Here is a 141,212-nt window from a genome sequence, read left to right on the forward strand (position 1 = left end):
GCATAGTGATAAAGCCACAAGCCACCGCATGTTAGGGACAGAACATACACAGAGGGCTATATCAGACAGTGTATCAATTAAGGCTAGGAGTTGAAAGCCTACGAGAAAAACACTGAGCTTGAAGCCATCATAGCACAGAGCTAGAGGGCCATGAAACCATGGTCGACGGTCACATTCACATAAATGAGCATTTAGGCTGTTAATTTCGACAAGGTGTTCCAAAGGTCCTGTTGCTAGTCTGGAGAGTTCTAGTATCACATCCTTACAACTCTCTCCATGAATTTTCCTACGTCGCCTTCTGTCAGGAGCTGATTCGTAACAATCCATGCATGCTGCCATGGCGGTTAGCTATAATGATATTCATGTAGACTATAATTTTATTCATGTTCCACACCCACTTGTGGTCAATTAAATGTCCAAGAAATTCCTGGACACACTTGAACCAAACCTCAATGTGAGTTTGACCAGACTCAAGCTTTTAGGTTGAAGCGGGTATTCGAGACTAGGTAGATAGTCCAAAACTGAACAAAAACATTGAGTGTGTGTATTATCTGTATCTGTTATAGGCTGAGAGCTGAGGCTAAGAATTCACTACTAGACCAAGGTGAGCTACAATAGATCTAGAGATTTTAAGGTAGAGGGAAGTCACCAGAAAATGTTGCTAAAAAAAGATACCTTTACTAGTATGGTGGTCTTATCAACTGGCACCTATTACATGTGTGTGACCCTCACAATGATTAATGTGATTATTGATCATAATTTTGGTACATGTACAGTGTACGTACGTAATTAAGGTTAGGGTAGTTTCACCCCTGCAAAATGTATAGAGTACCTATGAATATCATTATCGCTACCCTCTGGAAGGTACTTAGCTATAATACATAATTATAGATACCAATAAAGCTTGCTTGAAGTATTTACTGCTCTTATAAATTGACGCAAAAAATAATCTATTATTTTACTGCAGTTTTGATGCCCTAAAAAGCATGAATCTCTATGTTGAGAGTTTTATCTAGAAATAGTTGCCAGTGGCCTCTGCTGTGTCATCTTTCAGCCTGTAAAATCGCTCTAAGCGTTCGTATCAGCACACAACCGAAATTCACTTAAATAGAGGGCGTTTTACATAGAATCATTGTAAAATCCATCGGAAATGGTTGTCACTGTCTGTTTATTGCCGTGCATAAGTGATGTTTGATGCTTATTTTCTCCAACAAAAATATCTCTATGTCATGCATTATTTTGTGAAGTGAAGTACAAAAGTTAGCTAACTGCTAATACCCTCCAGTGCTCTATTAATTATATGTACGTTCTGAATTGAATTTCCTGCAAGTTTGTATCAACGAAATCAGTTTTTGTTAATACCGTAAACGATGTCATTACATGCAGCGCCATGATAATTATTATAAGCTCCAATTAATTCAGCATCAGCATAATTTTTGAGGCCCTAAAAGAAGCGCTTACCGTTGCTGAAATTTTTTTTCTGGCGCTTATAAAAAGGCTTGTTTGAGAAATCAAGATAATTATAGGCATCTTTGACTTCCTTCACACTTTGAACAGTTGTCTGACCATAGCTACAGTCCATGAATGTTGTTCACAAGTCAGCTCTCAACGTTGCAGCTTGCTAGCTACTATAGCTAGCAAGTAAAACGGACTAGACCACACCTATTTTCTCTAAAATGTCTATACTAGCTGTACAACATAAACGCCACCGTAATTTAGGCGCCAGCTAGGCTGAACGCACTTTTTTGTGTTCTAAAAGATGCGCCCCTCAGAAGTGGAATCATTTTTTTCTGCCACGTAATTACATCAATTACAGTAGCCATATTCCGAGCGCACGTCAAGCCTTTAAAAACCGATTCAGCATTATAATTATCAAGCGATGTATACTGATAATTTTACTTCACTGACAAAGGATCGATTCAATTTAAGTGGATGCTTATCTCAAAACCAGGATATAATAATTATTATGAGCTATTTTGTACACTGCGTAAGTCCTGTCCTGTGGTACTTTACTTCTGTAGGTTTGTGTGCCTGGCATCACAATGGAGGCCCTACAAGTGTTGACTGTCATTATCATAGTGCTCACATATCTGATTGTTTCTGGAGAAGGTTTGCAAATACATTTACATAAGGCCATCATTTCCCGCTTGGTAAAAGTGTAAAAGTATGCCTCTTTGTCTGTCATTATTCAGAGGAGGTACGACACGAGTACCTCGATTAGGCTTGGTCACATGAACAATTACCATATCTACATGTACAAATCATGTATGATAACGCTTTCAATCTAAACAGAAGTTATGGCACACAAAGTTAGCCTAGCTTTCAATCCATTCAACAGTGAAGTCTTGTTGCATACATGTGACATTAACTCAATTTTAGCCTAATTGAGGTACTCGTGTCGGGCCTCCTCTGGTCATTATTGCTGTAAAGCATTGACACACCCCTTAATTTCTTAATCATAGTTTCTTAGTCATAATTATGTACGTGCTCTTTTTTGGTTAAGAATTTCAATAACTTAATATTCATTGTTCCCCCCCCCCCCTCATGTCCTTTCCATTTTAATGAGCTAATGAATAATGACCAAAGGAATGTACTTTGTCTGGCTTATTAAACATGGGGTTGTTACGGTAAACAGTTTGCTCATGAATATGTTTGAAGTACATACATGATAAATATATCATTCTGTATGAGAAGTACAGTGTATCAATCTTCAAAACATCTTTCAGTGGAAGCTCTGAGCGATCATCAAGTTACTAGAAACAACACAAACTAGTAGTCATTTTTAACTTCCAAAAACACTTCTAGCTCTGTGTTCTTACTCTTATACGATGCTTTTTACCATTTTGGAGGGCAGCTCGAAGTGTTTTTTTCTTTCCAAGCCAAGAAACTCTCACAAAAATTAATATGTAGACTAAAATGGTGGTCACAGCCAAGGAAAACATGAGCTTTCAGCAAAATATCTCTTCGAGCCGCCCTGCATATAGTGAAGCTACAGTAGAACATCTAGTAAAAGTGTCTATTGGAGCAACTACTGCGTTTCAGCTGGACTTTCAGCTCATTCTAGCTGCTCACGATCACTAGATCTAGCTCAGACATGAATAATTAATGAGCAAACAGTTTACCGTAGCAGGTACTTGAAGTTATAAAGTATTTGTTGCGTGCAGTAATAATTATGTGCACACTGGTCACTATTTATGTAGTATTGCAATGATCAACTGTTTGTGTGTTTGTTCTTATTTCTCACAGCTCAGTTCATAGTACAGCCAGTGTCAGTGGAGAGAGCCGAGGGACTGGAGGCAGTGTTCAGTTGTCAGTATCAAGCTGAGGGATTGACTGTTACTTATGATTGGGCAATAAACAATACCATACTCGGAGCAGATACAGCCACTGTTAGAGTACGTCGACCTTCATCTCTTGGTGGACCATCAAGACTGACAATCTTGACCACTCCACAGCACAACAACTCTATTGTGTATTGTGAGGCTATAATCAGAAATGGCTCTGATCGTACATTTGTGATTTCATCCACAGCATCTCTAGTTGTTCGTGGTGAGTCAGTAATTATATCTTGATTGTCTTGGCATAATTTGTCCTTCTTTTATTACAATAGAGACGGTCCTCACTCCGTTTATTGTTGTACCGAATGCCATCACCATGATGTGGAATGCTCTACCTCTCACTGAGTACTGTGTGGACATCAACACGACAACTCTGGACTTCACTGAAATAGTGGCCCTTGATTCTCTGTGTGGATTCACTAATGAGTACATCTTCATGTACTCTGATAACAGTGTGTGTGCCAGATTCACTGTGACTCCTACTGATGGAGAGATGAGGGGAACAACCAGTGAATTATGTACCGGGTTATTTACGAGAACAGAAGGTGTGTTTATGATATTAATAGTATTACACTTCTATAATATTATTATGCAGGTAGTGGAGAACAACATCGTATTCTTGAAACTAAAAGGAATAAATTAGTCAAATTTAGGGCAACTGTGAGTGATTCAATTTTAGGGTTAGTGTTAGGGTTAGGGTTAGCTGTTTGTTACGTTGGTAAGAATGCATTTTTAGTTTGTTGAGTTCTCTCTAACATTTTAGGTTCCAAGTTGTAGAAACTTCACTCGGTATCGTGTGGACTCTGACCTATTGACTCCCTCCATCGATCGTTCAATCACGACCTCTCTTCTGTTTGATGGCTCACTCAGTTTCTCCCTCCCCACTGACAAGTTGACAGAATACAGTGTCACACTGACTGATGAGAATGAAATAGATCTCGTGTTTGAGAACATTTCAATCAGTAAGTCCATCACGTTTATTTTGAGCTGATAAAAATAGTGTCCGTGATAAATATCTCTATCAGGTACTTTTGACGTTCAAGACGTCCTAGTGTCTGAATGTCCTGGTGGTGGTGGTATTTGTGTGAGCATTGAGTATGTTGAAGGTACTGTCTCTCCCGGAGCTCTCGTCTGTGTGATACGTGTCGTTAATGAAGTGCTTGGAGAGCTTGACTTTGCTAACATGAAACTGGTTACCATCCCTCGGAATTCAAGTGAAAATTTCACCATTCCTGTTCCTAGTGGAGAATACCGAGTGATTGCTTTTGATCTGGAGAACAACCATTTACCAAACATGCCCGTCTCTATGGTAGCACTCAGTCAAGACAATATGACAGTGAACTCGACTGGTGAAGGTAAGTGCTCCATGTGTTTTTGCTCTGCATTATAGAGACTATAATAAGAATTGTCATTTACTTCACCGTAGACATTACCAGTCCACCACCCAGTGAGGGAATTAGTGTATCCAATTTAACGAATGGAGATGTTAGTGTGACCTGTTCTGACTCTGCCCTGAATTGTCTAGTCTTGTTCCAATCCACCATCTTGGACAGAGTGATTGTCGGTTTCATTAACTCTTCTGAAGTCTCAACTATCCTCTCTTTAAATGACACCTTTGGCTATGTGGTGGTGTATTCTTGGAATAGTTCACTGTCCATCTTTGAAGGGAAGGTATCGCTCATTATGCAACTGGATCTACCCACCAGTAAGTGCCTCTGTAGATTATCAGACACTTGGTGATCACTTATTCCGCTTCCTCCTCATTCCTATTGCAGCTGCTCCCACTACACCTCCAACGTCTGATCCACAAACAGGCCCACCTCCTCCTCCTGATATGGAGTCCCTGCCAACATCAGTTATCGTTGGTAGGTTAAAATGTGTTAGTGCTTTAATATTATCTTTATCCCTTATACCGCCTATATCTTTACCATGATATACAGTAGATAATTCAGCTCTTAGGTCTCTCTCTCTCTCTCTCTCTCTCTCTCCCTATTCAGGCATTATTGTTCCCTTGGTTTTGATAATGATACTAATGATGGTGATCATTATTATTGTTCTGGGGAAGAAAGTCAAACGAGGCGGCAAGGTGTTTCATTCCAGGTACAATCATTACCAGCAGTATGTGAGAATTAATGTGGTTGTCATGTGCTGCATCATCTAATTTAAAAGTGTTCAAACCATTTGCTAGCATTCATGCTAATTATGATCTACAAGCAATCTAATTAGAGACATTACTGAGTGGGTGCATGGTCACATTAGCGTGATTGAAACTGAAGTAATTAGGGCTGTTTTACAACAATATCTGTTTAACAAGAATCGTGTGTTTACATTCGTAACTTATAATAATTCTCTTGATTTACAGTAACTCTGAAGGCGGCAGTGTGGTGAGTATTACACTTTATGTTGCAATGATAAACTCTCTGCACGTGTTTGTGCTGATAATGCACTAATGTGTTTTGATAGCCCCCACACGTAAGAATACTTTCCCAGTTCATAGTGTAGCTTCCTTGTTTAGGAAACGTTTTTATGTTCACTCATGAGCTAATGCTATATGGTTTCGTATTAGCAACGTCCTGTGTTCATGTTTCAATATCCCCCTCAGTGACAACTATATTTGCCAACATGTAGATACTGATTTGTATTAATTTACCGCGTGTGATTTATAGGTACATGTATAGAATCAAGGAGTGTCTACTCTTGATAGATTATGATGTGTGTTTCAAGCCAAAGCCCTTTCACATGTTGTTGTTTCCACTATCAGGTCCCTGAGGGCCTTGCTTGAATGAGTATGTTTAATGTGTATTGTCTACAGGATGTGGGTGCCTCAATAACATCTAAAGTAGCATTTTACGATGTCGCCCGCCCTGAGCACATGTCTCTGGAACGCAACACGGCTGACACTGACGATACACCTCCACCAGGTTATGATGTCGTGCGTAAAGAGAATTTGCCAAGTCCTGAATATGAAACTGTACCATCGGCTAAGGCAGGCAAGCCTACACCCACCACCAGTGAGAACCCTCCACCCCTTCCCCCTACCATGCTACGAGGAGACAGTGATGCACCTGATCTACCACCTGCCTACAATCCTGCCGTGGATAACAAGAGTGTTGTTGTTATGTCAGTGGAGAACTCTATCAGCCACGGTGTGGAAAATCAGTCAGTAGATGAGGAGGTTGATGAGTCATTGAAGATAGATCTATCAGTCAGCGACACAGAATATGATGGTACTACAGAAGAGGCCATTGGTAGTACTGAAGTTCAACCAGATGTTGACCGTGTAGACACAGTTCAATGTGCAGAGAGTGGAGCTGGTAACAATGTTGACCATGGTGGACAAGAGGCAATGATCGCTGCGCAGGTGAGGGTACAAGTAAATGTTTTCTGTGACGCTTTCTCCTTTGTCTCTTTTACATGATTGTGGTTTTTTGTAGCGCGTTTGTATACGTGTATACACACTACAATAATTCAGTACAATCAGTGTTTCATGCAAACATTTGCTAAATGAAATCGTGCGTGACAATATGTGCATGCATGGTTACAGCCCATTGAGCAGGATACAGCTGCATGTGTATTATAATACCCTTGTTGAGTTGTTGGCCATGTGTGTTTATGTGTGTTGTGTGTCTTCACACAGCATCTGGTGATCCCTAAGTGTGTAAGGAAAAGCACCTGTGGTACATTATTGTACATTATTATAGTGTGTCCAAATAAGCTCATTGGCAGACAAATGGACACAAAGCGCTCATTGTTACTTAATGCCAAATATAGTTCTGTCCCGGCCTACCGTACACTGTAGCTCCGTTGCTTCATGCACGTACAATGCTACTTACATTGTACTGATTATTACCATTTTTGTGAAGTGCCAGTGGTCTCCTCTGTAAGCACCACAGCATTTTCTAAACCTTCATCTCCTTGTATCATGGGAGGGGGAAGGAGTAGAGGGTTCTCACTAACGGTGAATGTAGGTTCGCCTGCCTTAGCTAATGGTATAGTTCCAGGGAAGGAAGCTCTACATGTCGGAAGCCTCCGTGCTTGAATACAATGACATCTTTTATAGTAATAGTAATAATATTAGTGGGAAAGTACATATTACTTGTCTCAGTCTGTGTCCCAATGTCCTCAGGACTGCGTAATTATAGTAGACAGGAAGTATTTTTACAGTAATTATTAGCACCCCACCCACTCCCACGCAGCACCAGTACACGCTGGTGGTTCCCAAGCCAGCCAGCAGTGATGCCAAGGTGAAGGACTTATGTACCGTCATTTATTCTGTGGTAGACAAGGAAAAACTCAAACCAGTCATCCCAACACCAGGTACTAGTGCATGTGTATACAATGAATGCCTTAATTGTGGGACGGTATATATATATACATGCAGTGGAGTCATAACCTGTTCAATTAATAGTGTTTCAGGCAGACATTATTTTTGGCAAAGGTATCAAGTAGTATACATGTATACTGTAGATACACACTATTATTATTATGGGAGAATAAATTTTGGGGATAGTGCTTACTAGTACTTGACATATACGTGTCAGCTAATTCCCTAAGTGGAGACGGTTGACAGTTTCATGTGTGTACATGTAGTGTAAACTCCAAAACTTTGCTGGTAGTTTTCAAAACTAGTTGGACTACTTTCATCATGAGAGGCCAGATATGTCAATAACTTGTACATGTGTTATGCCTTGTCTTGTAGTTGCCAAAGCACAAGGGCAGTACATTCCGGTAGAGACCAGGCCAGCCAGCAGTGATACCGAGGTGATGGACTCGACCAAGGTCGTCTATGTCGTGGTGGACAAGGACAAACTGAAACCACTAGATCCGAACGACCCACCAGGTAGGTCACTCTTATCCACTCTGAATATACCCTCTGACCTAATTTCTACCTACCTACTTATTCTTTGAAAGTGTTTGTTGTTTTTTAGAGCGTCTTTATCACAATGCTCATTCCCTTAATCCCACTTGCCGACTAAACGGAAAATGAATCTCAAAGCCAATCAAGTTTATTGCCTCTCATGCAACAATTACTTGAAATTGTTGTTTTGGGTGTTTATAATGTTATTATATCAATATTCCCTACCGCATTCAAGTGTCATCCTTTCAGGGGTGAGAATTTACCTCCACATATACATGTATATAAATTAGGTTTTCTATGCAATATTAGAGGAAATGTTTCTCTTATTCCGTACTTGATTGGCTGTTTACTGTTATAATTGTATTTGTGCATGTTTTCTTAGAGGACATTTTTCCCTTATTTGGTGCTTTATAGATTCACTGTTGTTCAATTGTAGTATGACCGGTAGTTGTAGTCAATGAAACAACTTTCATTGTCTCCCCTCTCCAGCTCTTCCACCACGACGCCCTGTCACTAATACTGAGCTGCACACAGAGAAGACACTAGGTGGGTGGTTAGTATACTTATAGCGGGTAATTTTCGTGTGGAAAAATATTCGTGGTTGAAGGTCTGCATGACCACGAATATTTTACCCACAAATGAAGCATTTTACCCCTTGAAAATTACCCGCTACATGTATATGGTACTTACACGAAGTAGTTTTTAGAGTGGACACCCCATAAATTATTGTCTTGTTTTCTAATTATGTATTGTACAATGTAAGTCACTTTAAACTGTGGGAAATTAAATGTTGGCACTGTCGTTCGTCAAGTGGTAGTTAATACAATGTCATGATTGGTTCCACATTACACTAATTCCCAAGAGTTCATGCAATGCAGGTGTATCATGATTGTGTGTACAAGTGTAATATTGACTTGTGACTCTAAGAAACACATGTATACAGATAGCAGATTTCTGAATAACTGGCTATACATAATAAATCTGTATAGTGCCAAAATACATGGGCTTGTTTCCATCAATATGCCAATAATTATGTCCATTGGAATTCATTCTCCCTCCAGCCCTTCCACCACGACAACGCCCCCCACCACCACCGCCCACCCACGAGACGCTCATGGATCTGTTACACCCCGTTGTTAAAAAGTGGGAGGATATCGCCAAAGCACTGAACATTGACGAGGACAGAGTGGATGAAATCTTCACTAATAATGAGAATGAATATCTCCGGCTATACGAACTAATGGAGTATTATTTTACAAACGTCCATTGCAGTCACTCTTGGGAGGAGATGGTGCGAGTGCTGACAGAGATAGGGGAGCATGGTTTGGCTGAGAGAATAAAAGCAGATAAAATACAAGGTGTGTGTGTTTGGTACTCGTTAGAATGAGTGGCATTGCATTCTTGTCAATGATTGCTCATAACTTGCCCCATTTACACCCAGCACCAATGTATTTAAGGGGTGAATCCCTTTAACCTTCAGTGTAAATTCTCCCAAGTGATACGAATTGTAGCTTGCGTGCAGTTGTAAGAGTTCTGTTTTCGTTGTGTGGTAAACACGTGTCTATACTACCCCACAATGCAAGCATTCCAGTTTACACAAAAACAACGTACAGCTTACACAAGAACCAAGAACACCGTACAGCTAAAATAATAATCAAGTGTATATCATACAGCTTACACAAGAACAACGCACAGCTAAAATAATGTGCATTGATATACATGTAGCCTGAGAACGAGTGTTGTACATGTATGAAGTATACATGCAGGCACAGGCCCCGAGGGCAAGCTGCCTGTATTAATAGCACAAGGATTCGCATGCTATATATACATGGGACTGTGTGACTTTTTTTACACACTTGTTGATGTATGGTTATTTGATGATACGATGCACTGCAATATCGCATGTGGTCTCGTGTAATAATTATTGGTGATGTAATGTCCGAGGGCTAATTATTGTACTCGTGCCAATAACTAATACTAGCAGTGTGTCAAGAAGAGCTCCACCATTGAATTGAGCCATTGCATTCGTATTTGTATTCTGTATTCTACCTATACTACCATATTGTGCGAGGTACTTAACTTTCATGGAATTATCTACAAAACATACATTTCGCTCTATACGTTATGTCAATGCACGTTGCATGCGTCAGTGTTTGTGGAGGACCCTTGAAAACAACACGCTATATGGTATACGTGTATAAATTATACTACTTGAAGTCAATTACTATCAAGAGTTCATTAGGAATCCTAATGACCTAATGAACTCTTAATACTATGTCTCTACAATATGTGTGCTAAATTTGCCATTGCGTGACTGTATGGAGTGTACAGATTTATAATACATTGTTTGCTGTATTCATGCATGCAGGTGGTGAGGTGCTCCACCCGGTGTCTTCAGTAGTATAAGTGTTTGACTATAAATAATGTTAACAACTTCATTTATGCCATTTTCCTGCCATTATAATTATTATCATAATAATATAATTAATAATCATAATGTAAGCACCTTATCCTAGATTAGTATTCTTTTTGTGATTTACTGAACATAGCGTGCACTCCTCTTGATAACGTATTGATTGCTACATTGAAATTTTTATCAATAGTTTTCTGACTCTTTGTGTTGTATTGAAAACTGTATAGTGTATGCTCATAAATCGATTCGGTATAATCGTTAATTATTTAAAGAATTTTCACGCCCAGTAAACAATGTTAATATAATTATTCACTATGTAAGAATTATAGTACCACACCCAGTATGCGAATGCATTAATTATTACATTACGCAGCAGTCATATTTATTGGGCTGTGGCTGATGTACATCTTAAAACCATTAATTGAACAGAAATTCTCTGCACAAGATCGATGTTTGCTGTATCACAAGGATTGTGATACCCTCCCTCCCATGAAAATGCGAAAACCTATTTTGGCTTTATTGCACACAAATGCAGGACACCCGCCTGGCAATTAATTATATACACGACTTCATGAACGGGACTAACCAACCACGCCCATTCACCTGGTTGTTGAACGGTTAAATATGTTGACACAATAATATTATGGCAACAAATATACTTAAGTTAATGGAGCGTTGTTTTCCCACAGAATGATGTCTATAGCCTCCTACGTAGTATGTCTTAAATCAGAAGCTAAAGTGGGCATGGAGATAATTAACAAGTAGCTAGCATGACAATAATTATTGTGTATATAGCATATATATAGTCATACACATGCAGTCCCTTCGGTGTTATTGATTAAGCTATAGGGTAACGTTGTTGTGACATAAAACAATTAATATTATCATATACAGTGCATGGAACCCCTCTACGTATAATGGACACCTTTGGGGAACAATGTTTTGGCCTTTATACAGAGGTGGCCTTTGTTAAGAGGTTGTTTTGTACATAAACTATTCATTTGGGACCTGGGTGCCTGGCCGTTATACAGTATAGCAACTGGCCTTTATTCAGAGGTGGTTGTTAACAGAGGTTCCACTGTACATATACATGCAGTGCATATCCAGATTAATTTGTGAGTTGTACTGAATGTATCTCTCATAGTAGGTGAATGAATTATAAGCTAACAACAATAATTATACAAAAGTTGTTATATTGGGAAACCATTTAATTAGGTGAATGGGCCGGGGACGGTGATGAGTCACTTCAGGCAACAGATTGCGAACAGTTTGCCGTAGAGATCAAAGAATTTTTTAAAGATTTATCATTTCTTTGTTATTCTAAACCACACTACACTGGCAGCTGAGTTTAGTGAACTGATCAGACATGCAGTCACCCTGCTTTTACAATAAAGTCCAAGAACGTATCCATTTTAATTTCCAAATGACTCTATTTCGATGATTTCCCCTCCTTTTCCTAGTGTCGTAACCAGTAAACAGTAAAACAGAGCTAATAGCAAACAGTATTAATTGTATGCAACGAAGGTGATGTTCAGAGGGGTCGAACCACACTGAACATCTGTGTAGAACACCTCATGATCGATCAGTTGCTTGCAGGCAATTTGTTTTGTATAATTATAAGGCGACAAATTGCCTGAAAGTTCCCTGGTCTATGGTGTATTAGTCATTATGCAACTAGCTATATAGGCTCTGATAAATTATGCTCGAAAAATTTTTTAGCATAATAGGTGTCTAAAGAATAATTGGGCATTAATGTTCATTTTTGGTAAAGATCATTACATTAAGTTTTGCATAACATGGCAAAAAATGCATATCATATGCATGGATCAGTTCAGGTCAAGTCAGCAAGATAACACTGAGAATCATAAATTATTATTAATGTCTTGTGTCAGTTGTGTGCTGTGTTTATAATTATAATTATGTCTATATAATTATACGTCTTAATTTCGTCTATAATGTTGTTGCATGCTAATATTAAGCCTCCCACTCACTTATGTCTCAGGGGTGAACCCAAAGAACCCTCTCTGGATCTGCCGTGTAAGGCTATAGTTATATTGTGCGAGGAATAATAGGCGATTTGATGGACTTGAGCATAAAACATAAATAAATTGGTATAAACATCAGGAGCACATGAAATAAATTGCTATAACACCCTTAGCATAGAGTATAGCTGCATGGCCATGCATATTGTATTTGGAACACTTGTGACTAATTGGCCAGGTTCTCCAGACATTAATTCACACAAGCAGTGTCCATGCACACTCGCAGAGAACTGAAGAGGGTGCTGGGTGGGGGGAAAACCAAATGAACGACTTGGCATAATAATTATATTGCTGAAAAATTCTACTACCGTATTACTAGAATGTGTTGCGAGTATCAAACATTTGCGAACTTTGCGATGGTTGATCAATTCGCAACAATAAAATCCGCAAAACCATAGTAGTACAAGTGCAAAAAACATTTTTGAAAAAATAGGGAAGAGTAGGGCTGGAAGAGCATGTGCATGCATTGAAGTAACAAAAAGTTCGAAAACAAGATCGTGGGTTTGTAGTCTTTGCATGCTCCAACTAGTTGGGAGTGGGGCTCAATCTTTACGATCTTTACCAGTTGGGTCCAGCACTACTTCTCGTTCACCTTTTTCTTTATGCGAGGCGTTCGATCCCCATTTGACCATCAACTTGCATGTGTTTCGATACAGGAGACTTTTCTTTCCACCAGGGAGGACCAGCACCGAAACACATAGTGTATAATTACAAGAGTGCCGCATGAATAGCACTCCTGAATTTGAGACTCTACAGATGAGCCCTGCCCACCAAAACTCAAAGTAGTGCTGGACCCAACTGTTAAAGATCGTAAAGATTGAGCCCCACTCCCAACTAGTTGGAGCATGCAAAGACTATATACCAACCCACAATCTTGTTTTCGAACTTTTTGTTACTTCAATGCACATGCTCTTCCAACCCTATACTCTTCCCCATTTTTTCAAAAATGTTTTTTGCACTTGTTTGCAAACTTTTTTCACTGCATGCATGCATAGAGTGGTCCTGGGAGGCCACGTAACTTGTTAATGGGTGGTTTTTTTAGGGTTACCAATCTTGTGCACTCCCTTTTTGGTTTGAACAGCTTATCCAACATGCAACCATAGATACCGTATAGCGCGAAATTTTCGAGGCACTTATATTTCGTGGATTGGCCTCTAAAGCATTTCGTTGCACAATGTTCGCGGAATGACTGCTTACCGGAAGCCACGCCTTTGCACGTTATAGCAGGTATTTCTAATTAAAGAACAATTTTTATGGACTTAATTTTCGTGTATGATTGCTAACCCACGAAATCTGTGAGCCCCTCGAAAATTTCGCGCTATACGGTAGTCTACTTCTCACCATTATTTTTTTCACAAATACACTTGTTTGTACACTTTTTTCTTATAGGTACCAGCACATAGATTCTATGGTGCTACCTAGATCAAATATCTTCAGTATATAGGTGGCATTACCATAGTACTATGATAAAAAAGAAAGCTGCTCAGATAAGAGCTTGTGTCAACTTAACTTGCATGCATGCGAGGAGCTAGCCTAGCCTCCTTCACCGGTGCGGCCGTCTAAGAGTGATTAAGTGCGGCCTAGGATCGAGGCTAGCAAGGAGCATTAACTGGAGCGGTAAGAATCGACAGTGCAAAACACTACTGTTGCTATAGATCTCAAGTGGTTGCTAAGATGCGACAGAGAACAGTACGGTGCCATTAGTTTGTCCAGTGGACACTAATGATTTACACACGATCCTTGCCAGAACGCAATAGTTAGAGTGCAAAGGGTCAAATTGTCTGCTGATTTGGTTCATTCGCAAAGGTTTTTTTACCTGCCGGTATAGACATTAATTTTATTGACTTGGCCAACCCATGTACATATGCAGTCTAAAGTAGGCCCTGATAAATTGTAGCTTTGAGACCGTTCGTTATCGAAAGATAAAAATAATGTGCTAGACTATATCTATTCTATAATTCGAAAAATGTGCCTATTATTCTCAGATTATGAACATAATAATTATAGTGACGTAAACACAAACGCAGCAGACAACTGACACACGACATAATTATGCCTCGAGGGATACGGTAAAGCTGACTGTGTGTGTTTGTGTGTGTGTGTGTGTGTGTCTGTTCCAGCTGTAACTGCTCAACGGTTGCAATGCGACGAAAACTAACAGCTTCTATAGGCTTCTAGCCACGTTCTCTTGGATTTTGATTCGTGGATTAGCAAACTAAAGCTTCTTTCTCGAGTTATGGCTAGTTTGACTCACATTGAAGGCTGTTGCAGTTCTCTTTAGAATCTTTCATAGCATCATCTGTCCGCACAAACTTTCTATTCAACATATGAGTTAGCCTTGCACTAAAGTGCTAGCTTTTTGTTAGCTACAAAACTCAGAAAATACCTAAATTATGCACTTCCGCTTATAATTAATTGAAAACAAAATCTTCTTCTTTGTTGCTTCCTAGATCCTTGAGGTCCTGGTATAAGCAGCTACTAAACACAACAATGATACCATAATTATACAATTGAAGTCAGTTTTAGACAGATTATTTTATACACTTTTTCCTCTTCTATACTTCCTCTTCTATACTTTTGAGCGAAAGCAAATCATGGCGAGAGGCATTAGCACAGCGCCAGCTTGAACACTATGTTTCTCTTGCTGACTTGAGTTGATCCATAATCTTCACCTTATAATGTAATTTTAATCGAGCTAAAATTATTCCGAACATAATTTATCAGGGCCCACAATGGTTCCAGCGCGCATGCTCCTATGTGGAGTTTTATTTTCTCATAAATATATTAATGAGCTATTTGCAATTACTCTCTTCCCTTTGCAGTTTGTTTCCTGCTCCCTGCACCAATTTATTACACGTGGCAGGAACTAAAAATTATTGGTCAGGTTTCACACAAGCAGTGTCACACACTTGCAAAGGGTAGTCCGTGAGAGCAGAGTAGTACTGTTGAATGAACGACTTGGCATAATAATTATATTGCTGAAAAAAGCCATAATTACTAGAATGTGTTGTGAGTATCAAACATTTGCCAACTTTGCGATGGTTGATCAATTCATAACAATAAAATCCGCAAAACCTAAATTATTACTGGTATTTACACACGATCCTGCAATAGTTAGATCACAAAGTGTCAAATTTTCTGCTGATTCGGCTCGTTCGCAAAGGTTTTTCATGAGCAAATTTTATTATGCCTCGAGGCGTAGCCGCACGAGGGATACGGTAAAGCTGACTGTGTGTGTGTGTGTGTGTGTCTGTTCCAGCTGTAACTGCTCAACGATTGCAATGCGACGAAAGCTAACAGCTTCTATAGGCTTCTAGCCACGTTCTCTTGGATTTTGATTCGTGGATTAGCAAACTAAAGCTTCTTTCTCGAGTTATGGCTAGTTTGACTCACATTGAAGGCTGTTGAAGTCTCTTCAGAATCTTTCATAGCATAGCTTTTTGTTAGCTACAATACTCAGAAAATATCTGTTAAAACAGCTAGGACACACCCTTTAATTATTCCTATGGATGTAATGCGCATGCGCGCTCATTCCCCATGAAAATAATACCCAAGATCCAGATCCAGATCCTCCTGGCAGAATCATCTTTGTCTTGAGGGCCTGGTAAGCCACAAAACACTACCATATAACAATATAGATAACAATATGCAAGTACACAGGTCTTTTCTTCTTAGATATTGAACTACAGATCGTCTTTCTTGAGGTCCTGGTAAGCCACATAATACAATAACAACAATAAATGCATGTAAATAAGTCTTTTCTTCTCAGTGACTTTATATAGATAAGCTAACTTTAATATAAAATTCATTATAGAAACTAACACTCTAATACTTTTGAGCGAAAGCAAAAACATGGCGAGAGGTACATGTATTAGCACAGCGCCAGCTTGAACACTAGTTTTGGGCTCAGTATTTTACGGAATCACATATAAGTCCGAATAATACCATACCCACGTATTTACCTCCAACTGCACGCGAACTTTAAACATTGAAGAGGTATATCAGCTGGCCAACATGAGCAAGAGGAAACCATTGTGTCTTTCCAGGAAGAAACCTGACCCTCTCAGGAGGAATTCGAAACCCAAGCCTCTAAGCCAGTTAACCAGGAGAGGTGTACAATGGCAATATAGCTTATCCACCAGGCTTTACCAACCTAGCGTCAAATGGCTATATGAATGCTGTCCTTCAATGCATGTTCAACACTCCCAGCTTCTCGTACATTTTCAATGGGTTTCCAGGATACATTCAGGAGATTGCGACAAGAACTGTTGCTGGATTAGTAAGTACAGAGGAGACTCTTTAATATAGGGAGATAGAATCTATCCACATAAAAAGGCTCTTTTAGCTAGCTTCGAGGGGAAAGTAGATATCTCTCTTTTATCTATGGTGTCAGGTATTAATTTAGAAGTCATCACGTGACGTGTGATATTTGCGTACATTATATCGCATGCGTTCAATTGCCATAGAACAGTACAGTATAGTAGTTAAAGAGTCACTATAATTACTACCGATGCCTTGACAAGAAGGTAGAATTGGAGATAAGTAATGAACTGGGGGCGTTACCAAAATGCCTCTGTATTCACGTAAATCAACCAAGATACACACGTAAGTTTCAAACGGGGTGAACAAAGAGTTCTCATACAGAAATTGTACAAACTTCAAAGTCCAAATTCAGGTACTTAATAATTATGCCGACACAGTCAGAATGATAATAACTTGCTGTTTTCTTACTTATAGACGAGTATACTCTCCGCGTTCCAAGCAAACAAAGTGTGTAGACATTGATGGCAGTTGTACAGTACACAATCAGTTGACTGTCACACTGGGACATTACACAGCCTTCTTTCGGTCAATCAAGGATCAATCTAAATGGTTTCGTGCAAGTGACAGTGATGTAAGTATGACATAATTATACAACACGGATAGACACTAATTTTGTACAATTTGAAACTATAGGTGAGCTTAGCAACTGTATTGCAACAAATGTTGAATTGGTTCAAGGTAAGTATGCATGTACTGCAGTTAGAAACCGCAGCTGTATTTGTTCCATACAATACAGGTGACCGACCACCCAACAGTTTTGTTATTGAATACCAGTCGGAGACTTTGATGGCTAAATGCTGAGGTACATGTATAACGCATCGCATATGATGACACACAATTATAATGATTGTACATTGAAACACTGATATCAACAGAAGCCACTGATGTACATGTAAAAGTAGTACTACGTTATAGCATAGAAGAGGGATTGGTAACGGAAGTACCCTCGTGTAATATCCGCTTTACCTGCGAGGCTGTACATTCTAAACGGGAAGCTATTGTAAGTATACAGTATATGTACCTATTATGTAATCAACAGATTTACCCAACCCCTTGTGTTCACACAATAATGTAGACCTGCCGGTGAGAGAACAGACCTCTTCAAACAGAGAACAGGCAATTACTGTCTGTATTATGCTCCTAATATAATTATTTTTAGAGCTAAAGAGAGCAAAGAGATTCCACCGCATAGCGTTGTCTTCACTTACATGTGAGTCATTGACAAAAAAAGATTGAAACATCATCAAAGCAACGTACACTCTCTGATATCCTTCCGAAATCCCGTCACTACAATTGCAAAAGACCAAAAAATTTCCACAATTTGAACCTAAGAGTTAGAACCTAAAAGTTAACAATAGAAATTTAGGCCTGTTAACTGTTCGTCATATCCATGTGATTATCTTAAAATGTAACGATCTTTAATTATTTCAAGCATAATTTATGAGGGCCTAGTCCATGCAGCCTCGATTCCAGGCCGCAAAGAGAAAGGCGGCCTGGGTATTGTATCAGGTTGTTGTTGTTTTTATTTGACCCTCGCAGCATTGCACCTAGGGTCCATGCCCGCTTCCCATGCTCTAGGAGCGCTATAGGAGTCAGCACGCTGGTCGGTCTGGCAGACACACCTCCTGTTCTGCTGCCCGGCAAAACCCCGGACACCATTGTGGTGCTGCCGGGGATCCCACCGCTCAAGTGATCGGTGGTAGAGCACATTCTCTCGGGGGCCTTTTTGGACTTTAGCGAGCTGCCCCCTGCCAAGGGATTCTCGAGGCCAGTGTTGTCCCTGCTGCAAAGGCACAGGGGCAACATTTGTGGTGGCAAACGCTTCCGAGCTGGCGGACTCAACTCGGGTAGTCCCAGACTTCAATACTTGGGTGCAATGTTTTGCGATATACACAGCTGTGCTGATTGCTAAATCACCAGAGCGAGCCCCGTTCCTCCTCAGCTACACATCACTATTGGCCCAATTCAGCAAAAGGTATCGGTTCCCGTCGTGGCTACTGTGTGACCGGAAGTTCCGTGGCGAGGCAGCAGAATCCGGCAGACCGATTGGTCGAAGGTGGATGGTTTTATCGGGTGTTCGGGCTCAGGACCCCCCCCTCAATGGGTTCGAAACGTCTCTTCCCGGCCTCCAGCAAGCGATCACTCAAGAGGAGGGGCTGGGTGTTTGGGCTCAGGACCCCCCCCTCAATGGGTTCGAAGCGTCTCTTCCCGGCCTCCAGCAAGCGATCACTCAAGAGGAGGCCCCCTCTGGGCGTCGATCCTGGAGCCTTGTCGGCGGTAGAATCGGCCGGGGGAGCCTGACCGCCCGTTTGGGGTCGATTGCATCTACTTGCATGTTTGTACAGCTTGCAAACGGGATCACCCAGAGTTGAGGTGCCCTAAGCAGCGTCCTGCTTGAGGAATCGGAACAATTCAGAACATTGTGGCTAGCTAGTGTAGTAGCGTAGGTTGTGGCATGCGTTGTGTTGTGGAAAGATAGAAGGATCTCCACTAGAATACAAACATACGGAACAGTTTGGTCCAAGATGAGTAGGTGGGAATGAATATTCCATGTCATATCCCCTCCTATGTAGCTGAAGCTCAATGGAGAATAATAGGCTAGAATCGTGGAATAGAACTGGTGTAATTAAACAAGGGGTGGATCTCTGCACACTGTAAAAAATGGTGTGCGTGGTTTTCATGTCAGTAAAGCATGTAGAAGGAGAAGAGCATGGAAATACCACTGACCTTGTGTGCATTGTGGGTGGTCATAACTCATGCAGGAAACATTTTTTTATCCAGGATGATTCATGTTGCTTCGTGCGCTATTATGCAAACACGTGCCTTGCTGGAAAAGTGCGGCTCTCCTCTGATATGTCTCAAGATGAAATTCTAAGGGAAATCAGCTGGTATTTGGAAGAGTCTGTACCCTTTTCGATAGACACACGAATGTCGATTTATCAAGTGAGATCTATCATTACCAAAATGTTTAACAATTCTATTATCTACATGGAGAGCCGGATATTGCTAGCGGTACCTCTGCGGCCTAATGCTTGGTCTAGTCTGGCCATGTGCAATAATTAGTTACTCGTTTCCCTCATATATAGTTTCTCATCTGTTATTCGCATAGACAAAACCAACAAGAAACCGTCTTTCTTCATTCCACTGACCCTACCTCACGGCAATGGCATGACAAAGACAAGGGCTAACACGCTACGAGGTAATAAACCTCTAACGACAAGTGTGTACTGATGGAGAAAAAGGATTCGTTTCAGTATTTACCCTTGTTGAGTAAATCCTTCAAAACCCTCAGATATGTTATGAGGTATTTTTAATGGCTGAAGTACCTCTCAAGTTGCAAGGACAATTGTAAAAACGTATATAGCAACCATAGAGTTAGGTATAATAATTATTTGTATTAAGAATAGCTACTAGTTTAGCGTTTAGATTCAGCAAAACACAAACTGACTACACTAGTTAAAATTAATGCCAACAAGATTCTCAACTCCTTCCCACAGAACCAGACACTCTAAAAAACATTTATTACTGTTGTATTAGGCGGCAATCTAGTATTATTTTGTGCTTTAATATTCTCAGGTGCATTAAGGACTGGGACCAACATAAAAAAGACATTTATAAGAGGCACTTCAACCTGCTGCTGTTTACTGTGTATATTTATCTGTGTAAAACTTTTATGATGAAATGAAACACTGGCTTCCATTCTCTAGGAAAATATTAAAATGAAGCCCCGCCCACTAATTGATCAGTGGGGGTGGTCCGTTTTGTCGAAGCACTATTTCACTTTTCTATTGAAAAATCGGCGTTTAAACACTAAGTCTACTAGCTATTGCTGCTGCTCATTATACTTAGTTCTATCTAAGCTAACAACTCACTCTAGCGCTTAGCCCTCCTGGTCTTTGCAAGGGAGAAATAACAGAAAGTTGTTTGATGTAGCAGTCTCATCTTGGATAGTAGGCTTCCCAGGGACACGGTCAACAATTTTTTGACAAAGTACAAGGATAAATCAGCTAAGGAAGGCTTATGGAAGTCATCTATTGCCTCGCAAGCTTTACTAGAGGGTGTTTTAAACGCCGACTAAGTCACTTCTCTAAACTAGCTGAATTACTGCAAAATGAAAAGGGAGTGGTACGTTGAAGTAATGAACGCGTGGGCAGAACCATGGCGACCGTGTGGGCGGGGCTTATAATTTGCAAATTCAGCAATAATTGAAGGTCCCAGCCCTTAATGCACCTGAGTTTCAATTAACGTTTTCACATTACCCTTTAAAAAATAAGAGAAGGTGGATTATAATTTACAAGAAACGTAGCTAACAATAATTATAGCGGTCAATTATTCACATCCAGTGACTTGTGTCGGTATTGATCCATTTGTGGGGGAAAGGAAGATACTGTAAAGGAGCCAGTCTCTACCAATAAAGCAAGCTGTTTGTGAAACTTTAGAAAAGCAATTGCTTCCCTGAATTCTATGTGAATTGCTTGACAGCGAGTCCAAGCAGCCAGTTTGTTATGGATAAGAAATCGTCTACACGACAATAATGTTTCTAAAGATAAAGTGGCGATCCAGTAGAGAATGATGGTGTGCGAAATTATCCCTAAATTATACTGTCAATGGCATGTATGGGGGTTGCTCTGGAGAGTGTCTTGGAGGAGGTGCGGTCCCTCTTGGGGGACAAGGTCTCTTGGTGTATCCAAAGTGACCTTATAAAGTCAGGTCGGGTAAGGGACATACAAGTCAGGTCGGGTAAGGGACATACAAAAGGTTTACACCCAAATCTTTGTAGAGCAAGAAGAGCATGTGAATAATGAGAATGTCGGAGAGGATCAAGCAAGAGATGAGAAATCTCTCTCACATGATGATAGCATGTTAATTATAGAGCATAGTTTTTATATAACCAGGCATAAAGTATCTATAAAGAATTAAGAGCGGTCATCACATTTTGTATCCGATCCACCCCACTTAGTAAAGACTGTCCATGATGATAGCATGTTAATTATAGAGCATAGTTTTTATATAACTAGGCATAAAGTATCTATAAAGATATTAACACTCTCCAAGAGGAAAGGTGAGTGCATGCCCTGCCTGCATGGTCAAAACTTCACTAAAAAAACTAACACAAAAATATGACTGACAAGAGCTGTACACCAGAGCGCCGTCAAGGGCCACCACCGATCGCAAGGCCTGCCGAAGGTTACAAGCAAGGTCTAGGTAGGTAAAAGTTACGACTCAATGCAGCTTTTGTTGTTGTATATAATAGTTATGGTCTCTAGAGACATCACACTTTGTATCCGATCCACCCCACTTAGTAAAGACTGTCAGAAATTGTTTAACGTGAATAGAACCCGGGTACTTTCGTTTCCAATCCCTCTCTTTCCTTTATCTATGGTAGAGGTAATTATTAAGTACCCAGACATAATTTATTATGAATGAAGGAAAGAGAGAAGGATACAATTTAAGATCAAGAGGAAGGTGGATGGGTAAAAGAGATTAGAGTGGTCAAAGAAACGCATACAAAAGGGAAGGGACATACATGAGTGTCTTGGAGGTGCGGATTCTCTTGGCGGACAAGTGTATCCAAAGTGACCATAAAGTCCTGCATCTTATCAGGTCGGGTAAGGGACATACAAAAGGTTTACACCCAAAGTAGATGTCTCGTGCCTGAACTGAGGGGGCGAGGTTTCCCCAACCACAAGGGCCCATACAGCTTGAACATCATGGCAATGAAATCTGGATCTCTCGTAAGGGCAAGTACAGCCCTATTCTTCTCTGATATCAATTTTATATCGGTTTGGTTTTTGTGTGTCCGCTGATAAAATAGCATACAGCATAAGATGAGTAAATGCGTAAATGCATGTATAATTCCTTAATTGACTTCTGGTCACACGTGTAAGACTAGGGAAAATCCCAAGAAAGTTCCATATTATAGACTGCTACAAACATGCAGTAAACTGCATGGATACAGATTTCATTTGCTGGTGAACTTTGTGAAATATCTAGTGAAGCAAGGCAAGTGTGACGTTGAGGTTATATGCAGCTTTTCAACGTATAAATTATATTCAAGTTGGCGTATACATACTCCGATTAGAGTTTAGCGTGTAGAGGGAGGGAGGAGAGTACAATCAGTAGTTTAGCGTGTAGAGGGAAGGGTGTACAATCAGTAGTTTAGCGTGCATGTAGAGGGAGAAGAAGAAAAGTATAAGGAAGGATCAGCTCAGCAAACAACACGTAACAAAAAGTAGCCGTATACTTTTTCTGTTTATTTAGCTAACTATAATTATCTAGTGGTGATCACTCACCGAATTTGAAGTACAATTATTTAGCAGAAAAACACAAGTATTGTGATCAACTGATTGTTTTAACATAATTATTATCCACATACAAAAGGAACCCAAAAACTAGGGACATAAAGACACGTACTGTAAGGGAGCTAATCCCCACCAATAAAGAGAGGTGGGTGTTATGGGTAATTCCATTAGTGATATAACAAAATTAATGCGTACATAACCATTTTCCTTTATTTATTTATGTAAACCTCCAATGACAAAATTTATTTGATGACTTCGAGTTACAGCTCATGTTAAAGATGAATTGTAATGAAGTTTTGAAAATCTAAGAACATGTGGAGCCGACTATCACATGCACCTATGCAGATGGTCATTTGTCACTTAAGGCGAGAAAATTTTCGTGGATTGCATTGTGTAGTTTGCGAAATTATCTTATAATACAGTGGCGTAGGAACAAAGGGCTGCAGCCCCCCCCCCCTTTATGGTTCACAAAATAATTCTTGATTGTTCAAGCCACTATACTCGATCTCTGAGCATGCAACATTTTTCTTGGGGATAACCTTTACCATTATGTTTTATATTACTCCAGAAAATTGAGGATCTGGAGGCAAAAAAGGGGAAAAAGAAACTTAAAAACTTTTTTCTGATGTTTCTTCTAGCATTTGCAAACCAGAAATCGAGATGTTTTCTAGACTTTCCTGCATATTGTGGCAACATGGTCTTCTCAGGGCTGGTAGGATAGGGACACTGAATAAATGGTTCAGCTGCAGCGTGTTCATCGGGACCCAGAGGCACTCACCAAATCACGAGAGAAAATTTACCATTGTTATACCACAATTATTTTAATCAATCGTGTTCAATTATTTAATCGCACGTTTTTTCTGACAAACCGTTAATAAATTCTGATCATGTGACCTACAGCCAATGACATCATCAAACCCAGTCATGTGACCATACAGTGAAGTGTGCTTTTTTTATTTTATACTCGTGATTCACCACTATTCAAGTCATCCCAGTCATCCCAGCTTGAAGCTAGGTAGCGTGATCAGCAATAACACAATTAGCAAGCCAGTGTGTTTTAATGCTGGTGCACTCAGATGATGCAATAATGCTCACGGTTGAGTCACTCCAGTATTTTTGTTACATTCTTGTTATAATAATTATATACATTCATTTTATATTCATTTTCCCATGTACACATGTTCCTTAAGTGCTTAATCATCAATAGCTCCAATCTGAAAGAGAATGGGCTTGTGCCAAGGGTACACAAGAACATCATTCAATTCTTGTTGAATTATTCTGAGGTGAACGGAGTTCTTCTTCCCGGGAGAGTACCTGGGTACAGTAGCTCCGACATCAAGCTGCTCCCATCCAGCAGCGGTGTATTTGGAAGCTGTACATGGAATCAATGGGTCAGGAAGAAAGTCGAGCAGCTGCTAACAGGACTTTTTGTCGCCTATGGCAGCAATTCCTACCATACCTTGTCCTCATGAAGCCGATGACCAACCTGTGCTGGGTGTACCAAAAAAACAGCACAGCCGTATTGAGAGCAGTAAACGATCCTGAGAGTGTTAAATCATCCACGCTCAAGGCCTTTGAGGGTCACTTGACACTGGTACAGCTTGAGTGATCCTACTATCAGACAACATTGGACCAGTGCAAGGAGTCGAACATATTATGTCTGTTTTTCCCAAAATTCACTGTGCCATTGAGCAATGTTGATGTCTTGCAAAAAAGTACAGTAGACAGCATGTTAATGAATCTATAATACGGCTAAGTGCCTCAGTCGTTGGCCACTTGTCAAAAAGAAATAATACGGAAATTCTTTGATAAAATAATGTAGGTCATAATTATGTGACACGCTTCGATTAGAGTTTAGTGTGTAGAGAGAAGAGAGAAGAGAGAAAATATAATGAAAGATCGACCAGCTCTGCAACAAAAAGTAGCAGTACTGTTTTCTATTTATTTAGCTAACTATACATACCTGGTGGTGTGTAGAGAGAAGAGAGAAAAATATAATGAAAGATCGACCAGCTCTACAACAAAAAGTAGCAGTACTGTTTTCTATTTATTTAGCTAACTACATACCTGGTAGTGATCACTCACCGAATCTGAAGTACAATTATTTGAAAGTCAGCAGAAAAACAAAAGTATTGTGCTCAGTTATAATAAATAAAAGGTATCCACACCAACAGGAATCCAAAAACTAGGGACATGAAGACACTGTAAGGGAGCAGTGAACGATCCTGAGAGTGCACGCTCAAGGCCTTTGAGGGTCACTTAACACTGGTACAGCTCGAGTGATCCTACTATCAGACAACATTGGACCAGTGCAAGGAGTCGAACATATTATGTCTGAATTCACTGTGCCATTAAGCAATTGATGTCATGCAAAAAAGTACAGTAGACAGTATGTTAATGGATCTATAATACGGCTAAGAAAAGTTGTGCCTCAGTCGTTGGCCACTTGTCAAAAAGAAATGATACGGAAATTCTTTGATAAATGTAGGTCATATGTTGTCATTACGATTAGAGTTTAGCGTGTAGAGAGAAGAGAGAAAAATATAATGAAAGCTCTGCAACAAAAAGTAGCAGTACTGTTTTCTAGCTAACTATATACCTGGTGGTGATCTCACCGAATCTGAAGTACAATTATTTGAAAGTCAGCAGAAAAACAAAAGTATTGTGCTAACATAAACCAGTTATAATAAATAAAAGGTATCCACACCAACAGGAATCCAAAAACTAGGGACATGAAGACACTGTAAGGGAGCTAGTCCACACCAATAAAGAGGTGTTGATTGGTCAGTGTATCTGTTTCTTGTACATGGAAAACCCTGGACCTGAGGTCACCATCCACCTTTTATTGCGATGGTGACATAATCACTTGCCGGGTCAGTGGTTCTGTGATTTTCCACCTCACATCAACACACCCATAGGGAATCTTTTGCAAGACACACCGCCTTCTACTAACACGTTTGCTGGTGCCTCACTAGCAAAAACCCTCGACATCAGAGTTAGTGTTAAAGAGTATATCCACGATCAACGTGTATTGCGTGGTAAGTGAAATTTAGACTGAATCATCGTCACTTGCTAGTGAAAAAGATAGTTGTGAAGTATCTAGTGGAGGTGCTCAAGTGCGATGTAGAGGTTTATGTATTATAATTATGAATGTTTAGAAACTATGGTTCAAAAATAGCCCCTTCAAAGTGGACCAATTTGTTCGACCTCCCACTGTCGTAATCCGATGTCTGACTATCACACAGTACCTCACTAAACTTGGCAATCATCACTTGCTAGTGAAAAGATAGTTGTAAAGTATCTAGTGGAGGTGCTCAAGTGCGATGTAGAGGTTTATGTATTATAATTATGAATGTTTAGAAACTATGGTTCAAATATAAGCCCCTTCAAAGTGGACCAATCTTCCACTGTCGTAATCCGGACTATCACACAGTACCTCACTAAACTTGGCAATCATCACTTGCTAGTGAAAAATAAGTTGTGAAGTATCTAGTGGAGGTGCTCAAGTGCGATGTTGAGGTTTATGTATTATAATTATGAATGTTTAGGAACTATGGTTCAAATATAGCCCCTTCAAAGTAGACCAATTTGTTCGACCTTCCACTGTCGTAATCCGATGTCTGACTATCACACAGTACCTCACTAAACTTGGCAATCATCACTTGCTAGTGAAAAAGATAGTTGTGAAGTATCTAGTGGAGGTGCTCAAGTGCGATGTTGAGGTTTATGTAAGTTATGGATAATTGGTTCCGGAAAAGAACCACAACGGTATATGTGATAGAGTTTAGGAAAATGATTGTTACAGTAGTGTATTTCAACATGGAAATGCCCTAAAGAAAACGAGCACTTGTGGTCTGTCTCTTTGATCTATCGCTTTCGAGTATATATAAGGGAGCATGTGAGGACCCGATGGACTAGGACATTGGAAATCTCCCTGCTAAAATTACATCATGTTGTCCGTGGGGTAACAGGCAATTGGGATAAGCATTGGAACAGGAAGTACCCATGTCTGGTAACCACCCCGTGTGCACTCCAGGTGAAGTACTCGCGGTTAGTGAACCAAGGTGAAAAACGTTTTTGTAAAGTATCTAGTGGAGGTGCTCAAGTGCGATGTTGAGGTTTATGTACTAATTTATAAGTTATGGATAATAGGTTCCGGAAAAAAACCACAACGGTATGTGGTAGAGTTTAGGAAAACGATTTATACATTAGTTAATTTCAACATGGAAATGCCCTAAAGAAAGCGAGCACTTGTGGTCTGTCTCTTTGCTCTATCGCTTGAGGGGAGCATGTGAGGATCCGATGGACTAGGGCATTGGAAACCTCCCTGCTGAATTTACATCATGTTGTCCGTGGGGTAACAAGCAATTGGGGTAAGCATTGGAACAGGAAGTACCCATGTCTGGTAACCACCCCGTGTGAATAATACAATGTAATAAGGCCACGTGACTCCACAAGCTAATATTGGGTTCCAGGTCCAAACTTTGTTCACTAAAAAAAAACTTTCACTCTGATAAACTCAGTGCCCTCCTGGCGGGAACTTTGACCCCAACGATGCACCAGCATATTATTTACCTCCTCCTCATCCCAACAATCCATATCCTATAGTTCCACCTAACGTCACAATGACGTTTAGAATTCCGCAATTTCATCACCCCTATGATGGCTGGGGACACTAATCCAACAATTCTTCTGCTACTTCGCCATCACTAATTGTTGGTAATGAACCCGTACAATTTGCAGAACTAGTGTATTATAGAATATATAACGGAACTATTGTTCAAATAATATAGCTCCTTCAAAGTGGAATAATTTGTTCGACCTTCCACCGTCGTAATTGGTTTTTTAATTTAACAAATAACCCCCTCAATCCTATTCTGGCCGTAATTCCTAAAAATGTATTTTAGTGGCCAACACATAGAAAGTGCTCAAACAAATGATCATGGAGAAAACACTACACATTGTGGGGTGTAAGGATCGATGCAAAAATAGTCCCTGGATTCAAATTTGGTCAAGCTCTTCTTCTGTTTGTTAGTAGAGAAATATGAGATTACAAACCACTGGATGATGGGGCAGAGACAGAGATTCTGTCAACAGCTCTGTAACTGATGTAGGGGATACTGATGTAGGCCTGGTGGTGAGTGGGACCACTCCTCTTCAAGAGAGCTCATTACACACGGAGGGGGCTACTAGAGTCACCCCTGTTACTGAAGAGAAGGGACCATTCAATGACACCATCTGAAATGGTACTGGCAAAAAAAGATTAAGCGACATGCGTATTGATGAAAGACGCAATGTACATTCTGTTAGCAAAAATTAATGTATTTGTGGTATGATGCTGCATTAATTGAATTTATTGCGTTGTTGTGTTCCGCAATAACATAATACATAACATAATTAACGCTCACGCTAAATAGACAAAGAAACTTAATACTTGCGAAAGTCGTTTACACACAAAACATGCATGATTGTGTAGACGTTTCTTACAGTGTAAAATCTGTCAATTTTGTGTTTTGAATTGAGATTGAGATTGACAATTAAAATAAACACCAATTTTCGTACTTGCACTATAATTATTCTTCCCATAATTATTCTGATTCTATTCTAGTCAGACGGACGCCAAAAAAATGGATCAAGGAAGCAGTACTGTTGTATGTCTGTTATTATAATTATAATATGTGCTTACCCTTGTAGAAACTCAGTAAAGAAAATACTAACAATAAGAATCAGAGTCTGTACCTTTTTCCACCGACACATGAAGTACTTGCCCCCTGGCTGCATGTTTGGTGCTAAAACACAAAACCTACATGGAGAGGGAGAAAATCCACAGAAAACGCTGCAAAATGTAAGAGTCAAAAAGAAACTTTTGCTGGCTAATTTTTTAATTAAGTGCACAACCCAAACAATGTGTAGGGCTTATACCCAGGTAGTATAATAATTATATACTTTGACACACAGAGCTTATGGCGGCATATAAATTGCTTAATCGAATGAAGGAAGACAAAACTATTGAATCAGATTGCAGTATTTCAATGTGTGGGGGAGGGGGGAGGTTGTTTACAGCTCGTTTGCATGCAGTACAGCCGAGGGGTTGCATTTCAGTACTCTATTGACGGCGTATCTGAAATCAGCAAGTGAGGGGACTTGCATAGACGATAGTTGTGAAAGTACTGATGAAGACCCTGATACTGTGCTCAGGGAGCCACTGAAACCCATCATTGATGATGAGGTCGCTATTGAAAGAATCCCAATAGTGGTGATCGAGTATGTTTGTTACATTTTGTACTTTATATAGATCCATTAATGTTTTTCGTTTGCAATGACTGAGCTGTGTTTATAGTATAGGTGTGCCAAACACTACAATAATTTTATTGTTAGTTTAATTGTTTGTTACATTTCTGATTCAAATAAAATGTATCTATTCTAGTCAGACGGACGCCAAAAAAATTGATCAAGGAAGCAGTACTGTTGTATGTCTGTTATTATAAATATAATTCATGTGCTTCCCTTGTAGAAACTAAAGAAAATAATAACAATAAGAATCAGGGTCTGTACCCTTTTCCACCGACACATGAAGTACGACAATATTTACACTTACCAAGTGACAAATGTAGACTAGGTGTAGACTAGGTGTATATAATTACAGGTTACAGATATAGTCAACTATTTTAATAGATACGCGTCATGGAAAATGAGAGCACGCATCTCTATGGGATCTATTTGTTCAGTGACAGGATCGGAATCCAAAATCATCAATATATGCATTGTCATGTGTACATAAATCTGTAAAAAAATCTTTTTTCAAAGCTATATATATAGCTCATCATGGAAAAAACGGCGGCTACCGCAAAGACTCCAGATCACCCCGGGCCGCCCAAGGCACCACCAAGGGCCAAACCAAAGTCAAGGTAAAGTTAATACTTGCTAAGATTCCTGCTATTGTTATAGTCTCTCAGTCTGCATGATATGCATGGTTTTGATTAATAGCTTCTAGTCTCTATAGTCTGCATGAGTGTTTGATTAAAAATCAGTGGCGTAGGAATCATGTAGGGGCTGCTTGATGCTGCTACTCAGCTGTTGTGTTCAGTTTTTTCACTTGATGGCCTGTGTTCACCAGTAACTTCTAGGCATTTGTCAACTTCAAATTCGTCCTCCTGAATTTCTGTTTCTATATGCAGCCATGCATGTTTCCATTAGTATAGCAAGTTGTTCATTGCTAGCTACAATTATAGCCGTACAGAACTGAGAAGCTAATTGCCGAACTCAGAAATTGACGGTCATATAACGAACACGGCTGCGATGCTTTTCGGTATACACTGCAGTACTGATCTCCAAATACCCGGAGAGGGCCACTTCCCTTCTCCTGTACCAAAAAAACATTGCCTACAGCCTTAAGATAAAAGCCACTTTCACTTGCGGTGAGTGTACATGCGGTGCAGTGCACATAGGATCTGGTCAACAAAATGTTGTAAAGAAAACGCACGTAGAAAAGGCATGCCTAATTTAACTGTTGAAATGTTCCGTTCGTGGATAGATAATAAACATGAGTTAAGTAAAGAAACAGCTCATAAATGGTTGCATATATTGGGAGTTGAACCATCAAAAAGGTGTCTATTTTGATGGGCATGAAAGGGACCGACGTAGTAGCATTATAGAAAACAATTTCTTGATAAATTAGATAGTAGATGTGTGCTACGGCAATCATACTCCAATTTTACTTCCAGGAGAGTTGCCCCTTGTTTCCATCCACCATGATGAGTCCACATTTTTTGCTAATGCAGACCAGGATTATTACTACGGTGATGACTCTATTACCATACTAAAGCAAAAAAGTTTGGGACAATCTATAATGGTGTCCGATTTCATAGAGGAGGCAAGTGTAGATTTTTTACAGCATGATGGTGTTGAAGCATGTTTGTTACTAGAGACTCAAAGTGAGCGATGCAATAGATTTTTGATACAGGTAAATAAAGCTATTGATATAATTATTTAACAGTAAATACCCTGATAAACAAGCTCTGTTTATATTTGATAATGCTCCGTCTCATCGTAAACGTAGTGATGATTCTCTTAATGTAAAAAATAAAAAATAAATGTGGGTCCTGGTGGAAGGCAACCTGTCATGAAAGATACGGTGTTTGATAGGAAGGTTCAAAAATTGGTTAATGATAGTGGTATTCCTATGGGTATGAAATTAGACACTTTGGGGATGAATGGGGATGAATGCCGAAAAAATGAGAGAGAGGTGTTGGGAAGTCATGAAGAATTTCAAAGTGTCAAAACACTTGTTGAAGAACTGGTGGAAAGCAGGTCCAACATATGCTTGGTTTTCCTTAAAATTCAAATTAATGGTTATAGTGTGTGTTGACAGTGCAACCAAAATACACGGTGTTGTAGCACATGCATCCTCACATACATCATATAATTGTTATTAATTTTGCTGAAGCACGTGGTGGAGGACTGTACACGTACATGATGACGCATGCATGCAAGGAAAGAGAAGGTAACCACTAACAATTGAGTAAAATAACTTCATAAATTATTAGGAGTATGAAACAGAGCCGGAAGAAGCGCTTCGACCAAGCCACGTGCTTGCATATAAATTTGAACACGACAGTTGTTTATTTAGTATACTACTTACAGATAAAATTGTCAGGTTTTTTCATGACCAGTACATTCATCATTATAGCTCCTTATTTAAAACCAGAATGATTACGTTTACCAAAGTATGTTCTTATATTCACTCAAACGGCGTTAATTCATTGCATCATCATAATAAAGTGAAGTGAAATGTCATGTCAAATCTGACCCGTGTCTGTCAGGTACCTTGCCATTTTTTTTTTGATTACCAGTCTTGTGCTACTATGAAGTGTATTAAAGACGACGAAGGAACTTGCACAGCACGTATTGAAGTGATTAGTGCGATACACACACACACGAAGAAGAATATCCCATATACAGGAGGAGTACAACGAAGCTTGTAACAGGTACGTGACTCTGGCTTTGTATAAGTGTTGTATATAGTATATCATGACATGCACTGGTAGATTTATACCCTTCACACACCATAGCGCAACAATTATTTGACCACCCACCCAATGATTATTACACTAAACTCTACGTTGTGTAAGTCCCATCGTCTTCAGTTTACAGACAAAGTGGGGCTTATCTTGAGTGTACCTCTGGTAGAGGTCCAGTGCTGTGCTGATCTTGAACTTCCTGAAAGTAGGTATGCAGGGAACTTGGAAAGAGAAGCTGAAACAAATATTTGGAACGGGCGTAGGAAAGAATTAACGCTCAGACCATGAAGAAGATACGCTTCCTAGAAATTCTGAAAACACGTAGTACTGCTGCTAAAACAGAAAACAAAGATATGCTGAAAAAGTATGCTATAAGAAGGTCCAAGGCGATTACGAAAGGATTTTAAACATGATTGTAGATGATGCCAAAAGGTGTACATCAACCATGCAATCTATTTTCAAGGTTTTTAACAATTATTATGTAATAATTATATACGCTGCCATAAGTTTTGTCTTCACACCCCTGGAGGCCATGCCGAGCTGAAGTCCGTGCTGGTCTAGTCTGCTTTGTTGCAAGTGAGTGTAAACTGTTGTTTCCTTTTACTTTCCTGTGGAGTTGGCTGCCATAAGTTTCGTCACACTGGATTACAATATAAACATGCTTCTCGTATGCTGCCCTGAAACTGATGTTCATGCGCATCTGTCACAACAAGAGTCTGATGACAGCTTATCATAGCCACGGCTCAAGACTAATCCGATTATCAGTAGAAGGACCTCCACTAGATTATGTGTAACTGTTTGGTCTTCAAAAACTAAACTAACAGAAAAATAAAAGTGTGAAACTGTGTTTGTTGTATTCAAAAGCTCTTCAATTTCTTCCAAATTGTGGCTCCCCATTCTGATCGACATGTAGAACAAAACATTTCTGAGGGAGCGCCTCCATTCAGTCCGGCCATAGCCAGGTCCCACTGTTTGAACTTCACTCTATAGTGGAAACACTGTAGATCTGTTTAGTTTAATATATAAAAATAAAAATAAAGCAGCTATCCTCTCGCTCAAGAAGTCTTGCTTTTTTACAGAAAAAGATTCCGGTGCATGTTCTAGAAGGTAGACTTAATTATTGTGGTTATTTTTAGTTACCATAAATTATAAGGAATGTTTATTAGTTAATTATCTTCTTGGAGCAGATACCTCAATAGTCTTTTGTTACAAAGTTATTGTAAAGAGGCCTGCATGTCTCTGTGTACTATACCCTAATTGCACGTATGTTAAGTTCTGTCAGTTGTTCTCATTGATATACCTATTGTTGTGTGAAGTTCTATCACTCAAAACTAAAGTCGAAGATACGCGCTGTACCGCTGGTGCTTGTTCAAACACTCTTGCCAACAAACAACAGATTATTTGAAGGGTGCTGTATGGAAACCCTTTCGCCATAGGCTGTTACGTATCACCAAAGAGGATGAGGACTGGTATCCAGAGCCAGTAGAAAAACACAAGTATTGTGAGTCTGATCAACTGATTGTCTTAACCTAAACCAGTTATAAGGTTATACACATCTAACAGGACTATGGACGTGAAGATGCAGTAAGGGAGCTAGTCCCCACCAATAAAGCGAGGTGTGTGAAACTCAATGGGTGTGTGATAATTACTTAATGATAAAAAATAGAACCAACAACGGCAATGGCAGGACTAACACTATAACTGCTGCATCACAACCCTATACATGTAGCTCATACATGAACATGTACATGTACATGTAATCACTATAATAGCAAACAGGTTTAAACGCCTCAATTTATCACTTAGGTCCATAGAGACATATGGTAAATGGAACAATCGGGACACGAAATGTTGAGCCTCATCCCTCAACATGATCTTCAATAAAGATATCTTATATCATCGATCATTTTGGGATTATTCCACACATTTATACTTGCGGTCACTCACCTCATTACCTGTCAATCACAGTCAGTCAACTGAGCATCAAGTATGGAACCTCAACAGAAGAGAGCCAGAAAAGAGTGTACAATCTGCCACACAACGTATGACTGATAGACCACCTGGCAAGGGTACACAAGCAGGACACTAAGGAAAAGGGGCAACCTTTCATGGATGAGGCCAAGGCCAAGACCCCTGACTTCAGTAACCTACTACATCTACCTACCATAAAGCATGCTAATTATACATCTTTTCTTTCAGAGAGACTAGGAGCTGAAAAAGCCAGGGAGTTCACTCCACCTGTTAAGAGGAGTTCTTGGGCCTGTCCCTTCTCTGATTGTGATACTGTGTCTAAGAGATTGGCAGACCATTTGGTGTCAAAGCACAACTTAAAGGGTGCTGCATGGAAACCCTTCCGCCATAGGCTGCTAAGAATCAGCAAAGATGACGACAATTTGTACCAAGAAGAAGTAGACATGTTGGAACAGTTAGTTGGGAAGGTGGAGGATTTTGAGGTAGAGAGTATAATTATCTTTGGACTATTTGCGGCCGGACTGTGATCAATTGATTGAAGAGCTTATGTTTCCAGTGCCGGAATGGGACCAAGTTTTACTACTTAAATGTACGAGCATTTCCCATAATTATAAGGAACCACAGGGCTCAACACTTTTATCCATGTGGCAAACTCCAGTAGCAACCATGAGTTTCTAGCTAATCAGATTTGAATGTTCTTATCTCTAGAGTGTTGTCTACATGTACATGATTGTCTAAGTAAGTACACGGTTTTCTAATTTTTGTAGGCCGTGGAGCCGGAGGTGGACGTGGGATGCTTTTTTCTCACTCTTGCAGCTACCAACAGATCATTCTAGTGCGAACTAACTACTAAGCAATGGACAAGTTTTGCTACGCACTGTTCAGAAAAAGCTACAATGGCATTCCAAGTTAGCTCTAATTCAAGAACGAAGCATTATTTTGCAATCGCAATCAAAGAAAACGAGCTCTTACTTGCAGTTCATTGAGCGGCTGTATAGCAGTCTACAAACACACACACAACCAAACTCGGTGAATGGGTCTCAAAGCTATAAAGTTACTAGCTAAATACACAAACACACTACCGTAAACCTTGCTGCGCATGTGCACATGCAATAGACACCAGGTCGTGTTTTCTGTCTAGAGAAAAATCGGCCTGGGAGCAAGGCTAGCTCTGGTAGCTGCAAGAGAGAAAAGAGCTGCACTGTTGCGACTTCAAACTTTTTTTTAGCAACAATCATGGTCATCATTTCCCACTCCTCCATAAAAGATTAAAGGGGGACAACCCCCTCCACACAAAAAACTCGAGTTGAAGGATGGATTATAAATTATATATATTATGAACAGATGCAACTGAGCAGTGCCAGAGCGATGGTTGATGTTAGTCATCAGGGCTTCATAGAAGGTGGGGCACAGCACAGGGGGGCGCTCGCCCCCCCTGGCAACTGTAAATTTTCACATTGAAAATATAGGCTATAACGCACTGTGTTACGGCCTGTGACACACCAACCAAACAAGGAGCGCTGCCTTAATATTCATAACAACAATAGAGTTATTTAATTAAACTGCTATTCTTCGACTCTTTCTGTTCCATACGTCCACAATTTCTTCTAACTAATTCACTATCTATAAGGGGGTACGTGATTCAAGATTGATTTTCATTTAAGTGATAAAGGCTTGTGTCGGCTCAGGCTATCATCATTATGGATTTTATCTAGATTCAGCCAAGGCAATTGCTTTTTTATTACATTCTACAATACTATTTACAGTACTTAATATATGCACTAGATGCGATGTACGACAGTTTCTAACACAAAAATGTCCTTGGGCACATGCCCCCAGACGGCTGTGTGCGTTAGCAGACACGGATAATCACCCCCCCCCCCCATTTTTCTGAAATGTTGATTTTGCCCCCCCTGTCAATTTTTTTTATGAAGGCCTGGTCATCATTGGATTTATAATGTAAACACTCCTTTTAATTCAAGTACATGCATGGTAAATAATGTCAGCACATCAAATTTATACGGCACTCACAAAGCAGGAACAAAAAAAAGCTAGCCTCTCCCAATTTTGACCATACCATGCAAGTATTTTCCTCTGCACTGCACAGAAACACAGCAATCTATGGAGGCAGGAGAACCCTAACAACCTGCAACACATAGCTGTCAACAAATTGCTTCTGCTTCAAAGTATGTGTTAGACAACATCGTAATATCGATATTGAAGAAAACAACACCTCTTATAATTTTCCAGAATGCTATAGTTCAAGCGGGCTTATTGCAAGGGGACAATCAACGATGCATCTCATACGGAACAGCTGCCTGATTGTTTTGAGCCAAACTGAACATTGTTGTGTATTTTAATAAGTGCACGTTTTATATGTATTTCCATGCATGTTCATTTTCACATACGGCTCTTAATTAAGCTTAACAACATGCGGCGGTGACAGCTACTAAATACACAAATGGAGCAACTACAAACATTCCGGTAAGAACAAAAGAAAAGTTAACAAAACGAACATGTTGCTCTTGCAAATCCTTTACAAATAATTATTATAATTATTGTCCGTATTATGATTCTCCCGCGGTGCCTAGATTTCCTAACTGCAAAACCTCTAGGTGGCCAATACTGAGTAGGTAGAAATAATTATGCCCCCTATTATGCCCCAAATTCAGCCTATTATGCTTGTGGCCATTATGTAGTCGGGCGTCGCCTCCCTCTGAAAGGAGGTCGGGAATCAAGCCTATCCACAGTGTTGTTCTGGCCTGTTACGCAATTAGCCTCGTTCCCAGGCCTTACTTTTTCTTACTGTTGTCACTGTTCATCCATAAACATAAGAAAGACATAGCGAGGCAGCAAAGAAAGAAATGGGCGTACAGTTAAGAAAAAGTAAGGCCTGGTTTGGGAAATCGCGTGATCCACAAGGATTTTTATGAACGTGGGCGATATGTAGCCCACAATCGTGACGTAAGGTATTCTCCCACGCATTCAGAGTAAGACTGTACTGTACTGTACTGCACTGAGACAACCACCAAGCTGTGCTGCAAGTCAGCTCAGAGAACCAGCGTGGCCAGCTCTGGTGGCAGTAGCTACCTGCTATATGATAATGATGACTAAGCTATTCTACTATAGCATGTAGAAAGACACAAGAAAAGGTAATAGTGATAGAATCTAAACACACAATCTAGACTAGTAGATCATCTAGCTAAGCCTAAGGTATAGCTAGCTCTATATAGTGCTTGCAAACTTCCAGTTCCAAGTCCATGTCCAGCTTGCTGCAGGCAAAGTTTTATTAGTCGTAGACCTCTGCGTGGGCAGTCCAACATCTCTAGCTCAGTATGCCCACGCTCATTTTCACCCTTCTACCACCCTTCTACCCTCACGCGACTTCCCGATACAGGCTCTCCTTTTTCCTAACTCTACGTCTATTTCTTTCTTTATTCCTCCAATTACTTTATTCCTCCAATTAATACCGTATTTTATCTCATTGAACGAATAATACAGTATTTTATCTTATTGAACGATGTGATAAAGAACAGAAAAAGGAGAGCCTGTGTAGAGGCTAACGCAATAGCATCATGAATATTATTCATTCTAGCCAATAGCGATGATTAAAGTGGATGCTCAGTCAATCCAATGTGTGCAAAATTTACACGTGGTAAAATTACTGAAATACTGCAATCAGAACAAAACTGTACATAGGCTTGGTTCCCGTCCTCCTTCCGTGTAACGGTGAGGGCGGCGATGCCCGTCTAGCCCATTATGTCCCACATTGAAGTCATAAATGCTATGTCATTGTGGTCAGTCAGCCCCCTGGGATTTAGATGGTGTCTACATAAGTCAGTTTTAGATACATTATCTTATACACTTTCCTCTAACAGACTGCTTGTTATAGATACTACTACTTTCTACTCCAGTACAAAGAGGTACGATCTCACCATCTTGGGACTAGCACTCACAGGCCAAATAAAGCTAACTTATCTATGAGCTACACAAACAGCCTGTGCCAGAAATCCAGAGGAGAAGAAGACCTTTGTTGAGAAGCTTTTTGAATTCAATTTGTCGATTCAGCAGTAAAATTATGAATGCGTACAGAATGGAGGGCGTCACAACGTAAGAATCTTTTTTGTAATCATAGGCGAGCATGCGAGGACTTCAGAGAACAAGACAGCGCAAAAAGGAATTCTGTTTCAGGGGTAACCCATACTTTGTTGTGAGGCAGCAAAGAAGGCTGCGGAAGGGTGACAGGTCAAGAGTGAAAAGCACCATGCCTCCGTCGCTTAGGCGGGAATATATGCTGCAGGACACCTGTTTGAATCAAATTCTAAGTAAAGTTTTTAAAAAGTGGACTGGTTTTAGCTATGACAAGAACTGAAAAGTCGCTAAGCCATTGCGACCTGCTTCCTCTCACTGATTCAAAACAATTTGTATGTGCCTGCAGTGGCAGTCTGTTAATTGTTTTGTGCTTGACATTAATTTTTACTGGGGTGCTGATGCCTCTGGTATACGACAGGAAGAACATTAGTGAAAAAGTGGGAAATGATAGTTGCACGTATGTAATCTAATGACACACAGTTCACCCCAAAAGCTAACCACAGTCACGTGACCCCCCAACCTCTAATCCAACAGGGTACGTGAGACCTGGTAGTACCAAAATATACCATGATTCGGATATGACACACTAGTTCCTGCGTACTCTTGAGACCATGGCTAATTCTTATTCTTAAAGCAATGGGAAGTTCTGCAGGACACCGCGCGACCTTCAGGGCCAGCATATATCTCAGATCTACGGTTCTTTTCGGATTACAAAAAAGTCATTACTACCGTATAGCACGACATTTTTGGGGCACTTATATTTCGTGGAATGGCCTCTAAAAGCATTTCGTTGCACAATGTTCGTGGAATGACTGCTTAACGGAAGCCACCCCTTTAATCTTTGCACATTATAGCAGATAATTCTAATTAAAGAACAATTTTCGTAGAGATAATTTTTGTGCAGGATTGCTAACCCATGAAATCAGCAAAAATTTAAGCCCCTCGGAAATTGCGCGCTATACGGTACCTGAGAGTTTGACACCCTTTCGGTCACTTATTAACAACGTAAGCTGTCAATATATCAACAGGTATACCTTGTACAAAAGGATGCCTAAGAACTGTACCAATACATACCACATGATGCTTTTAGCTGGCTTAAACTTAGCTACAAAACATTCATGCCTAGATAAATGATCACAGAACACTTCAAACCTCTAAATTGACGATGGTAGCACAGGCACTCTTCGATATTCTCTTCTAGACTGACATTGATATAGACCTATAAATGGGAGAAATACGTAGCTCTTATTGCGATATAGAATGCATAATTATAATTATATGCACAATAATTATTGAACGAACATTTTTAGATGAAAATTAGTTGTTATGCCTCGGTGCGCATGCACAAGCGAGGCATACGGTAGTGTGTTTTTGTGTGTGCGTGTAGACTGTTTCAGGATCAATGAAGTGCAAGTAAGAGTCTCTATAGGCTTTTAGTCATGTTTTATTGGCTTGGTATTTGTGGATTTGCAAAATAAAGCTTTGTTCCTGACTTACTTGGAATGCCATTGCAGCCTTTTCAGAAGAGCACGTAGCTAAACTCTACATGTCTCTATACATACATGTTCAAATTTGTGTCCCACTTCCCGTACTTCCCCTGCAAGGGCGGCTTTGCCCCCATCATTTTAAACCTCCTCTCAAAATTCCTGGCAGAACCCTGCTCACATGCCATAATTGGTAGCTGCAAGAGTGAGAAGAGAGCTGTAAGGTTGCAGCCATTTTGGCATCATTTGCAGCTCTCTTCTCACTCTTGCAGCTACCAATAGCTAGTGTTCTAGTGTAGAGCTAACTACAAGTAGAGTAGCAACACTCCATGGACAAGTTTTTATACGCATTCTTATGAAAAGGCTGCAATGGCATTCCAAGTAAGCAAAACTAGGCGTAACTCGAGAACGAAGCATTATTTTGAAAACCCACAAATTAAAATCCAAGAAAACATGACTAGAAGCCTATAGAAACTCTTACTTGAACGTCATTGATCCTTGAGCAGCTGTAGCAGTCTACACACAGACAGACAGACACTGTTTGCACATGCACACCGAAAACAACAGGCAGCAATTTCAAGATCACTTCTAGGGGAGCTAGTCTGTTAGAGTGTGAAGGAAGTCAAAGATGCAGGCGCCTTTTCAGGGTGGTGTCATACAGGGGGAGGGGGAATAATTATTATACCAACGAATGGGTTTTTTTTATATAACCGCAAGGCCTTAGAACGTTCAGATAAGATAAGCCCACATGATAATTTGTGACCTTTTGACATTGGCTCTGATATAATTACACTATAATTATGCATCTATTGGTGTGTTGCTCCCCCCGGGAGGGGTCGGGCCAACATGGGGGATTTGACTATACCTCAGGTCCAATTCCCCCTGGTGGGGGATAATTATTTGTTCAAATCCCCCTATTCCCCTCAGCCAACACGGTGTTTTGAGCCCCAAGCAGTTGCACGCTTAAAAAAAAGTAAGTATTTACTACGCAAGGCCAGGTAAAAATGGGGCCAACATTTCTAGTATCTGGGGGGGGGGCAACACATGATAGGTCATTATTAAATCAGCAAAATAAGTACGTATAGTGGAACTTCAAATTATTCCCTCTAAAATTAATGGTCACGCGTCATTCCATAATTATATCTATAGGCATCAAAGAATGAGCATCCATTGACAAACCTGGGAAGAAAGGTTCAAGGTCTTCCTCTTCATCTTTGGAACTGATCCATTAATCGTTGATTTCAGAAGCGCGTCCTAGATCCTGGAGCCAGCCTTTGTTATATTGCCCTGAGGTGCCCTCTTATCATCCAGTCTTAATCTCTATGATCGCACTGTGTACGTGTCTGAACAGACAAAGACAACATTTTTCACTTCTCCACGAGGTCACTGCATCTACTGCGCATGTGCAATAGACTCGCAAGCCACTCCCTTTTCTCTGATTGGACGGGGGCGGGAGAAAAGCTTCCATTCCAATAATGATAAAACGGGAACTGACTTCTAGTACACGATAGTACACAAATCGAATATAAATGTCACGAAAGTGAACGAGAATATCCATTTGTCAGAATCTGACAAATGACTGACGCATGCGCAGACAACTAGTACCAGGCCCAGTTGTTCGCCTAACCGTTATAAAAGCGAAAACTCGGCCTGGGATCGAGGCTACAGCCCTCCCTAAAGAATCAAGCCAAGGAAGAAGTGTACAGTACAGTGTGCAGCTTTTTCTTTGAGGAGAACGAACAAGCAAGCACGGCATCCGGTTTCTTAGATTAGAAGTGCAGACTCTGCAACTAACAAACGTTGTAAATGGCTCCAAGCAGGATTTGTCTGTAAGTCAACAAAGAACATGAAAGGTAGACTCGTACTCGCGGGCTGTCACTTTTATACGGCGAAAGGTACTCTGGTCAAATTCAGTGCAGTAACGCAAGTGGTGTAGCCTCTTTCGGGACCCTTCCTTTTTCTTGTTTTTGTCACAGGGTATAGGATTATAATAAGGGGAAGAATTGGAGGGAAAGAACGAACTGTTAAAGAAAAAGCAAAACCAACCTCGCTATAATGTCGCATGACGGAAGGCAAGTGGTAGACAAGTGAAAATAAACATGGGTAGTCAATCGCTGGGCGGAGCCTGGCAGGGCCAACAAATCCACAGCAGCCGACACATTACAGACTTTCACCTATTAAAAAGCTGCAGCATGATAATTGTAATTACCAGAAGCAAGCCATAATTCCTCATGGCAGTGCATGTTTTACTTGAGTCTCTTCAGCAAATCCCCAATATAATTTGAGATTCTTCGTGGATGCATGGTTCCTTTTATATCACAGCGATTCTCAGGGCAGATCTACAAACACATGCAGCTTCCCAAGAATTGGTGAGTATTTATCACCTCAACTGCATGTAACTCCCTAATGTCCACATGTGTTTTGTTGATGTCATATCAATTATAGGCCTGCCAATATATAGCAACTCCTTGGAAATGTACTGTTACTGCTATAATTATCTCAATCAATCATCGATCCCCTCCAGTCCTCTCATGACGACACCGCCCATTCATGAGGCGATTGTGCCCCTGCACGGCTCATCCCTATTGTCAAGGATAATTTATCGCCAAGTCACAAATTTACTGTAGTAATGTGCATAGTGTTTACTTTTAGTTGTGTTAATTAACTCATTTCCTGTGGTTAACTTTACTTCCTGTATTGTACTTTTCTGTTATTGTGGTTTCTGTTCGTTAGTAGGTTCTTTCTGTATAGTTGTTCTTTGTTCCCTTTGTGCCTAGCTATAGGGGCCCGCTCCAGGCGGCTCTTTGTGTATGGGAGCCTCTGCTCCACTGCCTTTTGTCTTGTACATACTTATACCTTTGTTCTTGTGCATTTTATCAGTTGTTGAATACGATTTCACTAAACTCAAATGTCTGCATGAACCTGCGACATAACATTTACGCAATATGATAGGCACTCGCATAAGTACTATAGGATTAGTTTGTATCACTCATACATTTCTATAGCACTATGGTGTGATCGCCTGAAGAGTATTTTGAACTAAATGAGAATGATAATTAGAACCAATTTGTCAACACTAAGACCAAGTGGGCCTCCTATCTTTCTCGGGATATTTAGAGTGTCCGCTATAATTGGAGCAGATATTGGTATTGAGCAATAGCCAGATTTATGGACTGCAGTGTATAATATCATAATAATTTTTTCTTAGCTTAATAGTTAATTATCTACAGTCTTTCTACCACCTCTCTGCAAAATCTGATGCCCTGAATCCAACGCGTTCCACCGAAGCGCTTTGTCTAAGCAGCCACGTACCATTACCCAATTTAGCAATCTTTAAGTGGCCGTTTCTCAATACCGCTATTTCAAAACTTTGAGTTTCTAACCAGCATAACTCATGCAGGCATGAAAAGAGATATGTGCCAACTAAGCATATCAATGCATAGGCAATTCTTTGCTCTGTCATCTGGTATTTAAATCACAAAAATTGTAGCCTGCTCTAATATGGCCTGTCACAATTATTAGAACAGTGAACATTTCCCAGAAAATTGTTTGGAAGTGTTCAATAAATTAGAGAAAGAACAATGAAAAAATAAAATTGTATATTACATATAGTGGCTATCTGTCCGGTAAACGACTTGTCAAGGTCTATTGCTTAAATCATTCAAACACAAATGAGCAAAAAATATTAACGCAATGTGTGTGTACTGTGTAGTCCTCACAATTCCTCATGAACATATTCTTGTGAATACTGGCTCTCTATATCAGATGCTAAAACAGCTAAACCTGATTCTTTCAAAGCCCAAACAAACGTTTCCCAGGTAACTGGTGTTTTTCCAGAGCCCTTTAGCCACACTTTTATTATTTGAACCACAATATCCTTAACTTGATACTGATTGCTTTTTTTAATGTTGTCCACCTTATTTGCATTACCAAGAAGGAGCACTCCAAACTTTTCATAATCAGTTCCTATTTCATTTGTGATGTCAATTGTGTCTTTCCTGAGTTTGAAGCTTAAAAGGTCAGTCATTCTCGGGCGGTCATCTACAACAATATTATTGTTAGTCAAGTTTTACTATATACAAAGGCACATAATTATACAAACCTTTCTTTATAACAGTGCCTTTAAGTATGGGTTGATTTTTTTGTTTTGATATCTTCTTAGATGATGGGGAATGCTCAGGTACCACACCTACAGATAATTATTATACACATAGTACAATGAATTCAGTAATTTACGCTTTCTGTTGTATGCTCTGTTCAAAACACGGTAATCTTCATCAGATGGTTCATCAACCAGATAACCATGAGAATAGTCACGTTGATGAACACCATTAATTATTCTCCTTTCCTCTGACGTGAGTTTTGCATACTCAGGGCTTCTTTTGTCTTGATATTCTGGCTTCAACCACTTTATGTCGAACCTGCATGCATGAGTGCAAAATAATAGTTATGTTGTATAACAATTCAAATGCGGACTATAAGCGAAGACCTATGTCCCCCTAAGAGGAAATCATCTAAATACTGGCTTTGTATTATTATTACAGCCAGTACGTTGTAATTAGGATTGGCAGAGGGTTAATGTTTTATCTCTGCAGGGAAAGGCCAAATCTGGCACAGCTATTTTCTTGAGCCTTTATTGTGTATTTATGTATAATGTGTTCTATGATAGTTTAAAAACGTTCACATGCAGAAAAGTTGTAGGGAACTCCCAAGCCCAAAAGTGAATTATCTAAACTTTGTCTTTTGGTGGTTTTTCTTGCTTACCAACCAATCTGATAAGATACATCACGTCGTGGTTTGTCTAGCATTGGTAAGTTACACTTATTGTGAATGATTTCACTTTTTGTTGTTGCTGCTTCTACATAATAATTATTACCCCCGTGCGCAGCAGGGGTAGTGGGACTGCTTTAACTGCTAATGAGACAGTATACTGTCTCATTAGCAGTTAAAGCAGTCCCACTATAGTTGAAAATAATAGGCTGCATGGTTATACAGTGGAACCCCTCTATAACGGACACCTTTGGGGAACAATGTTTTGGCCTTTATACAGTGGCCTTTGTTGAGAGGTTGTTTTGTACACAAAGTGTTCATTTGGGACCTATATACATGGGTGTCTGGCCGTTATATAGCAACCGGCATTTATTCGTAGGTGGTTGTTAACAGAGGTTCCACTGTAGTTTATAGATTCACGATCATTCTCCATAATGATAATGTCATTTACGGTAAACAGTTATCGTATCCGTTTTTCTGCTGTGCAATCAGAGATGGTGCAATGAAGCTCAACGCACGGGGTGCATGCTCTATGAGCATCTTGTTATGTGATTTAATTGTTCAAGCAGCAGTGGCTAGTATAGTACTGGAGAAATCACAGGTAGATGCCAGCAATTAATGCTAATCTACCCGCTACTCTACCAAACAACATACTATATACCTTTATCTCCAAAAAAACATGGTTTAAACTCGGGCAAACGTATGTGTCTTGCCTACTTGTTTGATGAATATAATCTGTCATTTTTTTTTTATCAACTCAAACATTTTCAACAACATAATTGGTTATAAATATTAATTCATAATACGGCTCATGTCCTGTCTTTAAATCTTGAACTTCCACCGGATTCATTGGAATTTGCTCTTAAAGTCCCACGAATCTAGCTTACTTCTGTACATTTCCAAAATTGTGAAACATTTTTAGGGGGATCAGGTTATACCAGGGGAAGCACCAACACGTGTGGAAACAAGAAAGCAGGAGAGAGCAGTATGTCAATCTGTCATAAACAGTCTAGATTAGCGTTTAGGCAATCATAATAAAAGACATGGTCCACTTATACATAATTACATTACGTGGAAAACATTACACGGTGTATGTACGTCATAAACAATTATGTTTGCATTATTTAATTGGCTTTTGTGCATGTTCATGTTGTTGTGATGGATTAAAGTACGACACTCTCTCGCTTTCTTGTTTCCACGTATATTGGTGCTTCCCCCCGGCAAATCCTAGGAATTTTCACATTGCAAATGTGTTTTTGGAAAGTAATAGTATGGCTAAGAGTGCAATATGGGATTAATAGCACGAGTAACAAGCAATGGCAAGGATACTAATTGCACGAGGCGTAGCCGTGTGCTATTAACCTTGCCAGTGCTTGTTATGAGTGCTATTATAATCCTTTATTGCATGAGTAAACGGATATGATAAAGTTCTCTGCAGATATTTTTTAGCCGCGGCCGTTATTCGAAAACAACCCGTTGTCATTGACAGTGTGCAATTACTCGATAGATAATTGCACGCTGTCAATGACGATGTGCAATTATACTGGACCGTATGTGATACGGGCTGTACACTCTCCAGTCACTATTAGCAGCACATATGATTAATAGTATGGCTAAGAGTGCAATAATTATGGGATGAATAGCACGAGTAACAAGCAAGCAAGGATACTAATTGCACGAGACGTAGCCGTGTGCTATTAACCTTGCCAGTGCTAATTGTTATGAGTGCTATTAATCCCTTATTGCACGAGTAGCCATACTATTGATTGTTAATCGTTTGTGATGCAGTTTTAAGGACATGTTTAGCTGCAGTTTCAGTAAAAAATTAGCCTCGGCCGTTATTCGAACGTGTGGTCGTCAAGGCAGTAATTGCATGTCGTGACGACGTGCAATTACTGACACGCGATTAACCACTGTACGAATCACTGAATAATATGACAACATGCGATTATGCTGTTAATTATAATAACAGGATAATTATAGTCACACGTACCTAGGCCTGTGCCAAATATTCAAATTGTTTCACCTAATTATTTATTCGCACTTGATATTCAAATTATTCAGCATACACAGCAGCGAAATTATATAGCACCAAAAAATCATTACTTTTTAATTTCAGCAGCAAATAACAAACTTTAGCACAAAATAATTATGTGGTTTCAACATTATTTTATTGGACAACAATCATAAAATCATAAAAATTAGGTTTACTGCCATGTAAATGTGGCCGTGTTCTGAGCTACTGCGCATGTGCAACTCAATAAATATCATTAAACTATTTTCACAGTTGAAATTATTCCGGAATATTTGGCACAGGCCTACGTGACGTACCAGAGTTCTTGTCATAATTATGCTGTAAGCTCTATATTTAAGAGAACACTCTGGCACTCCAATTAAAATGCAACACCTAAAAGAAAATACAGTAGACTCTCGTTAATCCGGCTCTCTCAAGTACGGTAACCTCGATAAATTATACTGGTTATTCCACGTATTGCTAGCTTGATCATTACTGCACAAAACTCGCCCTTAAATGCGACCACTTGCTATTCAGTTCTAGTTGGGCATGGCCCCACCCTGGACGCGAACGTAGGCATCCAGGGTGGGGCCACACCCAACTAATTCAGTTCTGGCTTCCTCAAACTAGATTTTTGATGTTATTTTACACATCATAGTTACGGCTCTGGTTACGGCCAGGTAATGATGTTTTGGGTGTGGTTTGGCAGGTACAAGGATTACACAGAGCATAATAATTCATTATCCTCGAGTCAGAACTGTAAAATTAGTCATTAGATTTGAGGCAGAAATGCAGACGAGAGTCTACTGTACCATTATAATTATGAACATTTGCTTTTCCAGCTGAGTTGTTTAGAGATAAAACAAGATTTGATGCTCTTACCAGTAATGCATGATGCTGTTTGGGTCGTACTCGGATTGCTCTGTTTCATTAATAGGAGTATCAGTTTTACTCCTAAAAAATTGGTCACCAGCTTTTTGACATCCACCAATTCCGTTCCTCATGTTTTCTTTCCCAATGATGAATCGATAATGGTCACCTTCCTTCTGGCCCAGTATGTCCCAAAAGTTGGAGCGCTGGTGTTCGTGGTCTAATCCTAATACATGGCCGAATTCATGAATAACATTGCTTTTTTTGGCTTTGTCATCCAGATGGAGCAAGCTGAGGCTCATTGTAGCCCGACGACGATAGTTAGGGTCCAGGGCATCGTTTCCAACTAAAGACCAGCTCACAGTGTCTTTAGCTGCAAACGATCGACATGCACAAAAAGAATGAGCTGTATGATACGTATAACCTTGCAATACTAACTGCATAATTATATCATGTATACAGGAAGATCTAGAGGCTGCTGAATATAAAGGGTATAATAATTATTATGCTTCAGATCACCTAACTTTTGAATTGAGAATTCAATTCCCCTGAACCCGGTTGAAGTTAGGGGGTTTGTGAGAGAGATGATTACACGTATAGTTATTATCTGAAAAGAAGTGCCACGTAATTACTAGTCAAGGCCCCCATCCCTGCAATCACTACAAGGCAATAGCTAATCTGATAATGCCAGCAAAGATTTTTTTATAACTAACATGAGTCAAACCACACTCGAATGTGCGCATCCTGCTGCTGCTCTTTCATGATGGGGTCCAGAGAGATAATAGGGTAGAATTTAGAATTTTTATTCCACGGGTCTACCCAATCTAAAATTTGTGCAGGGTTTAACTGAAAACCACGATACGTCCAATTGTCTTCCGCAAGCACATTAGGATTCATGAAGTGGATCTTAAGTTCTTTGACAGCCCATAACTGGCTCAATCGCATTGACCCGTACAAGGCTTCAGGTGGTGGCTTGTCTGCTATGAGATGTTGGCTAGTGTGAATTTCCTTTGTACAGAACTATAAGTAAAGAAAGTAGATCTATAATTATACATTTAGTAAAAATGCACCAGCTAAATTCCTTAATTTCTCTACAACTAGATGTATAATACTGAAACTTTGTTCGATAAAAAAAATTCGTTAGCACCATATGCATACTGACTACCGCAGGTGATGTAATTACAGCATTGATTAACTCAGACTGAACGCAAATTTTTTAGGTCCTAAAAAGCACCAACGGTTGCTGTTATGGCGCTTATAAAAAAGGCATGCCAAGGCAAGTGGCTTTTACTTTTTGGCCTATATAACTATTATGCGCATGCATCTGATGCATAGCTGTGTTCTATAACTGTCTAGATGCAGCTGTAATATACATGCAGATACCAAAAATCAACATTAGATCCACCTGCATATTAAGAGACGGCACTACTAAATTAGCGCACTAGCTTTAATTGTTGGGCGGGTCGCTCCAAAGTGTAATTATTTTTCGAGCGCTGCAATTATAAGACTCTAATTAAGGCAACCCTCCAAATATGCAACACTTGCGAGCTTAGGCAATTTTATAAACGTAGTCATAAGAACAGCTGCGTTGACAATTAATTTTAATGTCGTGTCCTAAATAGAGGTAAATCTAGCCACACCCTAGCCTCGATTCTAGCCCATGCACTGGAAAACACATTGTTCAAGTGGCCTGAAATCGATAAGTGAAGCTACCTCCAATTAGATGCGAACCTCTAAATATGCGACACCCAGGACTTAACATAATTTTTCAACCTCCGAAAGAAGTGATTTCTGGCTTCGTAATTATTAAAAATGTCGCCTTAATTAGATCTAGTATGGTAGGTCTATGGTACTCACTGTTTAAGATTTAACTAATTAGCTTAGACTTACAACATTACCAGCACCTTCTGATGATTCTATTACAAAGAATGTCATGAACACTCCTAAAAGTAGTGAGAACTGAGAAGCTGCTTGAAGGAAAGGATATATATTAATATAATAGGGTGAGAGAGATATCATTCACAACTGAGATACTATATAATTATACTGTATATTTTAGATAGTACACATGATAGCTCTAATACACTAATTGAGAGGTACCTTGCATACTGCTAAATTCCATACATGAATCCTGAGCTTAGGTTCTAGTCTTTAATATATTTGGGGGGGATCCCCATTATCACCTGACGTGATTTGGGGTGTTGGGAGGAGGGTCCTAGTGCACTAGTGTTTTTAGGCCCCCCATATCTAGTGTTTAGGCACTTAGGGCCCCCCTAGAAAAGTCTGCAGTGTCAGGTCAAGAGAGCTGAGCACAACAGCTAGATGGGCGTGGCCCGCGCCCATCTACACAACAGAGCATGCATGGACACAGGTACGTTGAGTTAAGAAATACTGTAGAATAAATCTTTAGCGGGTCTTGCTACATATGCATGTATAGATCGTATAGAGGGCTATACTGTTAGACACGGTTTTGGAGGTGGCTGGGATTTAGAAGCACTGATCATGATTTAGTATCCCGAGCATAGCAACTCAGAATTTGTTACTCACAGCTAAACCGCTTCTGACACAATCTGAACCACCTCCGAAGGTGGGTCGAATAAAACCCGTTTAACAGGAATGCGATCCGGATTCCAACCCTGATTAATTAAAGGCCTCGTGTAAACAGGGCTTTATAAGTCCGGCCCATAGTTTACTTCCTCTGAGGCACTTTTCCAATGTATTTCTCACGTATATATTTCCCATGTAGATCTTATCAATAGTGTCTAATTGGGTATTTTTATATTTTTTATTTACTTCAGGTCCTAGTCGAGCGTCGCCGCCCTCCTTGAAGGAGGTCGGGAATCAAGCCTATCCACAGTTTTGTTCTGGCCTGTTACGCAATAGTATCATGAATATCATTCATTCTATGTGAGTGCTAACCAATAGCGATAAATATCATTTATTAAAGTGGGTGTTGGCCTCGCCTCTCAGTCAATCCAACGTGTGCAAAATTCACACGTGGTACAGTTGAGTGGGTGTGATCAATCCCCTTGAGTACTGCAATCTGATTGGAGCTGGTGGAATTGTTGGAATTCCTAACAACATAACAAAACTGTGGATAGGTCCCGACCTCCTTCCGGGCAACGGTAGAGGGCGGCGGCGCCCGACTATTCAGGTCCCTGATTGTACACTTTTTATTTTGTATCAAGTACAATTTGGATCACTAGTAGGATCTAAGAGTGGTACCCTTACGCATCTGGAAATGTTTCCATCACCTTCTCACTTCCTACTAACATTTTAATAAGTATCTCTGTCACAATCACTGGAATTGACCTGATGTTTGAGAGCAGTTTGATAAGTGAGTAAAATGTTGTTTCACCTTGCACTAGAGTCGTATATATATGCTCTTCAGGTATTAGTGATATTCAAAGACTTCTACCTGAAACTGCTTGTTCTGAGAGCATCAGTGTGTGTGGTCGTATTAATATATTATATGCTGTGGATTCTGTTTCTCCTGGGGCTCTACTGTACTTTGTTTCCACCACAAGTGCATGAGCCACTAAACTCATACAGCAGCATTATGTTGGCTGTGCCAAGAAATACGGGTGATAATTTCAGTATCAGTCACACACCTCCTGGAAGATACAGTGTCTTAGCTTTTGACCTGGAGAACAACAGTCTGCCAAGAATGCCACTCTCTCTAGCATCTACAAGTGAAATACTGGAAGTGAGGACCTCACGAGGTACGTATATATAATAGTTGTACAATGTGCAATAATTATAATTATGTATTTGCTTTATGTAGAGTATACTAACTGCATGATGTGCACATGTCTGCATGATATTCAATGCCGAACATCAGATGTTTGTGTGTGTGCGTCTATGACAATGCACTTTGGTGCATGCGTGCATCTCTAGGAACTGCTGCTCCCCTGCCCAGTAGTGTAGGAATCACTGCCGTTAAACTACTTTGTGGAGATGTCGAAGTGACTTGCTCTATACCTGAAACAAGCTGCCTAGTATTGGTGCATTCAATCAACTCTCCAGAACAAGTATTTGTCCGGCTCTTTAACTCCACTGATGTCCGAACTGTTGTCTTCTCTGTTGATCTCATTGGTCTGTGTATCAGTGCTTACTTGGGCAAAAAATGACTCGATATTTGACAGTCAGTTGTCCTTTGTCACCCAACTGAAAACACCCACCGGTAAGATGATTGAATGGTTGTGGGTATTAGGATTTGGTGCGCATAATTATAATTATAAGAAAACATTATTTGGCGTCATGTATTGAACCCAATTTGGTTTATTAGAATTGTTTACTCATTGCTCTTGTTGCAGCCGTTCTTCCTACTACAACCGTTCCCGCTACAACGTCCAATGTACAAACAAACCCACCTCCTGAGATTGAGTCACGTCATCCACTTTCAACAGCAGTTATAGCTGGTAAGCACATACTGACTAAAGATATTGATATTCCAATAGTTTGTGAAAAAGCACTGCATGCGGGTACTGATGCCACGGTTGATCAGGTGCCAAAGCTTTACGGCAATATTAATGAAACTTCAGTACACTAGCAGACTATTAATAAATGCGCATACAGTACAATTACACTTGCATGCAAGGAATGATGAAAACGAGTGGGAAATGATTGACCATGATTGTTGCCAAAAGGTGCCGAAAGTTCAAAGTCTAGTTATTAATGGCCGCAAAACTCATAAAACAGTGCGGGTTTGCAACTCTTGCAGATGCTAACGTTCTAGTGCAGAGCTATAACTACTAAGTAGAATAGCTATATTCATAGATTTTGCTACGCACGAGTCTGCAACAAGCCTTCGAAGTAGGCAAACTAGCCATAACTCGAAAGAAGCAGTATTATGTTTGCAAATCCACTAATTGCAATCCTAGAAAACGTGACTAGAAACCGAGGGGCCGGCAACAGGACTGGTGTTTCTAGCGTATACAAACGATCAATATTTCCAAGCATATAGATTTCTGGCTTCAATAATAGATTCCAGTATAGATTTCATGGATGGCTCTATGCTCTATATGTAGGCAAGAGGCCATGCCTTTTACCTGCGGGAGGGTTACTGTCGACTATACCAGAGTCTGATCGACTGCTTGTCTTCACACTGCCTCCAATTCAGGCCTCTTTTGATTTGAGGCTATAATTATGAGGAAAGGCCACGCACACACTACAGTATACCTCGCTGTGTATGCACATCCAAGGCATAATTACTTAGATACAGGGTATACTGCTAACAATGCACAGTAAAAACACATTCGTTACAGTAATATAAAACATGCATGTTAAATAAAATGATTAGATAACATAAATAAAATGCATCTTTTGAGTAGAAATGACATACATTTCTGACACTAAAATATACGATGATTCATCAAGTGTTTTTGCTGTGTGTACACTTGTAGGGGTATCTATGGTGGTGGTGATTCTGCTATTGTTTGTAGTCACCACTGTTGCAGTTGTTGGAGCTTTGAGTAAAAGGAGACATCATGAAGGTACTTGGTATATACCTAAACAATTGTGTTCTCCTTGCATTGAACAATATTATTGACATGCAGTTGAGGTTCCAGAGTCAGATGGAAGAGTGGATTGGTCATCAACATTTGCAGGCATTGAGCAGCCCAACGAAGCTTATGCTTCAGTACTGAAGAATAACATTGCCTATGGGCAAATAAAGAAACCACAGGGACAGAGGATCGATGACTCACAAGCCCCGGCAACATTAGAGGGAGAGTATGAGATCATTGAGCCAGTTCATGTGTACGAGGATGTGTTGCCTCAGGGAAAAGCAAGTCGTGCAAATTATGTTAACATTAACTGATTATGTATCCTACCGTAATTATACTTCATTTATTGTCTAGACATTTATACGTATAATTATGGGACAATCAATTCACTAAAACTCGAAAATTGTACAAAGTTACATAATACGATTACTAGAGCTGTTTAAAAATTGGTTTCCTGTTGTTATCTGTACCGGTGTATGCGTATAGCTCATCACTCATCTATGGCCTCTGTTTTGCCTCGAGTGTCATACAGTTAACTTATGGGACGAGAGTAGCTGTACTTATACCGGCTATCGTTACGTACTTACACTAAATGTATGGTAGATCTAGTAGTCTAACTATGATTTGGGCTTTTCACACTGCTTATATTTTGATGGAGCATTATACAATTCACTTTCCTTTGATAAAAGGTATAAAGTCGCGTATTTGTGGGGGTTCCAATTGTATAGTACTCAGTCACCGGTACTGCTTTTATAGAAAGCTATCCAGTATACCACTGCATGCATTAATGAATCGTATATACAGAGATTATAACTGCAGTGGGGTGTCGTGTACATTTCAATATTGGATGATTAAAATTGTGCATGTATCGGGTGGATTCGTGACAATGCATGGAGAGAAAAAATCAGTGTTGAGTTTATTATTATTTTACTTGTTAGAGAGATGCACATGTAACAAAGCAAATTTTCGCTATAGGTTCCAAGTTGCATGTACAAGTTCACTTGTACCATGTGGACTCCGACGTACTAATGACTACCTCCTCAACTGTTCAGTCGCAGATCCTCTAGCTGTTTGATATGGCTCGCTCAGTTTCTTCCTCCCCCACCGACAAAATGACAAAATACATATTATACCGTGTCACATGCACTGACTGTGAGGATTAATTATTCCTATATCAGTGAGTCTTGTATAATTATGTGTGTTCTTTTGAACCGATACTAAGTTCTCTCATGCATGCAGGCATAAGTATGTTTGACGTTCAACAGCCTGCATGCTAATCATAGTGACTGCCTGTTTCGTTTGTTGACAGGCCGGTATAACAAAGGAAGTAAAAAGTACACCCTAACGGAGTAACCCTATACATACTAATTGTAATTATCTAGAATCAGTCATGATCTTCTGTGTATACAGCAATTGCTGTGTATACAGCAATTGCTGTGTATTATGATGGTTATAACTTATTGTGAAAATAATAATTATTCATTCATTCCTACGTATAGGGTAAAAACATTCAATCGAGGAAACTAGGTGCTACATTTCAGTGATACACTGAATCATGCATTGAAAGTATGTAGCTAGCTACATACATGTATAAAAGTTAATGAGCTGATGCTGAAAAGCCTTAATTCCTTTAAATTCTTGGGAATCTGTGTTCATAATAGATACTATAAATATGTTGTGTTTGTTGATCTGCCCTGAGTGATACAAAGGGAACCATGCATGCACAAAGAATCTGAAATTACACCGTAGGAATTTACTGAACAGACTGAACGGACTAAAAATGTTAGTCTGTTCATCAAATTCCTAGTGTGTAATTTGATATTCTTTGTGCATGCATGGTTCTTTTTGTATCACAGAGATTCTCAGGACAAATCAACAAACACAGCGTAATTCATAATTATTTATAGTATCTATGAACACAGCTTCCCAAGAATTGGTGTCACCTCAGCTTTATGTTATCCCAACTCCCTAATGTCCATGCACGTTTGCATGTTTTGCTGATTAATTATAGGCCTGTCAGTTATGCCGATAGCAAATCCTTGGAAATGTGCTGTTTCTGCTGCATGTATATCAGTTTCAATCAACTCATCCCCTCCAGCCCCCTCATGACGACAACACCCCCACCAGTCACCCACGAGGCGTTTGTGCCCCTGCTCGTCCGAAGAGTGGGAGGATAATATCGCCACGTCACTATGCTTTGACGAGGGTAGAGTGACAAAATCTTCACCAACAATAAGACAAATCTTCAAATATCAAACTGGTGATGTATTAACGTGCATTGCAGTCACTCTTATTGGGAGGAGATACTGACGGACATAGGGGAGCATGGGGAAATACAAGTGGTGTGTGTGCATGGGGACGCATTATTAATTGATGAGAATCCCTTAATTCTAGAGTGAACTATTCAACTATACAGTAGTACTGTACTCTGCAACTGCTGCATGTCGATGATTTTATAAGTCATTTTAGTCGGGATTCTGTATACCCCCTTTCGTAATTCTACCTAAGTTTGAAGAATCATTAGTATGTCTCGAACACATTTTGCTAAAATTGATTTGTCTTTGCATGGTACCGTACGCCTATACTGCAGAATTACTATACAATGTAAATTGTATGCATGAGTGCATGCCGGTATATACCATAGAAACTGATTAATAGCTTGACTGACTATGGGATAACATTACCGGTACATCCATGGCTGCTGATTGTAACCAATGATTGTACAGTCATGCATGGTTATGCCATTCGTAAGTGTTTATATATAATTATGGTGTTGGTAGATATTCATGATTGTGCCAGCACAGCATGTGCTCTCATTATACTGATTATGCTCTTCGAAGTTTTCATCAATAACATATAATTTTCAAGTGATATATAGAAACAGGAATAAAAGCGCTGACGGCCGTGACGGGTTTGAGTATAACGTTAGTCCCACATTCATTTACATGTAATAGGTGGCATAAAGTTGGCTGCAATAAATAATTGGATGTGGTACAGTAGTATTAAACAACTTTTCATACGGCTGCATGGACGTGGTCTGATTAGTACCCTATTATAAGTCCCACCCTGTGGGTATGCATGATGTATGTATGGCACGTATATATATGTATTGACGGGAACAAATTGATATGCATGCGTGTCTGCACTATAGAGGCCACTTTTTATGTCACTGGGTTATTTGCATTGCAATTGCATTTAGTTCCTGCCCCTTTGTCTCAGTTTTGTGGGAAATACTCCCAAATTAGTCAAATGTTTACCGAATTACCCATTTTTCTTGAGTCCTCATAATTATACTGCATATCCTTATAATTATGTTTTTCCCAAACGCGGCTGCATATAATGTGAGCATTGTGCGTTCCTTATAAATTATGAGGAAATGCTCATAACTGGAGTAGTAAAACGGACTAGATCTACTCGATCTGTGTATACAGTAGACTCTCGCTATTCCGGCTCTCTGAAGTACGGCCACCTCGATATACCGGCCATTTGGCTTGGCACGGAATGCTAGCTATAATTATGTTTACTGCACAAAACTCACCCATGAAGTACGGCCACTCGCTATTCCGTTTACCGGCCAGTGCTGGCTGTCCCAAACAAGGTAATTTTATATACGGCCGGATATGACGTTTTGGGTGTGGTTTAGCAAATAAAATTGGATTACACTTAAATAGAGAACAGAATGATTCTTTATCCTCGAGACAAGAACCGCAAAGTAGTCATTAGATTCGAGGTAAGGTCGTTTTTAAGCCGCGGCTATTTCCTGAGCTACAGCACCTCGCTATTCCGGCCAAGGTGCATGTGGTCCCAAGGGTGACCAGATTAACGAGAGTCTACTGTACATAATTATTCCAAGGAATGCTTAACGCTCTACGCTTTTACTATAGTGTGTTGCAAAGATTCTGCAAACTCCAGTACACTCTGCATGGAGCAAACATGCATTCTACTAATTTTTTACTACCTTTTGCGGGAAGAAAACCTAAGAATTCACTCATGTGGCCCTCGGGATTATGTTGCTCCAGTGCAATATAATTTTATGGCATGCATGTTGCACGAGGGCGCCTGACTGCAATAACTAATATACATGTGGGGATGCGAGAGTCTTGTGATAATTATTAGTATCTTGTTATAATTATTGTACACACTGCTGACTTATTTAAGATAAGAGCGAAATAGTTATGTTTGTGATGAGATCATGAGCCATTGGTATGTGTCAATAACGCTTCATAGATTAATGTAAATTTGAACTGGGCTTCAATGTTTGTACACAACAATTATTGTAAAATTCCAGATAGCTACTGGATTTTTGTAACGACGAAACAAACCCTTTAAATGCAGCTGCAAATACTAAGTGTCTGCAGATCCAGCTTGACCACAAACATAACTATTTCGCTCTTATCTTAAATAAGTCAACAGTGTGTACAATAATTATAACAAGATACTCCTTGCTTTGACTGCTATGCTTGCAAGAGTACTGACTGTGTGTTTGATGGTTGGAATATTAATGAGCAATGAAAGTAAGTGTGCACATGTGCATGCATGCAAGTATAGTAATGTTATTTAACACTTGATTTTAATGTAGTAGGCATATCCATCTCCATTACCATAACTTTATCTTAAATTGTGTCATTTCTGTCAGGAATAGCTAGAGTGCTATAACTTATTTTGACCTGCTCAAGACATGCACGGTGCCGGTGTTGTGTATAGCTATCATTCACTTGAGTGCTGCTTTCTTTATACGCTGAAGATTTATTATAATATTTCATTCCCCGACTTGCACAACATGCAGCCAGTGCAACCTGCCCCCCACTACTTGGTGTAACAGATACTGACATCATATACACCCAAGAACCTGTTGTCAGTGGTAACTTCTCAGTCGATACTAGAGCCTTGTACGAGTGCACTAGTGGAGAGCTTTTTGAGGGGGATACTATACGAACGTGTCTCGCTGATGGAAGCTGGTCTGGAGTTGAGCCCATCTGTCTTCGTGAGTGGAATTGCAGTGAATAAATGGCATTGTATAAAGTGCAACACATATAGGGGCACCATAAAACATGAAAATTGTACAAAAACTGGTCGCTTATTCGGAGAGGTTTGTACATGTACAATGTGTTTTGTGAAAAAAACATTTTTTGAAACATTTTTAATAAGGACATACATGCAGTTAATTCTGGATGCATGTTATTGTATGTTTCAACTTTAACTTTAAATTAGCTGCCTGTTCCATACTAAGTCTGGAGGATGGTTTCGTATCCTACACCACTCTTCACAATGCCAACGGAAACTTCCAGCTTGGGACTAAAGTCAATTTCACCTGTGTCACAAAAGGAACTGGACTAGATGGACCGCCTACCATCAATTGTACCAATTCTGTTGACAATAGCGGCTGGAATGATGCTCCACCCACTTGTGAAGGTTAGTATGGCAACTAACCCATTCTTCACAAACAAAATTATAGGATAATTATTACCGTCAACATAATATTTTGCTTAAGTGCACTAAGTATAATTTTACAGATATTACTTGCCCTCCACTGGAAGAAATAGCCAATGCAAAGTCTATCGAATATGACTCTGGCCCTGACGTCGATGACAACTATCCATTTGGAACCGAGGCTTATTTCATGTGCAAACGTGGGTACAAGTTGAAAGGTCCAGATCACAGTCATTGCAATGGCAAATCTAGTAATGCTACTGGAAGATTTCGTCCGTACCCACCGACTTGCAAACGTGAGTTGAGAATGCATGCATGTAATAATCATGACACTATAATTATGATGTGGCATATTCCTCTCTAGTGCGTCGTCCATCAATTTTCAAGCAGCCTGAAGATGAACAGTTTGTCGAAGAGGGCTCGAGTGTGAAGTTCCGTGTGAAAGCTGATGGAAGAAATTTGATCTACCAGTGGTTTAAAGATTCCGAGATGATATTTGATATTGATGGAGTGTTCTCCGGTACTGACTCTCCTGTCCTGTATATTGAAAATGTGACTCTTGCTGAGGTTGGGAGGTATGCTGTCAACGTGTCCAATGACGCTGGCATAGATCTGTCAGATATAGTGACTCTTCTGACAAGTAAGGAATTAATAATGGTGATACGTGTGATTTTAAACTCTGTCTGCATTAAGTCCGGTTAATTACACTTAATTATCAAAAATTTTGGAATGCTTCTCTTTAATGTGTTTCCCATTGTAAGGCTAATTGGTGCTTGATAACTGCATTGCCAAGGACGGTACTAATTACCTGGTTTTCTTCTCATAGCATCCAGTTACATGCTCAATGTGAGTGTCAACATTTCTGAGCCTACGCTTGAAGCATCGGAGCAGAGTATTGAGTATGTGGTCAGTCTGGGAAGAATTGATGGGAAAAGGATCCGATTTATTCCAAGACCACTTTTTGTCAAACTGGTGTCTTTTGGTTTTCCCGAGAATGTGACTGGTAAGATGCAGTACTACTGTGTAGTATTATACGTACCCTGCATATTCACATAATTTGTTGCAAGCAAATAAAATGTGCCTATAATTATACCCACCCACATGAGTGGATCAATTATTTTGATCAATACAAAAACCATTAATTTAAGAATAAAAGATAGAAACATTTCTACCCATGCACAGAAGAAGGAGATGACTTTGACCTCGGTTTCCACAGCTTTGTCTTTGGCCCGTGTCGACGACGTTGTATCCCTCCATTACTGTACAAGCCTGGCTTCATTTCAATCAGGGATGACAATGACTTGGAGTTTGACCACGAGTTCTATGTTGGGTTTGACCCGGAATTTGTTAGCCTGTATGGGATATCACTTGGCGAACCTGAGAAAATCTACATCATTGATGATGGTAAAGTAGTTTGTGCTATAATTGTGTAATTGTGTTTTTCATCTTACTCGTGTGCTTGCTGCCAATTTTGTCAAACTATGTACTCTGCTGTTTTCTTATCTACAGAGCAATTAACTGTTGGGGTATCATTTGATCAAGCTAACTACATAATAGCTGAAGGGAACACCCTCACTGTTACTGGTAGACTCACCAGACTAACTGGACAGCTGAAGACCAACTTCTTTCTGACCCTCAAATTGGACTTTGATGTCGACCAAGTTACTAGTGAGTAGCACAGAAGTAAATCAAGCCTGGGGATGGATTGTGTTATGTGTGCCTGAATTTTTAACCATGGATGATATTGTTGTGTGTGCATAGGCCTATACATGGCTTCATGCTATTGTGTTTAAACCAATCAACTAGAGTTACAAATTATTATAGACTTCTAACGATTCAATGAATTTGTGAAATCAATACACTCTTTCCCTATGCAGATGCTAGTGAGATCATGATCTTTCCCGATGACCTCACCATCAATTTTCTGGCTGGAGAGGACACTAACTTCACAATATCCTTGACTGTTGAAGACAACAACAGGTTTGAGGGGTTTCACTCATTTGTCATATCTCTGCCAACTGACTCTGACTATATTGTACCAAGAGAGGACGATAATGGCAACACCACCATCACCATCAGTGATTTTGATGGTATGGCACTATGAAAGTTCTTTTACTGGTCCTAGCAACCGTGACTTAAGAATGGCGTACCCGATTAGTCCACTAATATAGATTTCCAGACTGACACTTATACCTTATTAATTGGCGCCACTCTTTATAAGTACTGAGTAAATAGTTGAAATTGCTACTTCTCATTTCACTCTAGCAACCCATATCTTATGGCTTTCCATGTTATGAGAAGCCAGATTTATAGCATAGCATCATTAGCACTATAAATGCTTCCATGCAGATGCTGTAATTCAAGTGTCAACAATGAGTCTGGAGGGTAATGAAGGAACAAATCTGACTGATGTCATCTGTGCTAGCCTCACCGTCTCCTCTACAAATCCCATCTTGAAAGATATTGAAGTTTCCTTTGAGCTTGTCGCTGGAATAGCAGGTACTCACTCATGTTAATTTTATGCGAGTTTGACGTTGCTGTACATGTAACAAGCCATAAAAATATGAGTATACGGGTTTGCTACATTAATAAATATAAGTGCAGGGCCCTACGGTATCAATAAAACTTGCTGGGATGCATAATTATAATTTTTTTAAAGGTTTGTTTTGTCATTGTAAAATGGCCATTAATATCTATGCCTTCACCTCTACGCCTGCTAGTGACAGGTGTTAATGTTCCGTTGATTACTTCAGAATCAGTATAATGCACACCCCACGTTATATAACACCTCTCTATTATCAAAGGATAAATCAACTGTTTTATCTACAACAGATGCCAGCGACTATACTGCTATTGGCAGTCTCCAAACTATGTTTCCAGTAAACTCTGTTCCTGGTTCCACTCCAGACGCTTGTGTCACTGTTAGTCTGATCGATGATGAAATTCTAGAGTCCACCCAGGAATTCTCAATCATTCTCAGCTCTGATAATGCACAAGTCAGTACTGACCGGATTGCAGTGGATATCATGGATGGTGAAGGTATGCATTAGGTTCTGGAGTGAATCTATAATGAGTAAACTGTTACAGTATTAGCTGCATGCCGGTTGGAATTTGCTATACATGTGTAATGGGTATAATTATATGCATCAGCCTGCAGTTTTATTCACATTATCTACTAGCTTTCTCCGTCCATTACAGTATTGAATTTACCCCCTCTCAGACATCACTCTTCGATTCACTGCCGATGAGATCATAGTCAAAGAGGGAGTAGACATGTACGCTTTGTTTCAGCTGGTAATGACTAATGTACCCTCTGGGGGCCTCGAGGGGACTATTGAGTACACAGTTTTTGTCAGCCCAAGTGGTGCAAGTGAGTAGACAGTAGCGAAGAAATTGTCTGATTTTAACATGAATTTTGTAGAGTCCATATCACAATCAGTAATAATTATGACGAATTGTTTGTTGCATCTGCAAAATGAAGTGTATTAATTACTCTAGAGATCATGCAGTGGATCTGATCTCATAATTACACATGCCTGCCCTCCTTGTGTATAGCATTGAACCAAGACTACCGCTCTAGTCGGACTGTGTCTCTGTTGTTTGGCACATGTGGTGAGATCACCCCTCAGGCTACCTTGGTGGGATCACTCTCCACTGTGGGGCAGGTGGAGATAGTGAATGATGAGGTGCTAGATAGTAACTCAGAGGACATCGGGTTGTTCTTGTTAGAAACTGGCAATTTTGCGCTATTGACAATCATCATATTGGATGATGAAAGTAAGCAGTAATATTTGCATGTATGACATATAAAAAATTTACATGCACGCTTAATTTGTGTCATTCTATTGTTTTCGCTAGCAACATTCACTAAGGATGCATGACACTACTCATACATGTATACAGTCTGATATCAGCATGCATGCATATCCATTCAAAACCTGCATGTTCTCGTGCTACATTGCTCAGGGGCTACACTTGTGTTTGAGTCTCCCAGTTACACAGCAGACGAGGGATCAAGTGTTACCCTCACTCTAGCACTAAGGGACATACCAGCAGATGGGCTGGACGATAATGTCATTGTTTCTCTACAGACAATTGATATCGGGAAAACTGGCCGTACTTATTATTAAATGCCCGTCACATGTCTATACAATCATGTAGTGGTTTTTAGGCAAGCACTTACATATCAGTACGTGCTGTAAAAACGTGAAGCAGAAGGGATCATGAACTATTTTTATTATAGGTATATATCTCAAGCTGTACTGCATGCATGACAGTGTTGGTTATTATAATTATGCAGCTACTGGCATCGACTACGCTCCCCCTTCTTTCTTTCAAGTGACTTTTCTGGCCACTACCCCTTCACCCACCAATATGTCACAGACATTCGTCATTGCTATATTGACAGATAATGTATTAGAAGACCTTGAGCTATTTGAAGTGGTGGTATCGGATGTTAACTCTCTGTATGTGGTATGCGACAGTGAGGCTGACTGTACAACTCAAGTGGTCATTGAACAGGAGGGATCTGATTGTGAGCAGTGTGTATATAATTATAGATCGACTGACAGACTAGTGAAAATAGTTTTGTTTTACTACAGTACTTTACTATAAACACAGAGAGTATAATAGTCTTTCCCTGTAATTTTGGTGAATGTTGAATGTACAGAGGACCATTTTGTTTTTTTACATGCAGAAATGTTCATGTAGAATTGGTAAATTCTTTCATCATAATAAGTTTGTGAAGTTGCTGATGGTCTTGCATGCATGTCTTATACGTATATACATACAGTATAGAAATAATTGCGTGTACAAATCTTTTCACAGTACCTAGTTGGAACCTTTTACCAGCCACTGGTACAGAGGGTGACACCGTTGCAGTGTGTGCTACCCTGTTCGGGTTGCCAGCTAATGGTTTAGAGTGTGACTTTGTGCTACAATTGATCATCTCCGAGGAAACCATACCAAACACAGGTACACACTTGTTATTTTATCATACTACGCGTGGGGGATACAAGTTTGTGTGTACTGATTTGTTCCTTAACTCGAGTGTACATTGTATACGTTATATAGATCATAATCAATCCTATAGCTACTGAAGGAGAAGACTTCACTCCTGTTGGGGACTTTCAGATAGTGTTTGAGAGCACTATACCAACCATGACCACCATGAGATATGCTCAGATCAACCTCACTGATGACAATACCACTGAAGGAGATGAAATATTCTTTGTGACGGTGTCTGAAGTTACTCCATCTTTTGTTTTATTTGCTTCCAGTAACTTCACTTCTGTCAACATCCAGGACAATGACAGTGAGTCTGCCCATAATAGCAGTTGTGTGTGATCGAGGACATCAATATCAGTTTGAACGCACAAGCACATGCTTTACTATACACATAATATTTTTACTTTTTTATGCAGTTGTTTGTGACCTAAGCTTTGTGTCGACCAGTTACACTGTGAGAGAGGATGAGGGTTCTGTCAGCGTGTGTGTCAGCATCTCCGGAGTACCCTCTGGTGGGCTGGCTGTGGACTTGGTGGTGGAATTCAGTTACTTGGCCAGCGACAAAACTAGTGAGATTTATTCCTAGTCTGTTGCTACCTGAACTTTTGAACACGCTGACTTATAATTATGTACGCAGCACATTTTTAGCATTGAGGTATTCCCGTAATTCTTGTCACATCAACTAAAAGCCCGATTCTCTTTCCAATTACATGCAGTGCCATGTATTGACAGAATGCATGATTTTCATTTCTTCAGCTTCAGATGTTGATTTCACTCCCGACTATGAGGTAGTGTTTCCAGCTGGGCTAACTGGTAGTGGTTGCATTCAATGCCTAGATATTGCTATTATGAATGATGCTATGTACGAGGGAGATGGTCAGCTGTTCAATGTGTCTTTTGATGAGAACAATCTGAACGTTTCATTTTCTGGTGACTCTCTGGCAACTGTGTACATTTTAGAGGATGCTAGTGATGGTACGTCCACAGGTCTCTAATTAGTGGTTCAGCACACTCTTATAAAGTATTCGTAGGTGTGCATGCTCGTTCTAGAGAAGAAGAATGTATCCATGCATTTTTAATGAGCAATATGTATTTATACCAGTCTTTCTTACTGAGATGTCATCATGCATTAATTCCTACTCTCTGCATGCAGTGCCTGCCGTGAGCCTTAACTTTGATCAGCTGACTGTGATAGAGGTTGAAGGAGTGGTGAGTGTGTGTGCCACCATTTCTAGTGTACCTGCAGGCGGTCTGAATTGTCCCATCACGCTCTCCCTGTCAGCAACCGGCACTGGAGACAAACCAGGTATTATTAAGTTGTTCTGTGGAGCCTATTATATATATAGACTCTGATATTGATACAATCTAGTATAAGTGTACAAGTTTGATAACAGTGAAACCTCAAGGAACTTGTACAAATGTCATGACTGTAGTTTGTCAATAAGGTCATAACACTTATATATTATACACGTATGCAGCCACTGACGGAGAGGACTATGTTCTACCCGGGGACTTCCAGATTGTGTTTGACACTAATGTCCTATCAGGTGACTCAGAGTGTGTCAATATCAGCATCACTGATGATGAGCGAGTGGAAAATGAACAGGAGTTTGTTGTTATGGTGACCAGCATATCATCACAGGTTGAGCTACCTGGATTTACTTCAGTGTACATCACAATTGAAGACGATGACAGTGAGTCTGCCCACAAATGATGTAGCTTTGTTCAATTGATTATTGCTTAGTTAATGATCTTTACCCATCTCATTATAAAGTGAATGGAGTCATTTGGCACATTGTTGCCTATACATCACTGTAGCTGCAGTGGCTTCCTTCTCTCCTGGCGGTATCACAGTAACTGAGTCTAACTTCATTAATGCTACTGTGTGTGTGGAGCTGACCTCTCTCCCTACTGGTGGATTGGAGTGTGACGTCGATATCAGCTTGTCTCCGAGCTCTGGATCAGCAGGTATGCTCTAGTATGATATCTATGCTTCTGTGTCTATCATTGTTCATAATTATAGCTATATTATGCTCATTGGAAAAGAATGTAGTTCTCAGCCTATTTTGTTTTGCACTGTGGTTGACACCTATCACAAGTGTCTTAAAATATGCAGCACTCAATGAAGACTATGAAAGTTTTGTACTTGTCATAACTATCCCTGCTGGAACCAGTCTGAGTCAACCAGTGTGTGCCTACTCCGTCCAGTTGGGTATCATCGATGATCAGATTGTTGAGGATACTCAATCATTCACCCTTTCTCTCGTAACGGCCTCCCCTGAAGGCACTGTCAATAGTAGTGGTGTCTTAGAAATCAATATCATGGATGATGACTGTGAGTTTACACTAGCGCTAGCTGAATGTACGTACATTGTATGTAATAGTTTTAATCATCCATGTATTTTTACGTTGCAACAGTCGTTGAAGAAGCCAACGTTATTTTTTTTACTGTTGTTGTGTGTGTCTCAGCTAAATAGCAGGATTGAAATTTTTCCAGATTTGTTTGTGGACCTCCAGTCATCTGAGTACCTCCTGAATGAGGGCAAAAATGTTCCTGTGTGTGTATTGTTCTCCAGTCAGTTGCAGCGATCGGTCACCGTGAGCAGCCACTACGAGGACCTCACCAACCTACTCAGAGGTGCTGGTCGATTGCATATAATTATATTATAGTGGGGTAACGTATTATAATTATATGCCGTATTCATAAGAATCCGATGCTATAGTGTATCGTTTATTTATACATTCGCTTTCTCAAAAAGTTGATTCTGTCTGCATGTAGCAAGAAACTGTTGCCAGTTGAAGTAAATGCTATAATTATTTTCTTATACCAAAATGCCATCTTCGCCTGTAATAATTATATGTGACGGTATAAAAAATTTCATTGTGTAAAATATATACATTTGCAGGAGAAGTAAGGTTAGGTATTACTGGCCCATTGTACCTGATTGGAGCTGGTGCTAGCTCCACCAACACAGTGGAGCCAGGGATGGTGTGTGTGTCAAAGAACAACAAAGAAGACACTGTGAAAGAAGGAACCACACTCTCTGTACTCAGACTAAACAGCTCTGAGATGGCTGTGAAGATTGGTTGTAGGCAAGCGCTGTTCATCGAGACTGCTAATGATGGTTCGTCGTACAATTTTATAACTTGAACAATTGTGGCCATACTGACAGAAATAGTGTTTGCATACTATAGAGGTTGTTCTGTGTGCTGCTGCACTAATGGTTGTGATGTTTTTCCTCTCCAGTCGTGTTGGCTGAGTTGGTCACTTTGAGTCCAATGGTGTATGAGAATGAGGGTGCGGTTGAAATATGCGTGCAGCTGGACCACCTACCAGTGGGAAGTATCGTCACCGTGGCACTGACAACACAACCTTTGATTGCTACAGGTATCCATGCAGCAAATTAATGACTTATCAGCACCCAGCTGATGTATAATTTATGTAGTGTATGCATGCACATCTTGCGTGTGGTTATTTTCCCCATCAAAAATGGTTGGTGGTGAAGCCTCAAAGGTTCACACAGCTATATACCCTCTGCTCTCACTGCTACCCACCCCCACAGAAGATGAGGACTACCTGTCATTAACTGCAACCCTAGAGTGGCACTACGACTCCCCCAGCGTGGTACAGTGTGTAAGTGTGCCCATCATCAATGATGAGTGTGTGGAAGAGAAAGAAGAGGTGTTCACCGTCTCTCTGTCCACGGAGCAGGCGTGTGTTCAGTTGGGGGCTAATCTGACAACTGTCACCATTCAAGACGATGATGGTGAGTACAGTATATTAAATAGCTTAGTATAAATTAATATGCAGTACTTGCATGTGCCGAGAATGATCGAATGCATTAAGCAATCTATCTAATTTTATAATTATGTATGCTACTTTAAAAGTGTATGTTTGTCAACTAGTAAGAGTATTTTGTCATCTTCTTACAGTGCTGGTACTTGACTTCAGACCAGTTGGTGTTATTACTGAATCCAATGGCATGGTGGACACCTGTATCTATGTTTGTGATGGCCAACTGAAGAGAAATTCCTCCATCACTGTCAGCTTCTGGAATGGAACTGCTCAATGTGAGTACATTTCTTATTATGCTTGTACATTATGGCTGGGGTGAAAATCCATGTGTTGGGTTCTTAAAACTCTGCATACACATGTACATACAGTATCTATAGGCTCAAAAAGGTATAATCAAGTGTTTCTCCTACTTTGATTTTGTCGTAAGATTTGTAGCTACGTATTTGTCAAATTGTTCTATGCTTATCTGTGCAGCAGGTATGTCTCGATTTAATGCTTGTTCACCCTACGTTACTTAGACCCAGCAGACTTCACCAGGCCTCTTCTATCTGAAGAAGTGGTTCTCACGCCAAACAACACTGCCAGGTGGCTCTGTCTACTGAGGATGAATGTGTACTGTTTAAGGAATCATCTGTTACACTGGATATTGTGGACAATGACTGTGAGTGTATGTATATCCATATGCATAATTATATTATTAGTGAAGATTGTAATAATTTTGTTATGCTGTATTGCTGTTTTTGTCAGTTAGCCTATGAAATGAAGAATGGCTCGATCCGAATTAGTTTGTGATTGTAATCATCGCCACAAACACAATGAAACCTACATTGTATCTGCTACGCTAAACTTCTTAACTTTGTCATCCCAGGTGTTAACATTACCCTATCCCATGAGCTGTATGCTGTATCTGAGAGTGATGGTTTTGTGGAGGTATGCGTGAGTCTGGAGGGAGAGACGGAGGTCACAGTCGAGGCATCTGTCTTCACCATAGCAGGATCTGCTCAAGGTGAATAATAATATATTATTATCAATGTATAAATCGAGGGCCTAGTGCGTGATATACATACTGTGTTTTACGCCTATACTACTTAAGTCTGCTCGGTAATTATTAGCGGAGGATTAGCAATTACTTTAGTGCCAGTGTATACTAGCTAACCAATTGTACTTCGCGACTGTTATGCACTATCGTTCAAAGCATGATTTCCTTCCTACACACGCACAGCTGTGGCTGACTTCACTTTCGGTGACACTGACCTGGGATCATCTCTTCTGTTTAGCAGTCCGGGTGAGCAGTGTCTCAACCTCACCATCCAGATGGACTCAGCACTGGAGACCAACGAAGACTTCTATGTAGTGCTGCTCTCACAGCAACTAGCTGTTAAAGTGCTCCAGAGGTCCGCTCAAGTCATCATTTTAGACACACCAAGTAAAGATGCACAATTGTATATGCAATGTAACTGCACTGCGAAGAACATTATAGAAGTTGAATTTTTATGTCAAGTATAGTTATAAATATGTATCCCATCACTTCAGGAAATTTGTTGAGGGAATAAACACCTCAATCGGCGTTTAATGTCTACAATTTATTCAGTAGAGGGATTGATTTACTAATAATTATAAGAACAGAGCGGTGTTTCAAATAATTGTATATATGCCTTTTTCATACTAATAATTATCAATGCTATCCGTCTCCAGTTGTGACGGTGGCGTTCCAGAAGACCAGACTGGAGTTGCCTGAGGAGGAGTCTGGAGAAGGGACAGTGTTCCAAGTGTGTGTGGAGGTGCTCTCTCCTGGGATCCTCGAGAGACCAGTGGACGTCTACCTCACTCTGGAGGAGGGTTCCGCTACTGGTGAGGGTCTGATAACAAGTCTGTATGTCACAGCAAACCTAATTATGGAAATCACAAATCTACACATCAGCTCATTAGCTTATTTGAATGGGTTGTGAGTAAGGTTGCTCCTTCCAATGACTTCTTCCCTCTGTAGCTGATGTTGACTACGTGGACACACAAGAGGTAAACACAGTGGGTCTCACCATCACCACACCCCTCCTCTCTGGTCGACGGAGGCGCAACGTCTCACCGTTTGTCCAGTGCACTAATCTCAGTCTCCTGGCTGACTCCATTGTGGAGGAGGATGAGAGCTTCAATGTGATTCTGGGCTCCTCTGACAATGGAGTCAGTGTGGACCCCACTCCCCTCATCGTGGTCATACTGAACAATGACTGTGAGTTCTTTGAGGGCTATAGTGCTGCATGTACATATTATATGTATGCAGTTATGTTTTGAGCGGTATTCTTTATTTCCTGTTTCGGTAGAGAGTGTATGCTTAATTATGTGATTAACTGAAACCTACCTGTGCAATGTTGACTACCGTAATTTTCGTGGGGTAAAATATTCGTTATTTTCGTGGGCAGGCTGACCTCCACGAAATTTTAGCGTAGGCGTGGCTTATCGGAACGTAGGAATGCCGTGCAGCCACGAGACTAAACGAAATTTTTACTCACGAAAACCACCGTTTCTCGAGTTGAACGAATTTCTTACCCCACGAAACTTACCCGCTATACGGTATAAGTTTTATTAGACTGTGCAATTAGTGGTTGCCTTTCACTTCGGACAACTTTTACTTGCTTTCCCAACTAGCTAATTATATTGTTGTGTGTTTGATCGACATTTTCTTGCTTGTAGTTGCGAATGTATCTCTGGAGCTTGCTAATTACACTGTGGGGGAGGGTGACGGGTACGTGACTGTGTGTGCCTCTCTGGAGGGGGTCCTGGAAAGGATCATCATCGTCAATATGACCACCACTGAGGACTCAGCACTTGGTGAGTCTCTTTATAATTATAGTCCTTATATAGACCATGCTACATGTAGCTCATATACGTGTGTCAATAAACTAGATACATTTTTCTGTCATAATATAGCAATATATCTTTAGCAAAAACCCAGGTCTGTATATAGGTTTTCCCCCACCCAGCCATCAGTGACTACTCTGCTCTCACGGACTACCCTCTTCAGTTCTCTGCAAGTGTGGACACTGCTTGTGTGAATGTCTCCATCTTGGAGGAGGACATCGTTGAGCCTGACCAAGTGTTCCAAATATATCTAGCCAGCTATGATCCAGTTATCCTCACTCCCAATTCATCAGCCTCTGTGACTATTCTGGATAATGATGGTGAGTCAATTCCTATGGGGTGTCATGCATTAATTTTACATACACGTGTAATTACAATTAAAGCAAACCCTGCATGCACATTCAAACATGTGTATACCAGTCCTATATAATATACTTTGTGGTAAATTACATGGCCATGATGCGTACTATGTATTAATTGTCAAATTGATTTGCTAGATCTGTTTTCACATACATCTCTTATAATCCAGTGCTAGGTATTGGTCTCAGCTCAGCATCAGTGATGGCTAGTGAGGTGGCATCTCCTCTCTCTGTTGCCGTAGTGATTTTGTCTGGCAGTCTGGAACTAGATGTCACTGTCAGTGTGGCAGCATTCAGTTGGGTCAATGACACTGCCACTGAAGGTGAAGGGAGATACGTGTGTGTCTATAGTGTCTGATTGAGATAATAGTTACATTGACCAGTATATTCCTCAGCAAGTGTGTATAGTATCCAGTTTTTCATGATTATGTTTTCAAAATAATGTGTAGTCGAGAACTTGAAGGGAGATACGTGTGTGTCTATAGTGTCTGATGTTGAGATAATAGTTATATTGACCAGTATACTCCTCAGCGAGATTTGTGTATATATATAGTATCCAGTTTTTACTCGAGTGTATAGATAATTCGTAGTCAAAAATTTCTTATGATATATAAATGTTGCACACAGATTTCGACTATCGGTCATTGAACAAAACCATCACCTTCACTTCTGGGTCAGGGGTGGGCTCCATGGAAACCTTTGATGTCATCATTATCAATGACATCATTGTAGAAGAATTGCTTGAAACATTCACACTGAGGCTGACCATACCCACTGGAGCACCTGTTGCCGTGATCGGACTGGAGGTGGCCACTGCATTCATACAAGAGGACCTTACTGACAGTGAGTTGTCAACTCAGTGTGTGTTATTCATGACTGGAATCATGTGGACGCATCTAATATAGTGGGTACTCCCTAGGTCGAGAAAGCAAGTGGTTTTAACTGACTTAGAGCGTATCAGTTTTAAGTAGTTTAGTTTCGTGTTAGTTTAGGTTAGAGTGTATGAGGTATTATGTTCTAAAGGAAGATTGTGTGACCAGGAGTGAAAACTATTATAGTAATGTTTTCAATTTCTAAACAGTCTCCACTTTATTGTTTCTGTACATCCCAAAGGTGTGACTGTGAGTTTGAATGAATCTAGCTACGTACTGACTGAGGGAGAGGGTGTGGTCATATGTATGGAGCTGGTGGGAGTGCTAGAGAGAGATGCTGCTGTAAATATCACCACTGTGGATAGCACTGCAACAGGTAGAGTCAATAGTACGGCTAATCAAACTTGTGTATCATTCGTAAGTAATTCTTATGTGGAGATATAGCCTCAATCCCAGGCTGCACTTTCCTCAGTGCTACTAAATGAGCAGTTTTTAAAAATGGACCGTCCTTATGTAGAGTTTAAAAAAAGTGTGGAACCATGGAAAGTAACATGAGGCTTGCAGGGGTCAGGATTAACTTGCCGCAGGAAGGCTGCACAATAAATGCCTAAACAGCTTGATGGTTGTACAACATATCTGCGACTCTGTGACGGGATAATGTACATGCATGCAGTCCCTCATTTCCAATTCCCACGTGTAATTCAACTGTCTTTCTCCCCGGCAGTGTTGGACTACATTGATATCTCTACCACCCTCACATTCTCTTCCGGCACCTCGAGTGCCTGTGTGCAGTTATCGACCATTGACGACAGTACGTACGAATCTACAGAAGGGTTGAGTGTAGAGCTGGAGTCCACTGACTCCCAAGTCACTGTAGCCACTCCCTCCGTACTCGTCACTATAGTGGACAATGATGATGGTCAGTAGTAACAACAGAGCTTCAATGTACATGTACAGTATTTTATTATATACAACACAATTAATCGTACTTGTGCTAGTTATAAATGTATCCCACATGTGTAGAACTTTTAGCGACAGTACTATACTCATAATCTAGATCATGTTTGCCATAAATACTGCAATTTGATTGGCTAAAGGAAGTGTTCTATCCAACTTAGAAAATCATGTACTTCACTTAGAAAATCATGATTAGATAAGAACATTCAAATCTGATTGGCTAAATACTCATGGTTGCTATGATCTAGACACTGTTTGGGAAGTTTCCATATGATTTAGAAGTCCTCAGGGCTAGTAGAACCCTCACTGCGTTCGGGATACTACAACTAGCCCTTTGGGCTTCTAAATCATGTAGAAACTTCCTAAACAGTGTCTAACTATTATATATACGCTACCAAATAAGAGTCAAGTTGTGTACATAATTATGTAGTTTTGCTTAAATGCCAGAAGTGCAAGATCGTTTGTTTTCACTATTTTCTCTCCCCCTGCATGTAGTTGTGCTTTCCCTGTCTGCCCCTGAGTTTGTGTGTGAAGGAGATGGTGTCGTGCAGATCTGCGTCACCTTGGAGACTGACATTGAGAGAGATGTGGAAGCTACCATAGAGACCGCTGATGCATTCGCAATTGGTAAATCCTATTGGTACAATGCTATAAAAGCGTTGAGGTATCAACTGTTTATTTGTTGGGAGGGCTATCCATACTAATTATTACTGGTACTGTATACACAATAGATGCACAGTAATAGGCATACTCTGGTTACTGAAGACCTATATACACATGTCGTTGCATACATTATAATTATGCACAGCTTATACATTATTCCACCTACACATACTCTCAGATTCTGAAGATTACCAGAGTATTACCGTCACCTACTCCTACTCCGCCCCCCTATCTTCCCCCCTTACCAACTGCACACTAGTGACAATACTCGACAATGACATTATCGAGCCATGTGAAGACTTCAGGGCCAACCTTAGCTCACCCTCTGAGAGAGCGGTGCTCAGTCCAAGCTCACTGAGTATCATCATTCATGATGATGAAGGTAAGGGGGGCTATTTTAAGCAATGATGAGGTGTTAATGTTTCCTCGTGCATGTATTCTGGAAATAGTGGTCATTATTTGTTATTTTGTTTCTAAGGCACCCATTCTAATGCTCCAATTTGGTATGTAAGTATTAATAATTATTCTCTTCAAAGGTCACATCTATATATTTGGATGTGTGCCAAATATGTACATAATGATATAGGCTCAAATTGTTTATCCTGACTTGATCAGTATTAAATTGCTCTGCATGTATATGCAGAGAGAGTTCAAAACAGCCAATTTGCTATTCACCTGTCCCTACTTGTATGTAGACATCACCTCCCCTCTGTTGTTGTTCAACAACTCACCTCAAATCAGTGGGAGCGATCTGACAGCCTACTACAACCTGACGGGCTGTGCCAGGGTCACTTGTGAGGTCAGGAATCAACAAGATTGTGAGTTCTTATAAATTAATACAATACAGTATAGGACGTGTCGTTTACACCAATTTTAATCATTAAATGTTAGTGCATGAAGTCTAATAAACTTTGCAAATACCAGTCACGGTATACTGCTGTCACAATAATTATTTTAGTGTAATGTCGTTCAATAACTGTCAATAACTGGAGTTATTGAACTCTGATAGATGTAAAAGTGCACTGACTTATAAAAACAGCTACAAAATGTTCCAGGTATACAATACCTAAAAGTATTGACATCTAGAAGGTTCTACATCTATTAATATTTTGCCAAGGTCCTAGTGATTTTCTAAATAAAATTCCTATAGTATATAATAGTGTATGCATGATTGTAATAACACTCTGTTCCGCAGGTTCTCAACCTGTCGGTAGTTTCGAGGGTGTGTGGTTTGGACAGAATGCGATCAATAGGAGGACACTGCAACAGTTTGCTATTATCGTGGATGCATACTGTCCCAACCAAATAGTCCCAGTGTTCGAGGACAGGCCAATCAGAGGTGGTGAGTCTTTCAATTAACAGTCACTCAGTAAGATACTGTACGTAATATAGGTGATGCAAAGACTGTACATGCATGTACTATGATTCAGTATTTATGAAGATGCATTCTGTCTGTTCTGAGACTCTCCAACTTATACAGATAATACTCAGTGCAGTCAGCACTTCACTGACCAACAGTATGAGTTTGACCCCGTCTCTGGAAATGTGACTGTGGAGTGGGAGGGAACTGGACCCGATGCAACTGTTCAAGTTAGCCAGTTTATGTGCAGGTTACCTAACACAGACACATTTTCGTGTAAGTTCAGAAGAAAAACTGACTTTAGTCTGCGTATAAGTAACCGTATAGCGAGTAATTATTTTTGTATGGTGGATTTTCGTATTGTAGAGTCATCTGAAAATTGATCTACCTAACCGCAATAGGTTCTACGTCACTAGAGTTGTATGAATATTCAAAAAACAAAATATTTAATTGGATATATATAATTATATAGTTGGTACAAAAATGTCCACTAACGAACCCGCTATATACCGTATAGCGTGTAATTTTCGTGGGGCAAAATATTCGTGGTTTTCGTGGTTGGTGATCTGACCACGAATATTTTACCCACAAATGAAGCGACCTTGCCTACCTTACCTGCAGTGCAAGCTCCAACCATGAAAATATTACCCACAAAATGTCTCAATATTGCTGAACCGCGAATATTTTGTCCCCCGAAAATTACCCGCTATACGGTAGTATAATTTTGTGTAGTGCATAATTATAAATCATAAAATAACCGTATTGCTTTGTGATCACGTTATTTCGTATTTTTATCCAATAAAGGTGTTAGTCCCCTTGTTATCACCGGTCTGTCCTCTGGAAGCCACACCCTCTTAGTCACACCAGTGGGAATCAGTGGGTGTACAAGGATGGTCACTAGGAGCTTACTCATAACCATCTGAACAGTTATTCAGGACATTTTAATGCTGACATACGTGTGTGCTCCTATTCATATAATGCCTTAGATTATAATTGTCGACAATTTAAAGACAAATAGATAAACATCATAGCTACTATTGAATAAAAATGTTTTCTTTATTGTCAAGTTGACTGAATGTTTTGCATTTTGTGCGTTGTGAGTGTAACCCCCTTGCTGCCTTACAGGATTGACACCTTGTTCTCGACACAGTCTTTTTCGTCAGCTGAAACACAACTGCATGAGAGAGAGAGAGAGAGGGGGGGGGGGGGGGTAAATAATTATGGTAAACAAGATAAAAATCAATGGCCAAAAAATCTGTGTGACTAAAATATAATTGTTTAGTTAATGATCTTTACCCACAATAACAGCTTGAAACTTGCACTTGACAACATTAATATATAGGTCAAATTACTTGCCAAGGATTGTTCACAGTACATTATTGTTATCCTTGTAACTAAAGCTCAGACAATTAATTAAGACACAGACTCTTGAGACCACCGGCACACCTGCAGTAAAAACTTGTGATAATAAACCGTCTTTGTCACATAAATATTTAACAAAGAAGATAAGCAACTCCGAAGCTATACTTCTGCTTTTCTAACGTCATTATAACATCGACTACATTATATCCATAGCCAGCCGGCCGTGCAGCTAAGTCTCAGCTATGGTCTCAGAGTCATGTGCACTAGCTAAATAGGTGACTGACAACATGAACAAACTGCATCAAATTAAACACGGTGAACTCAAACGCTTCCACTCACCCCATGACATCTTAATTTTGTCACTTATAATTTTTGTTTCTAGGGCACCTATTCTATTGCTCCAATTTGGTACGTACGTATCAATAACTATTCTCTTCAAAGGTCACATCAATCTGCATTTATGCAACTGTGGTGTTATAGATATAGGCTCTTAGAAATTCAACTTAATTGTTGATCCTGACTTGAAGTATTACATACGTACAGAAAGAGTTTATTTGCTATAAGTTTTTCCCTGTTCCTATATACTTGTATGTAGACATCACCTCCCCTCTGTTGTTGTTCAACAACTTGCCTCAAATCAGTGGGAGAGATCTGACAGCTTACTACAACCTGACAGGCTGTGCCAGAGTAACTTATAAGGTCAGGAATTAAGAAGATTGTGAGTCCTTAAAATATACTATACATGCATGCACCGATGTTTACCAAATTTTAGTGCATGGCGTCAGTCACGGTATTATAAGGTTCTAATATTCTGCCAAGGTTCTATAGTGATTTCCTAAATCAAATTACCCTATTATTATAGTATAATTATATGTCTGCATGTAAAAACACACGTTCTCAACCCATCCGTAGTTTCGAGGGTGTATAGTTTGGACAGAGTGCGATCAATAGGAGGATACTGCGACAGTTTGCTATTACTTTGGATGCATACTGTCCCAACCAGATAGTCCCAGTGTTCGAGGACAGGCCAATCAAAAATGGTGCATCATAATTAACAGTAACGCAGCAGGATACTGCATGTATAGTGATGCAAAGTAGTATAATGATTCAGTATTTTGCATTCTGTCTGTTCTGAGACTCTCCAACGTATATACAGATAATACTCAGTGCAGTCAGCACTTCACTGACCAACAGTACGAGTTTGATCCCGTCTCTGGAAATGTGACTGTGGAGTGGAAGGGAACTGGACCCGATGCAACTGTTCAAGTCACCCAGTTCATGTGTATATTACCCAATACGGGCATATTTTCCTGTAAGTCCAGAAACTGACTTTATATAGTGCTACGTAAGTATACCATACACATATAGCGGGTAATTATTTTCGTATTGCATGCATGGTGATGTATAGAGCATCATCCGAAAATGGATCTACGTACAATAGGTTCTACATCACTATATTCTGAGCTGTACGAATGTTTAAAAAAATGTGTTGAGTACAAAAATGTTCACCAACCAACTCTACGGTATTATGCAGCCATAATGTGTAGTGCATAAAATAACCAATCACCACGTTATTTAATATTTTCATCCAATACAGGTATTAGTCCCCTTGTCATCACCGGTCTGTCCCCTGGAAGCCACACCCTCTTCGTCACACCAGTGGGAATCAGTGGATGTACAAGGATGATCCCTACGAGCTTACTTATAACCATCTGAACAAACTCATAAAATACTATATATGCAGACATAATACATTTGTGCTCCTCCTATTCATAATGCCTCTCAGATTTAGCATCATTATCATAGAGCTGTCGATAATTTAAGGACAAGTAGATATGTCCATCAAACAGAAAACAGAACATATTGTAGCTGTGAAGGTGATTATAATTATGTTGCCATTATTAATTTTTGTCACTTTGTGTGTAGCAACACACTAAAATGTAATTATTTAGTTAATGATCTTTACCCAACTGTAACTGTTCCTTGACATCGGATGTTGTGTTTGTGGATCCTTTATTGGACAATACATACTGACATTGATCAGTTTGTCTTCAATCCCTATATCAGGTCAATTAATCTGCTTGCCGTATAATGTAATTTCCGACCCTCTGTGGCGCCGTACATGCATTTGCATTTAGGAGTCGGTAGATTTATATGCTAGATAAATTACGAATTGATTTAGCATCATTTTGAGCATAATAGGAGCATTTTTTGGGTGAGAATTATGCTGGCATAACTATTATGAGACAGCTAAGTTTTGAAAGCTTAGTACAGGTTAGTATGAATCATAGTATAATGTATAGGCCTGATGGTCGTGGTGAAAGTATTATATATAATTATTAGTTATGCTATCTCCTTAATTGCCAATTCTGAATACAGAGTCATGTGGCATTATTATGTTACTTGTGCGATGGCATGGGGTTTATGTTGTGCTTTGGAGGGAAAATGTGGGAATAATAGACAATTTGAAAAGAATAATAGAAAGAACAATAATTATAGGCTGTTAACTTAAAAGAATAGCATAATAGGTAATAGGTAATAATTATATCAAGCATAATTATAATAATCTACCAACCCCATGCATTTCCCTATATATATTGACAGCTATTATCACTCGCGATCATGCACCTGCATGTCCCTTCTCCCGAAAGTGGGACTACTCTTCTAGCTGGCACCTTGAGTGCATGTGTGCCGGCAGTTATCGACCATTATGACATTACGTACGAGTCTACAGAAAGGTAGAGCTGGAATCCACTGACCCCCCACAAGTCACTACATGTATAGCCACTCCTTCTGTTCTCATCACTATAACTATAGTGGACAATGATATGATGGTAATTAGTGATACATTATGTAATAGAGCTTTAGTGTACTGATTACAGGGTTTTGCAGAATCTTTGCAACAGTGATGTGTAAAGGTTAGAGCCACACTGTGGTTACAGATGAGTAGCAGTACCAGGGTTAGGGTTAGGTCACTAAAATATTTTGCAAGTGTTGATTACAAATAAAATACAAAAAAGCTATACTGGTATACTGGTATGACACAAGTTCCCTGCCAGAACGCAATAATTATAGTCAGATAGTCACAAAGGGGCACTCATTCGCAAATGTTCTGGGGGCCAGAGAGAGCTAGGATTAGCTCTTTCTCTCTTCCCCCTCCCCCCTCTGAGAAAAGGTCTGGCCCCCAGACTATGCTCATGCAATCTCAAGTTGAGGTTAACTCATCTGTAACCACAGTTTTGATAATAATTATGACATTGTGGTCACGCATGCATGCCACTTGATGCATCTTGGTGCAGAGTGTATGCATATAATTATCAGCATACTTTATCAAAACACTGCGAATTCGAAGCAATCATGATAATTATGTTACTTGTGAAAGTTGAAACTCATGCAGGTACATGCATGTTTGTCAACCACTTATAATTATTATGTAAACTTAGTTCTCTGTTGTACGGTGCACATGATTATTATACACTCTGAAAGCATGAGGTAGGCCTGTATTACCCATGCACCTTGCATAACATTATCAGTACACTAAAGCTCTATTACGTTTTTATACCACTGACCATGCATCATTAGAGTGACGAGAACAGAGCTAGGGAGTGACGTGGATACAGTGACTTAGGGGTCAGTATAGACTACAGCTGATTTACCGGTTGTAAAATTAAAGCCATGGTATGCCTCCATGCACGTTTTTCTTAATGTCTGTCTCCAAGTACGATTAATTTTTGTTTGGGTGGTGTGATAATAATTGTATACATGTACATGTATAATTATAATGTTATACATGCAGGTCATACCACTTAGTTTAGTGCTAGCTGCAGTGGTGGTATAATATTATAGTGCTTTCAGCATTTACTTATCAAGATCTATAGGAACAAATCATGTTTATTATGAAAGTTGACACTCAGGTGTTTGCTTGTCACAATTGCAATACAAAGCTGATATGTAATTGAAGAGCGTAGCTATTATTATAATACATAAATAATAATACACTCAAAATTATGGTTATACTACAACTTGATATCTTCATATTATCATCGACAATGACAACTTAACGTACCCTCTCAATCATAATACCAATAACAATAATACCATAATAATATTATGTAAACGTAATACTTCATTTTGGTTTGCCTATTCATAATTATAATGGAATAATGATTATGGCTGTGAACTCATTTTGAGACAGTATTTTAGTCATGATATCACTGAGTACTTATTATCTCTTAAAACTATGCACGAGGTCTTTCTGTATAAATCTACATACACCTGAAGCTATAGAAGTCATAATTATGTGCAACAGTTCAGTAAGTTAGTGCAGTACAAAACTATTGTTTCAGTGCGATAGTTTGCAACATATCAAACAGCTGGTATACGAGTTAGAAGCATCGGCTCATCATATATGTGGGGTGGACTAGGACTTCTTTCCGTCATCTGACTGCACGTACCGCTTCTGATATTCAAAATATTGTAGGCATCGTTTTCAGTCAGCAACGTCACTGGATCATACGCTTCATTTCGCTTTAATCTAATTGGACCATCACAAATGCTTAGCAGGGTTGGTTCCTGCATGTAATATACATTTTATATCGAAGACATTATTTACTATAATTATGTATATATACCTGTTGAGTGGGATTTGCCATGCTTGATACACCAAGGCCTGTGATCAGATTCTGTCAAATAGAATAAGCCCAAAATATATCAATAATTATACAAGATGAAGGGTATAATTATGGTTGTTGCATGTTTGAGCAAAAGATCAAAGAAACCACAGTGCAAATATATGGAATATTGCACAGTGAAGCCAGGCACATCAAAGCTAACAAACAAGTCACCGCACTGCAATATGCCATATATTTGCACAACCAGAAAGCTTGGACAAAAGTTGGAATGATCTCTTTTCAGGGGCGTAGCCAGGATTTGAGAGAGGGGGGTGCTGGATGAATGGATTGTCTGAATTACCAGTGCGCTCCGGCGGTGCAAAATACGCCCCAACGGGGGGGGTCTGGGGGTACTCCCCCAGAAAATTTTTGTTGTTACATGCTCTGAGATTGATTCTAACACAATCTGGCTAAAGAAACGAGGGTACTGCTGCTTTGAGGGTACTGGTGGTTAAGCCACATCTTCATCTGAATTATGTCCTATATATATATAAAATGCATAGTTTTGAGTTGTGACAATTAAATCATGCAGCTGCTAACCAGGTTCTGCTTGTGAATTAGCAGGACAGGGTGGCAAGCCACTTGCAGTTTTGCAGTGCTGCTCTGTGAACTGGGCTCAACTGAAAGAGTGACGTGATGATGATGGTGATAGCTGCTGAATAGTCTGCAACTCTGTGGGGGACCTTGGTCTGCTCAGCCCACGTGGCTTTGCGCATGTGCACTGGCTGGAATGAAATTTGGAGGTGGAGCTAGCTAGTTGGAGGTGGAGTTTTGAGTTGATCGCAACATTAACATACCGTACGGGTAGAAAATTTCGAGGGTGTAAATTTTCGTGCAATTCAATATTCTGTCTTATTTGGAAAATTTCGCGGGTAGTAAATTTCGTGGAGTTAGGGTGTGTCACTATCTCGCATGCGTAAACAAAGCCTTTCGCGGGTTTTAATTTTCGTGTTCTGCAGCCACCCACAAAAAACGCGAAATTAAAACCACCTCGAAATTTTCTACCCGTACGGTAAGAGCTCTAGTTTTCTCATATCAGCTAGCTAGCTACATGTCGCTTAGCTAAGGAACTTGTGGAGCAGAGTCTGAGGCCAGAGGGGGGTGCTGGAGCACCCTCTGCCCCCCTCTGGCTACGCCACTGCTTTTATATTGTTCCTACAACTAACTTTTTTGTGGTATCAAAATAAGGAATGCGGAAGGCATGAACTCTATGCTTCTCCCACGCAACAAATCAGTTATTGCATAATCTCTCGTGCAATATGCCTGAGTAATTAGTGGTCTCGAGGCCAACGGCCCTCGACCACTTGTGCTCATGCAATAACTAATACATAAGCAATCTCCATTTTGAACACTTGGAATTTTAAATGCATGTGTTTCTATTTGAATATTAATTTTGTACTCAGTTAATATTATACCTTATCTGTTTTCCTTCTCCAAACAAACACAATGAAGATCACCACTACTACTAGTAGTACTAGGGAAGTAATGAAAATAGCAGCAGCAATTCCTCCTGCAAGTTTTCAAAATTGGATAACTTAATAATAATCATGCATGTAGGTGATCATAATTATAATTATACCAAATAAGACATCATTGACAAAACAATGATAGGCTGAGTACTACGATTAAGGCTCCCTGTGAAGAACTGTTACTTAGAAGACAAATTTTCAATAGACTGGATTTGATACAGTCTATAATAATTATATATACAGCTGATATATAATTAGGAACAGCAATAATGGGCATTAATGATAAACATTCAAAGAGAGTTTAATAAGGTATTTGTCAGAAATCTCCAGCCACCTTTGTGGATTTGTTATGTGTTGTTCTGACATAATAGCATAAGCCAATGTGTACTATAATTATAGTGACAATTTGTGGTCAATTTCTACAGTAGGCTTGAGGTATCTCAGATAATCTATGTAGCCTCATTTAATTCACGCCGCAATTAAGGGCCTGGAATCGAGGCTGAGATGAATGCATGACGTGATGTGTTTCCAATCCTTTTTTTTTTACGATTTACGACTGAATCCGACACTCCCAGAAATTAGTGCGTATAATCAATATAAATTATAGTAGCATGCAGTGGTAATTTTTGAGGGCGATGTTTTCGTGGATTTCACTACGCCGCAAAATGTTCGACTGCAAAAATGTATGTTCAATATACAAGTCAGCTAAAAGCTAGTAAATGCGAAATTTCTAAAAATGGTCAACTAATTAGACCGTTGAAAATTATCTGCGTATATGCATTGTGTTTCTTGTACACTTTAAATTGTATTCATTGTTGTAGAAGTATGGCTATAATAATAATTATGTTGTGTTGAAACATTAATAATTTATGATTGCAAGTCATGAATAATTATCGTTAGCATTATAATAATTATTATACTCCATCCCTCACATCAACATAATGCCAATATAATTATATAATTATGGACCGTGTATGCCAACAAACACACTACCGTATACCTCACTTGCGCATGCGCACCAAGGCATAAATATTCATCAAAATAGGTATACACATGTACATGTACCTGTATGTACAGGTAGCAATAAACACAGTCAGTCACAGATACAGAATGGACGATCGTGCTGCATGGTGACTCAAACACAACATGACCAAGACGAATGTCACGGACAAGTTCCGCACAGACTTTATCATCAGTGCAGTACAATTTTGTAAAGCTGCTAACGCCAACAACAATATGCGTGGGTGGATGCCCAGGAAAAAACAGACCTAATGAGAGATTAGAGTTCGACACAAGACTACGAGACAGGAATTGTATTGTCAACTCCAGCAACAGAGCGTAAGATTCTAGTCTTTACAAATGATGTGAAAAGAAGAACATGGAACCCTTATAATTATACAGCAACTATAACAGGGGCAATAAAACTATTATTTAACTATTATGCCGAGGAATCAAACTAAAACGCTATATATAGGACAAGACAAACAGCTGTGGTGCATGGTCAGACATGCCTAGCTGATCATGAGATCAAGATCACAGAAGAAAACCTTAGAGACATGCACTGGGACTGGAGTGTTACAAAAAGGGCACTTGGCGTGTACTGGTACGGAAGTAGGCTCACAGTGGAGTTAGCAATAAAAAACATAGAGTCTTTGTATGAAAATTAATATGTCTATATAATTATGTGTAGTGCAATCTGGATGTAATGGTGTACCTCAAACTAAAGACATGTATAGTATAATTATATAGCCAACGTGCAAGGTAAGCTTCCTATATAGCTTTTATTCGAAAAGAAGCTTAAAACACCAAAATCTGTCACTATACCAACTAGAGCACTAAAGTGCAAACCCTTGGCTGCATGGTGACATGACATGATTATAAAGAAACTGGAAGAGTGATATAATGCAGTGCATGTAGTGATGAATATCATGTATGACTAGGCTGTCTAGCACAGCAACTCAGGAGCTAAACCAGACAGGAGGTATGCTGAAACATTTAAGAACAGGATTTTAGATAAATATATGCATATGCACTGTGGACTAGGATCACAGCAAAGAAACCTGGAGTCTCATGCAGAGAAGTATGGCTATTGTATCAACCCTTTTCCTCAAACACACAAAGAATTATTGGCTTATGTTTCGAATAATAGCCGCATATCTCTGGGCTAGCTTATGTTTCAAATAATAGTCGCATTTAGAAGTATGCAAAAAGCTTCTTAGGTTTAGCTCACCTTTTCTGCGAACAAAACAAAGATTTCTTTGTAAAATCTGCCAAATTTTAAGCTTAATGCTACAATGTTTCCCTACGTACAAATTGTGATGCCTAAATCACCAGGTATAAGCCAAACTGAGCAGTGACAAACACACACACGGACACACAGACAGACTGACAGACTACTGTAACCGAGGCCGCCTATATGCGCCTCGGATTAATAACTTGTTGTGTGGACTAAACCCAGTGCTATGGCAGCCAGGTGAGCATGCAGACTCAGAATTTACACATGCAGACACACAAACCAACAGACTAGCCCTGGCCTCCTATATATGTACCTCGAGTTAATTAGTTTGCTTACCTACTATCGCTGTCTCTGAGTTATATACATCAGGGGTTGCTGGAGTATGAGCATCTGTACGAGTGTCTGCAAAGGATACAGTATATAAATTATGATCTGCAAATATGATACTGGTTTACCTGAGGCAGTAGTAGAAGTGGACAAGCCAATGGGAATCACGGTTTTGTATGATGGCACTTCATGAAGTGTATTAGACCATCGTTTGAATATGGCAGCAAAGTAGATTCCCTGAGGCATGCTTTCAGTGCAGTTTTGGCCAGAGTCAGTGACAGTACGTGGAATCAATGTGATGTTGCCTTGGTGAAGCCCATACTGGGAGTGGATGATCCCCACACAACTAGAGCTGCAACTGATGCAAATCTTTCCGTTGAATTCAGTAGCATTCACATCCTCTCCTCCTGGATTGGGTGGTATATACAGCTAGAATTTACAAGTTTTGCATCACATACACTCATGGAAACTGTACCTGCACTGGATTCAGTGGTACCATATCGAGTGTTATTCAGTGTTGTATTTGGTAGAACAGCTGAAAATACCAGTTTTCTCTCAGGTGTCATAACATCATTCAAATCAAATACAGCCAACTTATAAACACGATCAGCAAGGTTACCAACAGTGGATGATGTATTTTCCCTGTACACAACTTGATAGTGTAAATCATAAGGGGAGTCAACAGAGTACACAATGGCAACGAAACCAGTATCATTAGACTGTGGAAGATAGTTGACAGTGATTGAAACTTTATTTTCCTCCATAGTTAAGTCGGTCACTTTATACACATCATGAGTACCTAAGAAAATATTCACAAAAATGCCATTGGATGGGTTACTACAAGTTATGTACGTACTTATATTCATGGTCATAGCTGATGGTGTGTTTTGGGGATTAATTTCAGCCAGTACAGTCAAATTACATCGTCGATGGCGTTCAATATTACAGCTACTACAGTTAAGATCAAGTACAATCATCTGTGTATTTCCACAAACTTCAGTTATCTGATCAGTGGAGCAGATACACAGATCAAAACCTTCTTGGTCAATGTACTGAATTTGAACGGAATAGCTATCTGGTACTTGACACTCATGAATTAGCTGCAAATGGAATGCAAAATTAATGGGTACATTATACATATTATACGTAGTATATATCACCAAAAAGTTTAACTCACACTTTCGGGAAATGTCACTCGCAGAGGGCTCAATTCCGTGTTAGTAGTGAAATTAACCTCATCAATGGGTATTGCTTGTAGTTCTGTTGCACAATGTAGTATGTATTAATTTAATTAATTAATTACATTGACTAATCAACCTTACCATAGCTAAACCGTGCTATACTGATGGTTCCATTCAAGCTTCCGTCAATGTTGCTTCGTGGTGTCACAGAAAAGCTATAAGTACCCACATGATAGGCTATATCAAACAGATATTGGGTGGTAGTGATGTTACATTCAGACTGCAGCAGATTATCCTCTCTTTCATAAGTGACGTTATACACATCCACACAGTACTGTATGTCTGGTTCAGCAGTGGTCAAGTTCAGGGAGAAGGGAGCAACCCATGTGACGTTGAGTTGTGAACAGTTCCTAGCAATATTGTTCACAGTCAGGTCAGCGACAGCAGGAAGAGGTCCTGGGTAATTACACAACTGCATGCATGAGTATATACATGTATACATTTGTGTGTCAGGATTAGGGTTGGTTCAATTAACAGCTATAGTACATGTATAGTGCACAACAACACACAATAATTTACCTTGAACTTGCAAGCTAGCATTTACTGACAATTTGGATATGAATCCTCGTCCGTCTCTAACCACCGCTTCACATTGGACAACAGTGTCATTGTACTGTGCTGTGGCTGGGATGGTCAGTGTTGCTGGAAAATCACCAGACGATAGGGTAAGAGTCACATCAGGTGGGTACTTATCCTCAGTGGGAAACTCTTCATTGAGCCCCCAATTGTGATTTTGTGCTCCAAGATACAGACACTTGAACAGTGCAGTTAGCCCTTGGGCCTGCACCACTGATACTGGTTGCACTACAAATTGGCATGCTGCAGATAGTAAAATGCATTCACATTACACTAACTGCTAATATGCTAGATCTTATAATACCCTAATAAAGGTGCCACTTAATTCTTTCAACACCAAACTGGTGAATAGCCTGGCTATAATTATAATTGTGTGACAAATCAAACCTTCAAGCTATAATTATTTTATCCATGCACTTTGAATGTGGCCATCGCTCTAAAATAATTGCCTTATCATAATTATGGGGCGGACACAGTAAAATTGCTTGCCATGCAGGTGGAGACAAAGCAGTATTCCATGACAGATCTACTACGTGGTACGTCTTATATAAAATATTCATACTCACTTGTCAATACAACAGTACGTGATAGTATGAACGTGACAGCTGTCAGGAGTATCACCAGTCTCTGTGACCATCTATAGCTATGATGTGACCTCATCCGACACGATATCTAGACTGACCTTGCAAAAAATCTTGCACACAACTGTCTTGCATGCACACAAATGTATTATAGTGTAAGCTTATACGTACATGTAAGTCTATCTAGCTAGCTAGACCAGAGATAGAGTAATGGATTGGCAACGGGAGTACTCACGTGATCATTTCACATTGACATCAACCATCCTTGATGCGCATTATTTCCCGGCACAACGCCCGCGAAAAGAAGTAATAATTAGTTAGTTATTAGACTTTAGAATTGCGTATAGTAAGGCTACACGTGTCCTGTGCTTTATTTAAAGTGAAGTCCAAGCGTGGAAGAATTGACTGTGGTGCTCTAGAGCTTGAAAACTAGTTATATTGGTCTGTGCCCCCTTTTTTTGACTTCTAACCTAAGCGTTGTTAGAGCCGATTTTAAAGTAGGCACTAGCCAAGGAGCTTGCTTGTTAACTAAGCGCTCAGCAAGACTGGAATGGCTTGCTGCAGATGTAATCGCACAGGGCGCTGCCAAAACTGCAGATGTGTGAAAAGTGGTCGTCTTTGTCAGGGTTGTCTTCCTCAAAGACTGGGGTCGTGTGTTAATACCGCCCATACCCCATCACCTGATGTCACTGACACTGACATAGCCTCTCCCTCACAACCATAGAACAGTACAAGCACTCAGCCCTCGATGGTACCCACCTCGCCACATCCCTCGAATGGACCAAATACTCAGGAGAATACAAGTCCCCCTAATTCTCCTCTCCAACTTCCAGGCTTTTCACCAACCATAGCAGGGACTTTCACCTGGGGTTCATACGATGCCCCCACGTTCATAAACTCTCTCAAGGCTGCCTATAATGAAGTGGTACATTGGAAGCCAAACTTCTTCAAGGTTCCATATGGCACAACTGGGAAATCGTTTGTTTCAGAATTGTCTAGACTGTACAAAGCTTTCGCATCAACATCTGCCATGGAATGCATCGCACTTAAAGCCACCATTGTCGCACCCATCCTATTGCTACAGAAACCCTCTGCCAAGTCCAAGGCCAAAGACCATAGTACCTGCCTTGAAAGACGCCTGCGTACATGGCTAGATGGCAACCTGCAGGACCTACTCTTAGAAGGAAGAACAATTCAACAGAGAATTCCTAAACAGAACCCAGACATCAGCGAGAAACATGAGAAAAACCTTTCTCGGTCCTTTGCTAACAAAATGTTTGAAGGGAACACAAAAGCAGCCATCCGCCTGCTAACAGAAGATTCAAAGGGAGGTGTACTTCGCTTGGGGGACCACATTGGGGAGAACCAGACAGTGAAAGATGTGCTGATAGAGAAACACCCTCCAGCTCAGTCCGCGTCTCCTGACTCTATAATCAAAGATGATCCACCCGAGGTTCATCCTGTACTATACGAACAAATTGATGCCACCCTGATAAGATCTGCTGCCTTGAGAACTACGGGTGCAGCGGGACCCTCTGGCCTTGATGCCGCCTGCTGGAGAAGACTCTGCACGTCCTTTAAAGGGGCTTCGAATGATCTGTGCCACTCCATCGCCATCTCTGCCCAGAGACTTTGCACCAGTCTGATAGATCCATCCACCACTGCCCCTCTACTAGCATGTCGTCTAATAGACCTCAATAAAAATCCGGGCGTACGCCCTATAGGTATAGGAGACACGGCAAGGCGGATCATGGCCAAGGCAATCTTGACAATTACTAGACAGGATGTACAGGAAACCACTGGTTCAGTACAACTCTGCGCTGGACAAATTTCGGGCATTGAGGCTGCGGTACACGCAGCTACTACACTCTTCCAACAAGACGACACAGAGGCTATCCTGCTTGTGGACGCAAGCAATGCGTTCAACGCACTCAACCGCCTTGTGGCCCTGCACAACATCCGTCGTCTCTGTCCCCCACTGGCCACAGTTTTGATCAATACGTACAGGGTACCAACTGAACTATTTGTTGATGGTGACGTGCTCTACTCCTGTGAAGGCACCACTCAAGGGGACCCCCTAGCTATGCCCATGTACGCATTGGCTACAGTACCCATCATCAAGAGATTACATTCCCTCTCCGAAGACATTGATCAGGTGTGGTATGCGGATAACGCCGCTGCAGCAGGGAAAATTGTCAGATTACAGGAATGGTGGACCAATCTTTCTACACTAGGTCCCAAGTTTGGATACTTTCCAAACCCCCAAAAAACATGGCTTGTCACCAAAGAGAAGCACCTTTCCTCAGCTACAACCCTCTTTGCTAACACTGGAGTGCAAGTCACCTCGGAGGGCAGACCATACCTAGGGGCCGCACTTGGCACTGAAGAATTTGTCACCTCACACGTGCAAGACAAAGTTGGAATGTGGTCTAAGGTTCTGGATAAGCTAACTGTGGTCGCAGAAACACAACCACATGCTGCTCATGCTGCTTTCACTCACGGTCTCTCCAACAAATGGTCATACCTCACACGTACCATCCAAGGCATTGGAAACCTCCTAGAACCGCTGGAATCAACAATCAGAATGAAACTTTTACCCACCCTGACGGGTCAACCACCCCCATCCGACGAAATGCGTGACCTCCTAGCCCTACCAGCGAGATTGGGCGGTATAGCAATAAGCAACCCCACTGCTGTGACTGAGGCAGAATTCTCCGCTTCCACCAAAGTTGCTGGCCCCCTTAAGAACACCATCCTCCAACAAAGCTTCGAGTATGCCACAGAAGTAGCCGAGGCTCAAGTGAAAGCCAGGAATGAGGTCCGCCGATCAAATCGGGAACACTGTAAACATACAGCGGACACCCTGAAGCAATCCCTTTCTACCACTCTAAAAAGATCTATGGACTTAGCACAAGAGAAAGGCGCTTCTAACTGGCTCACCTCCCTCCCCATCCAAGAATTTGGATTTGCCTTACATAAAGGAGCTTTTCGAGATGCCCTCTCACTTCGCTACAGTTGGCAACCATCAGGAGTCCCCTCATCTTGTGCATGCGGCAAACAATTCTCAGTCGATCACGCTCTGTCATGCCCTAAGGGCGGTTTCACCATCACCAGGCACAATGAAATAAGGGATTTAACGGCCAACCTACTCACTGAAATTTGCAGTGACGTCTGTGTAGAGCCTGAACTACAACCTGTAAGTGGTGAAGAACTAATCGGGCTGTCAGCAAATGTCCAAGACGGTGCCAGATTAGACATTGCGTGTAATGGCTTCTGGGGTGGGCGCTTTGAACGTACATATCTAGATGTACGAGTGTTTAATCCCCATGCAAAATCAAACCAACACACCAACTGCTACAGGAAGCATGAACTTGAAAAGAAAAGACAATACGAACAACGCGTCAGAGATATCGAACACGCCTCATTCACTCCTTTGATGATGTCAGCCACAGGTGGTATGGCCAACCAGGCCACTGTGTTCTACAAAAGGCTTGCCTCAAACTTGGCAATCAAATCTAATGAAAGCTACAGTAGAACACTGTCCTGGCTAAGGAGCAGAATTACATTCTCTCTCCTACGCTCTGCCATTCAGTGCATCAGAGGATCCCGCTCCAGTCGTGGACAGCCAGCCAGGTCCCAGAATCACCCCTCAGCGGACCAGCGGACCTGGCCAACTCGGAACTAAACTTCAATGAATAAATACATGGTTTTAACTTTTACATGACTTTAGTTTTTTCATTACATTAACCCTGTCCTCAATAACGTCACGTATGTCATGTTATAACATTCAAAAAAAAAAAAAAAAAAAAAAAAAAAAAAAATTTTAAGAAGCACTGCCGTAGCCAAATGATGTTTTGCCTATACAGATCCTGCTTATTTGTGTCTATGTTGACGAACTGGCCTGCATACATTTCCTTGGTTAAATCTCTTTTGTATGTTTTTTACATTTATAACCAAAAATGCTAAAATGGAGGCTGTAAAAGACGAGAAAGTTTTATATTAGTTTGTGCCCCTTTTAAGAAGCACTGCTGTTAGCCTCGATTCCAGGCCGATTAAAATATGTATTTTAATCGGCCTTGAATCGAGGCTACACTGCTGTAAGCCTATGATGTTTTACCTACATATCTTGTTTTTTTGTGTCTTTGTTGATCAACTAGGCTGCATAAATTCTTGATTTTGATTTCCTAAAGTTATAAATGGAGGCTACAAAAAATGAAAAAAGACTTTTTAAAAGTCGACGTAGCACATCACAGATAGTCACGTTTTTTCGACCGTTGCCTACTTTATCTCTGGCTAGACTGACCTTGCAAAAAACCTTGCACACAACTGTATTACTGTAACTGGTAATAAAGTGCGTTGTAACTTGTATCAACGTAGCCTCGAACGCCTAACCGTTATAAAAGCGAAAACTCGGCCTGGAATCGAGGCTACATATAAACGTACATACCAGGGGCGGATCCAGGAATTTTGAAAAGGAGGGGCAGTTTGAAGAAAATTTTTACTAAAAAAAATGTCACTCAGTGTAACTTTTCTGATCACATATTGATTGATGACAGTATGACATACATAGTAGTAGCCTCAATCCCAGGCCGATCCGTCTCTAATTGAACGCTAGGTCGCCGGAGGCGACCTAGCGTTCAATTAGAGACGGATCGGCCTGGGATCGAGGCTAACATAGTAGCAAGAGATAGCAGAAATGGATGAAATCTTGCTCTTCAGCTTCAAAAGTCTACAACTAGAGATCGTCTGCTATTCTGCATGCTGCAATAATTGATTGCTGCTCTAAGCCACACCCACTTCGTGAGCCAGAAAGGGGGGGCACACCCTTGTGCCCTGCACTGGATCCGCCACTGCATGCACTGTATCGTTGAATGAGGCTTTAGATTCTGATTCTATGTACTAAACACTCATTAGAGTTCCAGTTGTAAAATCTGAGCTAGCCTCGTTTCCAGCCGAGTTGTCTAGCTAGGCCGCCAAATATTTAAAAAATCGGCCTAGGACCGAGGCTAGCTCAGGTCTAGCCTCGAGTCCAGGCCTAGGTCGCCTATTAAATTAACTTCTTTCTATTAAAAAAAAATCGGCCTGGGACCGAAGCTGTTGTTTATCTTATTTGTACACTGTACATGTCACGCGACATTGTTGTTTTCTTTCATTATGTACACTGCAAAGTACCTGCTTAAAACTAGTCTCGCGGGCCATACTCCACAATCTGATACTAGTAGTATCAGATTGTGGAGTATGGCCCGCGAGACTACTACTAGTATCAGATTGTGGAGTATGGCCCGCGAGACTACGACTACTTAAAACAACTCAGGTTGACTGTTAATAAGGGCACACACCTATACTAAACACAGCTCTTCAGACTGACGAAGGTACAAAGGAAAAACATAAATTTATAGATGCTATAATGGGACAAGTACAAAATGTAACAAAGGCTCCAGCTCTCACTTAGCCTCGAATCCAGGCCGATAATGGGCCTGGTCTCGAGGCTAGCTCTAATTCGTTCTGTTGAAAAATGTAACAAAGAAAAATCGAATGGGACCACGCCTAACTAGATAGTTTAAACGCATCACGTGCACCAATGTTTTCAGTCAAAAGGTCATTTGCTGTTTTTCAAAATTATTCTCGTTGTAGTGACAATTTTGTGGGTGCCTTTTCTCAATATTAAATGCTTTGGCAGATTATTTTTTTTGATTTGTATATATGTTGTAGTACTCGTGCTAGTAAATGAGGTGCAAATGTTTTGGAGTGATCAAGACACCCACTCTTGATTTATAACAACTTTTATGTACATGTTTTTTAATATAATTGTCTTTTTAGGATGTGAAGCAAAAAGCTCGTAAGAAAAAATTCAAGCCATCCTCTATGTATTAGTTAATGTACAGTGTAGAGAAGTTTATGACTGTAAACCTCCCGACCACAAGGCTACATTTTGATACCAAGAACATCCTCTATGCTTATTCCATTGTTGAGATATCACTGAAAAACTACATATTCTACTATTTCTACCGTTTTGATGACATCACAAGCTGCTAACCACAAATTGATGACACTTTAATCAACCACATAAGTGGGCGTACAATAACTGTAGGCCCACTCTTAATTACGTTTGTGGTTGATTAAAGCGTCATTGGTTTGTGGTTTGCAGCTGCGATGTCATCAGAAAATAGTAAATTATGTAGCTTTTCAGTGTTATCTCAGCAATGGAATAAGCATATAGGATGTTCTTGGTATCAAAATGTAGCCCATTTATCTGTAAAGTTACTAAAGAAATTTGAAAGCTAAGCTATTAATTTTTCAGAAGTTATTACTCTATCCAAAAGTGTACCTGAAAACCAGTAAATCATGAATTATAAACACTGTGAACATATTTAAGACCTATAAAGGGATGGTCAGGATACCTAAACCATTGAACAATTATGTGATGAAGTCTAGGACCTTAGCTGTACAAGATTACTGTTTTATTACTCTATAACCGATTACAATTTGCTGTTGTTCTATTAATCACCACAAACCCACCACCTTATGTTTCCATGGAAAAATTTTTGAGTATGTTGTAGCTTTGTCATTCACCTACACATTGGTATCAACATCATTTCTTAGAAATATTCCAATCGAAAGATATTTACATTTAAGTACAGCTACTCACAAATTTGTGGTAATCTACTCTCTAAGCTGGATGCACTGTTAGCCTCGATCCCAGGCCGAGTTTTCCCTTTTATAACGGTTAGGCAAACAACCGGACCTGGTACTAGTTGTCTGCACATGCGTCAACCAATTAGCCCATTTCTGGCTATTAGTGTATTCTCGTTCACTTTTGTGACATTTATATTCGTGTACTATAATATATATCGTGTACGAAGTCAGTTCCCGTTTTATCATTATTGGAATCGATTGGAATGGCTCTTAGCTGAAGCTTCTGTCTTCTCTGAAGCTTAGAAAACATTATTCTGAAGACTGAACAACAAGGGAAGAGGTATAAAGCTTTGTTAAGCTTATTAAGGTCAGATATTTTTGTGTGCCCTATGCTATCAAGTCTTGTTCATGTTTGGCAAGATCTAGGTAGACTATATATAGTATAAATTATGGTGGATCAAGTGAACAGTGTGAGCTAGAGAACTTGGTGCTGCCATCATCAGCTTGTTGACAATGGCACTATAACCTGTTTAATACGAGAAATTTAATATGTATACAGATCTACACGTATTTAGAATGTCAACTTCTCTGTACAGGAGCAATGGCTATCCCAACAGTGCTCCTCTTGGCTATACTAACGGAGGAGACTGGACAGTTTAAGGTAAGGGTTTAACTGTCTTTGGTTTCTTTTAATATTGTGCTATACTCCCAGGATTGGAGTATGACCTGCTCGTTCGAGCGTTGCTGGGTAGCTCAGAGGCATCAAGAGAATCTACGTTTTCAAAATTTAACTGATTTACGAGTTGGGGCCTAGAATCAGAGAAGTCCAGCAGCCTGCTAAATCTTTTTGAAACGTAATTTGAAGGCATTCAATCATCCTGAAGTTGTCCTGGGTCACTGTAATCGTGCTGCAGCACAACTGGCGACTCCTCAGGCCCTTGTGAAGCAGCTCTCTATGTGCATATTTTGTGTACTCACTCTGTGCATTTTCTGTGTACAAATTTCGAAATATTTTTTCCGACCACAAATACAATGAAAATTTGACGCATGCGCAGACAACTAGTACCAGGCCCAGTTGTTCTCCTACCGTTATAAAAGCGAAAACTCGGCCTGGGATCGAGGCTAGATGCACTGTATGCACGTTACAATATGGATGTCAACATGCATATGCACGTTACAATAATTACAGGGCCGGCGGAACCGGTCAGGTTGGTCAGGCCAAAACCTGACCACTTTTCTTGAGTTCACTTATTTATTTGGTAACGGTCGTTAACATTAAAAATGAAAAATTAATTAGTTTGGTAATAATCGTTACTAAACGGTGCTGGTAATAGCTAGATACTGTAATAGACTAGTAGTACCGCAGGACAGACTATCTAGTGTCAGATCTAGCTGCTAGCCAAAAGAAAATGTCTCTCTCCAAACTGCAATCGAGTTCCTTTCAGTGTCCTCACATTGGTGCCACTCCAAACCGGTATCATTCACCGTCTCAGAAATTTTAGGTGCAACCTCATATACCTGTACCAATATTAATTTTTGTGATTGTCTCAATTAAAATGTCAATTTTAAAATTCATTAAATATTACTCAAAATGCACCAGAATGCACCAGCAAGCACCATTCAAAAAAATTTCCCGGGGGAGGACCCCCAGACCCCCCTTTATGAGTCTGGCCTGACCACTTTATATTTGCTTCCTCCGGCTCTGAATTATGCATGCAACATACATATGCACGTTATAATAATAATGCATGCAACAAGCATAATTATAAACATTAGTATTATGCTGCATGGGATGTCAATAATTATGACCTCAGCATACTTATATTATACACTTATACCCAATGCATGCATGCATGCATGTCCATATACAGAGGAGTAGGAAGATGTTTTTGTAAGGGGGTGCTGATGTGGCTGGAGGCTACTGAAAAATCTGGGGGTCCGGGGGCTTGCCCCCGGAAAATTTTGGCATTCTACATTCCCGGAGATAAATTCTGAGCAAATTTGGTATAAATTATCAGTATCAAAATTTGCCCAAATAATTAATTCTACGTGAGTTTACCTGGATAAATTGTTCTGCTATTATAGAGTGGGTATGAATATACAATAAGGTTCATGTTCATCATCAGGTTCATGTTCATGTGCAATGTGCTTGCTCGAGATATCTACGATGTGGTTCATCTAGCTGACCTTTGTACTGTGTACGTAACTATGCTTGTTTGAGCCCTTTCTCGGTATAGACAAATAGTTAGATAAGTGATACTAGACAGGCTAGATCTAAATAGAAACAGGTTCTATTCCGCTATATGCAATTGAAATACTGTAGCTAAACTATAGCAAGCGTTCATGCAAATTGACTTCACTATTGCTGTGCCAACAATTCTTAGATAGAGAGCAAAGTGAGTACAAAATGGCTGCAGGAGCACAAAGTACAGTGATGGAGGCCCTGGGTGGGGCTCACATAAACAAAGAGAGGAAATGTTAAACAATAGTGAGGCTAAATACTAGAGTCCAAAAGTACAACTTAACAGCAGCAAATTATGGTTTGAATTGTAGTAAATATTACGTAATAAAGTATAACATGTATGCACCAACAATGCTAGTATAGCTAGCTAGCTAGCTAGCTAGCTCTAGCTCGACTACTAGCTAGCTAGCTATTCTGAACTTCATGGAGCAAGTAGGTAAGGTAGCATGAGATAAGGGGGTGCTCCAGCACCCTGAGCACCCGTGCTTCCTACGCCACTGATATAATAATGATTGATAGACTGATTGGTACACACAACATTAATTATTGAGATGACTCCTCCACAAGACTCCAATTTGAGATTATAGGCGTGACATCTTGATTGTGCACGCGCAGTAAAAATATAAGCCCACTCCACGTGTACCGACACGTGTAGAGTGGGCTTCTAAACATAATCTGCCCTGTTGGCTACTCTCCAAATCTGGAGGCGAGAAAGATAAAGAAGAAATACCGACAGTGTATCAGACTCTGAGCTAGCTATAGCTAGCTATACGCATGGCTGACAAGATTACTTGCGCCAACAATTATAAATTTTATTGTGCTAGTCTTATTCTATATAATGAGCACTTGCACTTTAACCCAATGACCACAATAATCTAGACTCCACCCTTTCCGCCTACAAAATTACAGCTCGTATAATCAGAGATACAAAAGAAAGGGGATTGGAAACGACCGCCCACGCCCTATGTAAAAGGACTGACATCCGGTGAAGCACTCTGTGTAATTATTGCGCTCGCAAATAATTACATGGAGGACTGCGCTACGGTTTTGTATCCCTGGTTTCTAGCTCTCCTATCCACTAGAGATCACTCAGGGCCTGGGAGATACTTGAGAGAAGTAAGCTTATACCACTGACAAGCTCTAAGTCCGTTGTCTTTACTCTGCTTCCAATTTTTTTGAGTTTAGCTTGAATTACTCTATGTCAACTTTTCTCTGTCCCTCCTATGAAGTCAAAACAGCAAAGGACATTGCTTGACTTGGTTATTATGTATCTAAGTGCTACATAGAATGGCTTTATGCTATAAATAAGCTGTACTGTTCATAAACGTTTGCAGTATAGTCCTTTAAACTGCTTTAGTATACTTTTAGACACATCACGGGCCTGTCCCTCCTACGACTTCATAGTAAAGGCTATTTCTTCTTGCATAGCATTTATTTGTCTAGTAATAGTGGCTGCGTTGCTTAGTCGACTTTTTAGAGCTAAATTCTCTTTACTTTTTAGAAAAATCAACATTAAAAATTATCAATTTCACTGTTTCTATGTACAGCACATTGTAGAGCAGTCAAGACAGGTAATGAGCATGCTGACTATAAATATAATCCTGTGTAGTTTTAGCCACGCCCTATAACGCGGAATGCTTCACGCAAAAATTTCGTAAAAATTTCGTTTCCAATCCCCTTTCTTTTGTATCTCTGGTATAATGTGTAAGTATACGTGCATGCATGCACATGCACATGCCATTATAATTGTGTAACGTGCATGTATATATATACATGTTGACATGCATGCATATCTCTTTCCTTGGCAATCTGTTGTAGAAATTACAACAACGGTAACGAATCGTTATGATGAATTAGATGAAGTTGTATGTGAGCTCCTCCCTGACAAACAAACAAACTGTAGTCTAGGTAACGGCCTTATCAGTCAAGTAGGCTAAAAATCTGTGTCCTTTGATGTAAGCTTTGATGTCTCTTTGTGCATATGTAGTTATAAAAAAAAAAAAAAGAAACCTTTGTCTAGCTAGGAAGAGTAGCAGCAGTAGTAGTAGGAAGAGTAGCAGTAGTAGTAGCAGTGCAAGCAGGACTAGACTAGATTAAAAAGTTGGTGGAACGAATAACTGACCGTTTGGACGTCACCTGGCTGCCAGACTTTCATCTGGACTCTTCCCCCTGAGTAGTTGGCCTTTCTCTAAGCCACAAAACTGAGCAAGAAGCTGAAGAAGCAGCTAGACAGAGACATGTACCTAGCCTTGAGAATTGGGAGGCGTGGCTCAACTAGTTAGCCCAGCCCAGAGGAATTGTTACCGTGGGTACTGAACAACCGTAGAAGTAGGGCTACCCCTGGCTTTACTGAATTAACTAGCTGTGTCTGCTGTCTAGTTGGACCAGATTTAGCTAGATAATGGGGTAGAGAATAGTTGAGCGGTGCTGTGTGTAGCTTGAACTGTACTGGCTGGCAAGAATCTAGTAAGCACCCTATGCACTGATAACTCGTCAGAATGGAGGGTATGTTCTAGGGATCTGGACAGCTGTACATCCAAAGGAGCCAGGGAGTGCCAATCATCTTCTCCCAGTCTCTGACACGCTAAACAAAAGGAGCTAGAACTGGGAGTCCCAGCTAGAATTGCTAGCCGGATCTAGACTAATAGAATGACATGGAGGCGTGGTGAGGCGGGATCCACACTAATTGATCGACCTAAAGACGCTCCTGTTCCAGATTTCACGAATGGCAAGGAAAGGGATATTATAACGTGCATATAATATATGCATGTTGACATGCATATATTGTATGTGCATATGCATGTTGACATGCATATTGTAATGTGCATTATATGAATGCACGCGTGTGTACATTGTCATAGTCATTTTGACACAGATAACACCCCATAATCCTCGACCTCGACCACATCCTACCCTCTCTCAACAAAACAAAGGCATGCATCTAGGAAGATATGAATTCAACCGTAAGACACTTAGTAACCTCACTTGTCACTGAAAACAATGTATGTGGCTTCGATTTACGCCGCAATTAAAGGGCCTGTAATCGAGGCTACGATCTGTAAGTAGGATTGTGCCGTATGACGTCAGAGGAGGGTTGACAGGGTCAAAGGTCACTAATGAATCATTACGTGAGCTTATGTTTGTGCAGTAAATTTGTAAGTGTGACTGCACATCTCGCCCTGATTCTTGTGATAAAGTAGCCCCTTCATGTTACTGCTGCTGCAAATTAGTTAACTTTTAGCTACTCGCCCTTGGACCAGAGAAATCTTGCAGTGCCTAAAAGGGGTGACCTCTCACAAAGGTCGTAGTTCTGTCATGTCAAACTGACCTCTGACCTTTATAAAGTAGGAGCTACCGTGCTGTAGAGTGAATGTATAGCTCAGCTATATCATCATCTAAGTATACTCTTGTTTCCAGAATGAAAAGGTGGCCTGCTGGCTAGAAAAGAGCTTGATAAAAGTAGGTTCAAGGTTCAAGTATTTAATAAAGACTACGTCATTATTAACTTTTTGGCTTTGTGACCAACCTCCTCTGGTATGACGTAATGCGTTTCCAATCTCTCTCTGTCACGTCTATGCTAGATCTTACTCCCATGAGAGCAGAGCTAGCTAGCTCTCTGGGGTCGATCAGAGATCCTATACCGAGTACCTATATACCTAGGTAGACTACTAGGTACGTACCGATCGAAGTCTTCTGTTAAATGAACAGTGAAGTTATAGTTACAATTATCATCTAGCTATCAGGTTGGTTTACACATGCACACATTAATTTTTTACTGTTAATATTTTATACAGGTGTAAATCTAGTGTAATGAGACTGGTGACACTCCTGAAAGCTGTAACATTGTTACTATCACATGCTGTTGTATTGACAAGTGAGTAAGTCAGTATTGTATTACCGTACAGCGGGTAATTTTTTCGTGGGGTAAATTCGTTATTTTCGTGTAGCGCGAGCGACTGGCCAACTGCCTATCAGTCACTCGTCTCAGCGGAAGTGTATAGATCATATGACACTACCAAACATGAATATTATTATAGATAATGTGATTAAATTTTAGTATGAGATTTAGCTACTATGGAATCCCCTGAAGTGTAAGTGCGGCAGGGCTAATATGACATTGAGCAATCTGATAGGCTGCAATGCTTATTGCAGCTGAGACGAGTGACTGATAGGCAGTTTGCCAGTCTAATTTTCGTGGGCAAGCTGACCTCCACGAAATTTTAACGTAGGCGTGGCTTACTGGATGCAGTGCGGGCAACAAAATTTTTACTCACCGAAACCACCGTTTCCAGATAATTTTTACCCACGAAAAAATTACCTGCTCATCTATAATCGACACAATGAATGTTCAGACACTCATTCTAAGGAAACAAGCAGTGATAAAAAATGTTCTTTTGCACTATCTGATCAAGCATGTGTTACTATGAATGTATGCAAGGGGATATGCTGAGAGTCACATAGTAATTATGTAAGGACAATAACTAAACAATAAAACCCCCAAAGTTGGAGTTGCAAACGCTTGTATGTCCATGCAGCAATTATTTCTGCTTAGCCACTCGCGTATCAATGATCAGACAGCAAATGGGGTCTAATGTTATTGGCATCTCATGTACATGAGTGTACAACTACTAAAAAACCTTTGACCTTTGGCCCCATTGCACGTGGGATGCTAAGAACATTTGACCTTTGACCCCATTTGCTGTCTTCAGCGTCATAACATCGTTTTTATATGGACACTCTCTCTCAATTATTAATTTTGTTGTATTGCTTTTTCGACATTCTAACCATCGAGACTGCTTAATGTTGTACATGCCATTGTGAATGCAATTTTACTGTGTTTGACTAATCTGTATAGTTACATGCATGTAGCATGCAAATTTACAGTGCAACCAGTATCAGTGGTGCAGGCCCAAAGGATAGATGCAGTGTTTGAGTGTCGGTATCCTGAAGCACAAAATCACAACTGGGGGCTCAATAAAGAGTTTCCCACTGAGAATAATTACCCACCTGATGTGACTCTTACCCGATCGTCTGGTGATACCCCGGCAACGCTGACCATCCCAGCCACAGCACACTACAACAACACTGTTGTCCAATGTGAAGCAGTGGTTAGAGACGGACGAGGATTCATATCCGAATTGTCAGTAAATGCTAGCTTGCAAGTGCAAGGTAGGTTATTGTGTATTGCTGTGCCTGTATTATTAAGTACTAACCGTGACACACAAATGTACTCAGGACCTCTTCCTGCTGTCGCTGACCTGACTGTGAACAACATTGCTAGGAACTGTTCACAACTCAACGTCACATGGGTTGCTCCCTTCTCCCTGAACTTGACCACTGCTGAACCAGACATACAGTACTGTGTGGATGTGTATAACATCGCTTTTAAGAGAGAGGATAATCTTCTGCAGTCTGAATGTAACATCACTACCACACAATATCTGTTTGATGTACCCTATCCTGTGGGTACTTATAGCTTTTCTGTGACACCACGAAGCAACATTGATGGCAGCTTGAATGGAATCACCAGTACAGGACAGTTTAGTTATGGTAACGTTAATTTTTGTTGTTCTTAATATGTACTACATTGTGCAACAGAACCACAAGCAATACCCATTGATGAGGTTAATTTCACTACTAACACGGAATTGAGCCCTCTGCGAGTGACATTTCCTGAAAGTGTGAGTTGAACTATATACGTCTTTTTTTTTGGTGATAATGTAAACCCATTTGCAGCTAATTCATGAGTGTCGAGCACCAGATAGCTATTCCATTCAAATTCAGTACATTGACCGAGAAGGTTTTGATCTTTGTATCTGCTCCACTGATCAGACAACTGAAGTTTGTGGAAATACACAGATGATTGTACTTGATCTTAACTGTAGTAGCTGTAATATTGAACGCCATCGACGATGTAATTTGACTGTACTGGCTGAAATTAATATTAATCCCCAAAACACACCATCAGCTATGACCATGAATATAAGTACGTACATGACTTGTAGTAACCCATCCAATGGCATTTTTGTGAATATTTTCTTAGGTACTCATGATGTGTATAAAGTGACCGACTTAACTATGAAGGAAAATAAAGTTTCAATCACTGTCGACTACCTTCCACAGTCTACTGAGAAGGGTTTTGTTGCCATTGTGTACTCTGTTGACTCCCCTTATGATTTACACTATCAAGTTGTGTACGGGGGAAATACATCATCCACTGTTGGTAACCTTGCTGATCGTGTTTATAAGTTGGCTGTATTTGATTTGAATGATGTTATGACACCTGAGAGAAAACTAGTATTTCCGGCTGTTGTACCAAATACAATACTGAATAACACTCGATATGGTACCACTGAATCCAGTGCAGGTACAGTTTCCATGAGTGTATGTGATGCAAAACTTGTAAATTCTAGCTGTATATACCACCCAATCCAGGAGGAGAGGATGTGAATGCTACTGAATTCAACGGAAAGATTTGCATCAGTTGCAGCTCTAGTTGTGTGGGGATCATCCACTCCCAGTATGGGTTTGACCAAGGCAACATCACATTGATTCCACGTACTGTCACTGACTCTGACCAAAACTGCACTGAAAGCATGCCTCAGGGAATCTACTTTGCTGCCATATTCAAACGATGGTCTAATACACTTCATGAAGTGCCATACAAAACCGTGATTCCCATTGGCTTGCCCACTTCTACTACTACCGCAGGTATGCCACTATCAGATTTGTTTAAATCTCATGCATTGTACTGTCTCCTTTGCAGACACTCGTACAGATGCTCATACTCAAGCAACCCCTGATGTAGATAACACAGCGATAGTAGGTAAGCAAACTAATTAGTGAGTTAGTCTGAGTCTATCATGTACATTGTCTACCAAACACAAACCTTACAGGAGGAGTTTCTGTTGCTGCTCTTTTGATTCTGATTTTGATTGTGATTTTGATTGTGTTTGTTTGTTGGAGATGGAAGATGCAAAAGAAACGTACTTTGGTATTGGATACCATCCTCCTTGAGAACGAGTACGATAGTGCTCCCCCTCTAAATGTAAGTGCACTGTATTTCATAACTGCTAGTATTTACATCGATACACCCTTGTTAATATAGAGAGAATATTCAGCTGCTGGTGTGATTATTATGTTAATCAGATATTTGTACTCTTAATTATGTCATATTTAAAGACCTCCTCCAATTCCTACATATCAGTGTGAGAATGTTGAGCTGATGTTACTGACCAGAATAACAGAGCCAGTGACCTGTTACGCAGCTACCTCAAAACCGTTCAAACAGGTACATGTACATGTACAATATACAGTTCATGCACAGTACTCTTCTAAGTTGTTATTACGACACCGTGATAATTGTGCTTATGAACAGGATATGGACACAAGCTCAGTTTTGAGCTCCACCCTCTCTAGCCCTGACCATGTACCCATATCTGACAATTGTGATGACTACAATGTGTCCACTCTGGAGAGGAGTAACCATGACACCGCACCTAAGCATTCAGCCAACAACAGAGTCACACAAGCTACGGAAGCTAGTGAGAATGAACAAGTTGCTTCTGTACACATGGAAGGTGGCACATCCAGTGTGGAAAACCCCATTCAACAGGTACATGTACATTGTGACAGTGTATCAGTAGAGAAAATCATTTAATGTTTTGCTACCTTGAATCCCACAGTCGTAGGTGTGGCTTCCGGTCACATGCATGCCTACCGCACATGCGCATCCATGAGCATCCTGGTTTCACGTGCTAAAGTACAGCCGCTGTCAGCGAGCCACAGACAAAATAATTGGCTGCTCAAATCTTATGTCTGACTGATTGTGACATCTGCTTAGACCGGCACTGCCAAAAGATAGTAATATCCTCGCCTAGGATATATGACGCATTCCTAGATCGCAGTCATTTACTGCAATCTGTATGACCATAGTTAGAGGGGACTACCAGTTCTGAAACAGCTATTGGCATACCACAGAATGGATTTATGGGAGATGAGGTTTGTAATCTTTACACAAAAATAGATTGGTAAATTGCTGTCATTGTTTATGATAGTCATTGTATACGCGCACGTTCTTGGAAGGCATGTGCATTGAACGTGTAGTGCATGAACATTGCCCAATGAATAGTCGTAGTACAAGACACCATTACATACGACGTGGGCGGATAATTATTGCTCAATCAAAGGCTAATTGCTTGAGCTGCAGGTGGCCCAACGTCTGAGTGTGTTTGTCTGTAATAACATAATACTTTCAGTGTCTATGCTAGCCAAGGTACTAGCAACGGTCAATCGTGCTGTTCACTAGTGAAGGTCAATTGTTCTTTTATGAACTCTCTGGACCACCGTAGTAAATTGTATTCATTCAGCATTGTAATTGGAGCTGTACTTTCGCTGCACTTTCAGTATGACATGTAGATTGATCGTGTTGTGCATCCGCATCAATGAATATGATCGTAGTACAAATTTATTATGTATAGTACATGCATGTACCGTACATGTATAGTGAGTTATTTTCGAGGCACTACGTTTTTGCGGATTGCCCAAACAAAACATTTTGAGGATTTTATTTTCGAGGATAGAGGTTCAAATGACCACACCCCTACAGTAGAGAGGTTTCAATACCGGAAGTAAACCAATTTTTGAGGCACTAAATTTTCGTGTTTCTGGATCAATCCTCGAAAACCTCGAAAATTGCGTGCCTCGAAAGTAACCAGCTATTATGGTTATAATGTGTATAATTACCAATGTCTGGGTGTTTAATGTTGTCTATAATAACTGTACACATACATTGTAATGGTTTTCAGTGTGTACTTACTTGTATTGACCCCCTTTCCCAGCCACATGATCAATCTATGGAGTCAACACCCAAAGATCCGGTGTATGATGTAGCTAAGCAAGGCCTTGCTAAGTCATCACCCACACCAGATAAAAACAAAACTGAAATCACAGTAAGTTCATGTTAGTAAATATTAAGACTATGGTTATACAAACTGTGTTTCAATTTTATCTATATAATTTATATCTATACAGGTTGTATACGCTGATTTGGACGTGAATCCCAAAGCCGATAGTACTCCTCCAATGCAACATTCTGTTATGCATGGTGTAAACGATGAGTCCTCTCTAGCTCCGAGAACTGTTGAAGATATCCTGCACGATATGATCCTGTACTACTTCACCCTCGGTCCTCACTCCTGGGAAGACATTGTCCAGGCTCTGTGGGAGATTGGGGAGATAGCGGTGGCAAAAAAAATCATCAGGAGTGGAAAGTATACAGGTACATGTATGTTCTTATAATCTCGGGCCAATTTGAACCACTCTGATGAAAAGTACATGAGCAATTTCCTCCCAAATGTGTGTCACCTCTGATCATACATGTATACATCATTTTATCTTCTGCTACAGTAGAGCTTCCGGTCACCTCTCCAACTGAGACCCCACCACCTTTGCCACCAAGGAATGGTTAGTAAATACATGTATCAGCATTGTCTGGCTCATACTTTACTTCGTGCGTTTTCAGACACTGCTAAAGCTGCAAGTCATCAAACAGAGGCAGGTGACGACTGGAAAGATCACAGTGTGCAAGCAGGGAGTGACACTCTAAATACTGAGGAACATCAGGTAACACAGGCGCTTACTGTATTGTGTTAATTATGCCTCAGTGCGCATGCGCAAGCGAAGTATACGGTAGTGTGTTTGTGTGTGCGTGCGTGCGTGCGTGCGTGCGTGCGTGGTCAGGCTGCTACAGCTTGGATTTTAATTCGTTGATTTGCAAAATAATGCTTTGTTCTCAAGTTATGCCTAGTTTTTTACTTACTTGGAATGCCATTGCAGCCTTTCAGAAGAGTGCATAGCAAAACTTGTTCACCGAGTGTTGCTACTCTACTTAGTAGTTAGCTATGCGCTAGAATGCTAGCTATTGTAGCTGCAATTTAGAGTGAGAAGAGAGCTGCAAGGCTCTGCTGACTTGCCGCCATTAATTTTAGACTTGAACTTTTGGCATCGATCGTTTATAGCAACAATAATAATCGATCATTACCCAATCTTTGAGTTCTTGTGATGCATTCCTGCATGCAGCAAAACAAAAATGTTCATCCGTACATAAGCTATTATGTTATGTAGCTTTGGCATCTCCACCGAGGCATCAGCGCTTTCATTGTTTCAGCAATGTGAAATTCTTCTTACTGTTTACTTCTCTGCGCAGTTAAGGCCTGGGTCAGGCACTGATAAGATTATTGCCAACATTTTATGTAGATCATGTAGATCGTGTAGTGTTAATGAGATTCATAATGTTTATTAATGTTATTCATTGCATGTGACGTCATAAGGTCAATGTATTTGCTTAGCTAGCTGCTAGAACTATTATAGATTATCTTTGGCAACAAATACGGCGGACTTAAACAAGGTAAGAGTAGCTGTTTAGGCCCTCAAAAGATAGATTATGTTGTTATGATTATGTTTCCTTGATGGGAAGTAAAAATGTCCAAACTTTCTTAGCTATGCTAGCTTCTTTAGCTCTGACAGCCACCCTAGAGGTAGGCTATTTTGTGTATCTCAAGAATACAATAACTCCTATTCTTCCCATCAAGGATACTAGTACCTAGCTATGAGATGTTCATCTAGCCTTGTTTTTGAAGCTTGATCTTGGCATCTTCAACGCCGTATTTGCACTTTTCTTTCTGAAAGTGGCATGACGTCACCACCATTTATGGGACTAATTAGCATAATTGAATTAAGCTAATTAGTTTTTTGGAAAAAGAAAACATTGAGCTTCATTTTGGATCATTTTGATGCAGCATACACTGTATATTGCAAATAATACAGCAGTATGAACATAGTGTAATTTTGGTATTGAAATCTGGACCCGGGCCTTAAGTGCGCAGAGTTATTCCCCCCTCCCTCCCAGCCTGTCCCTAGTCGTAGCAAACATACTAAACCACGTGAGGAATCTACCAGCTCTGAAACACCACCGAGTGGAAGTATGCCAGATAAGGTTTGTTTGATATGTTATTGTAGGCAACACAAGTGGACTGTAAATGTATTCATCCAACATTGTAAATATAATAGCAGGAGCCCATAAATAAGAGAAGGGAGCGGCTGCTTCAACGTATACTCGGGATCATGTTTCATAATTGCCGGTGAAACCACACTTCCTTGTATGGAAGCGACTAAGTGCTTGTAAATCGCAACCCTGTATTGCGTATAACACGTGTAGGGATTCAACCAACTGCATAATAATATGGAAATGCGGTCATAACCACTTACGAAACGTGATCTCCGTAGTCAGCCGTTCCTTCTCATATTTAGATAATAGTCATTGGAGCACGTTCAGTATGACATGTGCATTGATCGTATTGCGCATGAGCAACAATGATTATGGTTGTAGTACAAAGAGGTCATCGTACAAGCTAAATAAACAATACATTGCCCGATGTCTGGGTGCTTTGTCTATAATAACTGTACACATAATGGCTTCCAGTGTGTAATACATTAACCCCTTTTCCCCAGTCACATGATCAATCTGTGGAGCCGGCACCCAAAGATCCAGTGTATGATGTAGTCAAAAAACACCTTGCCAACTCAACACCCACACAGAACAACAACAAAACTGAAACCCCAGTAAGTTTATGTTAGTAAACATTGAGACCATGGTTATACAAACTGTATGCCTTTCTTGGTTATCATCAACTCTTTATTTGTATAATAATCTTTACAGGTTGTATACGCTGATTTGGACGTGAAGCCCAAAGCCGATAGTACTCCTCCAATGCAACATCCTGTTGTGTATGGTTTAATCGATGAGTCCTCTCTAGCTTCGAGGACTGTTGAGAATAACACACCATGTAAGTTATGTGCGTGCACAAGTTGTGTTTATACCCACAGTGACACAAATAAACACATTTTCTTATGTTCATGACATACTTTCTTATTGAAACATAATGCTAACCGCTCATGAATAAGTTTGCAGTCTTTGACAGGTTGCAATTATCGACCCCTTTCATAGCCTCCTTCACCGGCCTTCATAGAAAAGAAGGCCTGCTATCGACTGCTTGCACACGCGCAAAAATTATTGGATATTTTTTCCTGTAAAATTTCCTATAATACTGAATTCATCAGAGAAAAATATACTAAAAGTCATACACCTAGCTATAGTTATAGCTACATGTAGCTAGCTAGACAGAGTTGTGTAGGTTTGTTGTACAGTTATTTTCTTCTGATAGAATCAGTAGCAGTAGTATAGTAGACTTTCACCAAAGTTAGTGTTAAATGGGCGTGGCCTGTCCATATAGGCTCTCGGCAGCTTTCACTCCGTTCAGGCGATCGTCACCCACACTGTTGCAGGCTGTGAGTCTTTTGTTAACATAGCGGGCTAAGGGTAGCTATCAGAGAATGCTATCCAATGGGCTAGAAACCTTCAATCGAAGTTTCTATCTACTTCTTTCCAATCCACTTACGTTCGTTGTGATGTCATTATTAATTTTTACTGAGCATGTACGATGATATCCAAAGCCCCCCGGATACCGGGGGGATATTAGCGCATGCGCAAGCAGTCGATACCATGGCCTACTTCCCTAAGTAAAGTGCGGCCTGGGATCGAGGCTACCCCTTTCATGGCTGCAATTGATGCATGTACACGTACATTATTAATTATCAATGTGGTATGAAAATTCAACTACTGATTATGCGAACAAGATGTGTACATATTGAATGAAAACATTTTCTCCCGTCTAAGGCCCTCTCCCTTCACTACCACCCCGTCCAACTACTGAGTCTGTCCTTGCTGAATACATTGCTATTAAGCGGGAGCCTTTAGGAGAAGCTCTGGGAATAAAGAAGCACCACCTTGACTCCTTCTCTACTGAGGGCCACAAGCTGCAGGACATTGGTAAAGATCGGTGTGATAGTGAGAAGATAGCGGTGGAAATCAAAATTGTCAGAAGTACAGGTATGTTCTTATAATCTTAGGAACATTTGAATTTAGCTTGCGTGCATGGGATTAGATAAAAGCTCAATGTCATTAGACAGCGGCAGGTGAACTGTTACAGGACAACTGGCATACAGTATGCAAGAAAGAATATCGTTTGCTGTTTTGCATAATTATACTCAATGTAGTTAATTATCATTTGCGCTTACAGTACGGGTACATATAATCATAGATATTAGGATTGGAAACGCTTACGATTACGGAAAACAATCACACTCCGCTTGCTCCATAAATTATCGCATAACACCACTCACCAGATGGCAGTTAGAGCAGCTATATTAGCAGCTATTCTGGAGGACGAGGAATTCCTATAGTCTTCCTATTGGACACTCCAAGGTTGAAAGATCGGAAGAAACTGAGAAGAATATGAAAGCACCGTGGGTGCTGATGCCTCGACAAAGATGCCAAAGCTATACATAACATAAAGCTACTAATATAGCTTTTATACATAAGAAGCCTATAGAAACTCTTACTTACACTTTCTGAGCAGCTGTAGCAGTCTACACACACACAAACACACTACCGTATACCCTTGTTTGCGCCGGCATGCGCACCGAGGCACAATGAAGAAAACTATATCACCAGTAAGTATTACCTCCCACTTTGATATGGCTACTGTGTCGACTAAGCAGAGTTTCACTAAGAAGTAAGACTGTTCACTAATTACTTTGTTTATCAACAATATTCGCAATGCGCATGGTTTAGCGGAAGAGACGTTTTCACTAGCAGTAGCAGTCATGTCAGGGTTCTATCTAGAAGAAATATTTTAGGGGGGAAGATATTTTGTGGGGGGAAGCCTACGGCGAGTGCAAAGCACGAGCCGTAGGCTGAAAGGGGGTCCAGGGGTCCTCCCCCGGAAAATTTTTTATTCTAGATGGCCAGAGACGCAATTTGAGCCAAATAAGGTCTTTTACTTAAAAATTTGAGGTGCACAAATAGAGGAAGCTGGAAGGTTTGGGGGGGAAGTAGGATAGTTTGGGGGGGAAGTTGGATAGTTTGGGGGGGGAAGCTTCCCCCCTGCCCCCCCCCCCACTAAATAGAACCCTACATGTATAAGCGTTTCTAATCCCTCTTCCTCTAATATCTACGATATAATTACCATGATTATGGCGCGAAATTTTAAGATGCTTAATTTTGCCGTTTTCGTAGATCAGCAATACTATATAAAAAATATTCATTGAAAATTGTTCTTTAATTAGTGTGCAAATTTGGATTGAAGGCGTGGCCTGGGAGTGCTTCCGGTAAGCAGTCAACCACGAAATTTATTCAACAAAAATGCTTTGCCATTCCACGAAATTAAAGTATCTCGAAAATTTCGCGCTAAATACGGCATGTAAAAGTGTTTGTTAATTGCTATAATTGGTCGAGTACGGTATAATTATTTATCTAATGATTGTTTGTATGCCGGCCTCAGCTTCCCGTGATATCAACGAAACACCAACAGTTCCTGATAAAAAAGTAAGTTACATGTAGTACAATGCGCAGCCATTATTCATGCAAATAATGCAGGAGCAAACTGTCCCTCACAACACAGCAATGAATCAGAAGATAAATGTCCACAATGTCAGCACTCGGGAACACCTCAACAGTATCCAGGTATCAAAGATAAGAATGTCAGGTAAGAATATGCAAGGCAATGGGTGATGGGAAATTGTGGATTTTTCGGACTCTTTTATAGGGGAAAAAGTTATAAGCAGTCAAAAGAGTATCGACATTCAGGAACCGCCACTGTAAGTAAAATTAGCCATAACACATGTAATAGTTGTACCATGGATATCGAGGGTGTACAGTGCCTTTAGTCTATAGAGTAAATAAACGCAATTTGATACGTGTTAGTACATAAATGTAAATATTTTGAGATTGGAACATTTCTAAGAAAATATGATGATACCATTGTGTTGGTGAACAAATTATCTAAAACATATCCAAAAATATTTCCATGGCAACAAAAGGTGGTGGGTATGTGGTGGTTTATAAAACACCAACATTTTTCTATAGTGGACAATTGCTTAGCGATGGAAAAGACCAATTGTTTTTGGCTAAGGTATGGAACTTTGGCACAACATTCCTGAATAGTTTAGCTAACATATGCATGGTTACGTATAGCTTACATAAGTACACGTACTGATTAATACTCAATTATGGGATATTTTAGGTGCCTTTTCGCTTAGCGATGGAACTCAAGCAAATTTGTCGGCTAAGGTCTAATTGTTTTTGCACATTAATTGTTAATAAATTTTCTATCTTTTGATATAAAAAAGTTGTCCAGAAATACTTTAGTTCCGGAGATATATCATGTTACACATATATTTTACGATCACCCCAATTTTTACCTAAAATGATTTCCCACTACAACAACTTTTGGGGAAATATTTTCAAATAAGGTTGTAGCTTATTTATTCACCTACACAATGCTATCAGCACAATTTCTTAGAAATGTTCCAATCTTGAGATACATTTAGTACAACTACTCACTCTGTGGTTAAATTTACTCTCAAAGCTGAAGGCACTGTATTAGATTTGTAACCCGAAGGCAGTTCTATGTATTCCCCGATGGAATACATACAACTGCATGAGGGTAAACAAATGCAATACACACATAGTTATATTGATTAGAAGCAATCCCCATTTATAACTCAGTGTATATAGTAGTCAACACTCTTTGATCTTTGCCGTAGCACTGTGTGCGCGTGCTTGCACTTGACAAACCACATTTACAAGCACCGTGTGCGCATGCTTGGACTTGACAAATCACATTTACAAGTTCATTGCGCACATTTTTGTGCTTTCCAAAATGTTTACCCGAGGCACGCATCAGCGGCCACGGGTATAGTAGTTCGTTGGTCTGTTTGTTTGGATGCCATAGCACTGCGTTTACAGCATGGATAGCCCCCACACAACAAGTTATTAGTTTTAAAAGTGGCAGATTTCAGCTTCGTTGTCGTATAAAAGCGATCAAAAGCTAAGAAGCTAAGAAGCTTGCACGTTGCCTAACTCTACACGCGATCTTTTTTCTACCTCGAATTAAAGGTCGCGTGTAGAGTTAGGAAACGTGCAAGCTTCTTAGCTTTTGACCTTTATTTGAGGTAGATTTACATAATTATTTGCAGCTGAAGTGATCCTTTACCATACTGGTCACTATTAAAAGTAGAATTGTAGGTTGTTGCATGCTTCTAGCTCTTACTCCTCTGGATCTATTTATTCATGTCAACAGCCGAAGGTTAGGCCACAACAAGAGGTAGTTCTGTTTCTGGTCAGGTTGCTTCTCTGATTACGTGAGGCCAGGAGGGACAACAGCAACTGAGCCACAAATATTTGCAGTGTCATCACTTTTTATTCTTCACAGTTTGTCTTTAAAAATGGTTTACAACACAATAAAATAACATACAGGAAGAGATATTTTAGGCTTTGGCAACCAGAACATTGAACCAGAACATTGAACTGAGAATTGTCTCTATATCAAACACCTATATACTGTCATTGCACTAGCTTGAGCCATTGTACATGTATCAAAGCAAAAAAGCAAAATGAGACTACATAATTATTGTGTTAGCATAATAACATCTTTCATTGCAAAATACAAGATAATAATAATACAATCACTATAGCTTACTGAATATTGAGGTGTTGTAGGTGCTGTACATGTAGTTATTGCAACACCCACTCAACCTAAAGTGAGTGCGTGTGGTTTGCGCATGCGCATTAGATGTGTTGCTGAAAAAACAGCCCAGTGAAATATTGAGCGGCGGATGGACCAGAAACAGAACTACCTCTTGTTGTGGCCTTAGCACTTCAGTGCTCTAATATGTGAGTCTACTTACCTGGATGCCATATAGCACTGCATTTACAACATGGATAGTCTTCACACAACAATTAGTTTTGTTAAAACTTTGTTGTCGAATATAAACGAGCAAAAACTAAGAAGCTTGTTTCTGAGTCTGCTTACCTGGATGCCATAGCACTGCGTTTACAGCATGGATAGCCTCCACACTAATAGTCGCAGCTTTCGATGTCAAAGCTTCTTTGACAAATACTGCAAGCAAAAGCTAAGAAGTTTGAGCTTGCTCGTTGGCTGCACACGCGGCCATTATTCGAGGTGCCCTTCGTATTTACAGCTGAAGTGGTCCCGTACCAAGAACAATGGAAAAGAGTCACTACAGTAGAAAGCTAGAATTGTGACTGCATGTGGTTTGTTGTCTCTGTTAGTTGACTCTGGGATTCTACTCCAGGAGCCATACTTCTCGATCTGAGACTCCAGGCTTCTTTGTTGTGATCCTAGTCCACAGTGCATATAATTATGTATATACCACTTCGCAAATGTTTCAGCATGCCTCCAGTTAGCCTCCTTCGATCACTGGCCTCCCCTGAAGAGAAGGCCTGCATGCTACTGACTGCTCGCACATGCACAAAATTATTGGATATTTTTTCCCGTAAAACTTTAATACTATAATACTGAATTTATCCATAGATTGAAGAGTTAGAGGGATAGGAAACGGTTGGTATCTCGAGTAACATCCACGCTACGCTGCGGTTTAATCGAGGCCATCACAACAATATCTATTTCTACACTCAGTGCATAATAAACTACAAGTAACTGTGCTTATAGTCCGTGCAACTCACTTATATTTCAAGGTCTATACCTATTGTAGTAGTCATAACCAGCACGCTTACACGTTATATGTTCCAATAGCTCTAAAACAGCCTTGGGAACATATAACTTTATTGGAAAGTCTCTTTTTACTGGGTGTGGTCAGTCATTAGCAAGTACTACACGTGGCTCGTGGACTAGGCGTGTTATAAATTGCTGAAAGAGATGATGTCTCGAGGAAACACAGATTTGGGAGTTACCCGGTAAAAATGTGCTTAATAGCCTCGTAACGCGGATAACTTTCGAGGCTCCACTGCAGATTCAATGTAAAATCATCACGTGCACCACTCCGTTTCCTATCCCTCTAACTCTTCAATCTATATGACTTATCAGAGAAATCCTGACAAAGAATATTCAGAGCTATATATAGCTAGCTAGAGACAGAGCTGTAGGTTTGTTGTACAGCTATTTTCTTTCTGATAGAGTCAGTAGCAGTAGTATATAGTAGACTTTCACCAAAATTAGTTAGATGGGCGTGGCCTGTCTATATAGGCTAGTGTCAGCTTTCACTCCGTTCAGACGATTTTCATCCCCACTATTGCAGGCTGTGAGTCTTTGTTAATAGCATAGCAGGCTACGGGTAGCTATCAGCTCTTTCTCAGATGGGCTAAAAACCTTCAATCGAACTTTCTATCTACTTCCTTCAATCCACTTCCGTTTGTTGTGACGTCGTTGTTTTACTGAGCATATACACATTGTTATCCTGTGTTAGCCAGTATCTGGCTAATGGTTAGCGCATGCACAAGCAGTCGATACCAGGCCCACTCTTTAAGGAAGTGCGGCCTGAGATTGAGGCTAGCCTCCAGTCTGGTTTAATTTGATTGCTCTTAAGTTTCTGCTCAGTCATACATCACTACATGCACTGCATTATATCACTCATCTGGTTTCTTTATAATCATGTCACCAATGACATGTTACCGTGGGGGATAACAGTTTTTGGGGTGACGTCCAACACTCTATATAGTTGTTACGGTATAAGAGATGGTCCTTTAAAGGTGGAGGGAAGGCTTTATAGGCTGACCACTTTTTTGTACCCTAGAGTATCCTGAGAGTTTCAATGGATATTTCTTAGTATTCCCAAGGGCGTATATACAGAGAAGAGGGCATGCAACTCACTGTGTACCCTACGTACTCATCCGACTTCGTATCAGAGACCGGATATGCTAAAAATAGAATCCAGTATACGGACGTGAACAAGTGGGCGGTGTTATTTACGGAGTTATAATTATGGGCGTGTACATCAGAGCTGCCTAACAGTGAAGTATTATTTAGAAGTGTCATGACCAGTCCTAGTCCAGCCAGGTCCAAGACAACCCCTTCGAGCGGGAAGTGAAGTGCTGGGCGCATTGTTAAGAAGTACCATGCAGAGACTCAGGAAGACAGGTTTATTGTACCTAGGTTTCATCTTCTTGGAGTTGCAACTGTTGGATGGTTTGCCTTTGCCTTTGGCACTGCTAGTACGAGCCATACTCTGCTGCTGAGAACTAGTTTTACTATGCTGCAATCGAGCTAGCTAGCTACCTAGTACCTAGTACCTGCAGATATATATAAAAAAGACTTTAATTTACCTTGTGTGGTCAAAGGTTACGCGTGGGCGTTTTTGTCGGCAGTTCTAAAAATAGCTCAATACGAAGTCGGATGATTCTGAGAATAGGATGAGTTGCATGCCCTCTTCTCTGTATATGCCCTTGGTATTTCTTAGTATCAGAGCACATTACGGTATAAGCACACATGCACACATGCACGCGCGCACACATGCACACACACACACACACACACACACACACACACACACAGGCAGACAGGTTTACCCTAATCCTCGTGCAGCTACACTTCGAGGCATAACTATTAGTAATAGTACTAAGTAAACGTTTTTACACCATATTTTATCGTCGTGTTTATAGATTGAACTTGTAGTACAATATTTTCAGTGTATAAAGTATAAATGTGTATTTTGAAATGTCAGTAATCATTTGGGTGTGAACTGCATATACTCTTTATGATTAGGAATTTTATACGAGTGAAACCCTTTGATATTTATATCAATATTTCACTTTTAATTGTGTTTTGTGATGTCATGCAAGTACCGGTGTCGGAGTATTAGTGACCGTGGGGATAACAGTTTTTGGGTGACGTCGCTATATAAACATATAAAATATACTTCTCCTTGTCAAAAACCATCGTTAGGCTTATAGCATGCTGTCTAGGTAGATCTAGATCTGGTACAGATAAGCCATTCACTCATTACATCGACATCAGCTTGTCTCCGAGCCCTGGATCAGCAGGTATGCTCTAGTCTGATATTTACGCTTCTACTTCTGCGTTTATCATTGTTCATATATAATTATAGCTATAATATTATTATGCTCAATAGTCATTGGAAAAGGATATAGTTCTCAGCCTATTTTGCTTTGCACCTTGATTGACACCTATTACGAGTGTCTTAAATTATGCATGCATGTAGCACTCAATGAAGACATGAAAGTTTTGTGCTCGTAACTATCCCTGCTGGAACCAGTCTGAGTCAACCAGTGTGTGCTTACTCCGTTTAGTTGGGTATTATCATTGATCAGATTGTTGAGGACACTCAATCAATCACCCTTTCACTCCTAATTAACAGCCTCCCCTGAAGACACTGTCACAAGTGGTGGTGTCTTCGAAATCAATATCATGAACCAGTGGCAGATCCATAGTTGGGCAGAGCCCGACCGTCCCTGACGGGAGGTCGGGTTTCAAGCCTATGTCAGGATTTGTCTTGCTGAATTATGTAACACGCTGATAAGCAGCTATGAATAATCATTTTATTCTATGAATAATATTATTCTGAAGTGGGTGTTAACCAATTTTACCTTGCTTGAGGTTGCTCAACCAGACGTGACACAGACCACAGTAGAAATGCTGCAATCTGATTGGGCTGCAACTATAGTTGCAGCAAAAACAAATCCTGACATAGGCTTGAAACCCTACCTCCCGTCAGGGACAGTGGGGCTCAGCCCAACTAGCGGATCCAGTGCAGGAACGTGCCCCACCTTCTGGCTCAGGAAGTGGGTGTGGCTTAGTGCAGCAATCAATTATTGCAGAGTTCTGAGAAGAGCAAGATTTCAGGGTTGTGATAAAACAGGGAATGAGAAATGAGGAAATAAGAAATAGGATCTAGGAAATGAGGAAATGAAGAAATGAGAAACAAGCTGTTAGGCAGAGCATGTCTCTATGGGCAGAGCAAGTCTGAAGACAATGCAAGCTAACATCTACTGAGCTACAGGTACCTCCTGGTGACAAGTCTCCTGGTGCTCTGCCACCAAACAGAACTTATGTTCTTCTGGTACACGGTGTGACACTCTCTACCTCTATCTACTTGTGTGCCATGTACGACTGGCATGGTTCAGACATCAGATCTACCTACGTAACAGTATGACTTACATGTACTGTCCTACAGTCCCACAGTCTCAAACAATTTACCTATGCGTGGCTATATACTGGCAATACATTCACCGATTTCACAATCCGGTGGGCAAATGATAGTCAATGGACTGGACTCAATGACAACATCTACATGTAAGTAACAGCAAAGAAACTTCCAAAACTGTTTGTCTAACCAAGCAAATTCTAATCTGCCAGTCCTGTCGTAAAGCTGCAGGAAGTAATGACATTAGTACACTGTACTGGTATCATATCCAATCTCACAACAGGGTGAAGAAAGCAATTCCCATTACCATTCTCACAAGCATCTGAAGCGATGGTAAAATCAATGTGTCTGACAACCTGTACTGTGTGGATATATTTGATAACTAAATACTTAGTCACCTACTAGCTTCTTGGCTGATATCAGTCATTACTTTTGTTATCGCTGTGACTATTCTTACGGCACTGTAAAGGCTGCTTACCTTGCTATTCTTACGGCATGGTGAACTTTCACCTCTGACCATAATAATAATTTATGCGCATGCGCTATAATAGATGAGTTAATAATTAAAAATTAAAATAATAATATAAATTATGACAGGATCTACAAAACCAGTGCTAGCTTTTAGGAGCGTTCTTCAATCCAACACACTTCAAGTGAAACCATCCAAGACAACTATCACAGCCAATGCTTTCACTTGTAGATAAATCAATGCAGCATATTGAGCAAGTCCAATTCCCATGAACAAGCAAAGTATCTATGCTATTTTGAAGTAAACTCCAGCCGTCAAAAGTGAAGAATTTTTTGATTTGAGCAATGCAAACATTGTCATCCAAGCACTTTCTGGGTATTTTCTCGGGCAACATTCCACTTCGTGTTCTTCAATAAGGTCCCCACCTCTCACTGCCCGTTCAGTGACTTCTTCATCGACAAACCAGTTGAGCATAACTACAGAAGGAGAAGGGAAGACTGTATAAATAACACAGAATCTGGAATAAAGGAAGTACACACCTTTTGTCTTCTCCCATTCTGATTTTAGTACAAATGCCTTCGGTTTGGAAGAAGCTTTTCCCTTCTTTTTAGGAAGGCCAATCACTGTTAGTCCAGCACCTTTTGGTCGACCTCGTTTCTTGATTGCAGGCGGCATTTTTATCGCAAAAGTATTATCTTGAATGGTAGACAATGGCTGTCGAGAATAAGGTGCTTTCTGTAACAGATCTATAATTATACATGGTGAGTGTGGGTGATGCAACACACGTTACAACAACGAAAAATGTACCAACTGTGTCTTTATCTGTCAGGATGGGAGGTGGGATTTTAATATGATCAGAAACAGAATCGTCACTGTCGCTTGATACATCCTCACCAGTGTCTAGTAAGAAAAAAGGAACGAGAAATGCCCCCCATACATTATAGGTTATGACATAATCATTAATTTTTCAGATTTCTAGAGCGCCCCCCCTCTGTATAAAACCCTGTAAGATGCCTACTACTAATGCCGAACTACATACAAAAATTTGGCAAATATTGCCAAAACACTTGTAAAACAGTGAGTATACAATAACAAAATGCGTAACAGTCTCATACTGAAATTATACCTGCTGCTTCTCCAACGACAACCTTTTTGCCTTTTTCCCAGAGATGCGCTATTGATTGCAGGACTTCTATTCCTTCAATGAAGTCGTGCATACCAAAAGTAGAGAGCTACTGGCATAAGCGTTGGCCTATATTGAAAGATTTTCTGTATTTTTGCTGCTCAGAGAGCACTGCTCTTGCTGGTTCTAATGTAGAGATTTGAATCGTATCATCAATATGACTTTCCACATCACAATCACTCATATCAGTTGGTACATATGCCCGATGATGACTCGTAAAATGTTTTTGCGTCCACCTTTCAGCACAGAGAAATTCCTTATACTCAGATAGAGACTGGGATGTGCGCACTGCAAAGATATGCTTGCATGGCAGTTTCATAGCAGAAACAAAGCCGCAGGGACAAGAGTCAATAGTAGTTATTATAGATCGGCCTTGAGATCGCAATACACACGATTTTTCATCAATTTGTTGAATAATCTGTACTTTACTGGCGTTTTCTAGTTGGTCTTTTACAAATTCAAAGGAGTATGGTGTCAAAAAAGACATATACCGTCCAAATGATGTATCAGAGTCATGTAATGATACACGTCTTTTCATTACTATTTCAAGTGCTCTATGATCACGCTCAATTCTCAGAGTGTTCAAACACTTCATCAAATCTTGGAAAAACTGAGTAACTCCTGAATACCGAGAAATTACAGACTTTAATTTCTGATTGATTCTATTATTGGTGCGATTCATAAAGTTGCAAGTTGCATTTTTCAAACCGTCCACCCATTCATGGCGAATGCTATGCCAATTATTTTCAAAGTACTTCACAAGTCGTTGTGGTCCATTCTTTAACTCATCAAAGAGCTTACTATACTCTTCTTTGTCTCTTGCATACACCATTTTCAACAATATTTCTAAGCACATACTCCTTTCTCCCTGTGATATGCCAAGCTTTTCGCAGGATACCTCTCTTTTCATAGTGCGCAGAGTATGAAATAAGCAAATCAAAAGCTTGGACTGTGGAAATTGTTCGCCTAAAACAGTTCTCTCAGTCATATCTTTGTCGGACATAATACATTTCGTTGAAATCCAATCTGAATTATACTTCTTGAATTCTTCAACAAGTTTTGTAATAGTTTCTTTATCTTCAAATTGTGTCAGCCACAGACATACAATCTCACTCTCACCATTCCCATCGACTACCATTAAAACATACAAAGGCATATGCAGATCGTTTAGTTTGTACGTAGCATCAATCAAGAGGAGTTCAGGATAAGAAGCAAATATATTCTTCATTTCAGGTGTCTGAAAGTATATATATAGCCTTTAACATACTCTCTTCGTCAACAAATGCAATAACAGTTGAATCTACAACCGAAAAAAGAAAAACGTGATCACATTCGACACATTATTAAGTTATGATTATTTAAAGCTCACCTTTAATGCTCTTCATTTCTTCTACTAGTTCATGAAAATCATTCCGAAACTTTGGTACATTTCTCGCTGCAATATTATGAAGATCTTTGAGTGTCACTGTTTTACCAGTTGTACTCATCAAGTGATTCTGAAGAAGCTTTTTGTTAGCTCTGAGTTTGAGGAGTTTTACTGCTTCATCCTTTGTTTCAGAATCCATGCAGCTTTGGTATATGACGAAATATTTCCTACATGGATTAAGGTGCTAGCTAAGTATAATATAAGTGTAATTTAAGACGTATACTGTGCATGAACACTTAAGCAGACATGTTTCTGATTCAACCCCACTTGCTTACCTCAGACAAATCATGATTATGATCTCCACGAATTTCTTTGATGTATAACTTTTCTCCATCCAGTGTTGTCTTAATCTTAATCACAAATGGGCAATCCTTTAAAAATGTCCTGTGATTTGGTATACGTTAACAAGTATATCGTAATTATTATCGCGAATAATTATACGCCTATTGCACACCATGCATGCAATGATGCACATCCAGTACACGAGGTCATGGACGTCATAATTATAGTCACTGTCAAAGCAGCTGATAATGCAGAGAGTATTAATAAGCTAGAACTATAGTCTACTGGTACAGTACACTACACAAAATTAATAGCACATGCAGTCAGAATTCTTACTTTTGGCACAGCCTCTTCTGTGTAGATTGGGGCTTATTTATTCTCTGCCTCCATGTACACATGCATAATCAATTTCTGAATACTTCAGTTTGTCGAGAAAAGTTCTCTTTGGAGCCCTTCTTCTAGCTGCTTCAATACTCCTAGAGCTTCTTGTGTAAAGAGTAACAAAATTAACCTCTTCCCACTTCTTAATAATTTCGGCCAGTTCCTCGAAAGAGCAGAACTTCTGGCCATTCTGTAGATGGAGCAAGTCTAGCGCCATATTGATTATACCCGGGTAACTTGCTACAGGAAGTTGCTAGCCTCTATCCCATACGGTGGCCCTGAGGTACACACCTACTCCATTTTTCATTTGCAGTTCATTTCGCAGTTCAACTGCCCTTCTGCAGTTCAACTACGCTTCTGCAGTTCACTTTGCAGTTCACTTTTCAGTTCACTTTTACAGTTTGCTTCTGCAGTTCAGTTTTTCAGTTCTCTTCTGCAGTTCACTTTTACAGTTCGTTTCTGCAGTTCAGTTGCAATAATCACGTGACATCACATGTGCTTTAATAAGAAACACCTGGAAACTAGGAGGAGAACAGTCTAGCATGCAAGCTAGCTTAGCCATGAGCTCTAGCCTAGAATTAGAAGCTAGCTGCATGTGTTTGTCTTGCCTTCCCATCCAAAATGTTCTCTTGTATAGCTAGTCCCTTAACCCTGATCCAATATTCAATTTCTTGGCAGCTAGCTTCTAATTCTAGGCTAGAGCTCATGGCCGGCTAAGCTAGCTTTAGCCTAGCCTCGATCCCAGGCCGAGTTTTCGCTTTTATAACGGTTAGGCGAACAACTGGTTCGCCTAACCGTTATAAAAGCGAAAACTCGGCCTGGGATCGAGGCTAAGCTAGCTTGTAATGCTAGACTGTTCTCCTAGTTTCCAGGTGTTTCTTATTAAAGCACATGTGATGTCACGTGATTATTGTGATACAGCAACTGAACTGCAGAAGCGAACTGTAAAAGTGAACTGCAGAAAAGAACTGAAAAACTGAACTGCAGAAGCAAACTGCAAAAGTGAACTGCAAAGTGAACTGAAAAGTGAACTGCAAAGTGAACTGCAGAAGCGTAGTTGAACTGCGAAATGAACCGCAAATGAAAAATGGAGTAGGTGTGTACCTCAGGGCCACCGTAATCCCAGGCCGGCCTTGTTCGCCTAACCGTTATAAAAGCGAAAACTCGGTCTGGGATCGAGGCTAGGTAAGCAGCCTTTACAGTGCCGTAAGAATAGTCACAGCGATTATCATAACAATGTCATAATGAAAGCACCGCGGGTGCTGATGCCTCGGTGGAGATGCCAAAGCTACATAACATAAAACTACTAATAGCTAGCTTTTATACACACATTGATTATAATTATCATGATGAATTTTGCTGCATGCAATCAACCGAATAGAGTGGGTAATGATCGACCATGATTGTTGTTAAAAACGATCGATGCCAAAAGTTCAAGTCTAAAATTAATGGCTGCAAGTCAGCAGAGCCTTGCAGCTCTCTGCTCACTCTTGCAGCTACCAATAGCTAACGTTCTAGTGCAGAGCTAACTACTAAGTAGAGTAATAACACTCGGTGAACAAGTTTTGCTACGGACTCTTCTGAAAGGCTGCAATAGCATTCCAAGTAAGCAAAACTAGGCATAACTCGAGAACGAAGCATTATTTTGCAAATCCACTAATTAAAATCCAAGTAAACATGACTAGAAGCCTGTAGAAACTCTTAGTTGCACTTGATTCATCCTTGAGCAGCTGTAGCGGTCTACACACACAGACACACACACAGACACACAAACACACTACCGTATACCTCGCTTGCGCATGCGCACCGAGGCATAATTATTGTGATGAAAATTAATGCCATGGTGATGATCATAACCATAAATTATTCTATTTCTCATTTCCTCATTTCTCATTCCCTGTTTTATCACAACCCTGCTATCTCTTGCTACTATGTATGTCATCAATCAATCCGTGATAAGAAAAGTTTAATACACTGATTGAGCTTTGTTGACCGTAGTAAAAAATTTTCTTCAAACTGCCCCCCCCTTTTCATGGATCCGCCCCTGTGGACTGTGAGTTTACACTAGCTGCATGTACATTGTATGTAATAGTTTTAAGCATCCATGTCAGGGCTGCATCCAGAATTTTGGATCATGGGGGGGGGGGGGAATTGGGCAAATTAAAAATGTAGGAAGGGCAAAGTCATCAGAATTATAGCAGTACAAATGAATCTGCCAGATCCTAGGGGGGAGGGGGAAATTACCCCCTTTCCCCCCCCCCCCCCTCAATGCAGCCCTGCATGCATGTATTTTTGCATTGCAACTAGTTTGAAGAAGCCAACGTTTTTTTTTTTTACTGTTGTTGTATACATGTGATCTCAGCTATAAAATTAATAGCAGGATTGAAAATTTTCCAGATTTGTTCGTGGACCTCCAATCACTTCTGAGTACCTCTTAAATGAGGGCGAAAATGTTCCTGTGTGTGTATTGTTCTCCAGTCAGTTGCAGCAATCGGTCACCGTGAGCAGCCACTACGAGGACCTCACCAACCTACTCAGAGGTGCTGGTCGGTTGTATATAATTATATAGTGGGGTAACGTATTATAATTATATGCCGTACTCATAAGAATCCGATGCTATAGTGTATCGTTTATTTATACATTCGCTTTCTCAAAAGGTTGATTCTGTCTGTATATAGCAAGAAACTGTTGCCAGTTCAAGTAAATGCTATATTTTCTTACACCAAATGCCATCTTGGCCTGTAATAATTATGTGGCTGTATATAAAATTTCATTGTGTAAAATGTACATTTGCAGGAGAAGTAAGGTTAGGTATTACTGGCCCATCGTACCTGATTGGAGCTGGTGCTAGCTCCACCAACACAGTGGAGCCAGGGATGGTGTGTATGTCAAAGAACAACGAAGAAGATACTGTGAAAGAGGGTACCACACTCTCTGTGCTCAGACTGAACAGCTCTGAGATAGCTGTGAAGATTGGTTGTAGGCAAGCGCTGTTCATTGAGACTGCTAACGATGGTTCGTGGCCATACTGATAATCGTAGTATTAGCATGCTATAGAGGTTGTTCTGTGTGCACTAATAGTTGTGATGTTTTTCCTCTCCAGTCGTGTTGGCTGAGTTGGTCACTCTGAGTCCAATGGTGTATGAGAATGAGGGTGCGGTTGAGATGTGCGTGCAGCTGGACCACCTACCAAAGGGAAGTATCGTCACCGTGGCACTGACAACACAACCTTTGACTGCTACAGGTATCCATGCAATGACTTATCAGTACTCAGCTGATGTATAATTAATTTTATGTATAGTGTATGCATGCACATCTTGCGTGTATAATATGGTTATTTTCCCCATCAAAAATGGTTGGTGGTGAAGCCTCAAAGCAGCTATACCCTCTGCTCTCACTGCTACCCACCCCCACAGAAGATGAGGACTACCTGTCATTAACTGCCACCCTAGAGTGGCACTACGACTCCCCCAGCGTGGTACAGTGTGTAAGTGTGCCCATCATCAATGACGAGTGTGTGGAAGAGAAAGAAGAGGTGTTCACCGTCTCTCTGTCCACAGAGCAGGCGTGTGTTCAGTTGGGGGCTAATCTGACAACTGTTACCATTCAAGACGATGATGGTGAGTACAGTATATTAAATAGCTTAGGCCATGCAAAGTCAATTTGTAGTTTCTCAGGCAACTTTTCCTGAAATATCAAGCGGAATGAGGCTAATGATAAATATTAATGATAATTATATTCATAGAATTTTAATTGAAGACACACCCCTAATATCCTCAATAAACCGAAGTGTATAATTTAAAATAATTAATTTTTTTGCTGAGAACAAGGACAAGGACAAAACAAAACAGTGCAACATAAAACAATAGACAGTGCTGAGAACAAGGACAAGGACAAAAAACAAAACAGTGCAACATAAAACAATAGACAGTGCTGAGAACAAGGACAAGGACAAAAAACAAAACAGTGCAACATTTAGTTAAGTCATAAAAGGTCTATCACATGGTTGTATCAGACCGTAGCTAGAGATCTCTTTCTTTTCAGTACAGGAACCTTGCCATCATTCTGACAGTCCTTACATATCGGATATTTTCCTGGCTCTGAACTTTCACAAACACAAAACACAAGCACAGAAGGTACAAACAATTTGAAAGCGCTCACTAGAGAAATAAGGAATTTCAATGTTGTCATTACAAGATAAGTTCTGGCGAACAAAAATCCGATCGAACAGAGGTTTGAGCTTTTCATCTACTTCCACTTCTTTAAGGGAACTACCACAGGTAAACCAAAATCCATCCATAGGTTGCACAGGGCCAAAACAGTTCATTTACAGAAGTATACAACGTTGTACACTATCAACTTTCTTTGTAAACTATGAAGGAAACTATTGTAGATGAACTAAAATTCAACAACATTGTAAACTATGATGTACACTCGCAAGTACAAACATAGTTTACAAGCTGTAAACTACCACTTCTGGCCCTGTGTTGATGTAAGTCTCGTTCCTCAGCTGTAGTCAGTAAGTACTTTGAGTACACCACACGGGGCTTCAAGCATTCAACACAAAGCAAAATGTCTCTTGCAGTTTGAGCATTTGGAGAAAATGGTATTCCATGGGCCTTTTTGATCTCTTTTAACAGTGTAGGGCGATGTTTCTCAGTTTTCAGAGTTCCATACACACTCGAGAACGATTTATAATGCTCGTCGTCCGCAGGTATAGGGTCAGGAAGATGATGAAGGCTGTTGAAAATTTCGATAGGCATCCTAATTGATTTACAAATATCACAGTCGAGTTTTCCACATTTCTTCACTGCAAACATGTACTTTATCTCGTGGCAACAGTGATTTACGAACTCTTTGAGCTTAGGTCTGCTGGAGAGACATTTTTTGCTTCTGTCTTCTCTCGTTATCGCAGGATCAATACCCTCTAACAAAGTGTACAATTCTTGCATCTCATCTTCGTTAGCATCTTCGTATGAGCTGATAGGTTTGTCCTTTAACATCAAGCGTGAGAAGACGGAGCGAAGTAGACATTTCACAGGTTCAACAGAATCGGCCACTGCATCTTTTAGTCCAGGATTACGATCCGCAGCATCCCTGATTGAAGTCATGGAGTTCGAACTGGAAATAGCCTTTTCCAAGCTTTCCGACATCCTGGCCCGCATTAAACCAACTGCTTGCAGACCGAGGTTGAGGATGCAGTTTACTCTTTCACAAGGGTTTTTCCACGATTGATGTGGTGCTGTTCGAACTGCTATTGCCATATCAATGTCATGTTTAAGAAAAACAGCAATTAGACTGAGTTGAACACTAAGAAAAGTGTTGTTGTGGTCAGGACCACCATCTGTGTACATCATTAGGATAGGTTTTTCAAGTGACTTCTGGGTCTTGAGCTTTGACAGTTCTGTACAGTGACGAAGAGGGCTTGAAGGCTGAAAGATAGCATCTTTGATACTGACAAAAACTTGGCCTCTGTAGAAAGATTCCTCAATGGAGTTTGGTATGTCACAGAGCAATATTACACTGGTAAAGTCGTGGTCAGCCACGCTAAATCTTTTCCCGCTAGCATTCACAATTACTTGTTTTCCTCTTTCCACTGCTGCCACTGGATACCCTGGTTCCCCAACTTTACAACGGTGTTTATCATCCATAAAAAGCAATGTACAATGTTCTCTGTACTCTGTAGCAAACTCTTTTGCATACCTAAACAAGGCAGCACAATAATGTGAGTCGTCATGCTGCACCCGAAGTTGACGGGATTGAATCATGAATTTAACGTCGAGTTTTCCAGTGTACTGCAAGGCTGTTTTACTAGTGGGATTCTTCGGCCAAAATTGTAGCCTTAACCATTGTTTACTTTGGCACAGCGTTCCCTCGGGACAACGTTTTCGTACTTGCTCCAGGAGATCACGGACAGATATAGCTTTTGCCAAATGTGTATGTTCACCGTGTCTTCGGTCATCTACAGCCGTTTGTACAACGTCTTCGAGATACTTCTTACATTCGGTCCAAAATATTTCATACTTATCGGAATGGCCACGATTGAGATGCCTTAAGTCGTCAATTATCTTAGGATTTTCAGAATCAAAGATAAACTGAATCCTCTCATCAATCCTCTCTTGATGCACATTCTCACTACTTGACATGTCACCTACAAAATAAGCAGCAATTATTATAACAAAGTGCAACGCTGGCAAAAATTAACTTACCTGTTAGTCTTTTATACACCTCTCTCATAACATAGGGTTTCGTCCCTTTGAAGAGACCAACTTTGTGGTAAAACTTCTTTCTCATTGCTTGTGTGTGGTAAGTAGGCAAACTAGGCTTGAGTCGCCTCAAACACTCCTGATTGCGCTCAGAAAGCTCTCCGGTTGGCACATCATCAGGAACTTTCCAAGCAAAATGAAGGCTGCCTAGACTGTTTCCACTTGCATAGGAGTACACGATTACATTGCAATATAAGCAATAGCCTAACTTCAGGGTGTCAATGAACAATCACCGTTGCCTGTAACAATTGAATTGGTACAAAGTACAAACAAGAAATGTCTTACCTTGGATCTCCAGGAGCTAAGTCATTCAACAACAGGGGTTCAAAAGACAACATCGAATCGAGACTGTTTTGAAAGGTCTTAAACATTGCAACATGTGTAGGTTTCACCCACATTGACTTCTGGACGAAACAAAAGCTTTCGGATTCACTTACCGATCGGACTGGTGTGCTTTTGCTATGATTACCTTGAACTTCAATATTTTTCTCTTTTAGATAGAGAGCGTATTTTGCCACTACGTCGGCAAGAGAGCATACTGCTTGCTTAAGAGGCTTCCAAGAAGGCGTATCAAACCATGGCTGAATAGCAAACTTGTTCAAAAGAGCGCTGTGGCTGTGGTGGCTGTGGCTATCGAGTGTTGAAGCACACATGTTGCCGATTTCACGCTTACGATGCTTACTCTTTTCAGGGTTGTTGTAACCATTGAATTGCTCAAATTCAGATGGGATTTTACAGCTGCGGCTTTCCATACAAGAAGTGTGTCCATCGATGTACCATAAACAATCAGTTAGAGCCAATGTAAAAGTTTGACCAGTCGTTTCAACAATATCACTAGTCCAACCCAAACTTTTCCTTCGAAACCATAACAAAATGTCTTTTCTTAGCATCAGTTTCTTACTTCTTTCAGTCGCTTGTTCTGATGGGAACGTCGGAAGCAACAGTCTTTTCTGGGCAGCCATCAGCACCTATAATTATCATGTACAAAAAGCATAGGCTATTTAAATGTTCATCTCTATCATACATACATTCACACAGGGAAACAATAGTCAAGAGTACACAAACACATTTCATTTTAATATACGTGTATATACCTCAAATGCGTTCCTTGCTGGCGAACTTGTTTCCATGATACTGATAGGCTGTTCTATTAATATATACAGTTTGATATAGAGTCCAAACAGCCTTACAGCCTCCCCAACAAAGACAGTGAGAGGTAGGGATTGAAAATCCCCACCTGTTTGTGAGGATCCAATCTCAGCTTTCAAAGGTGCATTCTCATCTTCAGGGCCTGGTTCAAATGGTTCCAATGGGTCATACAGGTGACTGCATATGTTTTCAAACAGAGAACTGAGATTAGTTGATGAGGAATCTTCATCAGATATGTTCAATATCCGCCAACCTCTAGCACAAACAGTCTTGGATGCAAACTTCCGAAAGATTTTAGTAGATAGTAACATAGCTTCAAGCAGTACACTTTCTTCTAGATTTTTCCATGTGGTCCAATTAGGATCACGTGCTTATCCTTTTCTTGTCTTTTAGTGCCTCTATATTGTGGTCACGTGATATTTAACATTTTTGGAAATCTGCCAATTTCCAAGCGCGAGGGCCTGAGAAACTACAAATTGACTTTGCATGGCCTTACTATAGTTATTAAATATGCAGTACTTGCATGTGCCAAGAATGATCGAATGCATTAAGCAATCTATCTAATTTTTATAATTATGTATGCTACTTTAAAAGTGTATGTTTGTCAACTAGTAAGAGTATTTTGTCATCTTCTTACAGTGCTGGTACTTGACTTTAGACCAGTTGGTGTTGTTAGTGAATCCAATGGCACGGTGGACACCTGTATCTATGTTTGTGATGGCCAACTGAAGAGAAATTCCTCCATCATTGTCAGCTTCTGGAATGGAACTGCTCAATGTGAGTACATTTCTTATTATGCTTGTACATTATGGCTGTGGTGAAAATCCATGTCTTGGGTTCTTAAAACTCTGCATACACATGTATATGTATCTATAGGCTCAAAAAGGTATAATCAAGTGTTTCTCCTATACTTTGATTGTTTGTCGTAAGATTTGTAGCTACATATTTGTCAAATTGTTCTATGCTTATCTGTGCAGCAGGAATGTCTCGATTTAATGCTTGTTCACCCTACGTTACTCTAGACCCAGCAGACTTCGCCAGGCCTCTTCTAACTGAAAAAGTGGTTCTCATGCCAAACAACACTGGGTCAGACCTCTGTTTCTCAGTGGAGGTGGTGGATGACCGTGTGTACGAGGAGTTAGAGTATCTCCAGGTGGCTCTGTCTACTGAGGATGAATGTGTACAGTTTAAGGAATCATCTGTTACACTGGATATCGTGGACAATGACTGTGAGTGTATATGTATATCCATATGCATAATTATACTATTATTCATTAGTGAAGATTGTAATAATTTTGTTATGCTGTAGTGCTGTTTTTGTCAGTTAGCCTATGAAATGAAGAATGGCTCGATCCGAATTAGTTTGTGATGGTAATCATCGCCACAAACACAATGAAACCTACTCGATATACATTGTATCTGCTACGCTAAACTTCTTAACTTTGTCATCCCAGGTGTTAACATTACCCTATCCCGTGAGCTGTATGCTGTATCTGAGAGTGATGGTTTTGTGGAGGTATGCGTGAGTCTGGAGGGAGAGACGGAGGTCACAGTCGAGGCATCTGTGTTCACCATAGCAGGATCTGCTCAAGGTGAATAATTATTATCAGTGTATAAATCGAGGGCCTAGTGTGTGATATACATACTGTGTTTTACGCCTATACTACTTAAGTCTGCTCGGTAATTATTAGTGGAGGATTAGCAATTACTTTAGTGCCAGTGTATACTAGCTAACCAATTGTACTTCACGACTGTTATGCACTATCGTTCAAAGCAGCATGGTTTCCTTCCTACACACACACAGCTGTGGCTGACTTCACTTTCGGTGACACTGACCTGGGATCATCTCTTCTGTTTAGCGGTCCAGGTGAGCAGTGTCTCAACCTCACCATCCAGATGGACTCAGCACTGGAGACCAATGAAGACTTCTATGTAGTGCTGCTCTCACAGCAACTAGCTGTTAAAGTGCTCCAGAGGTCCGCTCAAGTCATCATCTTAGACACACCAAGTAAGATGCACAATTGTATATGCAATGTAACTGCACTGCGAAGAACATTACAGAAGTTGAATTTTTATGTCAAGTATAGTTATAAATATGTATCCCATCACTTCAGGAAATTTGTTGAGGGAATAAACACCTCAATCGGCGTTTAATGTCTACAATTTATTCAGTAGAGGGATTGATTTACTAATAATTATAAGAACAGAGCGGTGTTTCAAATAATTGTATATATGCCTTTTTCATACTAATAATTATCAATGCTATCCGTCTCCAGTTGTGACGGTGGCGTTCCAGAAGACCAGACTGGAGTTGCCTGAGGAGGAGTCTGGAGAAGGGACAGTGTTCCAAGTGTGTGTGGAGGTGCTCTCTCCTGGGATCCTCGAGAGACCAGTGGACGTCTACCTTACTCTGGAGGAGGGTTCCGCTACTGGTGAGGGTCTGATAACAAGTATGTATGTCACAGCAAACCTAATTATGGAAATCACAAATCTACACATTAGCTTATTTGAATGAGTAAGTTTGCTCCTTCCAATGACTTCTCCCCTCCATAGCTGATGTTGACTACGTGGACACACAAGAGGTAAACACAGTGGGTCTCACCATCACTACACCCCTCCCCTCTGGTCGACGGAGGCACAACGTCTCACCATTTGTCCAGTGCACTAATCTCAGTCTCCTGGCTGACTCCATTGTGGAGGATGATGAGAGCTTCAGTGTGATTCTGGGACCCTCTGACAATGGGGTCAGTGTGGACCCCACTCCCCTCACCGTGGTCATACTGAACAATGACTGTGAGTGCTTTGAGGGCTATAGTGCTGCATATACATATTAGCAGTTATGTTTTGAGCGGTATTCTTTATTTCCTGTTTCGGTAGATAGTGTATGCTTAATTATGTGATTAACTGAAACCTACCTGTGCAATGTTGGCTATAATTTTTATTGGACTGTAATTAGTGGTTGCCTTTCACTTCGGACAACTCTTTACTTGCTTTCCCAACTAGCTAATTATATTGTTGTGTTTTTCTTGCTTGTAGTTGCGAATGTATCTCTGGAGCTTGCTAATTACACTGTGGGGGAGGGTGACGGGTACGTGACTGTGTGTGCCTCTCTGGAGGGGGTCCTGGAGAGGATCATCATTGTCAATATGACCACCACTGAGGACTCAGCACTTGGTGAGTCTCTTTAAGTCCTTATATAGACCATGCTACATGTAGCTCATATACGTGTGTCAATAAACTAGATACCTTTTTCTGTCATAATATAGCAATATAACATTAGCAAAAACCAGGTCTGTATAATTATAGGTTTTCCCCCACCCAGCCAACAGTGACTACTCTGCTCTCACGGACTACCCTCTTCAGTTCTCTGCAAGTGTGGACACTGCTTGTGTGAATGTCTCCATCTTGGAGGAGGACATCGTTGAGCCTGACCAAGTGTTCCAAATATATCTAGCCAGCTATGATCCAGTTATCCTCACTCCCAACTCATCAGCCTCTGTGACCATTCTGGATAATGATGGTGAGTCAATTCCCATGGGGTGTCATGCATTTACATACACGTATAATTATTGATGCACACAATTAAAGCAAACCCTGCACATTCAAACATGTGTATACCAGTCCTATATATATACGTTGTGGTAAATTACATGGCCATGCATGATGCGTACTATGTATTAATTGTCATGGCTAGTGAGGTGGCATCTCCTCTCTCTGTTGCCGTAGTGATTTTGTCTGGCAGTCTGGAACTAGATGTCACTGTCAGTGTGGCAGCATTCAGTTGGGTCAATGACACTGCCACTGAAGGTGAAGGGAGATGATACGTGTGTGTCTATAGTTGTATTGTTGAGATAATAGTTACATTGACCAGTATGTTCCTCAGCGAGATTTGTGTATAATTATATATAGTATCCAGTTTTTACTCGAGTGCATGTATAAATAATTCGTAGTCAAAAATTTCTTATGATGTATAAATGTTGCACACAGATTTCGACTATCGGTCATTGAACAAAACCATCACCTTCACTTCTGGGTCAGGGGTGGGCTCCATGAAAACCTTTGATGTCATCATTATCAACGACATCATTGTAGAAAAATTGCTTGAAACATTCACACTGAGGCTGACCACACCCACTGGAGCACCTGTTGCCGTGATCGGACTGGAGGTGGCCACTGCATTCATACAAGAGGACCTTACTGACAGTGAGTTGTCAACTCAGTGTGTGTTATTCATGACTGGAATCATGTGGACGCATCTAATATAGTGGGTACTCCCTAGGTCGAGAAAGCAAGTGGTTTTAACTGACTTAGAGCGTATCAGTTTTAAGTAGTTTAGTTTTCGTTTTAGTTTAGGTTAGAGTGTATGAGGTATTATGTTCTAAAGGAAGAATGTGTGACCAGGATTGAAAACTATTATAGTAATGTTTTCAATTTCTCAACGTTCTCCACTTTATTGTTTCTGTACATCCCAAAGGTGTGACTGTGAGTTTGAATGAATCTAGCTACGTACTGACTGAGGGAGAGGGTGTGGTCATATGTGTGGAGCTGGTGGGAGTGCTAGAGAGAGATGCTGCTGTAAATATCACCACTGTGGATAGCACTGCAACAGGTAGAGTCAATAGTACGGCTAATCAAACTTGTGTATCATTCGTAAGTAATTCTTATGTGGAGATATAGCCTCAATCCCAGGCTGCACTTTCCTCAGTGCTACTAAATGAGCATTCTTTAAAAATGGACCGTCCTTATGTAGAGTTTAAAAAAAGTGTGGAACCATGAAAAGTAACATGAGGCTTGCAGGGGTCAAGATTAACTTGCCGCAGGAAGGCTGCACAATAAATGCCTAAACAGCTTGATGGTTGTACAACATATCTGCGACTGTGACGGGATAATGTACATGCATGCAGTCCCTCATTTGCCAATTCCCACATGTAATTCAACTGTCTTTCTCCCCGGCAGTGTTGGACTACATTGATATCTCTACCACCCTCACATTCTCTTCCGGCACCTCGAGTGCCTGTGTGCAGTTATCGACCATTGATGACAGTACGTACGAATCTACAGAAGGGTTGAGTGTAGAGCTGGAGTCCACTGACTCCCAAGTCACTGTAGCCACTCCCTCCGTACTCGTCACTATAGTGGACAATGATGATGGTCAGTAGTAACAACAGAGCTTCAATGTACATGTACAGTATTTTATTATATACAACACAATTAACCGTACTTGTGCTAGTTATAAATGTATCCCACATGTGTAGAACTTTTAGCGACAGTACTATATACTCATAATCTAGATCATGTTTGCCATAAATACTGCAATTTGATTGGCTAAAGGAAGTGTTCTATCCAACTTAGAAAATCATGTACTTATTTAGAAAATCATGTACTTACTTAGAAAATCATGTACTTCACTTAGAAAATCATGTAGCAAAGATTAGATAAGAACATTCAAATCTGATTGGCTAAATACTCATGGTTGCTATGATCTAGACACTGTTTAGGAAGTTTCCATATGATTTAGAAGTCCTCAGGGCTAGTAGAACCCTCACTGCGTTCGGGATACTACAACTAGCCCTTTGGGCTTCTAAATCATGTAGAAACTTCCTAAACAGTGTCTAACTATTATATATACGCTACCAAATAAGAGTCAAGTTGTGTACATAATTATGTAGTTTTGCTTAAATGCCAGAAGTGCAAGATCGTTTGTTTTCACTATTTTCTCTCCCCCTGCATGTAGTTGTGCTTTCCCTGTCTGCCCCTGAGTCTGTGTGTGAAGGAGATGGTGTCGTGCAGATCTGCGTCACCTTGGAGACTGACATTGAGAGAGATGTGGAAGCTACTATAGAGACCGCTGATGCATTCGCAATTGGTAAATCCTATTGGTACAATGCTATAAAAGCGTTGAGGTATCAACTGTTTATTTGTTGGGAGGGCTATCCATACTAATTATTACTGGTACTGTATACACAATAGATGCACAGTAATAGGCATACTCTGGTTACTGAAGACCTATATACACACATCGTTGCATGTATTATAATTATGCACAGCTTATACATTATTCCACCTACACATACTCCCAGATTCTGAAGATTACCAGAGTATTACCGTCACCTACTCCTACTCCGCCCCCCTATCTTCCCCCCTTATCAACTGCACACTAGTGACAATACTCGACAATGACATTATCGAGCCATGTGAAGACTTCAGGGCCAACCTTAGCTCACCCTCTGAGAGAGCGGTGCTCAGTCCAAGCTCACTGAGTATCATCATTCATGATGATGAAGGTAAGGGGGGCTATTTTAAGCAATAATGAGGTGTTAATGTTTCCTCGTGCATGTATTCTGGAAATAGTGGTCATTATTTGTTATTTTGTTTCTAAGGCACCCATTCTAATGCTCCAATTTGGTATGTAAGTATTAATAATTATTCTCTTCAAAGGTCACATCTATATATTTGGATGTGTGCCAAATATGTACATAATGATATAGGCTCAAATTGTTTATCCTGACTTGATCAGTATTAAATTGCTCTGCATGTATATGCAGAGAGAGTTCAAAACAGCCAATTTGCTATTCACCTGTCCCTACTTGTATGTAGACATCACCTCCCCTCTGTTGTTGTTCAACAACTCACCTCAAATCAGTGGGAGCGATCTGACAGCCTACTACAACCTGACGGGCTGTGCCAGGGTCACTTGTGAGGTCAGGAATCAACAAGATTGTGAGTTCTTATAAATTAATACAATACAGTATAGGACGTGTCGTTTACACCAATTTTAATCATTAAATGTTAGTGCATGAAGTCTAATAAACTTTGCAAATACCAGTCACGGTATACTGCTGTCACAATAATTATTTTAGTGTAATGTCGTTCAATAACTGTCAATAACTGGAGTTATTGAACTCTGATAGATGTAAAAGTGCACTGACTTATAAAAACAGCTACAAAATGTTCCAGGTATACAATACCTAAAAGTATTGACATCTAGAAGGTTCTACATCTATTAATATTTTACCAAGGTCCTAGTGATTTTCTAAATAAAATTCCTATAGTATATAATAGTGTATGCATGATTGTAATAACACTCTGTTCTGCAGGTTCTCAACCTGTCGGTAGTTTCGAGGGTGTGTGGTTTGGACAGAATGCAATCAATAGGAGGACACTGCAACAGTTTGCTATTATCGTGGATGCATACTGTCCCAACCAAATAGTCCCAGTGTTCGAGGACAGGCCAATCAGAGGTGGTGAGTCTTTCAATTAACAGTCACTAAGTAAGATACTGTACGTAATATAGGTGATGCAAAGACTGTACATGCATGTACTATGATTCAGTATTTATGTAGATGCATTCTGTCTGTTCTGAGACTCTCCAACTTATACAGATAATACTCAGTGCAGTCAGCACTTCACTGACCAACAGTATGAGTTTGACCCCGTCTCTGGAAATGTGACTGTGGAGTGGGAGGGAACTGGACCCAATGCAACTGTTCAAGTTAGCCAGTTTATGTGCAGGTTACCTAACACAGACACATTTTCGTGTAAGTTCAGAAGAAAAACTGACTTTAGTCTGCGTATAAGTAACCGTATAGCGAGTAATTATTTTTATATGGTGGATTTTCGTATTGTAGAGTCATCTGAAAATTGATCTACCTAACCGCAATAGGTTCTACGTCACTAGAGTTGTATGAATATTCAAAAAACAAAATATTTAATTGGATATTATATAGTTGGTACAAAAATGTCCACTAACGAACCCGCTATATACCGTATAGCGTGTAATTTTCGTGGGGCAAAATATTCGTGGTTTTCGTGGTTGGTGATCTGACCACGAATATTTTACCCACGAATGAAGCGACCTTGCCTACCTTACCTGCAGTGCAAGCTCCAACCACGAAAATATTACCCACAAAATGTCTCAATATTGCTGAACCACGAATATTTTGTCCCCCGAAAATTACCCGCTATACGGTAGTATAATTTTGTGCAGTGCATAATTATAAATCATAAAATAACCGTATTGCTTTGTGATCACGTTATTTCGTATTTTCACCCAATAAAGGTGTTAGTCCCCTTGTTATCACCGGTCTGTCCTCTGGAAGCCACACCCTCTTAGTCACACCAGTGGGAATCAGTGGGTGTACAAGGATAGTCACTAGGATCTTACTCATAACCATCTGAACAGTTATTCAGGACATTTTAATGCTGACATACGTGTGTGCTCCTATTCATATAATGCCTTAGATTATAATTGTCGACAATTTAAAGACAAATAGATAAACATCATAGCTACTATTGAATAAAAATGTTTTCTTTATTGTCAAGTTGACTGAATGTTTTGCATTTTGTGCGTTGTGAGTGTAACCCCCTTGCTGCCTTACAGGATCGACACCTTGTTCTTGACACAGTCTTTTTCGTCAGGTGAAACACAACTGCATGAGAGAGAGAGAGAGAGAGGGGGGGTAAATAATTATGGTAAACAAGATAAAAATCAATGGCCAAAAAATCTGTGTGACTAAAATATAATTCTTTAGTTAATGATCTTTACCCACAATAACAGCTTGGAACTTGCACTTGAATGTTCCTTCTCCTTGACAATGGTTCTGTGTTGGTTTTGTAGATCTTGCCTCTATCTCATCTCATGGATTGGAGTGTGACACAGTGACATTGATCAGCTTGTCTCAAATCCCTGTATCAAAAGGACTTGTATGTTTGCCGTATAAACTCAGTGCGACATCTTCACATAATTATAGGCCTACCATTGACTAGTTGATGTGAGTCTCTATAATTGGCAAGGTATATACGGGTGTAATACAGTGGAATCTCCATAAAACAGATGCCATTAATTGCGGGACAGCCTTTTGGCCGCTTCATAGAGAGGTGGTTCTTGTTAGAGTTTCGATTGCCAACCACATGTATAATATTGAGTAAATTCTGCTACAAATGTCTTTGAACTTTTCTAACTGTTTTTCTAGTTTATATTCATGTTCTGATTCTGGGAGGTTATTTGTTAAAGTTGCTCGTTATACAGATTAGAGAGGTGGCCGCTCCTGAGAGGTTGCTTTTACATTGTAGTTTCAATCTCTAGACCTGAGCGCTTGGCCGTTTTATAGCGTGTGGTGCTCTTCAGATGTGTTCGTTATATTAATGAAGGTTCCAATGCATTTTGTTCTTTCATATACATGTAGTCATTATAGGCTTGGGTACGTGGCTGCGAGTATTAATAGCTGGGTAGTATTTTCTGCAATACTGTATCGACTACAGAGTTCAATAACTATGATGGAACCATGAAAGACTGTATAATAAGCCATTAATTGAGGTTTGATTCACTCACTGTACTGCAGAGGATAAACTTGCCGCAGGAAAGCTGCATAATACATTCAAACAATGCCCAAACAGCTTGATTTTAAATTTTGTTGTACTACATATCTGCGACTCTGTGACAGGATACATGTACATGCATGCAGTCCCTTATTTTCCATTTCCCATGTGTAATTGAACTGTCTGTCTCCCCAGCAGTGTTGGACTACATTGATCTCTCCACCACCCTCACATTCTCTGCCAAGTGCTGGCACCTCGGGTGCCTGTGTGCAATTATCAACTATGGATGTACATAGGAGTCTAGATCTACAGAAAGGTTGAGTGTAGAGCTGCATGGAGTCCACCCCAAGTCACTGTATAGCCACTCCCTCCATAACTCGTCACTCTAATGGACAATAATTATGATGATGGTCAGTGATGGAGCTTCAATGTACACGTATTACATTATGTTGTAGTATATAATACGTTGCAGTATAGGCTTAACTATAATTATACTATAATAATTTTATAGTCAGGGTGTCATACATGCAGGGGAAGGGGGATATCCCCCTCTGGCTCCAACCCCCCCCCCTAAAATTTGCATTCAGGTTACTATAGTTGTATGGCTGAGTTTCCATAGCTGGCAATGCTACAGGAAATTGTCAGTTACTTTTCAAAATCATGCCCAAAATCCTGGTAACACACTAAAAGTATAATTGTTTTGTTAATGATCTTTACCCACATGAATTAATTCTGTTTCTTCTCCTTAACAGCTAGTGGTCCGATGTTGTGTTTGTGGATCCTCTATCCGGATTGAAGTGTGACACAGTATGTACTGACATTAATTGATCAGCTTGTCTCCAATTCCTGGATCAACATGCAGGTTGTTTTACTTGCCGTATAAACTCAGTAGATTATTACGTCTTCACATGTATATCATTGACTACTTTATGCAGTACACCTCACATAGAACTGTCTGGACATGCTATGACATGCTATATCTCTCTAGACTCGTGCGCCATCACTGGTGCATGACGTACAAAGTGCTGGCTTAAGAGTCTAATGTATCTCTGGAGGGGACAATCATCATCCTCAATATCACCACCATGCATGCACTGATGACTCAGCACTTGGTGAGTATCTTCATTATGGGTGCGTGGCTGTGAATATTACTTGCTAGGTAGTATTTCCTCCTACAATAGTCGTATTAATATCGTGTGGGCTTCGTGGAAAGCTTTGATTGCCATTGTGACTGACACAATATTGTAGAGAGACATTCACACTGAGGCTGACCAAACCCACTCGAGTACTTGTTGTCATGACCGGACTGGATCGAGATGGCAGTCAGTGTATTCAAAACACTGTCACCAGTACAGTGTTGTATGTCCATGCAGGTGGGGACAATAGCAACAGCATGTTCCTGTTTAACATAAAATGTGAGTGGGACAACTCCACACTAGCTGGAGTTTGTATTTCAGTAAGTAACTTAATTAGAATGCACCTATGTATCTGTGTGCCAAATCGGAGTGCACTTGTAAACACATTATCTTGCTTATAATAATTATTATAGGTTACTGTGTGTTGTACGAAAAATTTAATGCTGTCACATGATCTCTATAGCCTTGTGTACATCTTGACCTGTTAAATGCTTAAGGTACAGTGGTTTGCAGAACAGTTGTCATACTCAGAGTAGCAGTAGGCGGTGACTCTCTAGTGTTGTGTGGTTTTGTGGTCTTTTCACTAGATCATTATGCCTCGGTGCGCATGCATGCGCAAGCGAGTTATACGGTTGACTAAGTGTGTTTGTGTGTCTGTGTATATATGTGTGTGTGTGTGTGTAGACTGCTACAGCTGCTCAAGGATCAATGAAGTGCAAGTAAGAGTTTCTATAGGCTTCTAGTCATGTTTTCTTGGATTCTAATTTGTGGATTTGCAAAATAATGCTTCGTTCTTAAATTATGCCTAGTTTTGCTTACTTGGAAAGCCATTGCAGCCTTTTCAGAAGAGCAGGTAGCTAAAATTGTTTACCGAGTGTTGCTACTCTACTTAGTAGTTAGCTCTGCACTAGAACGCTAGGTATTATAGCTGCAAGAGTGAGAAGATGAGAAGAGAGCTGCAAGGTTCTGCTGATGGCAGCCATTAATTTTAGACTTAAACTTTTGGTATCGATCGTTTTTAACAACAATCATGGTCGATTATTACCCACTCCTTGAGTTTTCATGCAGCAAATTGAAAAAAATTTCATCATGTCATCAGGGCCGTAGATAGCTTAGGTTTGCAGGGGTGGCAAAATAACAGCTGAAAATTTTTACTAGGTCAACTGTTATTTCATATCCTCTGAGTATGGCAACTTCCAACTTGCTGTGGAACCAACTTAGAGCAACTAAAACAGGGTAGCTTGAACTAGGAAGGTTCCCAGAGGCGCAGTGGAGCTCAGAATTTTCCCTAAAAGCTTCAGCCTGCCCACATCTTATTGGGCATGTGCAGATCAATAATTTAGCAGATCTGAGAATGCCAGGGGGGGCAACTGCCCCGCTGTCTACAGCCCTGATTATTGTGTATAAAATTAAGCTGTTCACGCTCAATGTACCTTACTTAAATTAACTTTTAGTTTAACACCTTATGTTATGTAATAATTTACTACTACTTTAACCATGATTTGATGTTGATGTTGATATCATACTCATTGTTAAAATGCTCCACTTCCTCCCTTTGTTGTTGTGTGAGCCTCTGGGGCCCCCTCCACGTATTTAAGGTTTTGTTTAACTTTTTTGCCTCACTTCATTTAACTTCGATTTACCCTCACTGTACCCTGTATTATCAGTTGATGTTTTTCTTCTCAATCTAAGAATTTGGTTAAGCTACACTGTGAATTCAATTTGTCTGTAACTAGTTGTTGTTTGCCTATAGCTATAGGAGCCTGTCTCTAGCTAATTTGTCTAGCCTGTCTAGAATCCCTCTACACCAAGATAAGAGCTCAACATAAGCTATTAGTAGCTTTATGTTATGTAGCTTTGGCATATCCATGCACCGAGGCATCAGCACCTGCGGTGCTTTCATTTACTCATGAGTCATGAATCATGAATGTGACTGCAAAGAGTTTCTTCCATCAACTGCATGCGTTGAGCTGTACCACCTTTAATTAATCTTCTGAATATGGTGTGTATATAGCTTCCCACAAGAAAAGTACTGAAGAGTAGTTCAAATTTAATGAACGCTGTGTGTTTGAATTTTAACTACTCTCTTCAGTGCTGCTCCTGCTAACATGCCTGCACCATAATTATTCAGAGGAATTATTAAAAGTGATGGTCAGTACAGCTCTTGACAGCAACTTTGAAGAGGACTCATTCCATGAATTGATTTTTAATCATGAGTAAAAGGTCTAGTGAACCACAAAACCACAAAACACTCGAGAGTCACCGACTCACCGCCTACTGCTACTCTGAGTATGACAACTGTTCTGCAAACCACTGTAACTGCCAAGGTTCTATAGTGATTTCCTAATCAAATTACCCTATTATAATTATGTCTGCATGTAAAAACACGCAGATTCTCAACCCATCGGTATTTCCGAGGGTGTGTGGTTTGGACAGAGTGCGATCAATAGGAGGACACTGCGACAGTTTGCTATTACTGTGGATGCATACTGTCTCAACCAGATAGTCCCAGTGTTCGAGGACAGGCCAATCAGAAATGGTGCGTCATTATTAACAGTAACGCAGCAGGATACTGCATGTATAGTGCAAAGTAGTATAATAATTCAGTATTTTCCATTTTGTCTGTTCTGAGACTCTCCAACGTATATACAGATAATACTCAGTGCAGTCAGCACTTCACTAACCAACAATACGAGTTTGACCCCGCCTCTGGAAATGTGACTGTGGAGTGGGAGGGAACTGGACCCGACGCAACTGTTCAAGTCAGCCAGTTCATGTGCATATTACCCAATACGGGCATATTTTCCTGTAAGTACCAGAAAAAGAATGCTGCGTAAAAGTATACCGTATAGCGGGTAATTATTTTCGTATTGCATGGTGAGCATTTTGTATTATCGTATTGTAGACATCATCCGA

General features: G+C 40.2%; 12 protein-coding genes and 4 long non-coding RNA genes across 33 annotated transcripts in view; 12 read left to right on the plus strand and 4 right to left on the minus strand.

The window, feature by feature from the left end:
* Nucleotides 1-10,887, plus strand: part of LOC135338891 (uncharacterized) — a 38,577-nt gene extending 27,690 nt beyond the window's left edge. Inside the window, exons 3-17 of the mRNA XM_064534989.1 lie at nt 3,247-3,549; nt 3,611-3,883; nt 3,934-3,998; nt 4,102-4,300; nt 4,364-4,693; nt 4,765-5,043; nt 5,114-5,203; nt 5,336-5,456; nt 5,701-5,722; nt 6,151-6,699; nt 7,535-7,655; nt 8,038-8,178; nt 8,686-8,742; nt 9,258-9,554; nt 10,565-10,887. Of these exons, the coding sequence (XP_064391059.1) occupies nt 3,247-3,549; nt 3,611-3,883; nt 3,934-3,998; nt 4,102-4,300; nt 4,364-4,693; nt 4,765-5,043; nt 5,114-5,203; nt 5,336-5,456; nt 5,701-5,722; nt 6,151-6,699; nt 7,535-7,655; nt 8,038-8,178; nt 8,686-8,742; nt 9,258-9,554; nt 10,565-10,602 (2,885 nt within the window). The 3' untranslated portion in view covers nt 10,603-10,887. The remainder of the gene's footprint in view (nt 1-3,246; nt 3,550-3,610; nt 3,884-3,933; nt 3,999-4,101; nt 4,301-4,363; nt 4,694-4,764; nt 5,044-5,113; nt 5,204-5,335; nt 5,457-5,700; nt 5,723-6,150; nt 6,700-7,534; nt 7,656-8,037; nt 8,179-8,685; nt 8,743-9,257; nt 9,555-10,564) is intronic.
* Nucleotides 10,888-12,581: 1,694 nt separating this feature from the next.
* LOC135340242 (uncharacterized) lies at nt 12,582-41,302 on the minus strand. Of its 2 annotated transcripts, none has more exons than XR_010396269.1 (4): nt 41,023-41,302; nt 39,512-39,578; nt 14,906-17,516; nt 12,582-12,893 (listed from the first exon to the last, which is right to left on the minus strand). It is a non-coding gene; the product is annotated as an uncharacterized LOC135340242 (long non-coding RNA). The 2 variants fall into 2 exon arrangements; XR_010396271.1 differs by having other exon boundaries at nt 12,600-12,893; nt 17,383-17,516; nt 41,023-41,283.
* On the plus strand, nt 17,188-20,028 carry LOC135340366 (uncharacterized). 2 transcript variants are annotated; one of them, XR_010396334.1, is made up of 5 exons: nt 17,188-17,326; nt 17,389-17,545; nt 17,608-17,652; nt 17,711-19,507; nt 19,756-20,028. It is a non-coding gene; the product is annotated as an uncharacterized LOC135340366 (long non-coding RNA). The 2 variants fall into 2 exon arrangements; XR_010396333.1 differs by having other exon boundaries at nt 17,711-20,028.
* Nucleotides 41,303-41,313: 11 nt separating the features above from the next.
* On the plus strand, nt 41,314-42,736 carry LOC135340420 (uncharacterized). The gene is made up of 2 exons (XR_010396346.1): nt 41,314-42,212; nt 42,368-42,736. It is a non-coding gene; the product is annotated as an uncharacterized LOC135340420 (long non-coding RNA).
* Nucleotides 42,737-43,358: 622 nt separating this feature from the next.
* Nucleotides 43,359-49,710, minus strand: LOC135339639 (uncharacterized). 2 transcript variants are annotated; one of them, XM_064535828.1, is made up of 7 exons: nt 49,598-49,710; nt 49,388-49,464; nt 48,211-48,517; nt 47,510-47,870; nt 44,080-44,264; nt 43,946-44,032; nt 43,359-43,884 (listed from the first exon to the last, which is right to left on the minus strand). In XM_064535828.1, the coding sequence occupies exons 1-7, from the start codon at nt 49,617-49,619 to the stop codon at nt 43,559-43,561; spliced, it is 1,365 nt and encodes a 454-aa protein (XP_064391898.1). In that variant the 5' UTR covers nt 49,620-49,710; the 3' UTR covers nt 43,359-43,558. The 2 variants fall into 2 exon arrangements, with proteins under 2 accessions (XP_064391898.1, XP_064391889.1); XM_064535819.1 differs by having other exon boundaries at nt 49,388-49,467.
* On the plus strand, nt 49,692-55,539 carry LOC135340020 (uncharacterized). Of its 5 annotated transcripts, none has more exons than XM_064536319.1 (10): nt 49,692-49,868; nt 50,296-50,834; nt 50,889-51,219; nt 51,395-51,680; nt 51,814-51,918; nt 52,903-52,992; nt 53,056-53,285; nt 53,980-54,181; nt 54,504-54,570; nt 55,103-55,539. In XM_064536319.1, the coding sequence occupies exons 4-8, from the start codon at nt 51,557-51,559 to the stop codon at nt 54,031-54,033; spliced, it is 603 nt and encodes a 200-aa protein (XP_064392389.1). In that variant the 5' UTR covers nt 49,692-49,868; nt 50,296-50,834; nt 50,889-51,219; nt 51,395-51,556; the 3' UTR covers nt 54,034-54,181; nt 54,504-54,570; nt 55,103-55,539. The 5 variants fall into 5 exon arrangements, with proteins under 5 accessions (XP_064392389.1, XP_064392397.1, XP_064392374.1 ...); XM_064536327.1 differs by lacking the exon at nt 54,504-54,570 and having other exon boundaries at nt 50,296-50,404; nt 50,468-50,834; XM_064536304.1 differs by lacking the exon at nt 54,504-54,570.
* Nucleotides 55,540-57,368: 1,829 nt separating this feature from the next.
* On the plus strand, nt 57,369-69,072 carry LOC135338715 (uncharacterized). Of its 4 annotated transcripts, none has more exons than XM_064534799.1 (33): nt 57,369-57,518; nt 57,791-57,988; nt 58,042-58,093; nt 58,216-58,416; nt 58,518-58,730; nt 58,799-59,074; nt 59,261-59,437; nt 59,617-59,838; nt 59,944-60,102; nt 60,312-60,524; nt 60,784-60,933; nt 61,267-61,473; nt 61,655-61,804; nt 61,990-62,211; nt 62,401-62,547; nt 62,735-62,968; nt 63,262-63,408; nt 63,527-63,748; nt 63,858-64,010; nt 64,198-64,416; nt 64,595-64,747; nt 64,920-65,135; nt 65,260-65,409; nt 65,558-65,776; nt 65,939-66,079; nt 66,348-66,566; nt 66,689-66,829; nt 67,005-67,208; nt 67,375-67,512; nt 67,756-67,898; nt 68,106-68,243; nt 68,460-68,631; nt 68,933-69,072. In XM_064534799.1, the coding sequence occupies exons 5-31, from the start codon at nt 58,625-58,627 to the stop codon at nt 68,175-68,177; spliced, it is 4,800 nt and encodes a 1,599-aa protein (XP_064390869.1). In that variant the 5' UTR covers nt 57,369-57,518; nt 57,791-57,988; nt 58,042-58,093; nt 58,216-58,416; nt 58,518-58,624; the 3' UTR covers nt 68,178-68,243; nt 68,460-68,631; nt 68,933-69,072. The 4 variants fall into 4 exon arrangements, with proteins under 4 accessions (XP_064390869.1, XP_064390852.1, XP_064390843.1 ...); XM_064534782.1 differs by lacking the exon at nt 58,042-58,093 and adding an exon at nt 68,269-68,287 and having other exon boundaries at nt 68,106-68,235; XM_064534773.1 differs by lacking the exon at nt 58,042-58,093.
* Nucleotides 69,073-69,321: 249 nt separating this feature from the next.
* LOC135339314 (uncharacterized) lies at nt 69,322-75,394 on the plus strand. 2 transcript variants are annotated; one of them, XM_064535393.1, is made up of 13 exons: nt 69,322-69,464; nt 69,946-70,063; nt 70,216-70,413; nt 70,623-70,775; nt 71,080-71,295; nt 71,566-71,700; nt 72,049-72,243; nt 72,777-72,908; nt 73,123-73,326; nt 73,640-73,762; nt 74,140-74,286; nt 74,425-74,580; nt 75,109-75,394. In XM_064535393.1, exons 1-13 carry the CDS (start codon nt 69,459-69,461, stop codon nt 75,225-75,227), a joined length of 1,902 nt encoding a protein of 633 aa, XP_064391463.1. In that variant the 5' UTR covers nt 69,322-69,458; the 3' UTR covers nt 75,228-75,394. The 2 variants fall into 2 exon arrangements, with proteins under 2 accessions (XP_064391463.1, XP_064391467.1); XM_064535397.1 differs by lacking the exon at nt 69,322-69,464 and adding an exon at nt 69,480-69,903 and having other exon boundaries at nt 69,936-70,063.
* Nucleotides 75,395-76,593: 1,199 nt separating this feature from the next.
* Nucleotides 76,594-77,624, plus strand: LOC135340436 (uncharacterized). The gene is made up of 3 exons (XR_010396350.1): nt 76,594-76,706; nt 76,823-76,978; nt 77,264-77,624. It is a non-coding gene; the product is annotated as an uncharacterized LOC135340436 (long non-coding RNA).
* A 2,169-nt stretch (nt 77,625-79,793) lies between these two features.
* On the minus strand, nt 79,794-86,930 carry LOC135339034 (uncharacterized). Its single transcript, XM_064535146.1, has 11 exons — nt 86,752-86,930; nt 86,129-86,428; nt 85,691-86,005; nt 85,546-85,628; nt 85,225-85,468; nt 84,844-85,167; nt 84,497-84,775; nt 84,378-84,443; nt 81,752-81,846; nt 80,298-80,348; nt 79,794-80,238 (listed from the first exon to the last, which is right to left on the minus strand). The coding sequence occupies exons 1-11, from the start codon at nt 86,843-86,845 to the stop codon at nt 80,032-80,034; spliced, it is 2,058 nt and encodes a 685-aa protein (XP_064391216.1). The 5' UTR covers nt 86,846-86,930; the 3' UTR covers nt 79,794-80,031.
* Nucleotides 86,931-87,740: 810 nt separating this feature from the next.
* LOC135338949 (uncharacterized) lies at nt 87,741-90,495 on the plus strand. The gene has a single exon (XM_064535047.1). The coding sequence runs from the start codon at nt 87,797-87,799 to the stop codon at nt 90,449-90,451; it is 2,655 nt and encodes an 884-aa protein (XP_064391117.1). The 5' UTR covers nt 87,741-87,796; the 3' UTR covers nt 90,452-90,495.
* An 8,690-nt stretch (nt 90,496-99,185) lies between these two features.
* LOC135330762 (uncharacterized) lies at nt 99,186-115,254 on the plus strand. 6 transcript variants are annotated; one of them, XM_064525711.1, is made up of 24 exons: nt 99,186-99,387; nt 99,439-99,518; nt 100,514-100,813; nt 100,880-101,194; nt 101,243-101,325; nt 101,381-101,630; nt 101,688-102,011; nt 102,080-102,355; nt 102,411-102,470; nt 102,541-102,692; nt 102,852-102,935; nt 103,023-103,259; nt 104,485-104,595; nt 104,678-104,924; nt 105,053-105,109; nt 105,168-105,268; nt 106,554-106,640; nt 107,156-107,266; nt 107,364-107,490; nt 108,381-108,593; nt 110,047-110,090; nt 110,142-110,250; nt 110,311-110,362; nt 115,078-115,254. In XM_064525711.1, the coding sequence occupies exons 2-24, from the start codon at nt 99,455-99,457 to the stop codon at nt 115,094-115,096; spliced, it is 3,423 nt and encodes a 1,140-aa protein (XP_064381781.1). In that variant the 5' UTR covers nt 99,186-99,387; nt 99,439-99,454; the 3' UTR covers nt 115,097-115,254. The 6 variants fall into 6 exon arrangements, with proteins under 6 accessions (XP_064381781.1, XP_064381784.1, XP_064381785.1 ...); XM_064525714.1 differs by having other exon boundaries at nt 105,056-105,109; XM_064525715.1 differs by having other exon boundaries at nt 100,529-100,813.
* A 1,632-nt stretch (nt 115,255-116,886) lies between these two features.
* Nucleotides 116,887-118,996, minus strand: LOC135352461 (uncharacterized). Its single transcript, XM_064551640.1, has 5 exons — nt 118,282-118,996; nt 117,963-118,055; nt 117,695-117,901; nt 117,524-117,631; nt 116,887-117,047 (listed from the first exon to the last, which is right to left on the minus strand). Exons 1-5 carry the CDS (start codon nt 118,370-118,372, stop codon nt 116,887-116,889), a joined length of 660 nt encoding a protein of 219 aa, XP_064407710.1. The 5' UTR covers nt 118,373-118,996.
* Nucleotides 118,997-122,830: 3,834 nt separating this feature from the next.
* On the plus strand, nt 122,831-131,430 carry LOC135339275 (extracellular matrix organizing protein FRAS1-like). The gene is made up of 12 exons (XM_064535347.1): nt 122,831-122,967; nt 123,224-123,442; nt 123,531-123,671; nt 123,844-124,047; nt 128,482-128,619; nt 128,865-129,071; nt 129,297-129,434; nt 129,647-129,850; nt 130,119-130,274; nt 130,396-130,635; nt 130,879-131,016; nt 131,165-131,430. Exons 2-12 carry the CDS (start codon nt 123,304-123,306, stop codon nt 131,413-131,415), a joined length of 1,956 nt encoding a protein of 651 aa, XP_064391417.1. The 5' UTR covers nt 122,831-122,967; nt 123,224-123,303; the 3' UTR covers nt 131,416-131,430.
* A 98-nt stretch (nt 131,431-131,528) lies between these two features.
* On the plus strand, nt 131,529-136,187 carry LOC135339644 (uncharacterized). Its single transcript, XM_064535843.1, has 10 exons — nt 131,529-131,649; nt 131,830-132,045; nt 132,317-132,451; nt 132,799-132,993; nt 133,577-133,708; nt 133,923-134,126; nt 134,440-134,562; nt 134,940-135,086; nt 135,225-135,380; nt 135,902-136,187. The coding sequence occupies exons 1-10, from the start codon at nt 131,529-131,531 to the stop codon at nt 136,018-136,020; spliced, it is 1,548 nt and encodes a 515-aa protein (XP_064391913.1). The 3' UTR covers nt 136,021-136,187.
* Nucleotides 136,188-137,891: 1,704 nt separating this feature from the next.
* LOC135340081 (uncharacterized) overlaps nt 137,892-141,212 on the plus strand; it is a 3,851-nt gene continuing 530 nt past the window's right edge. Inside the window, exons 1-4 of one of the 2 annotated variants that reach the window (XR_010396188.1) lie at nt 137,892-138,272; nt 138,409-138,575; nt 140,689-140,835; nt 140,965-141,104. Coding sequence is in view for 1 of the 2 variants with exons in the window: in XM_064536381.1 (XP_064392451.1) it covers nt 138,458-138,575; nt 140,689-140,835; nt 140,949-141,104 (421 nt within the window). In the remaining variant the exon portion in view is untranslated. Of the gene's footprint in view, nt 138,273-138,408; nt 138,576-140,688; nt 140,836-140,948; nt 141,105-141,212 lie in introns of both variants that reach the window. The other variant, XM_064536381.1, reaches the window with a different exon arrangement.

Source organism: Halichondria panicea, chromosome 1 (assembly GCF_963675165.1).
Source record: "Halichondria panicea chromosome 1, odHalPani1.1, whole genome shotgun sequence".
Taxonomy (NCBI): domain Eukaryota; kingdom Metazoa; phylum Porifera; class Demospongiae; order Suberitida; family Halichondriidae; genus Halichondria; species Halichondria panicea.

Bases quoted from the DNA above. Each gene is read 5' to 3' on its own strand.
- LOC135338715 (XM_064534773.1), top strand. From the start codon at position 57,461: ATGCTTGCAAGAGTACTGACTGTGTGTTTGATGGTTGGAATATTAATG. The intron at 61,474-61,654 runs GTATGCATTAGG...ACCCCCTCTCAG, and splicing joins GGATATCATGGATGGTGAAG to ACATCACTCTTCGATTCACT. The intron at 65,410-65,557 runs GTATGCTCTAGT...TAAAATATGCAG, and splicing joins TCCGAGCTCTGGATCAGCAG to CACTCAATGAAGACTATGAA.
- LOC135330762 (XM_064525711.1), top strand. From the start codon at position 99,455: ATGAGACTGGTGACACTCCTGAAAGCTGTAACATTGTTACTATCACAT. The intron at 106,641-107,155 runs GTTTGTTTGATA...CCTTTTCCCCAG, and splicing joins GTGGAAGTATGCCAGATAAG to TCACATGATCAATCTGTGGA. The intron at 107,267-107,363 runs GTAAGTTTATGT...TAATCTTTACAG, and splicing joins ACAACAAAACTGAAACCCCA to GTTGTATACGCTGATTTGGA.
- LOC135352461 (XM_064551640.1), bottom strand. From the start codon at position 118,372: ATGCACGACTTCATTGAAGGAATAGAAGTCCTGCAATCAATAGCGCAT. The intron at 118,056-118,281 runs GTATAATTTCAG...TTTTCTTACTAG, and splicing joins TGTCGTTGGAGAAGCAGCAG to ACACTGGTGAGGATGTATCA. The intron at 117,048-117,523 runs GTGCTTGGATGA...ATATCCACACAG, and splicing joins CCCGAGAAAATACCCAGAAA to TACAGGTTGTCAGACACATT.
- LOC135339639 (XM_064535819.1), bottom strand. From the start codon at position 49,619: ATGGAATTTAGCAGTATGCAAG. The intron at 48,518-49,387 runs GTAAGTCTAAGC...CTTTACTTATAG, and splicing joins CAGAAGGTGCTGGTAATGTT to TTCTGTACAAAGGAAATTCA. The intron at 44,033-44,079 runs GTAAATTACTGA...AATTATCTGTAG, and splicing joins CAGAGCATACAACAGAAAGC to GTGTGGTACCTGAGCATTCC.
- LOC135339034 (XM_064535146.1), bottom strand. From the start codon at position 86,845: ATGAGGTCACATCATAGCTATAGATGGTCACAGAGACTGGTGATACTC. The intron at 81,847-84,377 runs GTAAGCAAACTA...GAAAACTTGCAG, and splicing joins CTCAGAGACAGCGATAGTAG to GAGGAATTGCTGCTGCTATT. The intron at 80,349-81,751 runs GTATAATATTAA...TCTATTTGACAG, and splicing joins GGAGAAGGAAAACAGATAAG to AATCTGATCACAGGCCTTGG.
- LOC135339275 (XM_064535347.1), top strand. From the start codon at position 123,304: ATGGTGTGTATGTCAAAGAACAACGAAGAAGATACTGTGAAAGAGGGT. The intron at 123,672-123,843 runs GTATCCATGCAA...CCACCCCCACAG, and splicing joins ACAACCTTTGACTGCTACAG to AAGATGAGGACTACCTGTCA. The intron at 128,620-128,864 runs GTGAGTACATTT...ACGTTACTCTAG, and splicing joins CTGGAATGGAACTGCTCAAT to ACCCAGCAGACTTCGCCAGG.
- LOC135340020 (XM_064536319.1), top strand. From the start codon at position 51,557: ATGTCCGAACTGTTGTCTTCTCTGTTGATCTCATTGGTCTGTGTATCA. The intron at 51,919-52,902 runs GTAAGCACATAC...GTACACTTGTAG, and splicing joins TTCAACAGCAGTTATAGCTG to GGGTATCTATGGTGGTGGTG. The intron at 52,993-53,055 runs GTACTTGGTATA...ATTGACATGCAG, and splicing joins TAAAAGGAGACATCATGAAG to TTGAGGTTCCAGAGTCAGAT.
- LOC135339644 (XM_064535843.1), top strand. From the start codon at position 131,529: ATGGCTAGTGAGGTGGCATCTCCTCTCTCTGTTGCCGTAGTGATTTTG. The intron at 131,650-131,829 runs GTGAAGGGAGAT...TGTTGCACACAG, and splicing joins CAATGACACTGCCACTGAAG to ATTTCGACTATCGGTCATTG. The intron at 132,994-133,576 runs GTCAGTAGTAAC...CCCTGCATGTAG, and splicing joins TATAGTGGACAATGATGATG to TTGTGCTTTCCCTGTCTGCC.
- LOC135338949 (XM_064535047.1), top strand. From the start codon at position 87,797: ATGGAATGCATCGCACTTAAAGCCACCATTGTCGCACCCATCCTATTG.
- LOC135339314 (XM_064535393.1), top strand. The intron at 70,064-70,215 runs GTGAGTCTCTTT...TCCCCCACCCAG, and splicing joins CACTGAGGACTCAGCACTTG to CCATCAGTGACTACTCTGCT. The intron at 70,776-71,079 runs GTGAAGGGAGAT...TGTTGCACACAG, and splicing joins CAATGACACTGCCACTGAAG to ATTTCGACTATCGGTCATTG.